Source organism: Leuresthes tenuis, unplaced genomic scaffold (genome assembly GCF_036924035.1).
Source record: "Leuresthes tenuis unplaced genomic scaffold, fLeuTen1.0.hap1 SCAF_6, whole genome shotgun sequence".
NCBI lineage: Eukaryota > Metazoa > Chordata > Actinopteri > Atheriniformes > Atherinopsidae > Leuresthes > Leuresthes tenuis.
The window spans coordinates 36,002,301-36,120,223 of record NW_027325360.1 but is presented as its reverse complement, the minus strand read 5'-3'; the positions used below and the strand labels follow the sequence as shown (position 1 = coordinate 36,120,223).

Genomic DNA, 117,923 nt, shown 5'->3' with positions numbered 1-117,923 from the left:
TGCCTGCCTGCACTGTTCCCTCTTGTGTGTGTGCGTGTGTTTCTGTGTGAGAGAGGGTAGCCTCCTCCCTGTTACCCCTAGGCGCATCTGGGTTCCTACAGCAACTTTGTCTTACATGCCGGGGTCACTAAGGTCGGCTGTCTGGAGTGGCCCGATCCTCTTGGGTGGGGGTCCTCTGCCGGGTGGAGGTGTGGTACTTGGGCACGTGGGACTCTTGAACCTTGGTGAAAGAGGTTCTGGCCTGTCGACATCGGTTCTCTGACTCCTTGGCTCCATGGCTGTGGAGGCCCTACTTGCTAGGCCCTCTGCTGTCCATTGCACTGAAACGTAGCTCTCCTGTTATGGGCTGCCTGGTTTCTCTCTTCCTTGCCTCATGGGGGTTACGTGTTGCCTGGGTCCAGGGGCCTTAGCTGTCTGCTCCTAATGTCTGGGCAGGGTGTGGTTGTAGCTCCCTTCTCCCATTACTATACACAATTCATGTAAAACCTTTGGCATATAATTGACACACACACATGCACAAGCATTCATTCACTCACATGCGCACTCCACTAGGACTCTGTGACTTTAATAATAATTGGTAACTATAGTGACTTTCCTTCTCATATACTTGCTGCTGGTGATGTTGTTGCTATTTGTTTGTTGTGTTTTTCTTACCATTTATGTTTCTGCAAGTGCTCCTGACGATCCTGAACATGGCCGCAGTTTGCTTTCCTTTCTCTCCACAGATGCAACAGTTGGTTACCTGGTTTTGTAGGGGTGGCTGTAGCTCAGGAGGAAGAGCAGTCGCCCACCAATCGGAAGGTCGGTGCTTCGACTCTGGCTTCCCCGGGCTACATGTCGAAGAGTCCTTGGGCAAGACACTGAACCCCACGTATCACTGGGGTATGAATGGGTATGAATGATTAGAAAAAGCACGTAGTTATGTGTATCTTAAGACGTGCTGTATGAGTGTGTGTGAGTGGGGTGAATGCGGCATGTAGTGAAGCGCTTTGAGTGGTCAGTTAGACTAGAAAAGCGCTATACAAGTACAAGTCCATTTACCATTTTTGGCCGTAGGTGTCTGTCTTTCTTTCTTCTCTCCTCTCTCCTCCTCTTTATTTAAAAAAACAAAACAAAGGTGTTGCAAACAATGATGGGAGCACTGTGGGCTTTGGCTTTACTGATGCCTCTGCCTGTCCAGCAAAAAAAAAAGTTAGCATTGGTTTATGTCTGAATAGCAAATTCTGAATTAGATTGTGCTATGTTTAATAAGAAAGTAATGTTCTTCAATCTTCTTATATGTCACTGATTTGCTGCACAAGACTTTAACACAAACTTCTCTCTATTTTGCTGCATTGAACATTGTGACTGTAAAATCTGAATATTTTGCAAATAATTTCTGAAAGATTCCATATTAAAATAATTGTTTGAAAGATATGAAGACAATTCATTTTGACATTGTGTAGAATGCAGATAGAAAGTTAAACAATAAGGTATGTATGGTACTAATGAGAAAGGAAGTATAAAGCAAAGACGGAAGGAAGCCATTTCTTCCAAAGCTGAGAGGGAATGCATTCCACTGCAAATTGTCAGCAAGGCCATGTAGAGTGTGAGATTTGATCTGATAAAATGTTTTTGACGTCATCCAAATCAACTGTTGATGGCCACATGGATAATGTCCATATCAGTATCATAATGGGGTAATAGGGAAATGGGAAAACTTAGCTTTCTTTGTTGAGGCTTTCAGTGAGTGGCTCTCTTTGTAATGTTTACAACAGCGATAGCAATCAAACATCAGATATCACTACCCACATCCCTCCGGTTGCCACTGCTTTCTTGCCTCATTTGTAAGTAGCTAATTTCTACTTTTTTCCCCACTATCTCTCCAAAATACACCCGATGCCTCTCAGTAAAAAATCTCATAGAAAAAATACATATAAACTTGTAACAGCGGTAAAAATAAAGTGCTATGGAAATGCCATAAAAATGTATTTTAAAAAAACAACAACGACAGGATTTTAAATTTAATTTAGCCTTATTTAGGGTATATAATACCAGTTCTCAACAGAAATCAACCAAGGGAACTTTACAGAGAGAGCAAACAAGTTGAGATAAAGTTCTGTTACAGGAAATCTAATTCAATCCAGTCAAATTCAGTATATTTGTTTTTATCTAATGCCAATTTGTAAATCGTTGTCCTTATAAAGAAGCCAATGGTTCACATTAAATCTTCAAGTCAATGCAATCTCCATCCAGAGCGTACACATGGCAGCAGGCAACAGTAGAGAACTCCCTAGAACGGAACCTTCATCAGAGCTAGCTATATGTCGTCTATGAAAACATAAAATTTAAAATAAATTTGAAGGCAGCAATAATGGTATACCCAGCCCTTACATGTAAAAAGAGCAGAATAAGGAAAGGTGCTCAGTGCATCATAGGGGGTCCCCCAGAAGTCTAGGCCTATTGCAGTATAATTGTGGAACGTTTTAGGTCACCTGAGCCATCCCTAACTGTAAGTTTTTTTTAAAAAAGAAAGTTTTAAACCTAGTCTTAAAGATAGTGAGGATGTCTGCTTCATGAACCTAAACTGGCAGCTGGTTCCACAGAGAGGGGCCTGATAACTGAAGGTTTTTCTTCCTATTCTACTTTTAGAAACTCTAGAAAACGCAGGTTAGTCTTCCAAAAGTTCTTAAATCTTGTTATCAGAGGAGGTCATGAGAGCACATCTATTGTGCGTGCTCTGTGTGTAGAATGTCTTGTGAAAATATACACCCATTTGGCATTTGTTCTTATTTTATTGTAATAAATCCTATAATTTCAATAAGTATTGGACACACATTTAACAGATCATAAATCCTGAAGCTAAGAGATTGTTTTCCATGATACTGGTCAGCAGCACAGCAGCACGACAGGGGGCTGTACTCTCACTGTTTTTCTTTACTCTGTACACCTCAGACTTCCAGTTTAACTTAAGAGTCCTGTCAGTTGGTCGGTGTATTATTGATGGACAGGCGACTGGTCGAATATTTTGTGGCATGGTGTGGGAATAATCCCCTCATCTTGAATGTAAACAAGACAAAGGGGAAGACTGTGAATTTGGGAAGAACATTTTCGTGGAAGTGGTGGAGGACTACAGATATCTGGATGTTCACCTGGACAAAAAACTGAATGCTGAGGCTATTTAGAAGAGGAGACAGAATGGATTCTAGTTCTCCAGGAAATATAACATTTGCAGCAAGTCTGTGGTGGAGAGTGCAAACTTCTTTGCAGCCATTTAATAAAATCTTTATCCCACAGGTAAATAAAATTATTGTAGTATTTTTCAACACTAATGAATTATAATGGATTGAAAAAATAATAGATAATTTTAAGCATTACTGGAGGTATAATATAATGGACAACACTATCAACAGAACAGAGTTATAAAAAATATCTTCTCCTTATTTATTAACCAGTTAATCAATTATTTATTTTACTTAATGTTTTTTTCTGCAATAATATAATTTCTCTTTGGGGATAATTAAAGTATCATTCTATTCTGTTCCAAGACCAAGCTCTCCAAACAGACATTGTTCTACAGAAGTAAAGATTGGGATTGACTTTAACAATATAGGAAAAACCTCCACAAAAAAGCTACCAAGCAGCCCGCCAAAACAAATGAACAAGGCAAGATGGCAAAGATGGCAAAAGTTATCCTGGAGAAACTGTAAAATTCAACAGCAGAGGGTGTCTGTTCATAGGACTACTTTAAGTCTTTGAACTTTGTGGGGAATGGGAAATGCTGTGTCTGGTGCAAATTCAACACTTCTCGCCACCCCAAGAAACCTATTCCAACAGAGAAGGTTGGTGGTTGGAGATGAATACAATGGGGATGTTTGTTTTTGGTTGAGTGTGAGAAATTGGTCAGAATCGATAGAATGATTAGTGTCGCAAGGCACAAGAAAATTAAACTTCCCTAAGTCTCTGAAAGAACTGGGAAACTGGGATAGAAGCAGACCTTTCAGCATGACAGTGGACAGCAGAAAACTAAAAACAACACTCAAGCTATGGAAGCAGAAACGTTTAAATGTCTTGGAACAGCTTACTCAGAGTCAAGACCTCACATGGCTTAAAGATTGCCGTCCACCAGCAATACTCACCTAGCTTGAGTGAGCTGGAGTACTTCTGTGTTGAGGAATGAACAAAAATTCCACTGGCTTATGTGTCAGTCATGTCGAGACACTCTGAGAGATTTGCAGCTGAAATTGCTAAAAATCAGTATCTTTGTATTTGAATTTGTAAAAGAGCTGTATTTATATAGTACTTTTATGGTCCACTAAAGTATAAACCAGTCACACACACACATTAATACAGAAGTTCTTAGCATGTAGAGATTTAAGCCCATGATCATAAACACAATCACATCCATGAACATATTGGGGGTAAGAGCATAATAATAGCATTCCTGTTTGAACCTGAATAAGTGTTCAGTTGAAAAATAAAGAAAGAGAGGTCAGGTAGGAGATCAGTTCGTACTAAGAGAGGACAGGTAGGAGATCAGTTCATAAAAAGAGAGGACAGGTAGGAGATCTGTTTATAAACAGAGAGGAAAGGCAGGAAATCCGTTTATAAAAAGAGAGGACAGGTAGGAGATCCGTTTTTAACAGAGAGGAAAGGAGATCAGTTTGTAGTAAGAGAGGACAGGTAGGAGATCAGTTAAGAAAAGAGAGGACAGGTAGTAGATCAATCTATAAACTGAGAGGTTCAATCCCCACTCTCACCACTCAAAAAAAAAAGATTGGTGAACTGACAGCTGGAGGGGTGGCAGTTCACCTCCTTGTCACGGCTGAGGTGACCTTACCCCCATGCTCCCCGGGCGCTGTGAATGTCTGCCTACCGCTCCAGTGTATGACATCTGTCTCTGTGAGTGTGTGACCCTGTGCATGTGCATGTGTGTGTCAACAGGTGCCAACCTGGATGGGTTAAACGCGGAGGACAAATTTTGTGTGTATGCATGTATGAATGACAAATAAATCTGATCTTGATCTTAATCTTATTAAAAGAAAGAAAAAATTGGAAAGAAAAATCTCCTAACCGTTGTCCTTTATATTCCTTTATTTCTCAAATTTTCATCCTCGTCTCAGATCTGGATAATGCTTAAGAGTTATAAATCTAGCATTGCAGCACATCCTGTCAATATTGATAAGAACATGAAGTTTTCCAATTTAAGTGTTGTCATGGCAAATTTTAAGTCTCAGAACTGCTTAAGAAACCCCACAACAGACTCTCCAATTTGCATTAACCATTTGTCTCACCCAGACACGCTAAACTATTTGTCTCTTAATTAACACCCAGACAAGATAATTGTTTTAACTTCCTGTCTCTTAATTATCATCAAGACCACATCCTGCATCCAGAGCTACAGAGGTATAACAGGTGAGACTGTGAGTCTCACCAGACATGAGTTAAAGGTATATCTCACCCACGGACTCACTGTCACCAATCTCAGCTTATAAATTCTTGTTTTACACCATCACCTACAGCTATTTTCTGAACTACCCTCATTCTTCTTTCCTACATTCTTTTTTTGTTGTAATATTTAAAAGTCACTGCTCCATTTTGTCCGCTCTTTTATTTTTTTTTGCAAAAATTCATATCAAATCGAATTCTGATTTAAAATTATACTTGGAAACAACTTTCAGCGAGGCGTTCTTGTAGCGAGCAGGATGCCCTCTAATACAAAAGACTACGGTGACCAAGTGGTCCCAAATTATGGCTGGCAGACCCATTCCAAGATCCAGATCAACGCATTCTCATGAAAAGGTTCATATGGAAACATACGGAAAGTTACGTACAGATTTTCGTGCATCATCATACGAATATCCAATGACTTGAGCAACCAGTGCGCATGCGCAATTGAACACACCCCCTTCTGTCAGCAAAACAGAGTGCCAGGAATGAGAATATTTTTATGTTTTCATAACATAACTTTTCTCACAACATAAACGTACATATTAGGGTTATACTTTTTCAGTTGAAGAATGTGCAGATATGTTTTTTAAACCCATATTTCACAACCCTGACCCTAACCCGGAAGCACGATATAAAAACTACAATTTGTACTAAATTGCCGTACACAGCGGCGGGCAGCGCCATATGTTTTGTAGATCGAATGTGTTTCCTCTAATATGTGAAATTGTGGCAAGGAAACTTTAACACTTATCATAGGTTTTGGGGTTGGGAAGCACATCTGTGTGGTCAGATTTGATTTAGCTTATAGTTAAAGGGGTGAAATCACGTTTTTTTCTGGGTTTTGACCCTGAATAGTGGCGCTTCCTACAGGTGTCCCACGGGTGATGGTAGTAAAGGTCTAGAGCTTTCCAAAACTGTTCACAACTGGTCTGTAGTCCATTTTGTTGCTGCCCTGTAAGCCTTCAAAATTGTCTCAGGTTCAAGGTTCAAAGGTCAACTCTAAGGAGCAGGAGCCGCCCACAATTTTCATACTGACATATGTTACTCTCAAGGTCAAGACCTTTCCAATGTCTTCACTTTTGTCCTACACCCAAATTTAATTTTCATCTTGCTCCAAGGCAAGGCTCTTTGAGGTGTACTTTCTCAGACTCTTATCTCGGACTCAGGCTTTGCTTTGCGGTGAGACGTATTGCATCACTTCCTGTTGCCTAGTATGTGTGTACTGTGACATTTCTTGCTCCTCTTGGACTACTGATAATCACCTTATTTCTCCCTATAATTTAAACATTAATTGTTATAATAGCATAGTTAACTATCGCATACTTGTTGTATTCTAATGCTCACTCTTACAGATCTTTAGTCTTTATTTTTCAATTTTTAGCAGTGTGTTGGGTTCTCTAGCTTAGCATAGTGATAATGGTACATGTAACAAATATAGTTTATATATATTCAAATATATTCAAATATAATTTTGTAGTTTTGGAGGCGAGGTTATCTGAATTGTAAGCTCGGCTCTGCACCGTTGAAAACCACCCGATAGTGTGCCAGGCCCCTCTAGCCATTGCGGAGCCAACTAGCCTAGCTAGCTCTATTAGCTGTCCCCGAGCAGATCGCGAGCAGTTGGGAACCCACATTGGCTGGGTGACTGTCAGGAAGAGGAGTCATAGTCCTAAAGTCAAGACCGTGGTTCACCATTAACCTGTCCACATTTCAAATGGATTTTTCCCACTCAGTGACACTCACACAAACCCTGGTAATTGGCAGCTCTATCGTCAGAAACGTGGCATTAACGACACCAGCGAACATAGTCAAATGTATTCCAGGAGCCAGAGCGGGCGACATAGAATCCTATTTAAAACTGCTGGCTAAGGATAAGTGTAAATACGGTAAAATAGTTATTCACGTCAGCGGTAATGACACCTGATTACACCAATCGGAGGCCACTAAAATTAATGTTGCATCAGTGTGTAATTTGCCAAAACAATGTCGGACTCCGTAGTTTTCTCTGGACCCCTGCCAAATCTGACCAGTGATGACATGTTTAGCCGCATGTCCTCATTCAATCGCTGGTTGTCTAGATGGTGTCCAGCAAACAATATGGGCTAAAAAGTTAATTGGCAATATTTCTGGAGAAAACCTGGTCTGATGAGGAGAGACGGCATCCATCCCACTTTGGAAGGACTGGCTCTCATTTCTAGAAATATGGACGAATTTATTAGTCATCCAAGAACATGACAATTCAGGCTTGAGACCAGGATGCAGAGTTTTAGTCTTACACACTTCTCTGCGGCTTCCCACCTGAAAGCAAATCCTCGTGTGCAAAAAAAATTTAAACTTTAACTGAACAAAAACATAAAACTATTAAATTTGGTTTGCTGAATATTAGAGCTCTTCTTTAGAAGTCTCTGTTAGTGAATGGATTTGTGATCATCATAGTGATATATTTTGTCTTATAGAAACCTGGTAGCAGCAGGAGGATCATGTTAGCATTAATGAATCAACTCCCTCTGACTATTTAAATTCACGTTCCTCAAACCACAGGCAGAGGAGGAGGAGTGGCAGCTATCTTCAGATCAGGTTTACTAATCAGTCCTAGACCCGAGATTAGTTTTAGCTCTTTTGAATCTCTGATTCTCAGTTTTTCCCACCCAAAGTGGAAATCACAAAAACCTCTTGTGTTTGTTGTTGTGTATCGTCCACCTGGCCCTTATTCTGAGTTTCTGTCTGAATTCTCAGAGTTTTTATCCCAGTTAGTGCTGAGTACAAATAAAGTCATTGTAGTGGGTGAATTTAATATTCATGTAGATGTTGAAAATTACAGCCTAAATATTAACTTTAATTCTATATTAGACTCTATTGGATTTTCTCAAAGTATTAACAGACCTACTCACTGCCTTAATCATACCCTTGACCTTGTGCTGACTTATGGCATTGAGAGTGAACAGTTAACAGTGTTCCCTCATAACCCTGTCTTGACTGACCATTGTTTGATAACTTTTGAATTTACATTACTTGAGAAGAATTTTACATATAGAGAGTATCTGCCAAAGAATGCTGTAACCAGTTTTAAAAAGTTAATTTCATCATCCTTTTCTTCACTGCCATGTGCTGATATGACAGAGGACAGCTACCAAAACTTTACTCCAGCAATACCTGACTCTCTTGTTGACCTTGTCCTTGGTATAATTCACAGCTGCAAGAAAGCTGGAGAGACAGTGGCGTTACTCTAATTTAGAAGAGTCTCAATTAGTCTGGAAAGATAGTTTAATAACGTATAAGAAAGTCCTTTGTAAAGCTAGAACTGCTTATTATTCATCATTGATAGAAGAGAACAATCCCAGGTTTCAGGTTTTCAGAACTTTTCAGCACTGTAGCCAGGCTGACAAAGAGCCCGAGCTTTGTTGAGCCATGTATTCCTTTAACTCTCAGCAGTGATGATTTCATGAGATTCTTTATCAATAAAATTGTTTCTATCAGAGAGAAGATTTATGGAATCCTTCCCACTATTATCACTGATGTATCATCATAGAACCTAAATTGTATTTAGACGGCTTCTGCCCAGTTGATCTCTCTGAGCTAACAACAGCAATAGTCTCTTCTAAATCATCAACTTGTATTTTAGATGCAATCCCAACCAGACTGTTCAAGGAGGTTTTCCCCTTAATTGACTCTTCCATATTGGATTTGATTAATCTATCTTTGTTGACAGGATATGTACCTCAGACTTTTAAAGTTGCTGTAATTAAACTTTTACTTAAAAAAACTACTCTTCATTCAGAAGTGTTGGCTAATTAAAGCAACCTATATCCAATCTCCCTGTTCTTGAAAAAATAGTTGGAGCTCAACTTTCTGATAAGTTATATAGAAATAATCTGTTTGAAGAGTTTCAGTCAGGATTCAGAGTGCATCATAGCACAGAAACAGCACTGGTGAAAGTTACCAATGATCTCCTCTTAGCTTCTGATAGCGGACTTCTGTCTGTGCTTGTCCTGTTGGATCTCAGTGCAGCATTTGATACGAGAGAGCACAGTATTCTGTTACAGAGACTTGAACATGTTATTGGGATTAAAGGAACTGCATTAGGTTGGTTTAAGTCACATTTATCTGATAGATTCCAGTTTGTTCTTGTAAATGAACAATCTTCCTCACACATTGGAGTAAGTCATGGAGTTCCTCAGGGATCTGTGCTTGGACCGACTCTTTTTACTTACAGAATGCTTCCATTAGGTAACATTATCAGACAGCATGGCATGAATTTCCATTGCTATGTTGATGATACTCAGCTGTACTTATCTATGAAACCAGATGAAATCAATAGGTTGGTCAGACTACAAGCCTGTCTTAAAGACATAAAGACCTGGATGACTCAGAACTGTCTGCTTCTGAATTCAGACAAAACTGAAGTTGTTCTCTTTGGACCCGAGTGCTTCAGGGAGAAATTGTCTTGCTATATAGTTACTCTAGATGGTATTTCCTTGGCTTCTAGTTCTACAGTGAGGAACCTTGGAGTTATTTTTGACCAGAATTTATCATTTGACGCACATATAAAACTGGTTTCTAGGACTGCCTTCTTTCACCTTCGTAATATTGCTAAAATCAGGAACATCCTGTCTCAGGGTGATGCAGAGAAACTAATTCATGTATTTGTTACTTCAAGATTGGACTACTATAATTCCTTATTATTGGGCTGTCCCATATATTCTCTGAAAAGCCTCCAGCTGATCCAAAATGCTGCAGCCAGAGTTCTGATGAGAACTAACAGGAGAGATCATGTTTCTCTAGTTTTAGCTTCTCTTCATTGGCTCTATGTTCAGAATAGAATTTAAGATTCTTCTCCTCATATATAAAGCTCTTAATGACGGAGCTCCATCATATCTTAAAGATCTCATTGTAAGATATTTTCCTAAGAAAGCACTTCACTCCCAAACTGCAGCTTTACTTGTTGTTCCCAGAGTTTCTAAAAGTAGAATGGGAGGCAGAGCCTTCAGTTATCAGGCCCCTCTCTTGTGGAATAAGCTGCCAGTAAATGTCCGGGAAGCAGACACCCTTTCCACTTTTAAGATTAGGCTTAAAACTTTCCTTTTTGATAAAGCTTATAGTTAGGGATGGCTCAGGTAATCCTGAAACATCCCATAGTTAAGCTGCTATAGGCTTAGACTGCTGGGGGACCTCATCTGTCACACCATTCCTCACTTTGCTCTCTTTTTCCCCCTGTTTAATTTCTCAAATGATATTATGTACATGTGACATTATTGTGGTTATTAACTTGTATTTCCCTGTTCCAACAGATATCCTTTGAATGGCGTTATGGTGTTTCCCCCCTCTTTTCCCTCTTTTCTGTCTTCTCAAACCCCAGCTGGTCGAGGCGGATGGCCACCCTTCCTGAGTCTGGTTCTGCCAGAGGTTTCTTCCTGTTCCTTTCCACACTCACCACAGACACGCTCAGGACGGGAGATTGGACTGAAGACAAGTTTCAGTGCCATCTGTTTGTTTCCTTAGCTAGGATATTATTTTTTTTAATTGGCTCTCTATGAATTAATTGGATTATTATTACAATGAATTGAATTCCAATTGGCTTGAATTGGACTATATTATTTAAGTGCCTTGAGATGACAATTGTTGTAATCTTGTGCTATATAAATAAAATTGAATTGAATTGAATTGAATTGAATAGTGTAAAAAGATCGCCAACTTTCTGCAGAGTCAATCACTAAAGACTTCGAAACTTTATGTGGCCTTCAAATTAGCTCAAGAACAGTGCATAGAGAGCTTCATGGAATGGGTTTCCATGGCAAAGCAGCTGCATCCAAGCCATACATCACCAAGTACAATTTAAAGCGTTGGATGCAGTGGCGTAAAGCATGCAGCCACTAGACTCGAGAGCAGTAGAGACGATTCTCTTTAGTGACAAATCACGCTTCTCCATCTGGCAATGTCATGGACAAGTCTGGGTTTGATGGTTGCCAACTGGAAACATTGGTTAACAGTTGCATTCATATAAATGTCACATGTCATATGAAAGTTGTTGACTTCATTTTGGGTTTAACTATTCAGTACTACGGACCACTAGGAGCAATGTGGCTCCATAAGCTGATTAGTCATTTTACAAAATAATTCTTCTTCGGTATTCTTCCATGTATGATCATGAAAAAGGTAGTTAAATGCAACTTGTGATATCTTCATCTTTTCTCTCCTCTAACAGGTGGTACAGGCCCACTGATGAATACAGCTGCATTCAGCGAGCTCACTGTGTTTAATAATCCAATAAAGTCCAGTTTCAGAACCTCAGATTGTTGCTTGGACACATCGTTTGACCCTGTATGCAGAATAATGTTTGTCACAGTTGGATATTCATCTGCAATTTCAAGAATTCTCTCCTTTAGATCGTTAACCATATCCCTAGGAAAGCAGGGACTTTAGGGATCTTACCGCACATCCTTTGTACATCATTTACGGCAGAGTCACTCACAATCAGAGTTTCAGGCCCAGCCTTTAGCTTTCCCTGTGGCCTTTTACTTTTTAACAGGTTTTCGGTCCTTGCCTTGCTGCTTTGGGATGGATGGTCATCCAGTAGAGATCTAGAGTCCTTCGATAGTGGAACAAATCTGTTCTGCAGTTTCACACTTGGTTGTTTTGGAGGTTTGTTGTTAACCTTCCCGTTCACGGATGTCCAGTCCTGTTTCCTCCCATGCACAAGGTCTTTATTAACTATCTGTTTCACCCCCGCCATTGCTCTTGATGCATTCATAGGGTCCCTGGCTCCTCATTCACTCCTCATTCAATCTGATATAGCCAGATGTAAACCTTATGAACTACCTGGTCTGTCTGTGAACCAGTAACAAAGCATGATTGTTGTCATAAAACCAAATGCATCATGAGTGCAAACTAAGAGGGAAACCTTTTTTTTGTTTTTTTTGTGTAATTTAAACCTATCCCTATTTACTATAAATACCCCATCCTCTGTTCAGTGTCACTGTATGGGACATCCTTGTGACCCCTTGTCAAATTAGTTTGATTGATCGATAAGAAGTCAAAGGTCACCTGTCTCATTGTTCACAGCCGCACCTCATTCACTGATCACAGTATTTAGCTTCCTGGTTTCCTTTCAGTCACTGCTGAATCCTCACTATCCCTCCATGCTTTGCACAAAGATAAGTCTGGTTTCATGCCTCATAGTATTCATAGCCATAGTCTTGTTTTGTCATAGTCCTGTTTATTCATAGTCTTGTTATCGTAGTTAATCATAGTCTTGACTTATTTCTTTCATAGCCTTGGTTTTTGTTAACATTAAGTATTTTTGAATCCGGCTCTGCCGCGCTTTTTTTTCTTGCCTTTTGCTCCCTATTTTGGAATAAACCTTGTTTGTCAATCGAAAGAGCTGCATCTGGGTCCTACCTCTCCACCGATCCTGACATATTCTCTGGGAAGCGGGAAAAGCAGTTATGAGAGGCAAAATAATCTCTTTTTCATCAAATAAAAAAAAAAGGAGAGTTCAAGAATATCGGAATTAGAACTCAGGATTAAATCATTAGAAGTTGCCTTCAGTGCCTCCAAGGAGGAATTAAGAAAGAAATTAATTAAGAAAAGCTAACTCGAATTATATTAAATTATTGACAAACACAGTTCCTGATCAAAAGACTTCGCTTGGAGAATTTTGAGCATGGCAATAAATCTGGAAGATTCCTAGCCAATCAATTAAAGATAAACAAAGAGAAAATAACAATCACTTTTGTTATGGACTCAGAAGGAAATATCATCCATGGCCCTGATGTAATCAAAAACGCTTTTACGGACTTCTATAAAACCTTATATTCATCACAAAATGATCCAGCAAATGGTAACATTAATCAATGTCTTAGTAATATCAACCAGCCAAAATTACAAGTTGAACAGGCCATGGCTTTGGATTCGCCTCTCTCAATAGGAGAACTCCATGAAGCCCTTCAACATATGCCTAGTAACAAAGCCCCAGGACCAGATGGTTTTCCAGCAGAGTTCTACAAAGAATTTTGGGCTGTTGTGGCACCTACATTTCACAAAATGATATTACAAGTTAAGGAGAATGGCAGATCCTCCTACAGAAACCAGGAAAAGATCCTGTACTTCCATCCAGCTACTGCCCAATATCCCTTATATTTATAAGACCTCAAAATAATTTGTAAAGCCCTCGCCAAAAGAATAGAAAAAGTAACTCCCCTGATAATACATCCTGACCAGACAGGTTTTATAAAGGGTAGACACTCATCCACTAACACATGCAGGCTAATCGATATCATAGACTATTCTACCATCAACAACTTGGAAACCACAATCGTCTCTCGTGATGCAGAAAAAGCATTTCATTGAGTGAACTGGAAACTTCATCAACTGGATAAGTATATTATATAGCTCCCCAAATGCATGTGTCAGGACAAATGATCAAACTTCTCCAAGCTTCAGTCTGCAGAGAGGTACCAGACAGGGTTACCCACTTCTCCCCTCACTTTTTGCTATTTTCATCGAACCTTTAGCAGCTGCTATCAGACAAGATAGAAATATTAAAGGCATCCAACCCAAAAATATTGAGCATAAAAGTCTTTATGCTGATGATGTATTACTTTTCCTTCAGAAATCACAGATGTCTCTCACTCACACAATCACACTCGTAAATAAATTCTCACCACTTTCTGATTACTCTATCAATTGGTCTAAGACCACAGTTCTGTCCATTAACTATAGGTTCCAGAATATACCTGCGATCACTTTACAGTCAGAAAATATTAGATATTTAGGCATAAACATTTCCTCCAGGCTATCAGAGCAAACAAAGATAAATTATATTCAACTTGTAAAGACAGTAGAGGACTATCTCACTCGTTGGAAGTCATTACCCATATCACTTATGGGGAGAGTTGCAACCATTAAAATGATGATACTACCAAAAGTTAACTATTTGATCTCAATGATCCCCATAAAACCATCCCCTACTTGGTTTAAGTCACTGTGGAAAAACAAAACCACCATGTATTAGATTAAAAACTCCACTGAAGACCAAGGACAGTGGTGGATTAGGTTTACCCAATTTTCAATACTATTTCTTAGCCAATAGGTTTCTATATATATCAAAATGGCTTAAACATAGCCCACTAGATAAACCATGGATAAATATAGAACAAGCATTGTGTGATAATCTGGAAATTTCCGACCTGTCACTTATTAGTCAAAATGTAAAACATCACAAATGTTTCAAAAGCATTAACATCAGAACCTCTCTGATAGCCTGGTGGGAATTTCTTACAATTACAAAGTCTTCACTTCTCCCGTGTAAGCTTACACCCATCTGGAATGGAAATTTTATTCAATTTGATGCACTCATATCATAACATGGGATAGGCAGCAATAAATTCCTAGAATATCAACAACTTCAGTCTATAATAACTAAGAAATATATCCTCCACCAACCAGACTTACAACTCTCCATTAGGGTAGCAGATTTTTTAAGCATCTGCACCCCAAAACTGCTATCAAAAATATATGAATTATTGTTTGAGATAAATGACACAATGTCTCTACCATCCTCAAAATGGGAGGCAGATTTATCCATCAGTTCTCGTCATAGCTTCTGGCCACAAATATGTTTGAACACCTTCAGAAAGACTCAAAATCCTAATTTGCAGCTCATACAATACAAAATATAATACAGGACAAAGGATAACATACCTGATGATTATGCACATGGTTTGTGGATTTGTGCACCTGTCCAGAAGTTCTGGCTTGAGGTCTGTGAGGACCTATCAACATGGCTCAAGTGTAGCATCCCTGCATGCCCCACACTGTGCATACTGGGTGACTTAGACAACATCAACATGGAAATGAACTCAGCACACATGGTCCTCACAGTGTTATGTATCGCAAAGAAAACTATTCTCATGAACTGGAAAGCGCAGAACAATCTGTGTATTATCATGTTTAGAAATTTTCTTTTAGATTATATTAGCATGGAAACAATGTCTGCCTCCTCAAAACATCACTTGGCTGAATATCATTCTCTCTGGTCCCTGCTGATTAGCTTTATCATATAGCATGGGTGGTGGGTTGTGGTCCCGCTGCTCTGGGTGGTTGGGTGTGTACTAGGGGTGCTGTGTGGCTTCGGGTGCCTAGTGGTCTCTCGGATCATTGTTGGGGGGGACTATGTTTATGGCCTGGTTGGCAGTTTTGGGGGCTTGCGGGTGAAGCTGTCTTGTGGCATGGGGCGGGGTCAGTTAGGGGCCCTGGGGTGGTGGTGCTGCCTTGTGCCCCGGGGGTGCCCTTCCTGTGCCTGGGGGGGGGTCTGTGTTGCCCTGGGCACGCCATGGTGTGGGTGGGTTGGTGCAGGTCCTCACGTCAGGCTGGTTGCTCTGGGACCTCTGCTCACGGCTTCACCTACCTTTGGGCACTTGGCCAGGGACCCTGGGGCATGTGCTGGCCCACTATGCTGGCCCCAGTCTGTCTGAGGAGCCTGGTCTTCTCGGGTATTGGGCGGGGCCTCTGCCAGGGGGTTTGAGGCTACTCGGGCTCTTGGCCTGGGTCCAGCGCACGGCCCATGTCTGGGTGGCGGGGGCCTGGTGGCTTGTAAAGTATTGTAAAGTATTGTAACAAAAATAAATAAATAACCAGTTGATGGGCATCAAGGGGAGCTTTACATTCATAAAGCTTATTTATTCAATATACTGTGATGGACTGACGACTTGTCCAGGGTGTACCCTACCAAATTAATTTTATTTGGATATAAACATTTAAGTTTAGTTCCACCAACTCTGAACATGAATATTTGCTGGACTTCTTTTTAATTATTTGGCTTATTGAAAGTGTTTTTGTTTTGTGGCTATAGCTGAGCTTATGTAACAAACATGATCTTAATTTTTTTTTTTACAAAGAAATGCTGCTTAAACAGAACGGGTGCTTAGGTAATTATAGCTATTATTATTATTATTGTTGTTGTTGTTGTTAATGTTGTTCTAGAACCAATATATTATTTATAACCACATGATTCTTCTGATGTGTCAGTGCCAGATGAAGTACAAGAAGTGGAGGGCTAAATGGATGAGATGCAGAGAAGTTACCAGAGAAATATATTAACATAAAATCTAAACATGTCAGATGGGATCCGTGTTCTATCAAGACAAGAGGGGGGTATTCCAGAAAGCGACTTATGTGAGGGGCCAGCTCCTCAGCTTCTGTCAGAGGTGGTGGAGGTGGCCCTCCACCCCTTTTTCGGACATCTACCTTCTTTCTGTTGGCTGAGCAATACTCAATGTTTCTTTGTTTTTTAATTAGTATTTTAATGAGTGTTGGGGTAGGCTACAGCGTCACATTTTAAATAACTTCAATTGGTATAAAATAAAACTGTGTTTGTATCAAGTGTCTACTAGTGGGGTATTAAGTGAGAGGAATTGTAAAAAGAACATTTTGTTAGGGGTTTAATTTACTATTTCAAGTAGCCACTGAATTAATATTTACTTTGTATAATAGCCTAAGTCACTTAAAGAAATAAAATCAAAGTGAGGTGCAATATATGCCTTACCTTTTTGAATTTTGTTTTTATACTTACTTTTTAGCTGTTTCCAGGACCTTTTTCCCCTGTTGGATTGCACCTAAATGAAAATCAGATTTCATTCCTACTTATATTCATAACTACAGGCTATGCTATGATCTTAAGGTTAAATGTTGTGTCAATGGAATAGTACATTCAAACTTACGCCTTGACTAAGGCAGCAATTTTTCCCATGCCGTCTCTCTCTCTTCTTTTGCTGCTGCAGCTGTATTACATTTGCCGCGAAATACATGCTCATACTCGCTGTAGGACTGCAGAAGAACCTCCGACTCCATTGCAGTGAAATAACTTGCTCTTTTATTTTCTGTTGTCATGGTGACTGGTGGTATCGAGGCTCCATTGATGATGACTTTTTATGGTTGTCATGTTTGTGCTTAACTCAAGGTGAACATACTCAGAGTTGATTGAACTAACGCAGATCAGCTGTTCTGGAACCAGATAGTTTCCCATCTCAGAGTAAGTCAACTCAGAGTTCAGGGATAGACTCAGAGTTTGTTGAACCTCCTTTCTGGAATACTCCTGAGGTCTTCAACTGAAATCCTTGCAGTTGTTGAGGTTACAAATCATACACAACAGTTAAAACGTTCTAAAGTACCTGATGCTTCTCTACAACACAGATAAAGTTCACGAGCCATTTTTCTTTACATATTTTTTCAAATTTTTTTCAATTTTCCTCATTATGAACGACATCTTCAGGTACTTCATAAAAAACTATGTGATCTGAGTGATATGAAAAACTAGAAACCATAGACATTTAGAGTTTCCAATACGTCTTTCAAAGTGTAAAATCACTTCCTATCCCCCATTAACGCTTTGCACCACAACAACAGAGAGAAGTGACATTGGCCGCAATTCCCAGCTCTAAGAGCTTCTTAGCGAATCTGGGAAATGCGGCCATTATCTGCAAACAAGTTATTGTCGGTGTTATAAATTGTGAAAACATAACTTTCAAACTTAGTTAGCAAAATTAAAACAAAATCAAGCGCTTTTGCACAGGACATCGTCTGGAAAGTAAACACCTATTGGAGTAATGACAGACATTTGACAAAAAGAGATGGAGAAATGATAATGAAAACAAACTAAATCAAATTAAGTTTTAATCATTCAAAAATATTATAGTCACTATTACATCAGTATACCCTATTAGATACTGAAAGTCAATATAGTGATTTTACATGGATCTTTAAATAAAGTTGAATGTGGAGCTCAAGAATGAAACTGTTTGAATTTCTGTACACTTAACAACCAGAATATTTTCCAGAAGATACACACTTAAACAGGAGGCTTGGAAGTTTATCAAGTTCACCTCCTGAATTTGTCTCTATAGAAACCTTCTATGTAGATATATATGCATAAATAATGCAACACAGAGTTACCTGAAAAATAAAAATAAAAGCCACTGCAATTCAATATTTTTTCGATCTAGTCACTGCAGGCCATGAACAGCTGGACATATTTTTTTAAAATAATGAATAAATTAGGAAGTAGATGAAAAAAATCTAATTAGAAATATTTAAGAATAAAGAAGTAAATAAAAATGTGGAAGAATAAATTAATAAATATTTGGAAATAATCTAAATATTGATGATAAGCTTTTTAAATTATTTTGATTATCAGTTAACATCAATTAATTACTGATTCTATCTATTTTTAATAAGAAATTTAAAGAAAATAAATGTCAATTCAATGTTTGTAGGTAAATCACCTTTTTCTGTATATATTTCTATACATATATATCAAGTTACATAATACATATTTTAGTATCCTATTATATCCATAAAAAGTTAAGGAGATGCCAGCACTTGGCCACAAACAACCTTGTGTATATGGGTTAGAGTCTCTAATGTCAGGGCCTCGCCTACCACCCAAAAAAAGAATGAACTACTTCCACCAGTCTACTGAAATTTACAGACAAAAACTTGCTCTGAAAGCAACTGCCTATAGGCAGATTTCCTGCTTAGGCAGAGTAATACATTTCTGCACATATAAAATGTCATTTTCTGGTGTATGTATTCAAACTGGGCTGCATGGTGGTGTGGTGGTTAGCACCGTCGCCTCACAGCAAGAGGGTTCCAGGTTCCAGGTTCAAGTCAGTTTCATCCTGGGTGTTTTGCTTCTTCATTTGATGCTAATGAAGATGGGAAGAAGATGGTGGTGGAATACTGCCTTACAACCTGCATAGATACATCTGGCTCGCTACAGATTTCCCTCGTTGATGGCACGTTCATACACAGCCTATACTGCCTTATAGGAAACACTGGCACTATGTCAAGGCCACAATGTCAAAAAGCATTTGTAAAGTTTTTATAAATCACCCTGTAGTTTGAAGGTTTTTAGTTTGAGGCCAGATATTGGCATCTTCTTATGTTTTAGCTGACAAATGGCTATTGAAAAAGGTAAGTAATTTACGTTAAATAAATCCACTGTAAAATACATAAATATTACATAAATTAAGTGAAAGAATTTGTACATTTATTTATTCTTTTGTATTGTTTTTTTTATTTCCATATTTTACTTTTACTTAGTCTTTAATTTATTCCTCTTCAACCATCTATCCATTTTCTAAAGCTCCTTTTTCTGAGTTCCAGGGTAGTGGGCGGCTAGAGCTCATTCCAGCTGCCACACAGTGATTGTGGGTCTTGGCATAAGCTTGATCATAAGCTTGTTGCAGTCCTCACAATATCAGTATCTTAAGATCAGTAGCTTATAGCATGTAGAAATAAATCCAGCCCACATCAATTTGGCTCCATCTCTATCATCTCTTGAGATATTTCTCCACCATTTTGGTATATCATGGCTCTTTTTTTCATACTCAAAAGTAGATTTCATCCACTCTAATGCTGAAAGCAAATGTTAATTTCACTGAAGCACCAAAACATTTATAGTCACTATAACCACTCATTAGCTGTAATAAGAGAAAAAAAAGGAAGAAAAAAAATTTAAAGAATATTATGTCTAAATCTTTGAATTAAACAATTGTATGTATTTGTGTAAAGTAAATGTAAGTTTATGCCTGTTACAACTGCCCCAGTTTATAATAAGTCAAAACACTATGGAGTACAAACATAAACGTCTGTTTTCAAATGACATGGATTAATTGAAAATCTTACTAAAGTCTTTGGTCACATTCATGTATGAGATTCTCTGCTACAGTCCCTGATTATGCTGCTGAGAAGTTCGATCTAATGGAGTCCTCTCGTAACTGACGGTGCTTCCCAGAGTCATGCTCCCCACCACGAGTGCGACGCTGAATTGTAATCCTGTAGTTTTTTCTGAAAAAGAACAGAAAAATAAATCACATAAATTAATCCCATATTTCACTTGCTATTGTTTCCTCTGCATTTTCACCATCAATCATATGAGTTATACAAGTTAGAGTCATAACTTGAAGAAATCTTGAGCCAAGCTAATTTGTTACAGAAAACCGACAAATGATTATCTAAACTATGTTGTCATAATCCATCACTTTATCAATTTTAGTTTTAACTTACTATATACTCTACTTAATTAGTTCAGCTTTGCATTCAACTTTTCTTCCAATGCAATCAAAAGTCATATAACAAACAACTGGGCATACTAATGTAATAACCTGATTTTATATTGTTATTGTTATTTTTGTTATTTCCTCTTAACCTAACCATTGGAGTTACTGATCTGTGATGATCAGTTGATGTTAATGTGCAACAATATTATGGTCTTTGAAATGTTTTAATGTTTAATAGTGAAATGTGTGTGTGTTTTTAAAAAAAACAAACAATTTGGTATTAGTATATATTCACTTGAGAGTAAATGATCTCCAAGGGGTTTCTTTTTGAGGAGACAAGAAGAATAAGGGGTTTCTTTTTGAGGAGACAAGAAGAATAAGAAGATGAAGGAGAAGCTGGAGGACTGTGAGTTAGAGACATGTCTGCCTTCTCACAGACTGTATAATATTTGGGGATATTGTGTGCTTTTCTGTTTTGTATTTGAGTGAATCGAGTGTTTCTCAGGTGGATGCGATCTGACGTGTGAAAGCCAGGAGCCGTTCGCTCCTGAGGGAGTGTGTTTTTTCAGGACAAACAAGGCACATACTCCATCTGCACAGACAATGGTGAGACTGCTGCTGGGAACAGCCTCGCTGGATGTCGTTGACGAGTTGCCTGTAGTTCTTTGGGGTCATCAATATCAGCACATGGACATGTGCCCGAAGTCATTTCCATGGATACAATAAGAAATAGATTAGCTTTTTCTTTATTTATTTCTTAAATTTTTCTTTAAAGAGCTCCAATAAAAGTGTGCCAACAAACGTCACATGCTAGCTTGCATAAAATAACTAATTGAAACAGAAGTGCACTTTAACTAAATGAACTACTAGGTCTATTTTGTTTACACAGGTTTTTAACTAATTTCTGTGGTATCAATTTTATATTTATATACAATTATATTTTATACAAAGCTGAACTTGAGAAACTGTGTCTGCTGTTTTTCTGCCTCACTGTATAAATTAATAGGTAAATTCATATTCATGTATTAGTAGTACCACGTTATCAAAGCAGCCTTATTACGCCTTTGTTTACTAGAAGTGAGAGTCATACATCTCCTCAGACATGTTTTTACTTTTCATGGAGTTTCTCTGTCACCATCTTTTCCATGGTAATGAAGTAAATGTGGTTGAATGTCTTATTCAGCATAGCATGTGGTGTTCCCCTAAAATGAGTCTATGTCATGGGGTGACCGCCAAAACACAGGTAGGACTCAATTACAGGATTAGAACAATTAAAGATTTTATTTTGACACAAGTGGGATTTTGACGGAAACGTTGAATCCGTGTCCTGGGAAAACGCTGGGAAAAACAGGTAAGTCCAAGGGGCCGGGGGCGGCTGGAGCAACTGGATGTAGACAGGTTAGTTGGCGTGAAAGTTCCAGTGGATAAATGTTCCAGTGATGTATGGAAAGGTTGCCTTACTGTGGTCTGGAGAAAACGTGGTTGGAGGGAGAGGTAGCGACTGACTGGATGGAGGGTGTTATCCAGAGTAGCGGCGGGTGAGCAGGTAGGTGATAAGGCAGATCCAGGCTAGGCCGAGAGGAATGAGGGATGTGAAGAGTTGCCAGGAGATCCATCAGGCTTGGAAGGAACAAGGCAGTACTGAGGCTGGAACGAGGAGACAAGGTAAGAGCAAAATACTTTTTCTTAGAAATCAATACACTCTGGTGAGAGCTGGCCAAGTTACCACAAAGATGGCAAAACGATCTGGAAAGACTGGTGCTCCTGCTGCTCCTTAAGAAGGGCCGTTGATGATGGTAGATGCACAACAGGTGTGCCAGCAGGCAGCCACCAGACTCCGCCCAGGTAGCCGGGGAAACCTGCTCACTCAGCCTGAAACTCAAAACCCACCTCCATACCAAGTCAGATCATGACAGTCTATGGTGAAAAGGGTTACATTTTTGGGGACACAAGCCCTTATCTGAACGTCTCTGTGTTGGAATTCTCTTAGATAGATGCAAGAGGGTGGCCTCACTGCGGCTGCAAGTTTCAGGAGGGAAGATTCTTACTGGTGGTTGTGCATATGCACCAAAAAGGACCTCAGATTGCCCGGCTTTCTTGGAGTCTCTAGGTTTCCTGCAGGGGTTACTACCTGGAGATGCCATTGTTCTTCTGGGGGAATTCCATGCCTGTGTTTTCTCACCCAAAGTGGAAATCACAAAGACCTCTTCTGTTCGTTGTTGTTTATCATCCACCTGGCCCTTATTCTGAGTTTCTGTCTGAATTCTCAGAGTTTTCTTTAACTCAGTTTGTGCTGAGTGCAGATAAAGTCATTGTTGTGGGTGACTTTAACATTCGCATAGATGTTGAGTAGTCTAAATAATCATGTGATTTCTTATTAGATACAATTTGAAATGCCTTGAGATAGCATTTGTTGTAATTTGGCACTATATAAATAAAACTGAAACTAAATGACCTCATACGGATTTTCTCAATGTGTACACAGAGCTACTCACTGCCTTAATCAGACTCTTGATCTTGCACTGATTTATGACATTGTGACTGAATACTTAACTGTATTTCCTCACAATCCTGTCTAATCTGACCATTTCTGATAACTTTTGAGTTCACTTCACTTGTCCACACAGCATCTGAGAAGACATGTTTTTTATTGTAGGTTTCTACAAGAGAATGCTGTTACAAAATTTAAAGAATCAATTCCATTATTATTTTCTTCACTGCCATGTGGCAATACAATAGAGGACAGCTATCTAAACTTTACTCCTGCAGAACTTGATTGTCTTGTTGACAGCACTGCAACTTCAATGCGTACAACATTGGACAATGGAATGTTACAAAAGGAATGTAATCAGTCAGAAGAGGCTGGCTCCTTGACATATTTCACAGACACATTCTGTACAGCAGACTGCCAGAAAGTGGGAAAGAAAAATATATTCCACTAACTGAGAAGAATAGTCTGGAATGATTAAAATAAGATACTTATGAGAACGCCCTTATAAGTAAGGGCGAAATAGAACTGCTTACTATTCATCACTGATAGAAAAGAATAAGAACAATTCCAGGTTTCTTTTCAGCACTGTAGCCAGACTGATGAAGAGTCCGAGCTCTGTTGAGCCATGTATTCCTTTAACTCTCAGCAGAGATGACTTTATGAGATTTTTCGCCAATAAAATAGTTTCTATCAGAGAGATTAATAGAATCCTTCCCACTATTGTCAGTGATGTATCATCAAGTACAGCAGTTTCAGAAGTATCTTTAGAACCTGATTTGTATTTAGACTGTTTTTGTCCAGTCGAACTCCCAGCTAACAACAATAGCTTTTTCTAAACCATCAACTTGTGTTTTATACACAATCCCAAATTAGACCGTTACAGGAGGTGCTCTTCTTAAGCAACACTTCCATATTGGATTTGATCATTCTGTCTTTGTTAACAGGATTAAGAAACCTTTACCTAAAAAAAAAAAATACTCTTGATCCAGCAGTTAATTATCGACCTATATCCAAAGTTCTGAAAAAAAAATTGGCACTGAACTTTGTGGTCATTTACACAGAAGTAATGTGTTTGAAGAGTTTCAGTCAGAAGTCAGAGTGCATCATAGCACGGAAACAGCATTGGTGAAAGTTACCAATGATCTCCTCTTAGCCTCTGATAGCGGACTTTTGTCTGTGCTTGTCCTGTTGGATCTCAGTGCTGCATTTGATACGATTGATCACAGCATTCAATTATAGAGACTTGAACATGTCATTGAGATTGAAGGAACTACATGGTTTAACTCATATTTACCCAATAGATTCCAGTTTGTTCATGGAAATGTAGAATCTTCCCCACACATCAAAGTAAGTCATGGGCTTGTAAAAGGTTCTGTTCTTGGACCGATTCCTCTTGCTTCCATTTCATGCGCTCCTTAGGTAGCATTATTAGACAGCATGGCATAGATTTCTATTGTTATGCTACAGATACTCAGCTGTACTTATTTATGAAAGAAATAAAGAGCAGGATGAAACTGTATAACTCTATAGTTACTCAGCTGGGATTTCCTTGGCTTCTCGTACTACAATGAGGAACGTTGGATATTATTTAAACAGGTTTCTAGGACTGCCTTCTTTCACCTTCATAATATTGCCAAAATTAGGAACATCCTGTCTCAGAGTGATATAAAAAAAACTGGTCCATGCCATGTCTGTATTTTTGACAGGCTTATCCTATAAACTGACTCTTTTTCCATACAGACAACTTTATTGGTCCCTTATTCAGTTATTTTTATAGCTGACTATACAAATTAGACTGTTTGGATTTTTCTAGTTCCAACAATATGTAACTAGCTAAAACCGTACAGAACATCATGCAAAAGACAGATGCGGATTATGTCAAAGGGTTTTCCGCCACAGAATTGATTCTCAAGTGCATGCTCAATGGAAAATAAAAAGTCAAAAAAGGCGTCAGGTGCCACCAGGAAAAGAAGGAAAGAAGAAGAAGAGAAAAGGACAAAAGATAAAGGTATGCAGTATGTTGTCATGCAGTGTCTCTGAATATTATACATGCAATGAAACAGATAGCAGATACCTAATGTGAATTAGTGTGTTTATTAGCCTCTTGTTAGTAGCATAACATAGCTAATGTTGCTACTGTAGCTAGAAGTAGCAACATGTTATGCTACTACTTACAATATGTACATTAATTTCATTGTTAAGCCCTGATAAAGGCAGTGTGTAGCCAAAACTATTGGCTTTATTTAATTAGTTCCACTATGAGCTAGCTGTTTACATTAAAACTTAAAAACTATTGAAATGATTATATATATATATATATCTTATTACAAAAATAATAATTATTATAATAACTATAGAACTATTATTACTGTGTCCAGTCTATTGTATGACTGAATATGAGTGGTGGTGTCCCACCACCATAAATGCTGTGAATACCATGTGTAAACTAATGACAAATGTAGTCTCTTCATTAGAAATGCTTGGAACAGAATCTGTACCAAATCCTGCTCCCGAGGATGAGCCTCTGTCTACCGAACCTGCTGACAGAATTCAGACATAGCTGGTTTGCAGAGGACCAAGTGAGATTCCTCTGACTTTGTTTTCCCAAGGAATGAGGGTGATGGAAGACGTTGCCATCACCAGTATTTCAAAAAGACATTAGTTCATGGTAAAATGATTCTCAGAAGTCTATTCAGAGAAAAATTAAAACCTTTTTCTGCTTCTTAAACTGTTTTCCAAGAGAAAAATTGGCTTAACAAGCTTAGGGCTGACAGACTGGAAAGGTGCAAGTTCTTTGCTCACCTCTCATGACAACAGTCCAGAACACTTCAATTCCATGAAAATATGGAATAAATTATCATTTCGGATAAAAAACGGGGAAACAATTGACAACCAGGAGATGGCACTTCAATTAAGGTTAGGTTGTAGGCAGTTTGTGTGAGGAAGAATTTGTGTTATTCATGTTATTATTTATTACTATTATTATTATTATTATTATTATTATTATTATATTTATCACTTTTAATTATTTGAATAAAGAGGTAGTTTGTGCAGAATAATGTGTCTTGTCCTCTGTGTGCAAGATTGGCAGGAAAGGGCGCGGTGCAGAGGGGGTGTTCACCCAGGGCGCACAACAAGCCAGGACTATGGGTTAGGATTAAGTGGTCTGAAGTGCCTGGCAAAACAAAGGAGAGTGACCTCTTCGGGTAAAGACTCAGCAGTTCACCTACATTCATGGAGAAGAGACACTCATTTGAGGACAATAAGATTCACATTCTGGACAGAGAGGACAGATAGTTTGAGAGAGAAGTTGATAGTATGTTTTTGGAGTGGCCAGACGTGATTGATGCCGCAGGATCTTGGAAGGGTCAGTCTTGAGATATATAGTACTAGAAGGTTTAGACAAAACCTCAAAGACATTTCAAGATGGAACCAAGATGTCTCAACTTTCCCTATTGAGATCATATGAGGACGATAACACTTAAAGACAGATGTGTTGTTTTGCATGTACCTTAGGAGTATAGATAGGAACTAATTTCTTTGTTCGAGGTCTTATCCGTAATGCATGCAAGATGTGTGACCTTGTGTACACAGTGTTAAAGAATATTCCACTAAAGACACTTGCTTCCAGTCTCATTGATTCAGTCTCATCTACTTTGACTCTTGGTCCTGATGACAACAGAACAGCTGCCCAGGAAACCCTCCTTACAAGTGGAATCACGAACAGGCATGCCACGCAACAGGCCGGATCAGTTGGGGGAGCCGAATATTTTCATATTTTCTCTTTCTTCATTTCCTCTCCGTACCATTAATGCTGACTTTGTGCTTGGGCAGTTGTTCATTTCTCTTGTTTTTTGGCATTTTGTTGCACAATTACCCCCTTTATGCTTCCATTGTGAGCTCACAGTATATATCTTTGTGGCACATATGATTGTGCAAGGCCACAGATGGTGATCTGTGTGCCTGTAGCGCAGCGGGTCGCAGTAAAGGCTGCTTGACAGGGGAGCTGCTAGTTTTTAGAGCGCAGAAAGGAGCGCAGGCAACACAACGAGATAGGGTCAGTCGTTGAGTTATGATTGCAGTACTGTGGTATCACAACGAGATAGGGTCTTTCCATGAGTTGTGGTTGAGAAAACACAGATCGCACAACAAGATAGTATTGGGGTGTCGTTCAACTGTGTTGAGGGAGATGAAGTGAGCGGCGACACAGCAAGGAAGGGCCTGAGCCAATCCTTGAGTTGTGTTTGAGAAAATTGTAGCCAAAGAGGGGTCTGCCAGTGTATTTTGGTTACTGGAGCACTGACCCAACAGCGTCCGAGTACATGATACGTTTGTCGAAATAAAAACGACAACAGGTCATGTTATGTCTTTGAAGAAAGTGATCTGCATTCACTGGGGTGTCATTCTGTGATATTCTTCAAATTTCAATAGCATTGAGACTTGGATGGCGGCTCTTTATTTGGAGTGTATTCTTATCTACTAACCACAAGTATATATCTATATATTTATCTATATATCTATCTATATATATGTATTCATCTCGGGGGAAAAAATCAGTAGGTCTGAAACCAGTTTCGATTAAGTTTAAAACTGAAAAGTTGAGGGAATATGTGTTGCTCTCAACTGAGAAGTGAGCTAACCAAGTTAGCCCACTGCTACCCTCGCAGGAAAAACGTCAGACACATATTCCATCTACACAAGAGTGAGATTGCTGCTTGGAATGTTGTGGATGAGTGCCTGGAGTCGTTTCCAAGGATACAGTAAGAAACGGATTCGCCTGCACAGAGTGGTACCACTGTTACACTAACTTTAGCTGTCAATTTCAAATAAAGACTTAAGATAGTATGACTAAACTAAACTGAATGAGCCAACCAATAGTGATGAGTTATTGTTGTTACCTGAAAAAGTAGAATGCTATGAGCATTACAGCTCCAAGAACACCTCCAACTATGACTCCAGTCAAAGCTGATACTCCTAGCCCACCTATATGGTAGAGAAATTTACATTAAAAACATGCAGTCCATCATGTGTACTGCGGTCCAATTTTTATGGTTTCACTGAAAAGTTAGATATATTTACATGATTTTTCAGGCAGTTTGGAGTGTATTCCATGTCTGCCTTTCAGTGTGAACTGTTCATAGTTGAAGGTCGGCAGCAGCCGAAAAGTTCTATTTACACCAAAGTAGTTGGCTACCACCTATAAGTCAGAACACCATGTTACAATATAGCACCTTTATTATCATTTCACAGAAGATGTGTCTTGTGGTCACCACAAGACTGGAATACTGCTTACCTCATAGGTACCTGCTTCAACATTGGTCATGGCCATCAAAGAGAAATCTCCATTTCTGTCCCCATTGATATCCATGGATACCTGACCAGCAATTCCTTTCCATCATCACAAAAAAACGAGAACACAATTTACTGGAGTGTGGGTGGGAAAGAAAAGTTTCTCCTTAAAAAAAAATTTCATTATCATTTTAATTATGTTAACAGATATGATAATTATTGTAATATTCAAATAATTATTATGATATTACAATAATTTCTTATATTTTTACTTTTCATTAGTATCATTATTATGAGTGATGATGTGAGATCGACTTGCTGTGGCGACCCCTGATGGGAGAGGAGCCAGAGCACACAAGAAAAACTCTAACTCGACTACTTCTTACTGTGAGGTTTATTCTATACTACAGTCATATAAACATTTAATGAAAAAGTTCTAATAAGTATGAACATGATATATAAGGTGAACCAAAAATAACCAGAGTAAGTGTGAATTATAGATATTTTTTCTGTTTTGAGACTATGCAGTTAAGGGACAAGTTAAAGGATAAGCACAATACTAGATTTCCAAAATACAAATAAACATCTACATTAAGACAAACAAATATTTAACAATAATTCCACTCAAAATATTGGTAGTGAAGTAACTCAACCAACTGACGACTGAAAAAAAAAGGGATAACACACAGCCTAGCTGATCAGCTCACAGGACACAAAAGGAGAAACTGAATCTAGAAATACAGAAACCCCACTACAATACTGTGATGTTATGGGCCCTACAACCACCTCTTTGACAACTGGAAAGCAGGACAGAAGCAAAAAATAGTCATTATTTCAACACATCAAAACAGCTTGACAAAAAATATTGGTCTATATTGCTGCATTAGATGCAGTAGTCCATCTATTCATCTATTGTCTCTATCCAAGGTTGGGTTGCAGAAGCAACAGGTTCAGGAGGGAAATCCAGAATCCCTCTCCCTTGGGACACACTCCAGTTCCTCCTGAGGCATCCCGATGTCTTCCCAGGCCAGAATGGATTATACATCCTGTAATAACTGTATAAGATGGCTATCAGGAGACATCCTAACCAGATGTCCAAACCACTTCAACAAATACCTTCCAATGTGGAGAAGCAGCAGTTCTATTCCGAGTTCCCTCTGGATGGCCATGCTCCTCGCCCTAACTCTAAGGCCCAGCCACCCTCTGATCACTACCTGGAGTGTTGGAACAAAGATGGACCAGTAAATTGAAAGCTTTGCCTTCTGGCTTAGCTCCCTCTTGATCACGTCGGACCGGACCAGTGGCCTCATTACTGCAAATGAAGCCTGAATCCATCTGTCCATCTCTCTCTCCACTTTGCCATCACATGTGAAAAAGATCACGGGATACTTAAGACTCCTCCGCCTGAGGCAAGGACTAACTGGAAAGAGTATTCTACCTTGTTCTGGTTGAGGATCATGGCCCCAGATTTGGAAGAGCTGAACGTCATCCTGTCTGTTTCACACTCAGCTGCGAACCGCTCCAGCACGCACTAAAGCCCCCCCACCACCACCACCATCACGTTAAGGTGGAGATTCTACACGCATTAATGATCATGTGGAAACTAACTTTGTGGATGGCAAGCTAAAATGGATAAAAAAAGATCTATTTTGAATGAGTACATCAAGTCTTTAAACTGACTTGATGTACTCTTGGAAAAGACATAGCTGATGCAGAGACCTCCACTCCCTCTTGCCAAAGGCAGACCACAATGAGTAGTTTACAGTGGAGTCACCTTTACAACTCTTGCCGCAAGGCAAGGTTAGACAACTCTATTGTGTAAGATTATTTTCTTCGTGTGAATGTTACACATGTGAAGGAGTGTTACATTCAGGTCAACCCTTCTGTTGTTGCTTGTTGGGCTTGTGTTTGCCATGATAAGCTTTGAGCATTTTTTTTTGAGAATGCTGAAATATTCTGGACAGTATTTCTCAAGACAGTTTCTTTTGGATTGATGCAATAATAAATGTAATGTGCATTTCCTTAAAACAAGCCAATTTGTCTTCTCATATGTTGATAAGAGTATCAAAAATACACCTTTAATATGTAGTTAGAACACAAATAAAAAAGTGTGATTATTTTGCCATTAATCATGACTTAACTAAAGACAATTATGTCATTAATACCTATTTAATATTACAATCGATTGACAGCAATAATTATTATATTTATTCAACCAGGAAAAATCTGACTGAGATCAAAAAACTTTTTGCATTAGTGTCCTAACCAACATGGATAGTTTGTGTTTTGAGCTTCAGTGTCCCCAGTCCAAATGCTAAAAAATCTTTGGGAAAAATGCAGGTCACCACTTTGCCTCAGATGCATTCATCAGTATGTGAATGTGTATGATGGAGAAAAAGCACAGTATGGCCAATATGACCGTACTAAGTAAAAAGTACTGCACAAAAGTATAATGGGTAATGTGGCTCCTATTGTAAAAAGGACATTGAGTGGTCAGCACAGAAATCGGGACTGTCAGAAATCAGTTTAATGCAGTTAATTTGCCTTTTTTTTTTTAACATATATTACTTTACACATACACACATTAATACATATGTAAGAATTATACGACGTTTACATGAAATTAAATGATAATTCACCAATAAATAATAATTCACCAATACATAATAAAATCACAACATAAATATCATGTCAAAAAATGCCAAGGCAGAAATTATCATCACAACATATACAGTGCATCTGGAAAGTATTCACAGCGCTCCACTTTTTCCACAGTATCCTATGTTACAGCCTTATTCCCAAATAGCCATGGAAAATGCTGTAATATGTCCTACCACAACTATGCAGATGACACTCAGATCTACGTGTCACTGGCAGCAGGAGAACACGGGCCTGTAGATACATTGTGTCACTGCATCGAACAGATCAGTGTGTGGATGCAAAACAATTTTCTCCAGCTAACTTCAGAAAAAAACTGATATCATTGTCTGTGAACCACAGAAACAAAGAGAAAGTCTTATCAGTCACATTGAGACTCTTTCTGTAAAACCTAATAATCAAGTAAGAAATCTAGGGGTAATATTGGACTCAGACCTGAACTTTAACAGCCACATTAAATTAATAACATCAGCAACTTTTTATCATCTAAAAAACATTGCCAGAATCAAAGGAATAATGTCTAAACCAGATTTAGAAAGACTAATCCATGTGTTTGTCTCCAGCAGGTTAGACTATTGTAACGTGAGTCTTGGATATGTCAAAGATTAGCAACAAATTTGATTTGATGTCATAGATCTGAGTGTCATCTGCATAGTTCTGGGAGGACACATTATAGCTGCGTATTAGCTGGCCTAATGGAAGCATGTACAGATTGGACAATAGGGGTCCCTCGATTGACCCCTGGGGAACCCTGCAGGTCATAGCTATTTGGTCTGAGACACAGTTACCAATTTCAACAAAATAGTTCCTGTCCTCAAGATAGGACTTGAACCAGTTTAAAGCACTACCAGAGATTCCCACCTAGTCTTCTAATCTCTGTAATAAGATTGCATGGTCAACTGTGTCAAAGGCAGCGCTCAGGGCCAGCAGAACTAAGACTGAGACTGAGACACACATTTCTCGTTCTCTCCACTTCTCACAGGCTTCATTAAAACCTAGTCTATGTGCTAAGTCTTGCAAACTCTTTGCAAACTTTCTGTAGCAAAAGCCACGTTTAAGAATATAAATATGTTAATCCTTTTTTCCAGTGACTGTTTTCATAAGCAAAGTTCCACATTCCTTACAATGACGCTTTTGTGTATGTTTTGGACGGGTTTGTTATTTTCCAACATGACTCCATCTTGCAGATTTTTTACTTCTGCTTCGTGCATAATTTACAATTATTATTGTTATTATTATTATCAGCTTCATCCCTGTTCCCCTTGAAGTGCAGCTATCTCATTATAACAAGCCCACCATTGTAAAGAGTAATTTCAGAAAACAGGACAGGGTGGTAACTTGCAGCTAGGTCATTTGCAGGTTATACACAGTAACACTCAATACAATGCATATAAGAATTAATTTTCCATTACAAGACGGACACTGACCACAAGGAAACATGGAAAGTGTATCCACCTGAATGGTGGGCAACAAAACTCGTATACATTTTAGATGGGTGCCAGCGCACACACACACACAGTAGAAATAAAAAGCATGATTTAAAATTTAAACAAAATAAAGAAATAAGAACAATAGATACAATCAGAATAATAAAGATACGATTGAATAAAAATGTGATAAAATTATATATATGAAAGATAAAATCAGTAGTTAAAATATGATTCCTTTTTGAAACTCAAGCTTATTTGGAGCTTTATTCAAATGCAGCTGAAAATAGATGTGTCTTCAACCTGGACTTAAATACACTGAGTGCTTGAGCTGATCTGAGGCGTTCTGGGAGTTTTTTCCAGACATGCGGAGCATAGAAGCTGAATACAGCTTCTCCATATCTGGTTCTGACTCTGGGAACTGATAAAAAAATGGATCCAGATGACCTGAGGGGTCTGGAAGGTTCATAGTGGGTCAGGAGGTCACTGATGTATTTTGGTCCTAGACCATTCAGAGCTTTATAGACCAGCATCAGAAGTCTATCCTCTGATGGACAGGCAGCCAGTGTAAAGACTTCAGAGCTGGACTGATGTGGTTCAACTTACTGAGCTACAAATAAAGTCCTTCAGGATGGTACTCCACAGAGTGCCCAGTGGTGTATGCAGCATGAGGCAGCGTCCAAGAGGCATCAACAACATTTATTTGAAATGAAACTGTAGATTTTTTTGTGTTAACAAATTTTTTTTTTTAAATGCTTGGTCTATTTTTTATGTCCGATATATTTTCATTCATATGTGCAGTTATGTAGATGTGAAACACCTGATTTACTACTTTATAAACTGTTTATTTAGTAATAATGATATTTCATAAATGCTTATTGAAATGGTAATGTGTTTATTGGTTCATCTAGTGATTTGTACAACATGATGATGGTACAGAAACCAAAATGAAAGACTGACTGGGTGATTTTAAAATGTCTCATAAGGTAAGATCTTAGAAGATAAAATAATTTAAGATGGTTAATACTTTTACATGCAGGCCTTCATGCTATATTTCGCAATTAATGAAGAGAACTAGTACATCAACCATTGGGTTCCCACATTTGCATAAATTAAATATCCGTAAATATCTGGCAGGCATCCGTTGTGAATCTGTGAACATGATACAACAAAGATGCGGCGAGTATGCGTAGAGATCTAAAATAGGAACTGTGGGGAATCAAAAACACATATTTTCTGGATACGTCATGGACGTGTATCCGGTTTTGGGGATTTTTCCAGATCCGTTGCTGTCCGTATATGGAGACATCTGAAAACAGAATCCGTCAGGTGTGCAATGCAGATTTTCCCGTATATTGTCGGTATATGTGACATATACGGGCATATCACTGCATCGGATAGTACCGTATCTTTTCGAATCAGAATCAGAATCATAAACAAATTTATTGCCAAGTAGGGTTGCACTTGCAAGGAATTTGACTTGGTGTAGTTGGTGCAGACAATAAATATATATATATACAGAATCTGGATATATATACACAATAGACATGCGTTAATGTAACGCAGAAGGTTTGGAAGGGGAGGAAGAGAGTCAGTGTCAAGGGGGGCTCCGGGCCTGGTTGATAAGGCTAGTAGCAGATGGGAAGAAGCTGTTCTTGTGACGTGAGATTTTGGTCCTGATGGACTGCAGCCTCCTGCCAGAGGGGAGTGTCTGACATAGTTTCTGACTGTGGTGCGATGGATCAGCCACAATCTTCCCTGCACGCCTCAGAGTAGAGGTCCTGGAGAGATGGAAGATTGCAGCCAATCACCTTCTCTGCAGACCGAATGAAACGCTGCAGTCTGTCCTTGTCCTTGGCGGTGGCAGTAGCGTACCAGATGGTGATGGAAGAAGTGAGGATGGACTCAATGATGGAGGAGTAGAAGTGCACCATCATAGTCCTTGGCAGGTTGAATTTTTTCAGCTGCTGCAGGAAATACGTCCTCTGCTGGGCTTTCTTGATGAGGGAGCTGATGTTAAGCTCCCACTTTAATTCCTGGGAGATGATAGTTCCCAAGAAGCAGAAAGACTCAACAGTGTCAATTGTGGAGTCACAGAGGGTGATGGGGGTAGCTGAAGCTGAGTTCTTCCTGAAGTCCACAACCATCTCCACTGTCTTTAGAGCGTTGAGCTCCAGGTTGTTCTCCCTGCACCACGTCGCCAGATGGTCAGCCTCCCACCTGTAGGCGGACTTGTCACCATCAGAGATAAGTTCGATGAGAGTGGTGTCATCCGTGAACTTCAGGAGCTTGGCGGACTGATGACTGGAGGTGCAGCTGTTGGTGTACATGGAGAAGAGCAGAGGAGAAAGAACACAGGCCTGGGGGGAACCAGTGCTGATGAGCTGTGAGTGGTATACATGTTTTCCCAGCTTCACATGCTGCTTCCTGTCAGACAGGAAGTCTTTAATCCACCTGCAGGTGGAGTCAGGCACACTCAGGTGGGAGAGTTTCTCCTGAAGCAGAGCCGGGATGATTGTGTTGAAGGCAGAGCTGAAATCCACAAACAGGATCCTGGCATAGGTACCAGAATCCAGGTGCTGGAGGATGTAGTGAAGGGCCAGGTTGGCTGCATCATCTACAGACCTATTGGCTCTGTAGGCAAACTGTAAGGGGTCCAGGCGGGGGTCAGTGATTTCTTTCAGGTGTGAAAGCACAAGGCGCTCAAAGGACTTCATACTCACAGAAGTCAAGGCGACGGGTCTGAAGCCATTAAGTCCTGTGGACCTTGGCTTCTTGGGAACAGGAATGATAGTGGAGGTCTTGAAGCAGGTTTAGTGCAGTGACGGTCTGCACACTGGGCTGTCTAAACGAGGTGTAAGACAGCTGCAGTACATCCAGAATGCTGCTGCTCAAGTCCGGACTAGAACCAGGAAATATGACCATGTTAGTCCAGTGCTTAGGTCTCTGCACTGGCTTCCTGTCGCTCAGAGAATAGACTTTAAAACAACTCTGCTTGTGTACAAGTCTCTTCATGGTCTGGCGCCAAAGTACATCTCTGACATGTTAGAACCATATGAACCAACTCGGACTCTGAAAACCTCAGGGAGTGGTCGCCTACTGGTGCCCAGAGTCAGGACAAAACAAAGTGAGGCTGCGTTTCCGTTTTATGCTCCGAAAATCTGAAACAGTCTTCCAGAAGATGTGAGACAGGCCTCAACTCTGACAATGTTTAAATCCCGGCTGAAAACTGTTATTTTTAGCTGTGCATATGACAACTCAAAGTATTGTATCTGCACTCTTCGCTTTTAATGAATAAATCAATGATTATTTTTACGTTTTATGGAATGACTTTATTTGCCTTCTTGTGATTTTATGTAGCTGTCAAGCGCTTTGAATTGCCTTGTGTATGAATTGTGCTCTACAAATAAACTTGTAAATGTTTTTATGTTTTAAATGTCATGTTTTGTTTTTATTTGTAATGAATTTGCAAAAGTTTCAAACAAACTTGTATGACTTTGTCATTATGGGGTATTGTGTGTAGAATGTTAAGGTAAAATTTCATCTATTTGGGAATAAGGGTGTCATATTGTGGAAAAAGTGGAGCGCTCTGCTTCCTTTAGAGATAATGGTACATATAACAAATGTAGACTTTTTGTAGTTTTGGAGGCAAGGTTTTCTTAATTGGAAGCTCGGCTCTGCACCGTGCATCCATTAGCTGCCCCCTAACAGAAACCGAGCAACCGAGACCCCAGGTTGGCTGGGTGACTGTCAAGAGTAGTCATAGCCCTAATGTCAAGCATGTGTTCACCATCAACCTGTCCAATTTTCAAATACATTTTCCCCACTCACCGACACACCCGCTGAGGACAAAACCCTGGAAATTGGCAGCTCTATAGTCAGAAACGTAGCATGAGAGACACCAGCGACTATAGTCAAATGTTTTCCAGGGGCCAGAGCGAGCGACATAGAATCCTATTGAAAACTGCTGACTAAGGATAAGCATTAATACAACAAAATAGTAATTCACATTAGCGATAATGACACCCGGTTACGCCAATTGGAGGTCACTAAAATTAATGTTGCATCGGTGTGTAATTTTGCCAAAAAAATGTCGGACTTCGTCCAATGGTGTGGTTAAGTCGGTTGAGGAGTATGCTATCGTCGACTATGTCAAATGTAGCAGTTAATTCAAGGAGGATGAGGAGAGATCGAGAGCCCACATCTGCTGTCATCACAAGGTCGTTTGTGACTCTTACCAGAATGGTCTCTGTACTGTAGGCAGAGTAGAAACCAAGCTGGAACTTTTCAAAAAGGTTGTTTTGTTTCAGATGGTCTTGCAGGTAGGTGCCAACTACTTTCTCCAGTACTTTGGATATAAATGGGAGATTGCAGATGGGTCTGTAGTTTGATAGGCTGTCTGGGTCAAGAGTGGGTTTTTTGAGCAGTTGTCTTATTATGGTACTTTTTTCAGCAGGAACATAACCAGCTTGGACAGAGTGACTGATAACAGAGGTGTTGTGAGGAACTAAATGCAGAGCTGTATGCTTTTACTAAACTTGTTGGAAAGGCGCTCAAAGCACAGGTGGAGGGTTTTATCCTCTTGATGATGTCCTCTACCTCCTCCTGGGTAACTTCAAGTAGGCAGTTGAGAGGGTAGGAGACGGCAGACAGTTAATGTGTAAGTAAAACAGTTTGGGTTGAAGGACCAGAGAAGCAGACAGAGAAGCAGGCAATTTTTATCTTAAAAAAGGTCATGAAGTTGTTACACTGCTCTTCTGCTGTAACTGTAGGGGGAAAAGACTGCAGTTTGAGAAGACAGATGACTAGGGAAAACTGCTGCTTGGAGTTTCTTGGACAATTAGAATGGACAAATAGAATCTGGGTGAAACTGTGAGCATACTTCTTTCAGAGATCTTTCATAGGCTGTTTGGAATCTCCTCATAGGGAAATTTCTGGACAGTAAGGCTCGAGGCTTTGTAGCACAGGTCAAGGACCCACCCAGGTGCTGGTTCATTTTTTAACCAGGGTTCCGCACGGGTGAAGATGAATGGTTTTAACAGGGGTGTGGAGGTCCAGAAGGATGTTCAGATGGCTGTTAAAGTCCACCACCTCATCAGCTGCAGAAGAATTGGTGGGAAGATTCTGAAATTCTGCTTTCATTATTTCTGTGTTGATATTTTTTTTATTTTTGAAGCAGATTTGATATTAAGGCTCAGAAAGGTGAGAGGATTTTGGTCAGACACACCCAGATAATAGACCTGCAGGTTGGCAAAAGAGGCAGAGTTGGTGATGACCAAGCCAAGAATGTGACCCCTGGTGTGTGTGGGTGTATCAACAAGATGCCTTCAATTGAAACAGTACAGTAATTGGAGGAATTGGAGTGCAGGAGGGAGTGTCAAAAACATAACATTTTACAGAAGGTTGTGAGAATGTTGGACAACTCATGAATAAACAATGAGTTTAGCGTAGGTGCTCTGTAAAAGATGAAGACCATCATTGTGGTTGGGGGCTTACTTTTAAACGCAAGGCATCAGATTCAGACACTTTTTTTTTTACATTAAACAGCTAAATTTTGATAGCTGATGAATCAGTAAGTCATTGTAGTGGCTGAAGTAATCTGAAGTCCACTTCACATTGTCTTTCCAACCCTCAAAAAGGTGTTGCCAGAGAGGCGCTCGTATTACTTGTCCAGGCAGAGACAGTATTCTGATGACATGTTCTAGGAATGACAGGTCACACGGGTGACAAGAGAGTCAGGATGGCATGACCTGGCTGGGAGTAAACCAACTTTCTCCAGGAGCTTTTGTGAATGTAGCATGGTCGACAAAGGAAGTCGTTAATGACTAAAATGCACAGTGGAGAAGAGGAGTTGTTGAAATTCAAGAGCTGGTTGAAGATGATGCCGGCCGTGAAAAGTTGGCCAGTTAGCAATTTTATGGTGGTAACAATCAACTGTTCCAGGCTGTCCAGATGAATATGTCACAGCACTGAAGAGCCCATCTCTGGAGTCTTCAAGCAGCAATAGGTAGGTAATCACGAAACTTACATACAAAACTGAAAACTATGTGAAAAGTCCACAGATTGGTGACGAGGATAGTATTAAGCAACTTGATTGTTCATAAGGATATATTATGATGATATTCAGAACAATAACGACAGATAAGACTTGAGTGGAGAAGTTACGAACAGACATCCTCTCTCAAGCATCTTCTGTATTCAGCGGATGTAGGCTTTGTGCACACAGTAAAAAAACGGAGTGTCAAAATTTCAGAGTCAGCCTTTTTTACAACTATATGCAGAGTAAATCCACTCTAAGAGTAAAGTTAAAAGTCAGTGTAAAATTCTGCAGACATGCAGTGAAAAAATAACTCTACAGCAGGGCTATTCAAATGGTGGCCTGTGGGCAACATGCAGCCCGGAGGGAACCTCCGAGTGGCCCAGCCCATGGTCCCACCAGAAAGCTGTATATTAAAAAAGAGAGCTGCATATAAAAAAATGTAAACAAAACAAACAAAACATTTTGGGAGCCTTTCAAATTTAGTACAGTAGTACAGATCATGAATGCAACACTCCGCATATCCTAGCAACACTCAACCCATAAATCAGTGCGTTTTTGTTGACAGAAATGGTAGTAGTCGCTGGTAGAAGCAAACAACATGTCTTTCTCAAAGCAGAAACATATAATTGAAAATTAAAACCATCAGTTTAACCCCGCCTGGACTGATAAATATCAATTTATATTACCACCAAGTTTAAATGCCAAACCGATGTGTTTAATCTGTGATGAGTGTGTCGCGGTTCTGAAAGATTACAACGTGCAGAGGCACCACGTTGAGAAACACCGGACTTTCCATGCAAACTTTCCCGAGGGATCCCAGGAGAGGGCGGCAAAAGTGCACAGTTTGGTTGCATCGTACAACCGGAGCTGTACTACCATGGTCCGTTCATGCACAGCCCAAGAGAGAGCTACAGCAGCTTCCCTTCGAGTCTCCTGTATCTTGGCCAAAAAGAAAAGACCATTTACAGACTCAGAAACTGACAAAGACTGCATGCTGGCCATAGTAGATGAAGTAACAAATGACGACAAAATTAAAACTTGTGTGACATCAGCTATTAAAAATATACTCATGTCAGAAACCTCAAACATTTGAAGGGTGGAAATTCTTGCCACAGATGTGTTTGAAACACTGTTGGAAGACCTGAGGAAAGCTGAGGTAATGTCTATAGCTGTAGATGAGTCTACAGACAAAACGGGCACAGTTGTGCATATATGTCTGTTTTTTTATGGGAATTGTTTCCTAGAGGAACTGCTTGGTCTACTGCTGCTAGAAGGGTGCAACTGGCGAGACACTGTTTGAGAAAATTTCAGCTTTTTTCAAAGACAATGGTCTGGATATGAAGCATGTGTGTATGCTTGTGACTGATGGGGCACCATCTATGGCAGGAAAAGTGAATGGTTTGGCAGCATGTTGGTCTGCTGTTACACCAAGGATGATGTCCTTGCACTGCATTGTGCATCAGACGGCGTTGTGGGCAAAGCTAAGCGGGGAGCTTAAAACGACAATGGACAGCATGATGGCAATAATTAATTTTATCTGCTCCACATCAAGCGTCCAACACCGCTTATTCTGCGTGCTGCTGTCAGAAATGTCTGCTGAGCACCACTACCTGCTTCTCCACAACGACATCAGGTGGCTGTCCAAAGGCAGAGCACTGGAGCGTTTCTGCATCTCAAAGAGGAGATGACAACTTTTCTCCACAGCAGTAAGCAGAAAAAGGCAGAAACAGACTTAAATTGCTTACTGGACGCAAACTTCATGGCCCATGTCTGCTTTCCTCAACGACATAAATCTGGGACTACAAGGCAGAGACAAAACTGTCACTGAACTTGTGGAGCAGACGCGCGCATTCCAAGTAAAACTGGACCTTTTTGCGACTGACTTGACCACAGGCCGAATGCTGCATTTTCCGACACTCTGCAACTGCATCTCATACCCGGCACAAATCGTGGATACGATGAAAAAATTTATTGCGAGGTTGAAAGAGAACTTTGTTGGTCGATTTGATGGACTTCCTCTGCCCACAGAGGTGATGGACTTTGCCATAGACCCATTCACCGCTGCAACAGGAGGGGACTTATCCACCAGAGCAAAGGAAGTGGTCCCTTCCATTGATGAGGGGAAATTCATTCTCAAACTAGTTGACATTCAGTCCTCCATAACCATGGCATGGGAGTTCGCGCTCAGGGGCCTGCAAAGTTTTGGACTGATGTCAACCTCCATCAGTTCCCTAATGTTAGGAGAGTAGCAGTTATCATGTTCAGTATGTTTGGATCAACATACACCTGTGAATCAAGTTTTTCACTCATGAACTCAATAAAAAGCAGCTCTTGCTGCTCTCTGACTGACAGCACTCTTCACCAATGCCTTCGGATTGCATTAACATCATATGAGCCAAAAGTCAATGCTCTTGTTCACAACAAAAAATGGCACTTCTCCCACAAAAAATGTAATCAGATTATAGATTACATATAGAGACAATAGTAATCACCAAATTAATTTAATTTAATTTGGTCATAATGTTATGGCTGATCGGTGTATGTGGGATGTGTAACAAAGCCATGCCTAATCACACGTGTTCCCTCAGTGTGCAGTAGTAGATGTTGTATTTATGTGTTATTTACTGTTAGGTACAGTTATCACTTGTTGTGGTTTATGCACGGATAGCTTTGATAGATTTGGTGGTTCCTTGTAATTCTGTTGCATGCACTTTTATGATGTGCCTGGGTCATATATGACCAAAATATTTATTTTGTTTAAAAATGGATACTAGTGTTATTTGTAATATTTTGCACTATTTAATTTTATGTACTTTCACTTGTTCCTGGGTAATATGAACACATTTTTTATTTTATTCCAAAAGGGAAACAAACATTAATGTTAACGTGCACTAGTTTGCTTTTATGCACTTTGAGATGTTCCTCGGTCAGGTATGACCAAAATGTTTTTTTTTATATTTCAAAAGGTTTGCTACTTTGTTATAGCTTTTTTATTGTTTGTATGTACTTGTGTTAGATGTGACCACATTTAAGAAGAAAACAATGAATAAATATTACTTGGTTTTCAATACATTCATTTGTGTTATTACCTGCTGCTTAGTGGCTGCTGAGAATGTCTTGCCCAGCTCAATATCTTGGTTTGAAAATTTGGCCCAACTAAATTTGTAATTGAATAGCCCTGCTCTACAGCGTGATGATTACGTGCCAGTCTACATGACATCTTGAACGCCCTGCTGGAGTCAGTCTGGAGCGGTGAGGCGGCCAGGTATGTAACATTAACAGTCCCGTGTTTGCAACATCTTTTAAGGATTGTTTTTCAACTAAACATGGTTTTAATAGTTTCATAGATGTTGATTGAGGATGTATTGTGAACATATAACCCTCTATTGGATGACACGGTCGAGTAGCTACATGCAACATACATAGCCTACAGCTAACTTACAGTTAATATGTTCGACATGTGCTCTTAAGATGCACTTTCAGTATGTAGCTAACATGTTAACTGTGTATTCATTCTGAATGCTGGCGAGACATTAATGCACGCTGCTTGTGTTATGGTAGCGTTTTACCTCATGGTTTATTAGCATGCTAATCGCTAATTAGCTTGAAGCATACCACCACCGCAGAACAGCAAGTGACAATTAGCTGTCATGTCCGCTGTTCATTCATGCAACGGGAGAGAGAGAGAGAGAGAGAGAGAGTGTTGTGGAAATGCGTGAGGAGACCCCTGCAGTGGACTTAAAATGAACTATTTTGTCTTTGTCATAGACAGTTAAATTTTGCTGTCAGAGTGCACCAGAATGATCCATTTGACTTAAGGTCCCCAACTATATTCCCTGAAAATTATGTGAGAAACCAATTTAATTAAGCGATAGCATTATGGATTTGTTAATCTCACTTTAACTATATTATCTTTCATTTGTTCTTCACAGTAATTGCAGTCAAAGTGGACCGATAGCTGGTAAGTAGGTTAAGGTTATGGAACAATATACTTTATTAGGTAACTGTTTAACAGCTTTTTCCTCAGTTGTCATTTTTTCCCTTTGTTTATTTTAATAGGATATGCTGTTGCATATTGTTTGGTGGGGAGCAGAAGTATGTTAGGCTGTCTGACTGAACATTCGACACTTTCATGAAAGAAGGTTAGTGAGTACATCAGGATAAAACAACATCACAACTTTTTTCTTGGTTAATACAACTAATTAACCTTAAAACTATTCCTTCTAAACTCCCTGAGTCGCTGATTGTTTCTGCTGTGCCTTAAAATGGATGGGAATGACCTATTGGCTTAAGTTTCATCTCAACAGCATTTTGTGAGGACATGACACTCACTCTACTTAGCTGATGTTTTGATTCTCATCATAAGGAAATTGTCTTTCCAGTTTTGTTACAGTTGATATCATATCCTTTTTCTTTTCAGTTACTTTAGTGTGCCTAAAATGTAACATACCAGAAGGCAGGCAGCCAGATTTGAAGGTGTTTGACCAATCTGACACAGAAGTTGATAGAGAAGTCTTAAGTCTGAAGAAATAGTGAAGGAGTCACCTGGAACCTTCAAAGTTATGTTGAGTAAAGAAGAACTTGATAATCACTGACCATTCACATATGTGTTCATATTAAACTTTAAGGTTGGGACATGAATAATAACAGTCCCATTTATTATGGGTCTGTTTTGTTCATATTCTTTATATACAGATGCCACTCTATCATCATCATGTTCAGCAGCATCTGACGATACTATCATTCTGAACTTCACGACATGAGACCCTCCTGAAGAAGCAGCTGCTGAAGAAAGTCGACGACGACTGGCCATTGCTCGCCATGAAAAACAAAGAAGCTTTTAACTCCCACATACATTAACCAATCTACCCCAGACTTCATATGCTGCACTTGGGCTCCACCCAGAATGCATACATATGACCAAATTTACACAAGTTTATAGCCACACCTACTGGTGGCCAAATAAGTCACTTATAACTTCTTCATACATTGTCCGATCTTCACCAAACTTCATATGCTGCACTTGGGCTCCACCCAGAATGCATATATATGACCAAATTTACACAAGCTTATAGTGACACCTACTGATGGCCAAATAAGTCACTTATAACTTCTTCATACATTGTCCGATCTTCACCAAACTTCATATGCTGCACTTGGGCTCCACCCAGAATGCATATATATGACCAAATTTACACAAGCTTATAGTGACACCTACTGATGGCCAAATAAGTCACTTATAACTTCTTCATACATTGTCCGATCTTCACCAAACTTCATATGCTGCACTTGGGCTCCACCCAGAATGCATATATATGACCAAATTTACACAAGCTTATAGTGACACCTACTGGTGGCCAAATAAGTCACTTATAACTTCTTCATACATTGTCCGATCTTCACCAAACTTCATAGGCTGCATTTGGGCTCCACCCAGAATGCATACATATGACCAAATTTACACAAGTTTATAGCCACACCTACTGGTGGCCAAATAAGTCACTTATAACTTCTTCATACATTGTCCGATCTTCACCAAACTTCATAGGCTGCACTTGGGCTCCACCCAGAATGCATATATATGACCAAATTTACACAAGCTTATAGTGACACCTACTGATGGCCAAATAAGTCACTTATAACTTCTTCATACATTGTCCGATCTTCACCAAACTTCATATGCTGCACTTGGGCTCCACCCAGAATGCATATATATGACCAAATTTACACAAGCTTATAGTGACACCTACTGATGGCCAAATAAGTCACTTATAACTTCTTCATACATTGTCCGATCTTCACCAAACTTCATATGCTGCACTTGGGCTCCACCCAGAATGCATATATATGACCAAATTTACACAAGCTTATAGTGACACCTACTGATGGCCAAATAAGTCACTTATAACTTCTTCATACATTGTCCGATCTTCACCAAACTTCATATGCTGCACTTGGGCTCCACCCAGAATGCATATATATGACCAAATTTACACAAGCTTATAGTGACACCTACTGGTGGCCAAATAAGTCACTTATAACTTCTTCATACATTGTCCGATCTTCACCAAACTTCATATGCTGCACTTGGGCTCCACCCAGAATGCATATATATGACCAAATTTACACAAGCTTATAGTGACACCTACTGATGGCCAAATAAGTCACTTATAACTTCTTCATACATTGTCCGATCTTCACCAAACTTCATATGCTGCACTTGGGCTCCACCCAGAATGCATATATATGACCAAATTTACACAAGCTTATAGTGACACCTACTGGTGGCCAAATAAGTCACTTATAACTTCTTCATACATTGTCCGATCTTCACCAAACTTCATAGGCTGCATTTGGGCTCCACCCAGAATGCATATATATGACCAAATTTACACAAGCTTATAGTGACACCTACTGATGGCCAAATAAGTCACTTATAACTTCTTCATACATTGTCCGATCTTCACCAAACTTCATATGCTGCACTTGGGCTCCACCCAGAATGCATATATATGACCAAATTTACACAAGCTTATAGTGACACCTACTGGTGGCCAAATAAGTCACTTATAACTTCTTCATACATTGTCCGATCTTCACCAAACTTCATAGGCTGCATTTGGGCTCCACCCAGAATGCATACATATGACCAAATTTACACAAGTTTATAGCCACACCTACTGGTGGCCAAATAAGTCACTTATAACTTCTTCATACATTGTCCGATCTTCACCAAACTTCATAGGCTGCACTTGGGCTCCACCCAGAATGCATATATATGACCAAATTTACACAAGCTTATAGTGACACCTACTGATGGCCAAATAAGTCACTTATAACTTCTTCATACATTGTCCGATCTTCACCAAACTTCATATGCTGCACTTGGGCTCCACCCAGAATGCATATATATGACCAAATTTACACAAGCTTATAGTGACACCTACTGATGGCCAAATAAGTCACTTATAACTTCTTCATACATTGTCCGATCTTCACCAAACTTCATATGCTGCACTTGGGCTCCACCCAGAATGCATATATATGACCAAATTTACACAAGCTTATAGTGACACCTACTGATGGCCAAATAAGTCACTTATAACTTCTTCATACATTGTCCGATCTTCACCAAACTTCATATGCTGCACTTGGGCTCCACCCAGAATGCATATATATGACCAAATTTACACAAGCTTATAGTGACACCTACTGATGGCCAAATAAGTCACTTATAACTTCTTCATACATTGTCCGATCTTCACCAAACTTCATATGCTGCACTTGGGCTCCACCCAGAATGCATATATATGACCAAATTTACACAAGCTTATAGTGACACCTACTGGTGGCCAAATAAGTCACTTACAACTTCTTCATACATTGTCCGATCTTCACCAAACTTCATATGCTGCACTTGGGCTCCACCCAGAATGCATATATATGACCAAATTTACACAAGCTTATAGTGACACCTACTGGTGGCCAAATAAGTCACTTATAACTTCTTCATACATTGTCCGATCTTCACCAAACTTCATAGGCTGCATTTGGGCTCCACCCAGAATGCATACATATGACCAAATTTACACAAGTTTATAGCCACACCTACTGGTGGCCAAATAAGTCACTTATAACTTCTTCATACATTGTCCGATCTTCACCAAACTTCATAGGCTGCACTTGGGCTCCACCCAGAATGCATATATATGACCAAATTTACACAAGCTTATAGTGACACCTACTGATGGCCAAATAAGTCACTTATAACTTCTTCATACATTGTCCGATCTTCACCAAACTTCATATGCTGCACTTGGGCTCCACCCAGAATGCATATATATGACCAAATTTACACAAGCTTATAGTGACACCTACTGATGGCCAAATAAGTCACTTATAACTTCTTCATACATTGTCCGATCTTCACCAAACTTCATATGCTGCACTTGGGCTCCACCCAGAATGCATACATATGACCAAATTTACACAAGTTTATAGCCACACCTACTGGTGGCCAAATAAGTCACTTATAACTTCTTCATACATTGTCCGATCTTCACCAAACTTCATAGGCTGCACTTGGGCTCCACCCAGAATGCATATATATGACCAAATTTACACAAGCTTATAGTGACACCTACTGATGGCCAAATAAGTCACTTACAACTTCTTCATACATTGTCCGATCTTCACCAAACTTCATAGGCTGCACTTGGGCTCCACCCAGAATGCATATATATGACCAAATTTACACAAGCTTATAGTGACACCTACTGATGGCCAAATAAGTCACTTACAACTTCTTCATACATTGTCCGATCTTCACCAAACTTCATAGGCTGCACTTGGGCTCCACCCAGAACGCATACATATGTCCAAACTTGCACATACTTATAGTGCCACCTGCTGGTGACCATAAACGTCACTTTTTACGTCCGGTGGTACTACGCCTGACTGGAATTCTCACATCCTGCTCTACACTTGATGGACGGCTGTGCTGTGCGGTGCGCATCGGACGGAGTCCAGCGCATACCCCGACGTGTGCACGTGGTCGAGCCCGATCAACGCTGCTTGCAGCTTTAATTACACAGTGTCATTTTAAAACTTTATTAGGAGTAAAATTGGCTCTATAAAGTAGAATCATATTACTCTAAACAGAGTGAATAAACCTCAGTGTTGAATATTTTTACACATTTCATTGTTAATTTTGACACTAAATTGAGTAAAATTAACTCTGAAAAGTTGACACTGGTCATAGAGTCAATTTAACTCTAATTTTGAGTGGGAGTATCTGAAACTTAGTTAATTTCAACTCTCTTAGAGTTGAATTGACACTGTTTTTTTACTGTAGATGTATATTTTGTCACCATAATTAAGCATACTACAATGGCAGCTACAATCTCAACTACACTCTCTTTTTGGCCTTGAATGAAAGACACAACTTCATTCTCGAAAAAAAAAGCAAATATCAGCTTACATTGACTTTGTATTAAAATAGTTGCTGTAATTGATTAAATTTCTAAGACATTTATAATTAAATAAGCAAAAAGTTATAGCACCTTGACAAGTTGTAATAGATGGACTATTCAGTGACTTAGATATTCCATTTGAAAATTTCTTTGTTGGCATTTCAGACAAGATTTGAATCACACAAATAGCATTGAGCTGTATTGAATACATATTGCAGCTCATTGAGAGCCTGATCAAAATGTGGGTACAGAGCAGTATGTGAAAATATCATCTGCATCAGAGAAACTTGGCATTAGAAACCTTTTGATTGAGAGAGTTAAAACACCTGGATTTTCTTTTAAGGAAAATCTTACATTTTGACAAAAAGATTATCAAAGGCTACAACTTGAAAATATTGAGTGTGAAGTTTATGAAGATAGCAAATTTAATCACAGACTTGCATGGGATTATATCACTGATTACATCACTGACATTATATTGCAGGGCTTTGGATTTCATGACTTCTAGTGAATATTGGATTTTGAAATTTGTTTTTCTTTTGTGATTCTTTTTTGATATCATGAAGACAATTAAACAAAGCTATATCATGTTATGATCCTTATTCATACATTTTTTGGCATTTTATCCACAGAAAACAATAGTAAATCAGTCAAAGGAACGTCAATTAGAATTGGTAAACAGTCTTTCAATTAGATCTTGATTTTGGTTTCAGTGTTTGAGAGGCCAAGGACAGGTGTTCATATCTTTTAGTTTTATTCATTATTAGTGTTCAGAAATCATCAGTTAGGAAGAGGGAAAACAACTTAGTAGGCTAAGCATTTGTCAAATCTCTGTCTTCTCAATAGCCAACAGGCTCATCACAGTATCTAATCCAATCCTGATATACTTCATCATTATATCTTTTTAAAAAAAACAGTCGTCATTACCACTGACTCACTTGTTTCTAGCGCAAATCAGACCACCCCTGGTTACTATCTACATCCCCCTTTTCCCCAGTCATTATGATCTTATCAACCTGTGCGTCCCTTACCGTTGCAGGGCAACAGGTGGGAATGACTACCCTCTATGATCCGTCACAGTCGTTGCCATCTGACAGCGAACCATAACTCTCTAAGGGAAATTCTCATAATCTGAATCTTCATAGACAAAGATTTTAACGAAAACATCTTCTTTTGTTAAATATTTTTTATTAATTCAAAAATTTTTAAAAATGTTTTCGTGGTAAGACATCTTACTTTGGGGGTAAAATTCAAATAATCAATGTCTTATTAACCATCTAATGGTAATGAGTAGAAAAAAAAATTTGACCTTTGTGTGTGACTTTCAACTTGTTTTATCCAGTGTGATGGCCTGTCGCAATTATGCAACAGTGGTGCTTCAGGGGTTGATATATAGAATAAAGAAAAAAACTGGATACCTTCGCCTACAAACACTAAAAATATAATAAAATTGTCTAACAAATTGACTTTCCTTGGAAAAAGTATGCAAAATCATTACTTCAAAAGTGCTTTAAGCTTTGAAGTTTATGCAAATCAAAGACAATACTTTATGAAAATATATTATTATCTGCGCACTGGATGAAAATAAATTGAACTTACTTAGATTAAGTGATGGACTCAAATCATTCGAGAAAACCACAGCTACGGTGGAGGAGGAGGTTCTAAGAAGGGATGTAGCTGATACTGAAGGGAATAGGCCAGTTAGAGAGAGAAATATGGAGCAGAAAGCTAGAGTTAAGTGGCCAAGGGCAAATAGCAACAAAGAAGGGGAGGCAGTCAATATAAATTTGTCAACAATGTTAAGAAGTTTAGGAGGAAATGCAAGCAATAGGCTAGAGAAAATGTGAGATATAATTTACTAGTATGGTGTAGAAAGATTTGGGGTGCAAGATAGAAAGAGGGTTGAAAGAGTACATTTAGTTAAGGCGGTTGAGGAGGTAGTCAGGCATGCAAAGGCTTTGTCGGACCCAGGACCAGATGAAGTCCCCAACCAGGTTTATAAAAGGGCACCTGATATCCTAAAGTTTTTGTGGAGGCAATTAAGAAGAGTTAATGTGCTCTAAGCACAATACCAGCCTTCACAGGGTGTTTAGAGCACACCAGCAAGATTTGGCATCAGATTCAGACAGCCAAGAGTGAGAAAAAAGACTTGCATGTTAGATTTAGCAAATGCATTTGGTTCAGTGCCACACAGCCTTATTTGGAAAGCGTTTGATTATTTTACAGTGCCTGTAGTTGTTAACTTAATAAGAGCATATTTTCAGGATATTAGACTGTGCCTAAGTACAACAGGTTTCACAACAGGTTGGCAGAGGCTAGAAATAGGCATTATGGCAGGATGTACGATTTCTCCATTAGCGTCTGCAATGGCGAGGGAGATAATTATTGGAGCTTCCAAGTGGGTTGTAGGTGGAGAGAGAGGTCAGGATGGCATGCGCTTTACACCAATTAGGGCCTACATGGGTGATATGACGTTGATGACTACAACAGTGCCATGTATGAGGAGAATACTTGAGAGACTTAATAAAAATCTAAAGTGGGCTGGTATGAAAATCAAACCTACTAAGTCTAGAAGTCTCAATAAGTAGAGGGAAATTAAGTAATAGAAAGTTTGTAATAGATAAAAAAAAATTCCAATAATTAGGGAAAAGGCAATAATAAGCGTTTAAGTAGGTGGTACCAAGCCGACTTAAATGATGGAGAGAAGGCAGTGCAGTTTCGGAAAGATGTTGCTGAGGGACTGGATGGAATAGATAAATCAGGGCTTCCAGGAAAGTTGAAGCTGTGGAGTCTGCAGTTTGGATTCTTTTCTAGGTTGATGTGGCCACTGTCTGTGTATGAGATTCCAATATCTGTTACATAAAAAAACTGGACAGATTAGCTGGCTTTTACATTAGGAAGTGGCTAGGTGTTCCTAGATGCTTAAGTGCTGTGGCACTGTATGGGAAAGGCTTACACCAGCTCTCAGTATCTAGTCTAGTAGAGGAGTTTAAATGTACTAAAGTTAGGACAGAGCTCCTGTTAGCTGGGAGTAAAGATGTGGTAGTTAGTAAGGTGGTTCCAGGACATGGAATCCAAGAACAGCAGCTCAGGAGGCAGTAGCAACTCTTAGACATACAGAGATTGTGGGTAATGTTCAAATGGCTTGGGGCTTGAGAAGAAAAAGCTTAATTGGAAAGAGCTTTGGCGTATGGAGGAAATGAGTACTAGATTTTTGATAGGGGCAACATATGATGTATTGCCAACTCCCCAGAACCTAAAACTCTAAGTATACGGAGTCCCATAATGTTTGTTATGTTCAGATACTGCAACTCTAAGGCATATTTTGTCAGGTTGTAAGGTTAGTCTGTCACAAGGCCAGTATAAGTGGCAACATAACCAATTATTAAGATGCTTAGCTGCAGGTATTGAAGATAAATGAAGGCAGGTAGGTTTAGGAGGGTCTAAGGCGAAGAGAGTGGCAATTCAGTTTGTTCAGGAGGGAGAAGGTTTAACTGTCAATAAGGAGGCAAGGCAGCTTAGAGGATGCTTGTGATTGGGAGATGCAGGTAGATTTAGGAGATAATCTTGTTTTTCCCCCGGAAATAGCTTCTACAAATCTAAGGCCTGATATAATCTTGTGGTCTAGGAGTAGAATGAGAGTATATTTCACAGAGCTGACTGTCCCTTGGGAAGAATTAGTGGCAGAAGCATTTGAAAGGTAGAAGCACCGCAGCGAGCATTGAAAATTAGGATATGTCCAGTGGAAGTAGAATGTAGAGAATTTGGTTCAAAGTCTGTTGTCTCATTGTTGAGGGAGTGGACAGAGTGTGAGGAAAATAGTGAAGGAAGTGTCAGATGAGGTGGTAAATTCCAGTCAGTGGATTTGGATTAGAAGAAGCAATAGTAGCAGGGGGAGCACTTAGAGTAAACAGACTCTTGGCAGAAGCAAGGAAGAAATCCAGAATATATTTAAGTGGAGGGTGTGGCCCATGAGAGCCTTTTGAGTTGACATGTATGGCCTTGTTTTTGCTCATATTTTTAGTGATTGTTTGACTGTTAAGGTGAGTTTGTCTGCTGAATCTGCTAGTGTATCTTGTAAAGCCTATACCTCTGGCACCCTCTATACTTTCATTACCCCCTACCCGAAACAGGGTTTGAATCCCATTCCTACTTATCTTTACCTCTTCTATTTCTACCCCCTACACGAACCAGGGTTTGTATCCCCACCCTGCTATGACTGGTGTGCAGTTGGTGAGAGGCTGGGGTAGCTTGTGGTTGTGAAAAAAAAAAGATTGTTGTTGTGGTGTGAGGAGCGGGGATGGCTGGCATTAGGGGAGTGACTCTGGGATGCCAGTGATCACTGTCTGGCTTCCTGGAGGTGTCGTGGGCCCAACTAGACGACACACTGATGAAAAGAGGTTCCCACCTGATGCGCCCTATGACATGATGGTCAGCACTGCTGTCAGGGATTATAGGGATTATTCACGGAGTCTGGTCCATTTTCTTTTGTAGCACAAGCTTCTTGTGTTTACTCTGAATTACGCCAGCTTTAGACCAGGAACGTGGTGTATGCTTTCCTGAACTGCTATGTCACATATGCATGTGTGTATCCACATCAACTTCTTCTGGAATTTAGTGCAGCAATATCCTGCATAATCATTTTTAAATGCAGGGAATCCTCTATTATTGGCCATGATTACACAGTTTTGTGTGATACATGGTTGAAATTTTAGGGACTGGATAGTGTAGTGGAAAGGTGCCTAAAATATGTTTAATGAAAGGTACTACCTCCAGTAGGGGTCCTTAGGTAAGACACCCCTACCTTACCTGCCTACCTGTAAGCCGCTTTGGATAAAAGCATCTGCCAAATGCATAAACATAAACATAAATTACTTGAAAGGTGAACCTATAATAGTTGCCCATCTTTAACTTGAGAGTGGGCAACTGCAACTGCAAAAATTGGTCCCTGGGGAGGAGTGGGGCTAAGAAACATTCAATAACCTTGACGGATTTGAAGCAGATTAATAGAGCCACCTCCAGAAAACCCCCTTGAGCTCAGCCACCAGGCATGGATGGTAATGACAACAATCATTTTTGTAAGTGTTTCTGAGCTCATGCAGTGATTTCCTTGACATAGTTGTGCCTGTTTTTAATGCTGTGCTGCTTGCAATTGGTCTCTTGAGTTCCTAAATGTTCACAAAGTGTTGTTAAAAGAAGCGGGCCTGAAAAACGTAGCTAAACATGGCCCTTTCCCAACTTTTCTGAGATATGTTGCTGCCATCAAATTCAAGATGAGATAACGTTTTTCTATTAATGGTAACAGTACTCTAGTCGTATTCATCACTTAGAAAATTTTTACTTTTTATTGTAAGAAATTTGTAAGCCTTTGCCTTTCCAATTGCTGTATGGGTTACACAGCTGACTCTTGGAACTGATAAAAAACCGGATCCAGATGTGGTGTCTGGAGGATTCATACTGGGTCAGGAGGTCACTGATGTATTTTGGTCCTAGACCATTCAGAGCTTTATAGACCAAAATCAGAACTTTAAAGTCTATCCTCTGATGGACAGGCAGCCAGTGGAAAGACCTCACAGCTGGACTGATGTGGTCCACTTTTTTGGTCTTAGTGAGGACTCGAGCAGCTGAGTTCTGGATGAGCTGCAGTTGTCTAACTGACTTTTTAGGTAGACCTGTAAAGATCCCATTACAATAATCAAGCCTACTAAAGATGAATGCATGGACTAGTTTTTCCAGGTCCTGCTGAGACATCAGATCTTTTAACCTTGAAATATTCTGAAGGTGATAGTAGGCTGACTTTGTTATTGCCCTAATGTGTTTTTCAAAATTTAGGTCTGAGTCCATCACTAAACCCAGATTTCTGGCCTGGTTGGTAGTTTTTAGGTGTATAGATTGAAGCTCTGTGGTGACTTGCAATCGTTTCTCTTTGGCTCCAAAGACAATTACCTCAGGTTTGTTTTTGTTTTGCTGGAGAAAGTTGTGGCACATCCGGTCATTAATCTCCTAAATGCATTTTCCAAGGGCCTGTACAGGGCCTCGGTCTCCTGGTGACATTGTAATATATATCTGCGTGTCATCTGCATAGCTATGGTAGTTTATTTTGTTATTTTTTATAATCTGTGTCAGTGGGAGCTTGTAGATTTTAAACAGAATAGGTCCCATGGAATCCTTGGGGAACTCCACATGTGATTCTTGTCTGCTCAGATGGAAAGTTACCTATTGACACAAAGTACTTCCTGTTTTCTAAGTTCCTATGTGTTTTTGTGACACACTAATGTGTAATAACATTAAATATTTGTATTATTCACTTTGGGGATGATTTTGTTTAAGTTGTAGTTACAACCTCATGCCAGAAGGTGGCGCATTGCTCGGTGAGACAGAATAACAAGGTCAAAAGTCTCCATCTCCAATATGGCAGAAGCGAGGCATTGATAAACGTCATCGGTTGTCTGTCTCATCATTTCCCTGTGTTTTGCAGGTAAGTAACGTTCAAACTCACTTGAAAGGAGTTTTAGAATACTTATAAGAAACACAGCTAAATGTGAATATATAAATCAGTTGATAAACTCTGTATTTTGTTACGTTTTGAGTGAGGTGAAAAGACTAAAGATGTTGAAGTCAGGACGACACTGCGGGTGTCATTTAGAATAAATTGTAAACTTATTTCAAGCTCCTTTTAGTTAAGCAAGCTCCGTTTTGTATTCTGACATTGTGTATTAGTGTTAACATGTCGTTGGCAGTGACTCTAAATTGTCCGTAGGAGTGAGTGTGAGCGTGCATGGTTGTTTGTCTCGTTTGTCTCTGTGTGGCCCTGTGATGGACTGGCGACCTGTCCAGGGTGTACCCCGCCTTTCGCCCGATGACTGCTGGGATAGGCTCCAGCCCACCTGCTACCGGATTAACGGATTGACGGTATAGAAAATGGATGGATGGATGTCGTTGGCAGTGAGGAACATATGTTTACTGGTTCTAAAGATGCGTACTGAGAATGTTGAACAGCTAAAGCTAAGTCTGCCAGCATACATGTGTTAGTCCCATGAAGTCTGTGAGTTAGTAAACTAGACAGTTCTATGCTAAGCACTGGTGTACGTAAACGGTGACTGTATTAATAAATATGGCAGAGGCAAGGCATTGATAAATGTCATCGGTTGTCTGTCTCATCATTTCCCTGTGTTTTACAGGAACATTTAATCTGTTTAAGAGGCTCAGACCCTGGGGCTCTACATTTTGAACCAGTTTAGTACAGTTCCGGAAATACTCTCCAGTTGTTTGAGTGATATATTGTGATCAACTGTATCAAAAGCAGCACTGAGATCCAGTAAAACTAAGACTGACTTTTTTCTACCGTCTGTATTCAGACATACTGTATGTAATTAAAGACTTTGGTCAGAGCAGTCTCAGTGCTGTGTTGCCTGACTGGAAGGTATCACAGCAGTTATTTTGTGTTAAAAAGCAATTAAGCTGTTGAAAAAACACTTTTTCAATTATCTTTTTTCTTAAAAATGGGAGATTTGAGATGGGCCTGCAGTTGTTCATTTGCATCTTGTCAAGATTGTCCTTTTTCAGCAGAGGTTTAATTACAGCTGTTTTTAGTGGCTCTGGAAACACACCTGACGTTAAGGACAAGTTCACGATCAGTAACAGGTCCAACTCCAAAATCTTTGAGACCCCTTTGAAAAAACCTGTTGGTAGGATGTCTAAACAGCAAGAGGAGGACTTCAGGTGACGTAAGATGTCCTCCAGGTCTTTACTGTTAATGGATTGAAACAGTGTCATGGTGTTTAAACCGGTTTTTGGTGGACACGGTACATATGCTGAACCTGCTGCTGATGCACCAACTGCTTGTCTCATATTTTGGACTTTGTCTATGAAGAATTTGGCAAAGTCATTGCAGGCCATGGTGGAATGAAGTTCCGTTGCCACTGGCACAGGAGGGTTTGTTAGCCTGTCAACTGTAGCAAATAAGGCCCGAGCATTATGGCTTTTGGAGATGATGTCAGAGAAGTAGGATTTTCCTTGCATTCCTCAGTTGTAAATTATAAGAGTATAGTTTCTCTTTATAGATTCTAATCATAATGAACCTGGAGATTTGTTTTTCTCCATCTGCGCTCAGTTTTCCGACACTCTCTTTTACCGTTTTTCACCAGTGTGGAATTTCGCCATGGAGACTTCTTCCTGCCAGAGATAACCTTCACCTTAATGGGAGCGATAGTATCCATAACATTTAACATTGGACACATTACAAGACAAGATTACTGTTTCCACATCAGACACAGTAATCTTTGAAATGCTCAGACCCTTAGAGATCACTAAGTCTAGAGTGTGCCCCCCAATTGTGAATCGCCTCTTTTACATGCTGAGTCAGCCCAAAGTTCTCCAGAGTGTTACTCAGGTCTTTAGTCCCTTTGTCCTGAGGGTTGTCCACATGGATATTAAAATCACCAACAATAATTACACAGTCAAAGTCAACACAGATCATAGACAGCAGTTCACTAAGGTCATCAAAAAAGTCTGCACAGTATTTGGGGGACCTGTAACCATTCAGAAACAGGACTCTGGGTGAGACCATCAGCTGATTTTTTAGAGTACAACTCTCTGCGTTTTGACTGGGCCACATTTCTCCTTCTGTCACCTAAAAGTACAGAAATTTTAAAACCTTCTAATAAACAGGGTCCCAGCTTGTCCTGGGAAAAGTCACGACTGTCATAATCCTTGCAGCCCAGACCCTCCACACGTCACACATCAGACTGTGGAGACAGAACAGGATGGCAGTGTGGAGGGACAGAGGGGGTGGGGCTGGGCTCTGTCGCTTCAGCTCCTCTGGTGGGGGCGAAGCTTGATGGCGAACCTTCGGCCACTCTGATTGGGGGTTTATGGGGGACAAAAAGGGATTTGGCTGGGGGGTAGACCTGAGCACAGCATTGAGCCGCTCCATCATCTGCTCTGTGAATTTAAGGTAAGCGGGGGAGGGAGAAAGGGAGGGTGAGGAGCATGATGATCTGTCAGGGGTTTGGGGGGCTGGGGAAGGTCTTGGTCCTGGTCCCTGGTCCTGGTCATTGGTGCTGGTCAGGTGAGGGCAGATGGAGTTCCTCCTTGAGGTTTCTGCTGGGATTTGTTTGTTCCTCTCTATGAGATAACTCCTTGTTTATGTCAGCCTTGGCACCGAGCACAGATGGATGACGTAGGAAATAAAATATGTTGAAGTGACTTGTTAAAATTAAATCCATTTGCCTTAAAAAGATGCCTGCGTTCCCAAAAAATTTGTTACAATTATTAATAAAATGCACTGAGTGGTCAGGACATGCTAATAAAAAACATTTATTCAGTGCTGACAACCTGCTGAATCTTTCCTCTCCTCCTCTGACAGGTGGAACAGGTCCACTGATGAATACAGCTGCATTCAGCGAGCTCACTGTGTTTAATAATCCAATGAAGTCCCGTTTCAGAACCACAGATTGTTGTTTGGACACATTGTTTGACCCTGTATGCAGAATAATGTTTGTCACAGTTGTACAGTCTGCAATGTCAAGAATTCTCTACTTCAGATCGTTAACCATATCCCTAGGAAAGCAGAGGACTTTAGTGTTCTTACCGCACATCCTTTGTACATCATTTACGGCAGAGTCACTCACAATCAGAGTTTGAGGCCCAGCCTTTAGCTTTACCTGTGGCCTTTTACTTTTTAACAGGTTTTCAGTCCTTGCCTTGCTGCTTTGGGATGGATGGTCATCCAATAGAGATCCAGAGTCCTTCGTTAGTGGAGCAAATCTGTTCTGCAGTTTCACACTCTGTTGTTTTGGAGGTTTGTTGTTAACCTTCCTATTCACAGATGTCCAGTCGTGTTTCCTCCCATGTACAGCGGTAGAAGAGCTCCTCTGTCTCATAGGAAGTGAAGGCCAGTTGGTTTCTCGTCCTCCCACTTTCAGGAGACATGATTTACTTTTTGGTTTTGCACTGAGACAGGTCCAGGGAGGTTTATTATTCGATGATTTATTATAATGCACAGTCTACATTCTTGGTCGTGTTATCTGTGCTCCTTAGCTGTGTGTTAGCTTGCCCATCTCCACTGTTTTGAATCAATGGCAAGGTTGTTTCATTTTCACTTAGTCCTTTTACCTCCACATTTACTTATAAGCGATTAATTTTCGTCTCAAGTTCTGAAATCTTCTGCAGGAGGCTGTAGTAGTGTCTGTGGAGAAGGGAGGACTCTTGTTGCTAGTTAGCCTATCGGTTAGCACCTTTCCAGGCTATTTAGCTGAGTGCTAGGTGCCCAGACACTGTAAATCAGGTTATAGCTGTGTGTAGGCCGCGTGTGTGCGTACACAGAGTTGCTGGCTCGTCAGATAAGTAAAAAGAATAAAAAATTATTAAAAAAGTCTTTGTTCACTTAAAAGAAAAAGAATGCAATTATATCTAAGACTTGTGGAAAGAAATAGAATGATTTAAAAGCAAATTAAGCAATAAGAAGCAGAGACACGTCTGCTCTCTTCAAAAGCAGGAAAGCAATCGTGTAGAAACACTTGAGCTGTAAAATGTTTCTAATACTCCTAAACTAAATCAAGGTTTATCAGTAAACTTGACTTGGTTTTAGGAGGTTTAGTATCAATGACAGTTGAGAGATTTTAACCAAACTGTTGTAAAAACAAATCTCCATCTTAGCCCTGCACATGAAAATTGGTTGTAATGCTGAAGAGACTGACAAAGACATCTTCACAAACCACCACAAATTTCAAGTGAAATCTTCAAATCTAGTGTTAAAGGACTCCACAAAAATATGACAGCATACTTTTATGTCCTATCATCCATCCATCCATCCCTCCATTTTCTATACCCGCTTAATCCGTCGGTCAGGTCGCGGGGGGGCTGGAACCTATCCCAGCTGCCATTGGGTAAAAGGCAAGACAGGTCGCCAGTCACAGGGCGAGACAAACAAGATAAACAACCATGCACACTCGCGCTCATTCCCAGAGTCGAGTTAGAACGACCAGTTAACCTAACATGTTTTTGGATTACCTGGTGAGAACCCACCCACACACAGGAAAAACATGTAAACTCCACACAGAAATGCCCCAGCTGGGATTCAAACCAGGAATTCTCTTGCTGTGAAGCGACGGTGTTAACCACCACACCACAGTGCAGCCATAGACTATGATATATATGTGATAAACAAATACGCTCACAAAAAGACTAGACAAAAAAAAAGTAAATATTGTAGTTAATCTGTAATACAGTTGGCTTTTTCTGATTTACATTTTTGAGGGATTTGAATGTGCCATATATGTGAAATCAATACACGTGCTCAATGAAATCAATGAGAACATAATTCTCATTGTAAAAATAACAGTGCCATGTATTACAACATAGCAAAGAACATCTTGGCAAAGGCAACAGAATTGTAAGCTTTTGGTGTGAAATCTGAACAAACACTTTTTACTTAATTCCATTTATAATCTAAACCGATGTCACTGCTAAAGATGAACTTGCTGAGCCAAGTTTCTAATAAAACATTCACATCTGCATCACCTGTGTGCATAGATACAAATAATGTCCATTTTTGTTTTTTTTCAATAGTACTAACATTTAAGTAAAGAACAGTTATTTATTTAAAGTGTTATGATGCAGTAAAATCTGGGCTGGGGTTAGGTTGTAGAGTTCCAGAAATATTTTTAACATAACATTGGAAAATAACATTATATTTCTGACATATAACTATCTCGTACAAACAATTACCATCTTGTGTGAGCAGTGTGTTTTACCTTCAAATGTTCTGTTCCACATGCGTGAGGTGATCTCTGTTCCATTCTTCTTGCTGTATCCATTTTTCATGGCATCGTGTAAGGCAATGGCATACAACAACATGGCATCATGGAATCCCTCGACAAACATGTTGACCTGACATGAAAAACAGTATGCATAGTCGTAAAGATGATGCAATGTTACTGAATTTTGAAGACTAAAAATCCAAGCAAATTTAAGAATCCCTGGAACCTATCCCAGCGGTCATCACGGGAGAGGCGGGGTACACCCTGGACAGGTCGCCAGTCCATCATAGAGCCACACAGACACTAACGAGACAAACAACCTTGCTCACATTCACTCCTAAGGACAATTTTAGAGTCACCAATTAACCTAACATGCATAACATCCATGTTGGACGATGGGAGGAAGCCGGAGTACCCGGAGCGAACCCATGCATACACGGGGAGAACATGCAAACTCCAGGTGGGGATCGAACCTGGAACCCACTTGCTGTGAGGCGACGGTGCTACAACACAAGTGTAAAATCTGATTGCCACTCATAAAAAGGATTACGTCCAATTAAGCTATTAAGCTACAGATGTATTAGTATTAATATTTTTTTCATACATCCATCCATCCATTTTTTTATACCTGCTTAATCCAGTTCAGAGTCACGTGAAAGGCTGGAGCATACCCCTTATTGGATGAAAAGCGGGGTACCCCCTGGACTGGTCACCAATCCATCAGAGACAAACAACCATTTAAGCGCACACTACTGCTCAATTTAGAATCACCTATTAATCTGCATTTTTTTTAACTGGAGAGGACACCAGAGTACCCAGAGAAAATCCATACATACATGGGGAGAACATGCAAATTTCACAAAGAAAGGTCCCAGTTAAAATTCGAACTGAGAGCCTTCTTGCTTTGATCCAACAGTGCTAACCCCCACAATCGTTATATTTTGTGTTGCAAAATGAATGATGACAGAAGTAACATATTACTTGTCCAAGTATTAGAATAGACCCAAAGATAATTTCCCACTTTGTTAATACAGACAGTAAGAAAGCCTTTTAAATTCAACCACTGATTGTCCACTGATTTGTAAAATAATCACTGTAAGGCTTGCTGTTTTACATGCTCAGACATACGAACAAGCAATAACACCCGATACCCCATAAAAACGGCAGCTGTTTAACATTAGTGAAAGGGTACTGTTGTGAAATCCTGACACCCATTTTTTTTAGTTTGTTGCTGGTATCAAATTTCAAATAATTAAAATTTTGTAAATACAGTCAAATCAGTAAATCGGTCAGTGAACACACTGAAAAATCTTCTTGAGTTTATTGCATTTTAGAAAAATTAAATCATGATATAATAAGGTACGATATTTGTGTACAAGAATCTGAGTTAAAAATGTATGGTAGCATAAATAATATTCTAAAAGCAGGAAGCAATTTAGGCTTCAAACGACCAACATAATACTGAACATGTCATGGAGCAGTATATGTGACATTTGAAACCAAAGGGGGAAAAAGGCAGAATTAAAAAAAAAAAAAAAAAAGATGTTATACCTGATGACGGTTGAAGATTTGATTTTAGAAATACTCCCTGTTATCCCATTTAAGAAGGCATTAAGGGGACCACTATTCCTCACAGCCATACTGTAACAATCAATCAAGGGACTAACCACATATAGAGAACTGTTCTGCATTACCTATCACTTATATATGTGCAGTGGCTCCCATCTGGATATCTGCAGATATATTCTCACAAATCCTCAAAGGGTGGAGATACCTGCTCTTTTCTTGAATCCTGGACCCCGGAGGCGCTTCACATGCTAAAGTCAAAGCAAACACCTGCCCGAGGACACTCATCATGAAATTCCTCAGTGACAGAGACAAGACACTGGTGGTGAAAGCAATCAAAACAAAAAAAGCAAGTCTTCTATAAGGGTAAACTGGTACAATTTTATCCTGACATGGCAGCCAATCTACACAAGAAACAGAAGGAATTCGACCCTGTGAGACAACGGCTCCATGACATGGGGGTAAGACACGGCATGCTGCTCCTGGCCAGGCTGTTGGTAACCTTCAGGGAAAGACTCAGACTTTCGGAAAACTGGAGGAAGCGGAGGCTTTCGTACGTCAGATGAGGTAGGAGGACAAGACAGGATAAACAACGGCACAGAGATGGTAAAGTAACTGTTGAAGTCAGCAGCTGAATTACACCTGATAACTGGGGTTAGTGTGAACTGAACTCCATTATAATAAACTCCAGGGGCCTCATGTACAATGACTTCCTTTTGAATTTCCTACTGAAACATGGCGTACGCTCAAACCAAAATGACCTCCAATGTACAAAAATATCCGGATGTATCAATGTATGCGCATGCATGAATCCAAGCACATTTTGTTTGTACATCCCAATCAACATGGAATTGGGAAAAGGTGAGGCTTATTAAGACATTTCACACTTTACACACAGGGTTATTAACATTTGCACATAGAGATGATCAGGGGCTTGTTAGAAAGATCTTAAGCTGTTGTTTAACCAGCAAAAAAACTGCAAATTACTAACTTTAACCACCAACTATGATGCTGTAAAGACAGGATAGAATTTGGGGGCGCACATGCTCAATGCACGTCATGGGGAATAATATTAGGACAATTACACAAATAAAGTTACTCACCAAGAAGCCACCCATCGCACACAGTGCCAGCCTGATGTCTGTTCCCAACAATTCTATAACTGAATGTATGAATCGTGCGTTGAACCAGGTCACCCCCACAAAGCATTTGCGCATCACATACTATCGGTACATTGATGGAATGAAAATGTTTTCTGTTGATACAAATTCATCATGTGATGGCGCTTTTATAGCACTGTGTGTGCAGTCGATAGCTCCGATTACGTTAGGAAAACCTGCTCTTGCTTCAAATTGCGCTTCAATGTTGGCCTGCATTGTGAGAATTTGATATACCTGCTGAGATTCAGATAATTCCGTCCCACTCGGCTGGCATGGCTCGGCTCAGGGTCGACTGGCACAGTCCCAATCGGTTGGCCAGATCCCTCTGGAATGCCCCGGTTGCTTAAACCCCAGTGTGCACATCACCTGTGGCAAAAGCAGTGCATGGCTCCTCGCTGTGTTGCACTCCAACGCCGGTCGCAGCTCTGCGCACAGTTCCAGGAGGATTGCCCTCAAAACGGCTGATGAGCCAGTTGTCATCATGTGCCAGCAAAACCTCTCAGTCTCTTAACACATGTTGTTTTCCAATTGCACAATTTACAATGTCTTCTACTACTGCTAAAGCAGCCATTGTATTTAATAGTATGCATTGCAACACTTTGTGCATGCTTTTATATCCACTCGTGTAATTGCAGACACATGGGTGTGTTAATTGTTCATCAGTGTTAATTGTTCATGTGTCTCAAATGTGCACATCACTCAGTCTGAGGACAAATTGTTTTCAGATTAATTTATTATAACAGTTTCCCAACATCACCTCTAAGTGTTGCCAAAGAATCAACAGCAGTAGAAAAGTGCGTACGCCAGCCCTGAAGTTGGCGTGAGGCACCGCACATTTTCACAGCGATTTCACTCTTGATACATCTGATCGTTGACGTGAAAAGGTGCGTACACCCCTTTTTTGTGCGTACACACCCTTTGTATATGAGGCCCCAGATTACATCCTTTTCTAATACTCCTCCGATTATTGTTAAATGGAGGTAAGAGGCGCCGATGATCATCAGTTAAATGACTGGTTTGAGAGGCTGCAGGACTCACCTGTGACTGTAAACTTTGAACAGATGACCATTATGTTGTTATCTGGTAACTTATGATTGGGACAGCATGGAACTTCATTATATGGTTAAGGTCTGTAACATCAGAAATGCATCACAAGCTGATTGTGGCGATATTGCGCCCCCCTTTTTTTTCAACTCCTATTCAGGATTTTTCCTGGCTTAAAATGAAGTAGTGGTGGTACCTGATCGTGGGCTCACAGGTGCACACGTAGTGTTTTACCAGCAGTCTATTTTAGGAGTTGTATATAGATTAATTTAAAAAAATCACAAGTATTATTTTAAAGCATATTAATTTATTTTTTATGCGCTTTGTTTAACATTCAGTTCAGTTACATGGCAGCTTAACCACCATTTACTTGTACAGGGCAAAGCCAGTATCCGAACATTTGGCCCTCCTTGGTTTCATCCTGTAGAACCTCCTGATGCAGTCTTTCTACTCAAAGACCTTTTTTTGACCATTTTGGACCATCAATGGCCATCTTAAAAAAAAAAACTAAAAAAAACTTATTCTGGTGTAGACATGAATTGTGATAGTGTTCTTGATCATGAGAAAATAGCCTCTCAACATCTGCTGAGCTGTATTGCTTTCGTACCTGACAAACTTACCACATATCATCAATAACACAATTTTAGCATTTTAGCTGCCTATCTTCAGTGTCTACACTCCTTCACCTGTCTTGTCTCTCGTCTTCTCGCATTCGTTTTGAAAAAATTTGTTGATCTTATGTTTCTCTATACCTGCAAAACTGATACGTTAACTAATATTGGTAATATGAATGTATGCAGCGTGTAACATAAATTTTTTCACAGGAACTGGACGTGTTTGGGTGCAAAAGAAACAATACTAATAATTTTTTGTCGAACTGTCATCATCCGTGTTTGTTGCAGTGAAAACTTCTTCTTCGTCGTCTCTCTGGATGTGGCGGTAAAAGATCGTATATATATATATCTATACAAGTAGATGCCGCCCTCGACGCTGCTGTCCATTGGAACGATATGTCATCTTGGGACGGGGGAAGCCATGTCTACTTGCTGCATTAGTCAAAAGAGCCAGAGATCTATCAACGATTAAAGTCACCACAACTCACTGAATTTTCAACCTATTTTCAAGCCGTCTAGTGTATTTAATTGTCATTTAGTGGGCACTGCGTTGTGTTAGTGAAATATTAAGATTATATGAGAATTTGTCACATTTACACTAACTTTGCAAAGATGGTCAGTAAAATTAAAAAGTGATGGTTTCACTCCCTCCTTGAAATGAGTTGACTGTCCAGTCCTGTCAAAGTCTTGTGGTTTAAAGTGACAGCTGCAGACGTCTGAACGGTCCTTTGGGATAAAACCTCTTCTCATGAGTGCTGCTGCCCATGGCTGCCTCTTCCATTTATCTTTTGGAATCCTACCCACAAAACAACTCCATCTGAACAACGGTCCGTTCTCCGTGCTTATGTAGCTACAATCCAGGTACATAACTTACGTTAGCAGTTAACATTAATCGTCGTGCTATGAAACTGATTTAATAGGTCATTTAGGAATAACTTAGCACAATTATATACAGTGGCTGATTGCCAAATGTCCCTTTCATCATCTTACTGATGTCTTACTAACTAAAACATATTTTGTTTTCTTCTCCTGACGTAAACTAGTAATAAGCTAGTTTCATTTATGTTATCTAAAGATATACAATAAATTTAACACGTTCATAACAGTTAAATAAAATAATACAACTTCTTACTCACGAAATGTTATTCCAAGTTTATTCGTTTCGGCTTTTCTTTCACAGGAACATCCGTAAGCGGCACCAAAGTCTGGCATGTTGCCAGATGCACAGCTGTCAGACCCACTCTGACAGTCTGACTACTGTCAGAAACCCCATCCCAAGATGGCGGCCATGTTGACGTGCCTGACAAGCCTGAATGCAGCATCTATGTCTATATATCTATGGTAAAAGATGCTTTGTTTGACATGTCGGCCAATGCTAATTGTGACACAGCGCCACCATAACTACTGGTGGTTGCGTGCAACTGCAGTTATGTATGAATGAAATGACAGATCCCGACAGGGGAACGCTTGGTGAAATTACCGACTGAAAACCAGCCGTGAGCTGGTGGCGGTAAGGAATTTGGCGGTGGCGCCCACCAACAAATTCTCTATACAGGAAAACCCCTGCCTATTTTTTGTTTGACAGGAGGACAATTTCGGTTAGGTAAGCTTTGAGAGGGTAACAAATGCAGGATACTTTAATATTTTGCTACATGGCTGTTTAGTATGGAGTAAAGTTCTTGGCAAATCTTTTTTTTTCTTCTTCCAGTAAACAGAGGACGAGGAGCTTCTGTTTAGGACAAGTCCAGGCTAAGAAGTCTGATCACTCCTCACTATGTGTGGAAGAGAAGTTACTTGCTTGCAGGCAGTTCTATAAAGCAACAATTACTGGCTCTTCTAGGACATATCAGTTATGCTATTAAAGTAAAACCCCAAGGAAAATCTTTTATTTCAGACCTTTTAAATGAAGCTGCCTTCATCTCCTCTGTCCAGAAGAGAGTCTTCAAATATAAACATAAATTCATTCATACTTCCTAATATCTTTCATTAAACCAGTAAACATGAACTGTTATGGTGTGGTCCTTGCTGGTGAAAGGGATATTAGCCAGCAGAGGCCCAGCGTTAAACATTCCAGATTCACAATTTACATCCTTTTTATTTAAAGTGCATCAGGTGAAAGAATGCATCATCAAAACAACCAGCAACAGTAACATTCTTAACATATCAGACGCCTTAAAGAAACGATCTAATAAAACAGACCAGCAGCTATGCATGACAAAATTTGGTGTGGGAGGATCACAAGAGAGAAAATCCCACTTAGTGTTCATGCATGACACAGATGAGGACAGAGCTGGTGAATGTACAGCTGTCTGCATGATGACTAAAAAAAAGTTTAACTTACTCTTTAGATGCTCTCCTTCAACAAATGATCATCAAATTTGTGATATCTTGGCACAGAAGGCTTGGCTCAGAGATTACCCAATTCTTGGCACAGAAAGTCAGAGGTTTTGATTTCCAGTCAGGACACACCTCCAGCAACCTTGATACTAATATGTGTGGGAGACATAGAATTGAAGTCATGCTGGCTCGCACATCGCCCAGATTAATAGGGTCTGTTGGAGGACCAGGACATACTGATGGCAAGTGGACTACTGAAACAAAACATTCATGGACTAAGGCAGAGAATCTCACATTGATGAAATGCTACTTTTCTAGCAATGCCCGTCAGGATATATTCAGAGGAAGTAGGACCAATAGATACTTTGAAACCCAACATCTAAACTAACTAATAAATAACTTCTAACATGGTGTTCTAAGTTCGGAAATGGAATCTATGATCACTGCTAGAGATCCATGAGGTACAACAAAGATACTACAGCAAGGGAGAGCCAGGATGACATATCAGGGGGGATACATCATCATCCCTACCATCCAATAATGAGTACCAAGTCTCATTAGAAAGCCCTGATAACCTTAACATGAGGGCAGCTCACCTGAGATGGAAGATCATGGACAGTCTTGATACTTGGAGCCTGTGTGGTCCTTTACCAAAGGGAAGAGACAAAGTACTGAAGTTCTAAAAGTCTCCTAAAAATGGCAATGTGGCACTACATACTACAGTACATCTACACGGAGACCAATAAGCTTATGTACGCTATAGCTGCAGTGATCCTAGAGTGACTTGACTACAAGATCAACAATACAAAGAGCAGTAAGGGCAGTACCTTTCATTGAGACTAAGGTTAGGAGCCATGGCCACGGAAACATGGAGGGAGGTTAGCCAGATATCAGAACTTCAGAAAGGTGCAATGAAGGAGGAACTTCCCAAGAAAAACAACAAAAATTCTATACCTTACTGACTGGAGACTGCCAAAGAACAACTCACAGGTCTGGCAACCTGCCTGAGAAGGTAGACCAGAGAAACTGAAGCAAGGCAGGGTATTCAAATTAGTTACGTTTTTTTTTATAGCAGTTTACATGTATTCACGGTAAACACGAGAAACTTGTGCTAAAGAAAAAAATGGACCAGACTCCGTGAATAATTCCCTATAATCCCGATATGGACCAGTAAGCAGTGCTGACCAACATGTCATTGGGGTCATCAGGTGGGAATCTTTTCATCAGTGTTTCATCTAGTTGGGCCTGCGACACCTCCAGGAGGCTACACAGTGATCACTGGCGTCCCAGAGTCACTCCCCTACTGTCAGCCATCACTGCTCCTCACACCACAACAACCATCTTTTCCTTCCATAACCACAAGCTACCCCAGCCTCTCACCAACTGCACACCAGTCATAGTGGGGTGGGGATACAAACCCTGGTTCGGGTAGGGGTTAAAAATAGAAGAGGTAAAGATAAGTAGGAATGGGATTCAAACCATGGTTTGGGTAGGGGGTAATGAAAGTAAAGAGGGTGCCAGACATGGAGGCAGGACAAGACACTTTAGCAGATTCAGCAGAAAAAAACTCCCCTAAACAGTCAAACAATCACTAAAAATGCGAGCAAAAAAAGGCCATACAGGCCAATTCACCTAAAATGGCCACCTGGTTTCAAAAGGCTCACATGGGCCACACCCTCGACTTAAATATCCTGAATTTCTTCCTTGCTTCTTCCAAGAGTCTCTTTACCCTAAGTGCTTCCCCTGCTGGGCCCCGTGCTACTATTGCATCTTCTAATCCAAATCCACTGACTGGAATTTACTGCCTCATCTGACACTTCCTTCACTATTTTCCTCACACTCTCTCCACTTACACCCAACTCCCTCAACAATGAGACAACAGACTTTGCCACAAATCCTATATATCCTACTACCACTGGACATATCCTAACTTTCCATGCTCACTGCTCGCTTCTGCCCCTAACTCCACATACCTAAGCTTTTTCTTTTCATATATCTCTATTAATTCCTCCCATGGAACAGTCAGCTCTATGGAATAGCCTCTCATTCTTCTCCTAAACCACAAGACTATATCAGGCCTTAGATTTGTAGAGGCTATTTCCTGGGGAACAACAGCTTATCTCCTAATTCTACCTGCATCTCCCAATCACAAGCATCCTCTAAGCTGCCTTGTCCCCTTACTGTCTTATTAACTTTCTCCCCCTCTTGAACAAACTGAATTGCCAGTCTCTACACCTTAGACCCTCCAAAATTTACCTGTCTTCGTTTATCTTCAATACCTGCAGCTAAGCTTCTTAATACTTGGTATGTCGCCACATATACCGGCCTTGTGACAGACTAGCCTTACAACCTGACAAAATGTGCTTTAGAGTTGCAGTATCTGAACATAATGAACATAACGGGTCTCCATTTACCTAGAGTTTTAGGTTCTGCGGGGGTTGCCTCTGCCTAGGTTTGATTTTCATACCAGCCCACTTTAGATTTTTATTAAGTCTCTCAAGTATTCTCCTCATACATGGCACTGTTGTAGTCACAAACGTCATGTCATCCACGTAGGCCCTAATTGGTGTAAGGCTCATGCTATCCTGACTTCTTTCTCCACCTACAACCCACTTGGAAGCTCTAATAAATTATTTACATTGCCACTGTAAATGCTAATGGAGAAATCATACACCCTGTCATAATGCCTACTTCTAGCCTCTGCCAACCTGTTGTAAAACCTGCAGTACTTAGGCACAGTCTAATATCCTGATAATATGCTCTTACCAAGGTAACAACTTCTACAGGCAAAATAATCAAACACTTTCCAAATAGGGCAATGTGGCACTGAACCAAATGCATTTGCTAAATCCAGAAATGTAGCATGCAAGTCTTTTTTCCCCATTCTTGGCTGTCTGCATCTCTAAACACCCTGCAAAACCTGGTATTCCTGCCTTCTACACAGTACTACCTATCAAGCTATTATTTTCAAAATAACTAGCTAATCTCTGTGCAACTACACTAAATAAAATCTTCCCCTCTACATTTAGGAGAGCGATCATCCGGAACTGACTCAGGTCAAAAGGACTCTTTCTTCTTTGGAATAAGAACACCTCCTGCTCTACGCCATGCTCTAGGAATAAACTGTTTCACCCCAACTATTCTTAATTGCCTCCACAAAACTTTAGGATATCAGGTGCACTGTTATAAACCTGCCAGGGGACTCCATTTATATATATATATATATATATATATATATATATATATATATATAGATATATATATATATATCTATATGTACGGAGAGAAGAGAAATCCAATTTAAACCAATTACAATGAAATTGATTTTAAAACAATCATAATTAAATCAAATTCATAAGGGTCCAAATGATTCCAATTCATATAAAGTCAAATTTAAAAAAGTTGACCAGCTTAGGAAAAAAAATGAATTGCACTGAAACTACTCTTCCATTCAATCCCCTCTCCCCCTTTGTCTGCTAGTCTAACACATACTGGCAGCAGGTTGGACAATAGAAGGGCTTGATAACTTGTACTTATCAGTATAAGTTTTACTTATATATTATATGTTATATATGAAGAGAAGAATTTCAAATTCTATTTTTTATTTAACAGGTAGCCAATGAAGAAAAAAAAACTCTAGCTGCCGTATTTTGGATAATGTTTTTGATAAGCTGGAGGTTTTTAAGATTTTTTAAGAGTTTGATAATAAACAATTACAGTAGGTCACCAAGTTGGAGCATGAGTGGGAGAGAGAGAGAGAGAGAGTGGCTAAGCTGGCCTTTTATCGTCTTTCAGGTGATGGTTGAGCCCTACGGAAAACTCAGAGGAACACAAAGGCACGGGGCATAACACCCCCACCCCAAAGAAAGTTGTTAAAAACTTGACTGGCAGCTCAACACACAAATTAGTTCCACTCACGACCTTGAGAGAGCATCTGCAAATACATAGTCATTTCCTCAAACATGACACACATCCAGGTTAAAGTATAGACAGCTACAGGCTGACTTGTAGAGATGTACACCATAAAGTGTTCCAAGGCCAGAATAAAAGGAAGAGCCTCTCTCTCGATGGTGGAATGGTTTCTTTTTTCAACTATCTTCTTAGAGGAGGACTGATCCAGCATTACTGGCATCCGCAGCAAGCCTAAATGGCTTTTCTAAATTTGGTGGAGCAAGCACAGGGGTACTAACTAACAGGGCCTTCAACATTTCAAAAGCCGTCTGACAGCACTCAGACCAAACAAATGGTACTTTTGGGCTAAGCAGGTTAGTTAAAGGAACAGCAATAATGGCAAAGTTCTGACAAAAACTGTGATAGTACCCTGACATTCCCAGAAAGTGCTTAAGCTCTTGATGCTTTAAGCTATTGCACACAAAATCAATAGCCTCTACGTCAGCCTTAACTGGACAAATTCTCCTACAACACATAATCTTACCCTAGTAAGTGAGAGTAGCACACCCAAACTGACATTTAGCATGGTTTAAAATCAGGTTGGCAGCTACCAAATGCTTGAACACTTCCTTTAGTTGGTGTAAAAGTTGAGACCAAGTACAGCTATAGATGATTATATCATCCAAATAAGCCTCACACCCAGATGGTGGCTGGGGCATTTTTCATACCAAAAGCCATGACTCTATACTGACAGAAGTCATCAGGTGTTACAAAGGCAGATACTTCACAGGCTCATGTTGTCAAGGACACCTGCCAATAATCCTTCAGCAAGTTTAGCTTTGTGACAAAGCGAGGCAAAAAGAGGCTTGTCAACTAAGATGCATGGAGAGCTCTAGGTTCAGTAATGCCATTCCTTAGCATATAACTAATATAATAACTTAATAACATAATAACTTTTCCACGCATCACCTGTCTTTTGTCAGGTTTAAACCTGTTTGGATTCTACTTAATAGGGGTCGAATTACTAACATCAATGTCATGTTCAAAGACATTGAAGGTATATCTGAAAAGAGCTCATGGTACTGATGTATAATCTCAATTACATCAGAGCATTTAGAAAGGTCCAGGGAAGAAAGATGATAATCTAAAGTGTTCAGAAGGGTGGCATTTGCCAACCTTCCCTGTTGAACATCTGTTTCAACCACATCCTCCTCATAAGCATTCTGGATGCAGTATGACCAGGCTGTACAGTTAAGATACACATAGGCTTTCGATAAAAAAATACAGTTTCAAAAGATTTATGTGGCATAACCTGGTTTTTCGCTTTCAGTCAGGAGTTTTAAACAAATTGTTACATTCATTAACTTGCCTTTTTAACTACATAAGGGCCACTGAGCTAGGAAAAGTGGACCCTGAAATTGGCAAAATAACCAGTACTTTGTCCAGCCCTACAATGTTTATGAAAAATACTTTATATGACAAACTGAAACTTATTATCTGCCCTTTCTCTGTTCTGTTGTCTCCGTTCACTATATACATCTCTCTGAGTAGATTCTGTAACACTGGTGAAGAAAGAAAGAAAGATTAGATTTCTTGATTTTAACAAATCTGTTTATTTAATTTCAGTACAGCCCATATATTTAAAAAGACCATCTTTTTAATGAGTTTAAAAAACACAAATTTCCCCCTTAACCGAGCCACAACTAACTTGTACAAGAACAGAAAGGCATTATCTGAACCCATCCCCTTCATACCATTTTACCTGGCTAATCAAATTGCTAATTTGGCCTCTCCTGAAAATGAGTTAATTAGTGTATGAACAGATTTCTTATTTGCACAATACTTTGGACCATAAACAAACTGACTAAAGGAGAAATTAACTCCAATTAACTCCAAATCAAGCAATGATTTTAAGAAAATAAAGAGGCTGTCTAGACACGCACACTGAATAAACAGATGATAAATGGTTTCTGTCTCTGAACAAAAAGGACAACTATTCCCCATGCCAGGATTGAGGTGTACCAGATACCTGTTTGTAGCTATGTCCTCATGTACAATCCTACACTGGAGGTCAGATATTTACTTTCATCCCAGTTTACTTGTGCAGAGGATTAATTTTCATATAAGACTAAAGTTTTACTGAGGTGTACCACAACTCTCAGATTTTGAATGAAGACTTTGATATCATCAGCATATACAGACACAACTAGAGCAGGATGATGGAACAACCTTGGAAGTATGAGTCCTGATAGTTTAGAACATAAATTGGCCAGTAGCATGCTCGCTAAGCAGTTGATGTGTTATCCTGTGGTTTGAGGTCATATATATCCACAGTTGTTTTGTATGCAATTGCTGCTACTTGTGCTTGTTTTTGTTTGTTTGTGTGTTTGTTTTTTCTCTACTTGTCTGCTTTCAGGTGCTCCTGGTGGCACTAAGGCTGGATTCCCCACAGAGGCCGTGGATTGTCGTCTGTTTTGTTTTTACAGGTGTAGCAGCTGGTGTTCTGGTCTTTCTTTCTATTTTTGTTCTGTTTCTTCTTCTTTGCTCTTCCTCTTTCCCTGTCCACTGGTCCGGTTTGGCAGTTTTACATGTTAAATGTTGTAACAAAAATAAATAAATAAGCAGTTGATGGGCATCAAGGGGAGCTTACATTCATAAAGCTTCCCTTGGCAAAGCAAATCTGTTTGGCATAAAAGGTATTCAGATTACAATTCTGCTGCCATAATGCTGGACAGGACAAGAGAAAAAAAAGTAAATTGCACAGTAGAGGTTCAATTGCTATTGCATAAAGTTGTACTGAAATAGAACAACCCTGCAAATCCTTTGAACTCTGAACCCTCGGCTGTAACTCAGGAGGAAAAGCAGTTGCCTACCAATTGTTCGGTCGTTCGACTCCCTGGGTTACTTGCCGAAGTGTCCTTGGGCACGACACTGAACCCCACATTGCCTACCGATGCATCCATCAGTGTATGAATATGTGTGAATGTAATAGGAAGCACTGTGTAGCTGTATAAACTAAGACATGCTATATGAGTGTGCACTCTGAGTGGTCAGCTAGACTAGAAAAGCACTATATAAGTACAGTCCATTAACTATTTAATTGGACAGCTCAGTGCACCACCCTCTTTACCTAAACAAAAAGCTCTCTTATATAACAAACTCACAACAAACTTGTCTCCAAAACCAAAAGCTCCGAAAATGGGTAAAAGAAAATTATGATCAAAGCTGTCAAAAGCCTTTTCCTAATCTAAAGAAACCTATAAAACCTATGTTAATACCATGCAATTTACAAATATCAAATAAGTCTCTCATAAGAAAAAAAATGTCGATAATTGATATGTCTGGTACACTGTTACGCTGGTCTCTGGTGTATGATTAATTAAAAAAAATATTTAAGTCTGTTTGAAAGCACTTTTGAAATCTTATAGTCCGCACATAGTAAAGCTACACGTCTTCAGTTCTTCAGCAGAGTCAGGTCTCCTTTTTTTGGCAAGAGTGATAGGACTGCATGGCGACAAATTGTTGGTAGCAAACCAGTTTGGAAACACTTCTGCAGAACTTCAAACAAGTCTGCTCCCAGCCAGCACCAAAAGTTTTTATAAAAACCTGCCGGTAAGCCATCCAAACCAGGAGCTCTACGAGGAGCCATCTGAGTTACAGCAGCACTTAATTCCTCCATGGAAATGGTGGCATCTAGTACTCTCCGAACAGCAGCACTCAGCTGAGGAAGCCCTTGTAGTAGTTCAGTCAGACAGTCTCCATTTGTTTTCTCCTTTCTGAAGAGGTCTCCATAGAAATCCACAGCATGTTGTCTCATAGTAGCAGGTCGTGCTGTTGTTGGTCGTCACAGTGTCATCAGGGAGATGGAGACACATCACCTGCTTTGTCTGCGAGACTGATCTCTCCAAATTAAAGAAAAAGGGAGTTGGAGCATCCATGTCCAAGCATCCAAGCCCCTTGGCTTTTTCACGTAAGAAAACACTTTGATTTCTTTTGATTTGAATTTGATTGCAGTTACTATTGGGTGCTGAAAGACTATTTTCCAAACTAACAATTCCCTTTTCCAACTCTGCAATAACCCTTTTAACTCTCACAGTAGAATTACTTGTGTACTGTTGACAAAAAAATTGTATTTGAGCTTTACCCACCTCCTACCATTTACTCAAAGACTCACACTCTCCTTTCCTTTCCCCCAAATTTCCCTGAATTTGTTACAAAAAGAAAAGTCCTACAGAAGTTTAATATTAAAGTGCCAATAGGAACTACACCTAGTGGTTGGCGAAAGATGAAAATCTAATGTGATTAAATGGCCATCAGTAAAACCAACATAACATACAACAGCATAACAACGTGTTTCTAAAATGATCTGTCATGTAAAACCTGTCTAGCCTTGTTGCACTACCAGTTCCATCAGTGATCCTAACCTATGTATATTGTTTGACCTAGGGATTTTTAACCCTCCAAATATCTACCATACCAGATTTGGAACTGATCTGAGATAATTCGGTGGATGACTGGAGGCGAGGTTTCCCCCCAGTTCTGTCTAGAATAAAACTGACAGTACAGTTCCAGTCTCCCCCCATTACAGTCATGTTGATAGTCATGTCAAATTGAATACTCTCCCCTTTATTATTTCTGTTGTGGAAACAATGTTAACATTTAGCCTTGAAGAAAAAAGAATCGCTACATCAGCAGATAAATTAGTTCCATGAGACTAAATAAATTGCCCCTCCCCTACCCCAAACACAAACAGTCTACCTCATTATCTTTGTCACTGTGTTTCCTGCAAAACAACTACATCTAGCTTTTTCTGGGTAATAATTTCCAAAATAACTGCTCTTTTATGTTGCTCCTTTCCACCATTAATACTCAAAGAGCCCACCCTCACCTTGTGCAAATAAGAAATGAGAAAGAAGGAGAGGGGACAGCAGGAAGAAAAACCACCCAGTGCAACACAATCATAACTTTAATTCATTAGCTGCAATCTTTTGGATCCTTAGTCTTGAAGTTTCTGCTAAGATTGGTTATGTGTTTTTCCAACTGAAAACACGTCTCCAGTAAGCCAGTCAAACAAATTTTTTGCAGAGTCAACACACTCTTTAGAAACCATTTGACATCAGGCAAATAACCAGATACTTTTACTGATTTACCAAAAGTTTCATCCCAAAAAATCATTATTGTGGACTGTGAATCTGCAATAGAGGTGCAATCAGAATGAGTGTCATAATCCACGTCATCTTCACCAGCAGGAGCTTCAGAAACAGACATAACAGTACCTAGACTGCAGTATTTTTTTTAATCAATGCCACTTTTTTCCTTGTTTGAAACATCATGGGTTTTATCAACAATATCTTTCACCATAAGAGTCTTATTGTCTTTACCTATCCAACCATTACATTTAGATGGGAAGAAACAGGAATAACACTATTATAATCCTCAACATGAAAATTAAGTTAAAATATACTCTTGGTTTTCATTAATTCACCACATGCATCACCACCAGTCTCCCAGCATGCAGTGCAAAAGAAAGAAAGAAAGAAAAAAAGAAAGAAAGAAAGTAAGAAAGCAAGAAAGAAAGAAAGAAAGAAAGAAAGAAAGAAAGAAAGAAAGAAAGAAAGAAAGAAAGAAAGAAAGAAAGAAAGAAAGAAAGAAAGAAAGAAAGAAAGAAAGAAAGAAAGAAAGAAAGAAAGAAAGAAAGAAAGAAAGAAAGAAAGAAAGAAAGAAAGAAAGAAAGAAAGAAAGAAAGAAAGAAAGAAAGAAAGAAAGAAAGAACAGCTGTAGGTTAGTTCTTCGGTCTGGTGAGCTACACTAGCAGCCATTATTTAAACATTCAAAAAGGGAACAATTTGTTTTACCCTTAAACAAGAGTGAATAGAACAGTTAAAAACAACTTGAAACAACTTTATACTTAGAGCTCTTATTGCATTTCACCACACATACAACATACCAGACAAATACTCTGTGGCAATTCAACACAGCAACTCTTGTTATAAGATTTGTTCTGATCTGATAAAATTATTTGTTTTATGTATAATGGACAGACATACGTACATTTCCACAGTCTTTGCAGTCATACAGCCCAGTTCCTACTACGGTCTGTGTCATTTCAATGGAGAAGTTTTCAAACTCAGGTTTGACAGTCCTGAGCAGTGTCACGGTATTCAGAGAAGCGTAGGCTTGCCTTGCGTCATTGTCATATTCATCTCCTCTCTTCCACGAACCATTGCCTGGAATTTACAAAGTAGATTTTCCAAACATAAGTAACAAATATTATTGTTTGACCAAAATCAGCTTAGGATATATTGCTGAGTTAAAGTGCAGTGTTCGGTGTACAGTTAAATTACTCGAAAAGGAGGACACAACATTTTAGGAAAAATGAATGGGGGAGGAAAAAAAATACAATGAATGCCAAGATAACTGTCAATGCATGAAATACTAATGTTAAAAGGGCAAAAGTGATAGAGGATATTAAGCAGGTCAGTGGGGTACTTTATCTGAATTTGATTGTGGACTGTTGTCCTGAACATGCCAGCCAACTATTACATATTTAGAATATCTAACAGGCAAAGGACAATATTTCCATTCCATTAAAATTTTATACAGTATACACTATATTGCCAAAAGCATTCACTCAACCATCCAAATAATTAAATTCAGGTGTTGTAATCACTTCCATGATTAGATAAGCAAGGTCCATAAAGACATGGATAAGCCAGTTTGGTGTGGAAGAACTTGACTAGCCTGCACAGAGTCCTGACCTCAACCCGATAGAACACCTTTGGGATGAATTAGAGCGGAGACTGTAAGCCAGGCCTTCTGTCCAACATCAGTGTCTGACCTAAAAAATGTGCTTCTTGAAGAATGGTCAAAAACTCCCATAAACACACTCCTAAACCTTGTGAAAAGCTTGCCTAGAAGAGTATAAGCTGCTATAGCTGCAAAGGATGGGCGGACGTCGTGTTAAACCCTATGGATTAAGAATGTGATGTCACTTAAATTCATCTGCATGTAAAGACAAATGAGCGAATACTTTTGGCAATATTGTGTATGTGGAGATGAGCGTGTAATATTTACTTATAGTAGTGTTCAAAATTATTTAACCCCCATTACGATGAAGTGTTTTAGCAAGTTTGACATTTATTTTTTATCTAGTTTATTATCAAATCAAATAAGGACTTGTAAAAAAAATGCAACTTAAATTACAACAATATTTTTTACAATATACCAACAAATATTCTTTCTGCAATTACCTCATTCACAAAATTATTCAACCCCTTAGTCACATACTTCCTTATTACAACACCCTTTGGCAATAATAACCTCCTTCAGATGTGAAACATAGCTTAACACAAGTTTCTTGCAGCTATCTACAGGTATCGTAGCCCATTCCAAGGCATTCACATTCTTGGGCTTTTGTACTGCAATTGCCTTCTTCAAGTCCCACCAGAGATTTTCTATGGGATTTAAGTCGGGAAATTACGATGGCCACTCCAGAATCTTCCAGCCCTTCGTCTGCAACCAAGGTCCGGTAGATTTGGAGGTATGCTTGGGATTGTTGTCCTGTTGGAAGGTCCAATGTCTCCCAAGCTTCCGCTTTGTCACTGACTGCATGATATTTACACCCAAGATCTCCTGGTAGTTATTTGAATTCATGATACCTTGCACACACGGAGATTCCCTGTACCTGAATAAGTGAAACAGCCCCAGAGCATGACTGACCCCCCGCCATGCTTCACAGTAGGTTCTTTATTGGCTTCGTTCTTTATCCTCCAGACAGATCATTGAGCCATAGGCCCAGAGTTCCAATTTTGTCTTGTTGCTCCAGAGAACAGTATCCCAAAACCTCTGTCGTTTGTCCATGTGGTTTCTGGCGAGAGGCGGGGTCCACCCTGGATGGGTCGCCAGTCCATCACAGGGCCACACAGAGACAAACAACCACACACACTCACTCCTAAGGACAATTTTATAGACACCAATTAACCTAACATGCATGTTTTTGGATGGTGGGAGGAAGCTGGAGTATGCGGAGAGAACCCATGCATACATGGGGAGAACATGCAAACTCCCCACAGAAAGGCCTCAGCTGGGAGTTGAACCTGGAACCCTCTTGCTGTGATGCAACAGTGCGAACCACCACACCACCGTGCAGACCCATGTTCTTGCTTATGAAGAGAAATTACCTCCTCTCTTGACTCCTTTGACCATTCCCTGGACATCACCATGTTGCTAGGACAACATTAACTGTCTAGAAGGAGCTGAGTATCGCAGTCTTTTTAAATCTGCTTAATTGTTGCTCATTATGGTTCTGTTCATATCTACAGGTGTTTTCAAGCAGGTGTTGAAAACACCTGATTTGTTCTAAAGAGTCGTAATCTTTAAGGCGTTGAATAATTTTGTTAGTGAGGAAATCACAAAAAGGACTTTTGTTAGTGTATTAGAAAAAGTATTGTTGTAATTTGAGTTGCATTTAGCTAATTTACAAGTCCATGCAAGATTTAATTTTAAACAAGATTAATAAAAATGTTACATTTCATAAAACCCTTTACTGTAATGGGGGTTGAATAATTTTGAACACAACTGTAGTTTTTATCTTAATACCTTTGTCCCACCAAAGTCAGACATTTTTCTCAATGATTCCGACAATGTCATTCATAAATGCTGTCACAAAGTACAGAGCCAGAACAACACAAAATGTATTACTGGGTGAACACACAGTTTAAAGTAATGTGATGTTAACTTACCATAAGAAGAGGTGTTGAAAAGTTCAACATTAAAAAACATACGATTTCCTCCTGTCAAGTGTTGTCTGTGTGCTGCCAGCATGATTTCTCGTATTTTGTCTGCTTCTATGCACATGATCACCACTGAAGGAAAAATACATATACAAACAGGCATTAGCTAGAACACGTTACAAGAATATCACAAAATACAAATATCCAAAATATGGTTCAAAAGGTAACTGAAGAAACGTTTTAATCAGAAAACAAAACACCTTTCAAATAAGTGTTAGATTGCAGTTGTGGAAATGTAATGAAGAACCTAAAAACCCAGAATTTGAACATTAATTATATTATCAGTCTGGCAGAGCAGCCTGCAAATGTAACAGAATTTGAAGAAATATAAATTTTTAAGTGTGGTTGTGTGAAGTAATTTGAAGCAGTCAGTGTCTGACCTGCAGATGACACCGACTACTCATGTGTATATCACACAAACCCTCTTAGAAAAATGAATAAGAATAATATTAACAAGCATGAGATAATTCTACAAATTTCTTCAAAGGTATTCAGATCAGAATCAGAACTATTAAAAATGGTATACTGGTATAAATTATGGTATACTGACTGTGTGGCACAGTTAAATGGATAGTGGCACGAAAATGTTTGCTTTCCTTCAGAATGCAAAGTGACTTTCACTTTATTCTACAGCTTTTCTGATATCAAATAATGTCAGGCACAGGAGTTTAAAAATCTATGGTTCATTTTGAACGAAGACAGTACAAACCTCACCGCAGGTTTGTGAATAAACTTTATGATTACATAAACCATTTTCTAATATTCATCACAGCCCAGAGCTTCATGCTTTGAATCTTGTTGTTCAGAGAAAATTTGTGCTGTACTTCGTTAAAAATAAAAAATAAGTCTTACACAACAGTCTTTGTTGTGTCTGTCATACCACCAGTTGATTGAATAAAAAAATAACTTAAAATCTAAGATGGACCATTTTATTCTGATTGAGTAACACTGAAAATGCAATTGCTTCTCTCATCTGCCCCCGGACAAACTGCCCCCTGACATTCGCACCACCACTGATCTCAGTCTTTTTAAATCGAAGCTCAAGACCCACTTTGTTAGGCTGGTGTTTGTTTCTGACTAGGGCGGTCCAGCTTTTTTAGGTATACTCTTTCTGTCAGGTCCTTTCTATGTACTTCTGGAAGGCTTTTAATACCCTGCAGCTTTGTAGCACTACAGCACTTTTTTAAATTGTGTTTTATGGCTTTATTGTAAAATACTTACCTATGGGTTATTGAAAAGGACTCTATAAATAAATATGATTTAATTTGATTTGATTTGATCTATTCTTACACTTCTGGTCCTCTCACTTCACTTATGGGATCTTTTACACTTATAAGCCTGGAGGTTATTATGAAAGATCCAAAGTGTGTCTAATAAAAACACAGCTCCTAAAGGAGTATGTGAAAATGAACTTGCACTGAAATTAAAGTTCTATTTTGTGTGTTCTACTATAAATGTGTAATGCTAGAAGAAATCAGGCATGACTATAAGAGGTAAATTAAAAGATGTATATGAAGTTAACTTAATTATGCAAAAAAAAAGTAGCAAAAGACATGCTTTGTCAGAAGATAATACAAAATAGTTAAACAAATATACAAAACAGAGGTAGCCATCACACTATCAGTGAAATTCCTGTTGATCTTTGGGAAGGTAGACCACCAACATCTTGGTGGATATTCCTCCAGGGCATTGATGGAAGAAGGGGAGCGTTTTTTTTCAAACCTGATTCAACACATCTGATTCAGATGAAATGGATGTCTTCCAAAAGATTGTTAAGTTCTGCACAAGCCTGCTAATGATGCACTGATCTGAATCAGGTGTGTTGAAGCAGGGAAACATCTAAAACCTGCAGGATAGCGGCCCTCAATGACCGGATGTGGACATCCCTGCACTTGACCCTGACATGCAAACCAAGGTTTGTCCTGATGGTCTCTGCCACTACACAAGGTGAAGGTTGCTGTCCCAAACTGACACAAAACATTACCCTTTTCATGAAGATGTTTGCTGGCATGTTGCTAACTATGACAAATACAATATTGAACCTAACTTTTCTTATCTTATATTTTACCATGCTTTAGTGTGCTCCACAAGTGTAGAATAAATGTTAGCATTGATTCCACATGAGAGAAGTAGAGGTGTGTCTGTCCTGTGATGCCTTCTTGAGCCAATATAGATAGTGGGAAACAGGATAATGCAGCTGAGCAATCATTCCTCCTGGACAGTGTCTCTCAGGCCTTGTATGACAGTGAAAGCACTGGATAGCTTCTTCAGTGGCTAAATGTGTGAAGGAGTGTTATCTTAGAACCAGTATTGCTTCAGACAGACCACATAAACATGCACATGAACAGAATTTCAGTCAATTAAATCCCACTTTTCAACATTTCTATATCAAGATGCACTTATCACAGACTGTGCTGAAACTGTGTTTATACAGTCGTGTATACTATTTTACTGATAAATAGCTTTTTTACTGTAATTATTCTTAGCAACATTGCAAATCGATTATTCCATTCTGTTCAGTTTGATTCTGTTCAGTTCTATTCTATCCTAACTACTACCTGCTATCAGACAGTTGGTATCTGTTAATCTAGCTAAAGCACAGAATGTAAACACTTAAAACGTATAAACTGAAGTTGTGATAGTTTGGTCAATCAAACATACTGAAACCTGCAAAGCTTTTGTTTAAGAAATGCAGCATGTTAAAGTCTGTATGTCATGATCTGTGTCGTTTTGGTATCTTTGGGGGTTTGTTTTACCATGTTGGGTATTTCTATTCTGTTCCTTGTTAGGGTTTTGTTCACTTCCTCACTTGTTTCCTCAGTCTGTCTTCAGTCGGGTCATCAGCTCCACTCCCTTCATCTATGTTATTTCCATCAGCTGTCTTCACTCACCAATCACCCTCCTCTGTATTCACACTCCTGGTTTGATTCTCACTCTCATTTCCATGCCGCGCCTTACTTTTAAAATAAATAGTGTATTTTCAAATTGCCTCCTGGCTCTCGGTCTTTGTCTACACCTGGGTCTTCCTTCCTCACCACCACCCACACGTGACACTGTAACTTTTTTTTTCATAAAGGATGACATGGATATATTTGTTATTTCTACATTTGTTTCCCATACACTTGTTTTTTTAGGCCCAATATTAACTGCTCCTCCTCCTGAGCTACGGCCGCCAAATTTGAACCAACGGGTCCAAAGATATGAGCAAAAATGCATTTTTGCTAAATATAGCGCCCCAAAAAGGTCAAAGGTCACCAACATTGTTGGGACTCTTAGAGAAAGAGTCACAAGTCGGTGTTAGAAGTTTGATGTCAAAAGATCAAATGGTCGTCGTCGCCAGATTTGATTGGTTGTAGTGGGTGAATAAAGTTGAAATTTAAAAATCAAACGACTAACCTTTTGCACGGATTGATCCAATGATATTGAGAATCTGTCAAAATTTGTGACCGCTGAACATTTTTTAAGCTTTTCAACAATATCCAAGATGGTGGAAAATCTAGTTCGGTGGAAGTTGACTTCAACGCACCGTTGGACTCATGATCCATGATCCATGGATGATTCAAGTCATGATCCAAGGATTCCAACGGTACCAAATTTGTGAAATTTGGACCAACGAGTCCAAAGTTATGCAGCTGAATGCACTTCAAACTTTGACGTGTTGGTGACGCTAGAGATGCTGCTAGACCCCTAATTTATCTTAAATCTTTTGTTTTTTTCCCAAAAGGTGAAACAAAAAAACGCTATTTAGTTAACTCGCGATCCATATAACGGAGTGAACGGGGCAAAGACAATGCAGCCTCTAAATAAGGCATTATCTGTCTTTATTTCACCACTACTTTAAGATGAATGGATGAACGAACACGTACACGAACACGTACTATTGCTCTGTTAGCACATAGCTACTGTTATGTGGCTACTTGCAGCTATAAAAGAGCTAACGGAGGGAATTCTGACAAAGGCGTGTACCGAGTTTCGTCATGGTACGGCAAACTGACCCCATTCGTTTGGCGTTATTGCAATGTTGTAGGTGGTGATACAGAGCCATTTTGCACTGCCAATGTTCGCAAACACCAAATTGCGCTGTTTCCCCCATTTGTAAACACTCAGAATTTCTGACAAGACCTACACAGATATCATATTTGGAATCGAGTGTTAGTTCTTCTCCATAAAAATAAAATTCATATTTGAAGGCAGGACTTGGGTTTCTTTTGCTTCCCAAGCCTTAAAGGTAATTTACTACCAAACTACCCTGTATAAGACAAGGAGAGAATATTGTAATGAGTGATAAATACAATTTCTTTTTACCTCACAGGTTCTAAATATAGTTAGAGTAGTACATTTGTTTGTTTGCAGATAGCATCATTCATGGCCAGAAGAACAAAATTACTCTAGTTTCTTCCAGAAAAAGTCATCATTTGGTGAAGAGAAACTTTTAAACACATGGTTGAACTGACACAGGGCAGCCAAACTCCATTTGGGCATCGTATGACATTGCCTTTACCATGTCTCAACTATTTTACCTGCATCTCTGCTGCAGCAGTTTGAAGAAACAAACATAATTTCAGACTCTGCAAAGAGCAGCTAAGCATCATTAACATCCCCAAACTGGACATTCTCCTTACCCCAGATGCCCAAAGAGACAAGCAATAACCCAGCACCCCTTTTCATCTCATATAGGCATCTGGATTTGCGGTTTCTAGGTTATGACAGTCCTAAGAATCTGAGTGTAAGACAACTATACTTCTTTTTATATCCATGAAGAAGTTTGACCTCTTTTCTAAAAAACTTATTTGGTTCTGACTGCTACAGCTTTTAAGGTCTTGCAAGGTCATTCACTTTGAACCATAGGGTCATATGTGTGTCACCTGTGAGTTTTTTTTTTCTTGGACAATATGTTCTGGTCACATCAATTAAGGTGAAAATGATAGTAAAACTGATTGGCAAAAGAATATCAAGTGCTTTGTAAGTGCTTCCAAAGTACACCCCTGTTGTTTAAAGATAGTTTTCCAAGGTTAATATAGATGACTTCTGTTACTCAAACCATCTGTCTTTCCTGTATAGCATGTGTACATTACTATTCTCAAGGGCATCCTTTATATTCTAGTTATAAGTAGACACCCTGTGATGGGCTGGCAGCCTGTTCAAGTTTACTCTGCCTCTTGCTTAATAGAAAAACTTCTAAAGACTCCTAAACACAAGTCCAAAAGGCCATAAGGGTTTCCACTTGCATCTGGGCAAACAAAATGCACTCAAACTCAAATACTGCATTCAATTGTCAGTTAGGACACACCATCAACACCTTTGAAAGAGAATATACCTCTCCACTGTAGCATGGGACAGTGATCTATTTATGGTATTCAACAAGTCAAGGTCACATCATTGTCATTTCCTCACCATAGAAGTTTGAAGTATAGACAGCACCTGGTCTGTTGGATAAAGACGAAGATAGGAAGAGACAGAGACAAAAATAAGGAGACCACACTTTCTGGGTGTAATCATAGATTCTCCCTCTATGCTGAACAACCAGTCAGAATGATCTATCTTACTGGGAGATACCATGTCAATATGTAAAATTGACTGGAAACAACATTGACAAGAGTGCCAATGGTGCATTACACATTAAAAAGGCCATCAGAGGTGGACATTGACTGATGCATTCAATGGTCCAAATGGAAGATTGTCAAGTTGGTGTTTTATGACCTTAAGTTGAGAGGCTCCAGCCACTTTCAGAAGACAATATGTTTTTTCCTTCTCTGTTGGAAAATGTGTTTTTTCCAGATCTCTTTTCTGATTTAACGAAAATCTAGTTCTGGTATCCAAAGGTTTGAAGTAATTTCTTGAGATGTTCTTTCTTTTCCCCCTCAAACTTAACAGGCACATTGTCAGTCCAATGGAGTTCTAATGATGGACAGATTGTGTTCCAGTTGGAGGTTTGAGTCTAGGAGCAAGTACTAGTCCCCCTGTACCCTGTGTATAATCTGTGTACTGGTTTCCAGTATGCTACAGCATTGAGATTTCTGACCTACTCAATATGAAAAGTCCAAAAAGTCCCCAGCTAATGAGTTTTTGTTTATTAAAAACGCCTCTAATTGTTTTAATTCTTTTATTTTGATCCAGGTGCCAGGTACGTATCTGAAACGGTGTTTTCGCATTTTCCCTTGTAGGAGTTCAGTGCCCCTCTTTCAACTTATTCCATGCAGAAATGAGTGACTATGGGTAAGATAGGAGATCCCATATATGGCATATTTTTGAGTTGGATTTAGACACTAACATTATTTGATTAGGGTAAGAAAACAATCATTGTATGGGATAAAATATATTCCTTTTACAATGTAGCCAACACCTTTATATATATGCCATGTTGTTTTGGTTACGTGTAAACACAACACAATAGAAAGAAACTTTATCGTTTTCTGGCTTGCTTTAGACAGGAACATCACTTGGTTAAGATTAGAAATCAAAACAACCTGGATTAGGTTAAAAAACAGTCATGGTAGGACTAAAATTTGTCTTTTATTCACAGTGAACGTAACTGTCATCGACAGCATGGGTAATCCCTTTTATGCACTTTCTCTCATGACCACTAGAGGTTGCACATTCTTTGAACATAATTACTGACTGGAACTGCCTACATGAATGTTGTGATAATCAGACATGCTTTATATGACTGCACAAATGCCCAAATGATGGCAAAATAGTGATAATTTGGTCTCTGCTAATGCATGTTACAGCCTTCCCCTAATAGGTTGTGAGGTTGGAAGGAGGTATTTTTGCTCTGAAGAGAGCTGCTACTACCCTCAATTTTTATTCTGAAATTAAATTAAAAGAAGTTAAGTAAACAGAGTGTTTCACATGATGATATGGATAGAACTGAAAAGGGTCAAGAGCTTACAGTATAGCAGAGAGAAACCCAACCATTTTACATGTCTTCCCTAAAATACCACAGATCCCATTGTTTTCTGTTTGTTTAAAGCATCTTAAATCATTCCAAGTAATGTAAGGGGGAAATAGCAATAATAAAGAGAAAAATAACAAAGGTAAGGAGTGCTTTCACGGAGTTTTGTAAACTTTCCATTAGGTGTCCTGGTGATTCAAAATATATAACTCAAGAAACAAGCAGCTACACAAACAAGAGTTGCATTTGAACAAACAGTAACTCCAGGGTCCCTGTTAATAGGGAAGATTCAGAGTCTCGCTGGAACATTCCTCACAACTCTGTCACTTAAACATACCTCCTGAAATATCCTTTGAGTCAGTGGGACAAACTTCACCTCAGTCCTGCCAGCACTATAGCACCCTTTAATTACATTGGGCTCTACACACACTACTGGCCTGTGTTACTCTGCAAGCCATTCCACGGGGCAGTGCTTGCAGCCAGCAATATTTCAGAACTTTTGGATTTTTCTTTTTGCTTGGGCACTGATGCTGGTCACAAATTAACTGAGGGTGGGAGTAGCACATGTTAGTAGTGACTACATGGCGCGTATCTCCATTGGTATGTGATGGCTGTAAAACTGAAAGGTAGAGCATATGCAAATAAGCAGCCACAAGTTCTAATTCAACTGATACAAAACAATTTATGTTGTCCATTTGAATGTCAGAGAGGTGAAGAGGCTGAAGTAAAGAGTGACATGGGGGAAATTTTCTTGAAAGGATTATGTCTCCATTGGATGGAGTACAAAACTTAACAGCCATCAATGTTTCTGATTTACAAACTGACTGAGTGACTGTTGGAATAGCAGACAATTTTCCTGGATAGTTACTGTTATACTGACATTCACGAGTTTACCTTGGATATCACCTTTAAAAGACTGGGAAATGTCACACAAGTAGTCAGAGGTGAAACATACACGCTTTGCAGATGGGCTTTTCCTCATCTACATATCAAAGTGTACTTGGACAAGACACCAAACATATCCAATGTTTTCATCACTGTATGAGTGTGTGTGTTTATTATAAAATTGTAGGTCAGAAAAAACATTGTATAGACTAAGACATGTTGTATGAATGTGTGAATGGGGAAATGGAGTTTGGCATGGAAAAGCGCTTTGGGCTTTCTTATATTCAGGGAAATAGAAAAGGAACTACACAATGTACACATCCGAGAGTGACATTTTGATGTGTCCAAAACTGCCCAGTGATTGGATGGGTCCAATCAGGACCCCAAGGCTTATCTCATTTGTACAGTTTCAGCTTCCTTGTTTCTGCTTTACTTTGTCCACCTGTCTGTGACCTAGAAAGAGGGAGTGACTGGATAGTGTACTGTGTAAACTTCCTGCCGTTCATGTGGGTGACCGGGGTTCGAATTCGCATGAAAGGTACTACCTAGGGTAGTAGGGGCCCTTAGGCGAGACCTCTTTACGCTACCTGTTGTTCATATTAAACTAAACTGTTAATTCAATTTAAAATAGCTACTCTGTCACAAACAAGTTTAATGCTCATCTAACCGAGATAACTTAATGAAGTTATAGCAGGCAACAAAACATCCATCCATTTTCTACTCCCACTTAATCTGTCAGTCAGGTCCCGGGGGGGCTGGAGCCTTTCCCAGTGGTCATCAGGCAAGAGGCGGGGTACTCTCTGGACAGGTCGCCAGTCCATCACAGGGCCACACAGAGACCAACAAGACAGGCACACTTACACTCACTCCTAGGAACAAGTCACCAATTAACCTAACATGCATGTTTTTTGGACGGTGGGAGGAAGTTGGAGTACCCAGAGAAAACCCACGCATACACAGGGAGAACATGCAAACTCCTCACAGAAAGACCCCAGGTGGGGATTGAACCTGGAACTCTCTCGCTGTGAGGCGACAGTGCTAACTACCACATCACCGTGCAGCCCAGTGACAAAACAATAGTTAGATAATGCATTGCTTTCCCCCCATCATATTTTGTTGAAATCCAAATAAAAAATTTTTAAAACAAGAATGTTCCATTTTGTTAAATACTTGTCACCTGACCCCCTCTCTCCTCATGTCTGTCTTCACCTCCTCTACACGTGTCTCTGGTGGGAATACTTATGCAAATGTTTTATTTTTGACGGTGCTAACCACCACACCACCGTGGTGATAAAAGATTAATAGCTAATTGGACATCTTACATGCATGAAGATGTACATAAATGTACACAAAATTTATACATAACTTTTTGAAAAAGAAAAACTTTAATAATACTGATCAGACCAGATGTTCAGCTGTCATCCATACTAAAGCACAGTACACTTAGAATAGAATATTTATGTAAATGTTTTATTTTTGTTTTTATTTGTAATAAATTTGCAAAAGTTTCAAACAAACTTGTTTCACTTTGTCATTATGTGTGTATAATTTTGAGGTAAAAGATGTATTTAATCTATTACGTAGTAAGGCTGTAAAACAGGATATTGTGGAAAAAGTGGAGCGCTGTGAATACTTCCAGGATGCACTGTTTTACAGGTTTCCATCAATTTTTTTTTTTTTGATTAGCGAAAATTGTAAGTTGTGCTTAATAGTTAAGACAGAGGTGGGAGATGGGTAAGCATGAAAAGAAAATATTTTTAAAAATTTTACTTCTCCCCCATGGACTCAACTATACAACAAACTCAATTGATAATCAAAGTGGCAAGTTGTGGTAGGCATCTGCTCTAAATATATAAAGTCAATCCATGGTGTGAAAAAAAAACTTCTTGTATTCGATGCCTTCTAAATAATAACTACTTTGGTAACATTTAGAGCAGCTTATTCCTATTGAGCAATTAGAGAAATTGTAGCATGATATGGTTCTCTGGCATTCAAGTCTTTCTTTTGCATGCTAATTTGCAACAAATTCTTAATTGAGAACATGTAGATTTTTCTCACATTCTATTCCATGCTACCTATATTTAAATGTTCATGATTTTGTTACTTTAATAAATACAACCACAGTCCTGACTTATAAACTTAAAAAGGTTTGGTTCTTCACAGGGAAAATCATGTCCCTTTTGGGTGTCCATAAAACATCAGTGTTCAACAGCAGTTGTTGCCTGTCCTATCACTGTTTAGGTTATCTGACTCTCTTATGTATAATGGTGTTTATTTCAGTCACAGTTTTATGTGTAATGCAATTACAAATGCACAGCCCAGGGCACTCATTTTGCCAGACCTGTTGGACCTCAGCTGATGTACTACTCTTGGTAAGCTGCATACATAGACAGGAAAAGATGTTGCCAACGATGAGCTCTTTAGTCTGAAAGAATATTTTTCCTCATGATAACTTAAGGACTTATTTTTTCCATTTTTGACAACACTCCTACATATAATTATAATCTTGTGTAGGCAAAGACTCAGATTAAAACAATGGTACAGCATGAAAACATTTCTCAGGATAAGATAAAACACTGAAACTGTGCATGCATAACTAAAATAAGCACACACATAATTTCAATACAGTTTGGTTTAATTTAAATGGCACCAAATCTTAAAAGTAATCTGAAAACACTTCAATCCAATTTCAGCACCTACTTAGGAAGCTGAGTTCTTTGAGTTAACAAAGACATTCTCTTTGTTTTCTACCAGTCCTTCATTGAGCGTGAGATCACCTTTTCATTTATCTGCTAGTTTAATTCCATAAGCTTGCAGGACAGGACACGAATATACAACATTGTTGAGACCTGCTCTAACATTATTGGAGATCCTGTTAGAGCTCTTTCTGCCCTCTGTGAAAAACAGACAATCAAAACTGCCTACAGGATTCTGCAAGACACCTCACACAGCTTACGTTCTGTGTTTGAGCATCTTAACTCTGACCCTTCCCTGCTCCAACATTAACCAGGACTGGACAATGATCTTGTCTAGTACATACTGAATTGGTAATACACAATGTGCATTTTTCGTTGTATAAACTGGTGGCTGTCACTGTATGAATGTTTGTGATCAATCCGGTCTTTCTTTGATGTTCCTGATATTCAAACAAGGAAATATCAGTATCTTAAAATATATATGCTTTAGTATGGATGTCAGCTGGTCTGATCAGTGTTATTAAAGTTTTTCTTTTTCTATACATTTAAAAAAGTTATGTATTCATTTTGTGTACATTTATGTATATCTTCATGCATGTAAGATGTCCAATTAGCTATTAATCTTTTATCAGACAAATATTCTGCAACTACATACATATTCAAACATTCTTTTTAAGGTTTAATCAGGGCTGCACGGTGGTGTGGTGGTTAGCACTGTCAAAAATAAAATATTTACATAAGTATTCCTACCAGAGACACGTGTAGAGGAGGTGAAGACAGACATGAGGAGAGAGGGGGTCAGGTGACAAGTATTTAACAAAATGGAACATTCTTGTTTTAGAAATTTTCAATTTGATTTCAACAAAATATGATGGGGGAAAGCGATGCATTATCTAGCTATTGTTTTGTCACTGGGCTGCACGGTGATGTGGTGGTTAGCACTGTCGCCTCACAGCGAGAGAGTTCCAGGTTCAATCCCCACCTGGGGTCTTTCTGTGTGGAGTTTGCATGTTCTCCCTGTGTATGCGTGGGTTTTCTCTGGGTACTCCAACTTCCTCCCACCGTCCAAAAAACATGCATATTAGGTTAATTGGTGACTCTAAAATTGTCCTTAGGCGTGAGTGAGAGTGTGCATGGTTGTTTGTCTCAATTGTCTCTGTGATGGACTGGTGACCTGTTCAGGGTGTACCCCACCTCTTACCCGATGACCACTGGGAAAGGCTCCAGCCCCACGTGACCCGACCGATGGATTAAGTGGGTATAGAAAATGGATGGATGGAAGGTTTAATCATTAAGGTGAGTTTTACCTTTTTTTTTTGTCTTTTCAGCCTGTTATTGTTTGAAGTATGTTTCTATAATACACACATAGAAATATTGTCAGATAAAGTAGAATTATGTGTTTTTGTGTCAGTTTCAGGTATTAGTAGCCACTGCTTATTTGTCTTTCTAATTAACCTTTTCTGCTTCAATCACAATCTCACAGAAGAAAGTCAGTTTACTTTTGTGTCAAGTAGCTGTGGCAGGACCACAGATTGTTTTATCAACTATCAACCTGGAGCTGAGAGAAAAAGAGGAGAAGAGAGAACTATCATCTCATTCCGTATTGTTAGCGCTGGGATCCGAAGGTTAGATACCAGAATATAACTGACAGAGGACACTGCAGAGAAAGGCCACCTCCAAGAGAGAAACACTGCATGTATTCGCCTCAATGCATCCCAGGAGTGATGGAGCTCAAGCCACACTGTTTCATGGCATCAGAGAAGAAAAAAAGGGTCTCTTTGAGGATATTTGGCCACTACAGTGCTCATGGCGTTTAGGTTGATGTAAGAATTTACTTCTATCTTTTGGGTATTAAGATAATTATTTTAAATGTATTCTTTAATCCCACTTTGTATCCTAACATTTAAACTCCAAGGTAATATAGCAAACATTTGTTTTTCTGAACGTTCAGTCATGCCTTTCAAAATTCCTTCTTTCACACACACACACACACACACCGTGCCACACACATACACACATTCATTGGTATAGTTTGTTTTATGTTGTCTGTTTCATGTTGAGTCTGTCTGTAGTTGTAGTTAATGTTAATTTCTATTCTCACTGGAATAACTTCAATCCCAACAGATTATACTGATTAATATATTTTTATGAATAAAATTCCTCTTTTAAATTAATTAATCAATTCTTCACTTACTGATATGCATGATCTAAGTATATATGCACATGTTGTGAAAGGTCCCAGAGTCTCCAACACCACTAATCAAGGGGCACCACCTAAGCAAGCAACACTATGAAGACCAAGGAGTTCACCAAACAGGTCAGAGACAAATTTGGGGAAAAGTACAAATCAGGTTTGAGTCAATAAAAACAAAAGTTACTAAGAACTTTGATAGTCCCACAGAGCACCATTAGATCCATCATCACAAAATGGAAAGAAAATTCCATCCCAACAAACCTGCCTTGAGAGGGCCATTCACCAATTGTCACAGACCAGGCCAAGGGCATTAACCAGAGAGGCAACAAGAGACCAAAGGTTACCTTTGGACTGAAGGAGCGGGAAAGCTCCAAAGAGGAGACTGGTGTTTCTGTTCATAGGACCACAAAAATCAGTACACTCCATAGAGCTGGGCTTTACAGAAGAGTGGCCAAAAAAAAGAGTCATTACAAAAAAACAAACGGCATGTGGGAGACTCCCCAAACATATGGAAGAGGGTCTTCTGCTTAGATGAGACTGAAATTGAACTTTTTGGTCAACACCTCTCATCACCTTTTAAAACTGCTAAATAAAAAATGTATTATAAGAACACTATGCTTCAACTGTAGAAACAGCAAATGTGTGGGTGATAGGCCTCACAGGCATGAAGAAGGAGCTAGGTTAATGGAAATGTGGTGAAGGTCTTTATACTGTCACAATACAACTTATATTCCCATTCAATGAAATGAAAATGTAAACATTGACACCTGTAGGCTTAGTGGGAGATATCACAAATAAAAGCTCTGACAGCCAGGAGGACATGGACGCTCAGCATCAGTTACAAGAAACTTCCACTTATAAAGTGGGGGGTTAACAAGTGGAGCTGCCACGGCGACGACACCATCCTCCACTGTAGTATAATTACCATGTTGCTGAGGAAAGGTTAGAAGATTTAAAAAGAAGCTTAGAAGAGATGGTACAGTACAACAAGTTGTCCAGCATCAATACAGCATCAATACAAGGAAAATAATACAACTCGGGAAGGAAATTAATTTTATGACATTGCATGGGCTTACTGAAATAATACTGTGGCAAATTTGTACTATCAGAAAAACCAAAAACAAAATGTTAAAGTTGGTCAAACAAAATATGTGACTTTTATTTTTTTCTTACAATCTTTTTATTTATATTTGAATAAAAAAAACAATGCCAGCAACACCGTCAAATAGATAATAACCATAATATTGTCATACTGCTCCAACGTATATTGTTATCAACTATTCTCTGAGAAGGACAATTCATCTTGCATCAACATCACCATAGTACTTTTGTCTTGCTCATACAAAACTCCTCATATGCTTTGGTGATGTGGGGTTATTTGTCTTGCTCAAAGACAGAAAGACTTTAGAAGCCAGTTTGACAGAAGACTGCTGAATCTCCTGAGCCAAAGTCACAAAGCACATTATTAATTGAACAATGAAAAAGCCAAATCTTGAACCTTGGAAATTTCACTCTTTTTCTTTCTATATCTAACAGCTGTCTTTAAAATACAACTGCACCTTGACTTCTGTCCACCTATACAAACTAAATTTCCTGTTGATAAGCAAAAGGTCACACATGTATGTTGTAACAGTTGATGCTGCCAGAGTTCTGAGTGTAAAGTTAAGTCAAATTTATTTGTATAGCACATTTCATGTACAAAACAATTCAAAGTGCTTTACATAAAATAAAAGCATTGCAGCAGGGAGTGGAAGAAGCATTAAAAATACATAAAAGAATATAAAGAGAAACAAATTAAATAATAATTAAAATGAATTAAAATGATTAAAAATGAACAACAGTCCAGATAAATTAAAAGATCCCGTGCAGATTTCATGCATAGACACTTGAGAAAAGAAATGTTTTTAACCTGGATTTAAAAATGTCTACATTTGGTGACAGTTTATTCTCCACTGGCAGTTTGTTCCACTTGTTTGCAGCATAACAGCTAAATGCTGCTTCTCCATGTTTAGTCTGGACTCTGGACTGGACTCAGCTGGTCCAGTCCAGTCCTTGGATCTAAGAGCTCTGCTGGGTTTATATTCTCTGAACATATCACAGATGTATTTTTGGCCTAAACCATTCTGGGATTTGTAAACCATCAGTAGGCTTTTAAAATCTATTCTGTGACTGACTGAAAGCCAGTGTAAAGATTTTAAAACTGGTGTGATGTGTTCAGATCTCTTAGTCCTGGTTTAAACTCTAGCAGCAGCGTTCTGGATGAGCTGCAGATGTTTAATGCTCTTTTTGGAAAGTCCAGTTACAGTAATTGAGTCTACTGGAGATGAATGCATGGATGAGTTTCTCCTGGTCTTTTTGGGAGAGAAAACTTTAATTCTGTTCATGTTTCTGAGTTGGTAAAAAGCCAGCTTGGTGCCAGCTTTGATGTGGCTACTGAAAGTTAGATCTGAGTCTATCAACACTCCAAGGTTACGAACTTCGTCAGTGATTGTAAGAGCCAGAGTCTCAAGATATTTACCAATGCTGACCCTCTTCTCTTTGCTACCAAACAGAACGATCTCAGTTTTGTCTTCATTTAATTGTAGAAAATTCTCTCTCATCCAGGTGTTCATTTCCTCCAGACGCTGTCTTTAAGGTTTTTATGAATTAACCTTTAACACTTTATTTTCTTAAATAAGGGTCCCCCTTCCGACAGGCTCACCACCCGTGGTAGGGGCCAAGAGGGTCGGGTGCTTTGTGAGATGGGTAGCATCCGAAAGCGGTGGCCTTGGCGGTCTGATCCTCGGCTACTGAAGCTAGCTCTTGGGACGTGGAATGTCACCTCTCTGTTGGGGAAGGAGCCAGAGCTGGTGCGCGAGGCTGAGCGGTTCCGGCTAGATATAGTCGGACTCACCTCGACGCATGGCTTGGGCTCTGGAACCAGTCCTCTTGAGAGGGGTTGGACTCTCTTCCACTCTGGAGTTGCCCGTGGTGAGAGGCGCAGAGCAGGTGTGGGCATACTTATTGGCCCCCGGCTGTGTGCCAGTACATTGGGGTTTACCCCAGTGAACGAGAGGGTAGCCTCCCTCCGCCTTCGGGTGGGGGGACAGGTCCTGACTGTTGTTTGTGCTTATGCGCCAAACAACATTTCAGAGTACCCACCCTTTTTGGAGTCCCTGGGGGAGGCACTGGAGAATGCTCCTACCGGAGACTCCCTCATTCTGCTGGGGGACTTCAATACTCACGTGGGTAATGACAGTGAGATCTGGAGGGGTGTGATTGGGAGGAACCCCCCCCCCCGATCTGAATCAGAGTGGTGTTATGTTGTTGGACTTCTGTGCCAGTCATGGACTGTCCATAACGAACACCATGTTCAGGCATAAGGGTGTCCATATGTGCACTTGGCACCAGGACACCTGGTGACTCCATTGCTGAGGCGGCTGTGGCCGTAAGGTGGTCGGTGCCTGTCGTGGTGGCAACCCCCGAACCCGTTGGTGGACACCAGTGGTGAGGGAAGCCGTCAAGCTGAAGAAGGAGTCCTATCGGGCCTTTTTGGCCAGTGGGACCCTGGAAGCAGCTGATAGGTACCGGCAGGCCAAACGGGCTGTGGCTTTGGCGGTTGCTGAGGCAAAAACTCAGGCTTGGGAGGAGTTCGGTGAGACCATGGAGAACGATTTCCGGACGGCCTCGAAGAGATTCTGGTCCACCATCCGGTGTCTCGGGGGGGGAAGCGGCTCACAGTCAACACTGTGTATGGTGGAGACGGGGCTTTGCTGACCTCAACTAGGGATGTTGTGAGTCGGTGGGGGGAATACTTAGAGGAACTCCTCAAACCTACCAACACGTGCTTGGAGGAGGCAGAGTCGGAGAGCTCGGAGATGGGGCCTCCCATTTCTGAGGCTGAGGTTGCCGAGGTGGTCAAAAAGCTCCTCGGTAGCAAGGCCCCGGGGGTGGATGAGTTCCGTCCTGAGTTTCTCAAGGCTCTGGATGTTGTAGGGCTGTCTTGGCTGACACGCCTCTGCAGCATTGCGTGGACATCGGGGACAGTGCCTCTGGACTGGCAAATCGGGGTGGTGGTCCCCCTCTTTAAAAAGGGGGACCGGAGGGTGTATTCCAACTATAGGGGTATCACACTCCTCAGCCTCCCTGGTAAGGTCTATTCAGGGGTACTGGAGACGAGGATCCATCGGATAATCGAGCCTCGGATTCAGGAGGTGCAGTGTGGCGTTCGTCCTGGCCGTGGAACAGTGGACCAGCTCTATACCCTCGGCAGGATCCTGGAGGGTGCATGGGAGTTCGCCCAACCAGTCTACATGTGTTTTGTGGACTTGGAGAAAGCGTTCGACCGTGTCCCTCGTGGAGTCCTGTGGGGGGTGCTCCGGGAATATGGAGTGCCGGACCCCTTGATAGGGGCCGTTCGGTCTCTGTATGACCGGTGCCAGAGTTTGGTCCGCATTGCCGGCAGTAAGTCGGATACGTTTCCGGTGAGAGTTGGACTCCGTCAGGGCTGCCCTTTGTCACCGATTCTGTTCCTAACTTTTATGGACAGAATTTTTAGGCGGAGCCAGGGTGTTGAGGGTGTCCGATTTGGCGACCTCAGAATCGGGTCTCTGCTTTTTGCGGATGATGTGGTTCTGTTAGCGTCGTCAGGCCGTGACCTTCAGCTCTCACTGGAGCGATTCGCAGCCGAGTGTGAAGCGGCTGGGATGAGAATCAGCGCCTCCAAATCCGAGACTATGGTTCTCAGCCGGAAGAGGGTGGAATGCTCTCTCCGAGTCGGGAATGAGATCCTTCCCCAAGTGGAGGAGTTCAAGTATCTCGGGGTCTTGTTCACGAGTGAGGGACGAATGGAACGTGAGATTGACGGGCGGATCGGTGCGGCGTCTGCAGTGTTGCGGGCTCTGCACCGACCCATCGTGGTGAAGAAGGAGCTGAGCCAGAAGGCGAAGCTCTCTATTTACTGGTCAATCTACGTTCCCATCCTCACCTATGGTCACGAGTTGTGGGTAATGACCGAAAGAACAAGATCGCGAATACAAGCGGCCGAAATGGGTTTCCTCCGCAGGGTGTCTGGGCTCTCCCTTAGAGATAGGGTGAGAAGCTCAGTCATCCGGGAGGGGCTCGGAGTAGAACCGCTGCTCCTCCGCATTTAGAGGAGTCAGATGAGGTGGCTCGGGCATCTGGTTAGGATGCCCCCTGGACGCCTCCCTGGGGAGGTGTTCCGGGCCCGTCCCACTGGGAGGAGACCCCGGGGAAGACCCAGGACACGTTGGAGAGACTATGTCTCTCGGCTGGCCTGGGAACGCCTCGGGGTCCCCCCGGAAGAGCTGGAGGAAGTGGCCGGGGACAGGGACGTCTGGGTTTCTCTGCTCAAGCTGCTGCCCCCGCAACCCGACCCTCGGATAAGCGGCAGATGATGGATAGATGGATGGATGGAGTTCAAATCACTGTGTCTTTCCTTCACTCCTGGTTTTCTGTGTTTGTGCTAAACATAGTACAAACATACATTCATTCTCTGCTGGCGGAATGTGGGCTTCTGAATACAATCTGATGATGTAGCACTTTTGCGTGGGCTTGTGTGAACAGTTTTCTAATAATTGCTTGAGAACCTTCTAAAAAATTTGAAAAGCAACAAAGGTTTGTGCTGCATGACTAAAAAACAGTAGTTAAACAACGAAATACAAAAAACTGAATAAAAAAGAATGACTTTTCAAACAGATGAATACAAAATATGCAATTTGACGGAGGTCCTATCATGGTCTGAGTTTTTGTGTTTGGCTTATTTTTTTCCCTGCTTCCTGTTTTCATTTGTAGTATTTACCCTCACATGTATTCTGTCACCTTTACTTCCTGTGTCACACCTAGTGTCATCACTGTTTGCCTCACCTGCTGTTCATTAATTTACACCTCAGTATATTTACTCCTGTTTCTTTCTGTTGTTCCCTGTCAGATCATTACATGTTGTTCTGTTTCCCTGTGAATTCTCTACTGTTGTTTCATGACTAAGTTTTATCAATGATCACCTCAAAGACTGTTAGCTTATCTTAGTCTTCTTCTCAATCCTGCATTTGGGTCAACCTCTGCAGAGTCCATGATAGGTCATTGTGTGTAGAGGAAAGGCTGTTCCACTACTACAAAGGCCAAACCCCAACTATTCTTTATCTCATCCTACAAGCAACCAGAAGCATGTGGGCAGCCCACACTTATCTAATGGGTATGTGAAAAATCAGAGTAATTGGTGAGGCTACAAGACATTATACAATAAAAGACTTAAAGAAATGAAGGGTTCAGAAGTATACACATGAAATAAAAGCTTGAAGAATAAGTAGAAGAAGAAAAGTCTTAGGGTGACGCTCATTATGACAACTGAATTAATTAATTTATTTATTTATTTTTTGGGGCTTGTTGTTAATTGTAGACTCCCAAAGAGCAGAGGTTATCACTAAGAGTGGCATGGAGGTCATGAGCTCCAAACATCCCAACATCTGTTTTCTGTTTATTTAGATAAATAAAATATAGATTCACCTATGTATGAATTTGTCATTTGTTATTATCTTTGTAGCTATGAAAGGTTTTGAAAGGTATGAAAAAAAAAAGATGATGGACGCTGGAGGACATGTGATGGGTGCGGATACATCCAACCTCACAGAAAAGCTTTTGTCACTTTGGTAAGATGTAAGAAATGTAAAAAAAAAAAGAGAGTAGCTTCAATTCCAAAACATTTCAAAATCTGAAAGATGATGACGTAAATATCCAAATTCTTAGAAGAAACACTATGGTACTCTGAGTAATTGATAAATAAAAGGGCATGTAAAATGCAGATTAAGCATTATATGCTTTAAGATAATTTAGTCAAACAATCTGAGTACAGAAAGGTCTCAAGCTGGACACAACTTGACACAACTGAACAACACCTGAGAAGGAACATTAAGATCAATGTTTTGTGTCTTAACAACAGACTGCATCATAGTATGCTCAAAATGAGTAGGATCAAGGCAGCTAATGATTGGAAACAAGTCCCTAAACCCAACAGTATCATTGACATGCATTATGAAAGGGTACTAATAAAAACTATTATTAGTGACCAAAACAAGTGTCTGATGAGACAGTATTTCACAACTATTTCACCAGTGTGACTTTGAAATATGCCCTAAGGTTTTTTATATTTTGAGCTGTCATCTTATATTGACCAAAACAACCAGAGGGAGCAAATTCAATTCCATACAAGTCTGTATCTCTGTCATCACTGCCAAGCGGGGACAATAAAACATGCACAAGCTGTCATCTGACCATCTTTCACTCACATTTCACTCAGCTCATTGAACTATCAGTTCACTTTTCTAAAGACAAAACCTGTGACACAATGGTCCTAATTTTTTGATGATAATGAGATGTGGAATCAGCGGCTAAAAAGAGGAAGAGGGTTACACCTTTCAACATAAAATGCCCCAGCAATTCATAGGGTTAAGATATTGCAAAGAATTAAATGCTGTGTGTTTCATGCACTGCTTTTATGCCCCAGCATTGACAGGGATAAGTACTTCACTCGCTATCAGCATAAACCAGCTGTCTGTCTGCAGCATGCTGAATGAGTCTGCAGGAGAAAGTGCATTATTAACAACACTCAGGAGACCCAAAAGCATTGGAAAGGGGCTGACATTTAAATCATAATAAATAAATAATAATAAATAATTACCAACTTCTGTATTATTTTAAAGAAAGGAATTAACTTATTTGGCCTCCATGTAAAGAAAAAAATACTTATTTTAACTGTTCCACTTAATTATTTCTGTACTCAAAGTACCACTGTTCTCTGTGACATTTCACCTTTAAAATAAAAGAAATGCTTGACCACTCGTGTAAAATATTGTTTTATAGCTAAATAATGTATTTAACAGAAGTGCAGTCAAGATGAAAAAGTATGAAAGCATTGCATTATAGTTAATTGGGGGTCTAGCAGCATAGCTGCAGAACCCTATTGTTTTAGCTGGTTTTCCTATTATTATTGATCTACTTTCCACTGCAATTGAAGTCTAAGGCAGCCCCATTAACGCTATGGTAAAAAGTTGTGAAATTTGGCCCATGTTTTTAGGACCATCCCATTAGCAAACTCAAGAAATTTGGTGCCCAAATTCTAAACTCTCTAGCGCCACCAACATGTCAAAGTTTCAAGCACATTCAGCTAAATAACTTTTGACTCGTGTGTCCAAATTTAAAAAACAAGGTATTGTTGGAATCCTTGGATCATGACGAGTCCAACGCACCCTATAATGTCATTTTCCGTCTGACTAGATTTTCCGCCATCTTGGATTTTGTTGAAAACCTTCAAAAGGATTCTTTGTTCACACATTTTGACCGATTCTCATGAAAATTGGCACAGAGTATCTTTGGACCAATCCGCACAAAAACTAGGAAGCGGATTGTTCAATTTCGACTTTGTTCACCCAAAACAACCAATCAAAGTTGGCGGCAACGCCACCAAAAAGGACGTGAAGCCATATCTCATCAACCAGTTGGTCTTTTGACATCAAACTTTTATCACAGACTCATGACTTGTTCCCAAAGAGGCCCAAGAATTGTAGTGATCTTTGACCTATAGGGGGCGCTATATTTAGCAAAAATGCATTTTTGCTCATATCTTTTGACCCGTTTGTCCAAATTTCACAAATGAGGTACCGTTGGAATCCCTGGATATGGCCGAGGTCAACACACCCTATGACGTCATTCGCGCCATCTTGGATTGTCCGCCATTTTGAATAATGTCAAAAAACTTAAAAAAGCATTAGAGGTCACCCAGATAGTCTGATTTCCACGGGACTTGACACATAGAATTTTCTGACCAAGCCTCACAAGAGGTATGAGGTGGAATTTTTTAATTAGCTTCCGTTTGCCCGTAGCAGTCAATCAAACTCAGCACTGACACGCCAAATAGGACGTGAGGCCATATCTCAGCAACCATTTAATCTTTTGACATCAATCTTATAACCCAGACTCATGAGCAAGTCTTTAAGAGGCCCAAGAAGTCTGGTGAACTTCCACCCAGAGGGGGCGCTATAAGTAGCAAAACTTCATTTTGCTCATAGCTTTGAAGCCGTTGGTTCAAATTGGACAAATGAGGTACTGTTGGAATCCCTGGATGAAGACGAGTTCATCTCAAACACCAAACTTGGTGTGTGGACTCATGATGCCTTCCTGAGCGGCCGCAGGCTTACCTGCTGTTCTGCTAGACCCCGCCATCGCTGCTTGCAGCTATATTTTGACTAGTTCTCCTAACTTATTGATATCAAAAATGGTAACGACCATTGAATATTTTCCTGGCTACTGATACCGAGTTTGGGATTCTAGTATTGTGAAAACTCTAAACTAAAATTAGCATGTTTTTGTTGTGGATATGGGTATTCTCTGAATACCATTGCTTTGGTGTCATTCCAGGTTAACTGATAATCCTCTTGTTCGGGCTGATCACTGAATGGCATGCCTCACTTCACTAACTTGTGCAATATTCTACCTTGTGTAATAAATATTTTTTAACTGAACACTCAATAATTGAAGTCTGAAGTCTCCTGAGCACACAGCTCCAACCTCCTCTATAGTTAGACAAAGAGGTTGTAGCAGTGGGATGACGACAGCAGTGATGTTGCTATAAATTTTAGAGATGGGGGTGGGGGTGCAGCTAGACAGAGAAGGCCAGGCGGTGGGAGCAGTCACAGTTGTGAAGGTGCAGCTGAGCTCAGGAAGCCAGGATGTGGTAGCTGCCACAGATGTGGAGGAGCAGCTATGCTCAGGATGCCTGGTGCTGGAAGCTGCTGCAGAGGTAGAGGTGCAGTCAGGCCGAGGAGGAGGCGTGGTGATGTGAGTTGCCATTGAGGTGGAAGTACAACTGGGCAGTAGAAGCAATATAGAGGAAGCAGCTGTAGTGGTGGGGGTGGAGGGAGCAGCAGCAGAGGTGGAAAAAGCCACACTATCAAACCTGTTGTGATATTGGTTTCATCATCTTTTTCTTCACTGCCCTGTGCAGATATGACAGAGGACAGCTACCAAAATTTTACTCAAGTAGAACTTGACTCTCTTGTTGACAGCACTATAGCTTCAATGCGACAACACTGGACAATGTTGCCCCTCTGAAAAGGAAAGTAATCAGTCAGAAGAGGTTGGCTCCTTGGTATAATTCACAGCTATGTGCTTTAAAGTAGACTGCAAGAAAGCTGGAGAGACAGTGGCGTTCCTCTAATTTAGAAGAGTCTCAATTAGTCTGGAAAGATAGTTTAATAACGTATAAGAAAGCCCTTCGTAAAGCTAGAACTGCTTATTATTCATTATTGATAGAAGAGAATAAGAATAATCCCAGGTTTCTTTTCAGCACTGTTCTCCCTTTTTTGTCTAAAGTTCTTGAAAAAGTTGTTGCAGCTCAACTTTGTGATCATTTACATCAAAATAATCTGTTTGAAGAGTTTCAGTCAGGATTCAGAGTGCATCACAGCACAGAAAGAGCACTGGTTACCAATGATCTCCTCTTAGCCTCAGATAGCGGACTTGTGTCTGTGCTTGTCCTGTTGGATCTCAGTGCTGCATTTGATACGATCGATCACAGCATTCTGTTACAGACACTTGAACATGTTGGGATTAAAGGAACTGCATTAGGCTGGTTTAAGTCATATTTATCTGACAGATTCCAGTTTGTTCTTGTAAATGAAGAATCTTTCTCACACATCGGAGTAAGCCATGGAATTCCTCATTGTGCTGTGCTTGGACCGATTCTTTTTACTTTATACATGCTTCCATTAGGTAACATTATTAGACAGCATGGCATAAATTTCCATTGCTATACTGATGATACTCAGCTGTACTTATCTATGAAACCAAATTAAACCAATAGGTTGGTCAGACTACAAGCATGTCTTAAAGACATAAAGACCTGGATGACTCAGAACTGTGTGCTTTTAAATTCAGACAAAACTGAAGTTGTTCTCTTTGGATCTGAGCGCTTCAGGGAGAAATTGTCTAGTTACACAGTTACTCCAGATGGTATTTTCTTGGCTTCTAGTTCTACAGTGAGGAACCTTGGAGTTATTTTTGACCAGAATTTATTATTTGACGCACGTTAAACTGGTTTCTAGGACTGCCTTCTTTCACCTTCGTAATATTGCTAAAATCAGGAACATCCTGTCTCAGGGTGATGCAGGGAAACTAGTCCATGCATTTGTTACATCAAGATTGGACCACTGGACTACTGTAATTCTTTATTTTTGTCCCACATATTCTCTGAAAAGCCTCCAGCTGATCCAAAATGCTGCAGCCAGAGTCCTGACGAGATCTAACAGCAGAGATCATATTTCTCCAGTTTTAGCTCCTGTTCAATTCAGAATAGAATTTAAGATTCTTCTCCTCAAATATAAAGCTCTTAATGACTGAGCTACATCACATCTTAAATATCTCATAATTGGATAATTTCCCAACAGAACACTTTGCTCTCAGACTGCAGGTTTACTTGTGGTTCCCAGAGTTTCTAAAAGTAGAATGGGAGGCAGAGCCTTCAGTTATCAGGCCCCTCTCTGTGGAACCAGCTGCCAGTTTGGCTTCAGGAAGCAGACACCCTGTCTCCCTTTAAGATTAGGCCTAAAACTTTTTGATAAAGCGTTTCGTTAGGGATGGCTAAGGTGACCCTGAAACATCCTGTAGTTAAGCTGCTCTTTCCCCCCCCCCGTTTAATTTCTCATATGACATTATGTACAGGTTATTGTTATTGTTGTCATTCACTTGTCTTTTTCTTTCTCAACAGATATCCTTTGAATGGCGTTATGGTGTTTCCCCCCTCTTTTCCCTCTTTTCTGTCTTCTCAAACCCCAGCTGGTCGAGGCGGATGGCCACCCTTCCTGAGTCTGGTTCTGCCAGAGGTTTCTTCCTGTTAAAAGGGAGTCGTTTCTCTCCACAGTGCACGCTCACGCAGGAGATTGGACTGAACAGAAGTTTTGGTGCAATCTGTTGGTTTCCTTAGCTAGGGAAATGTTTTTGAATTGACTCTGTGTGCATTGAATTGGACTGAATTGGACTAATTTTTAATTTAATTAATTGGATTTTTTTGGATCATGATTACAATTAATTGGACTCTATTTGGCTTAAATTGGACAGTATTAATGAAGTGCCTTGAAATGACATTTGTTGTGATTTGGCACTATTTACATAAAACTGAATTGAATTAAAAGAGTTTCTAACCAATCCTAAAAAGTCTATGGTCACACCATCCTTCCCAATCTTTCATCAGACATTTTCATTAACTCTCCTGACACTAACCTCATAATTTAGCCTTCAAGACCCTGCTAGCTAGGAGATTGACTCGATTTGACTGGAAGCTTACCGGAGCTTCAACTGATGATTGAGAAGATTTTTCATAATCTTAAACTTGAAAAGCTCAGATTCCCTTTTTTGTGCTCATTCAAGTTATTCCAGTATACATGGAACTCCTTTCTTGAACTAGTCATTTAGTTTATCCCTGGGCCTGTTTTCATCTTGCCATGCAGATGCTGGTCACCACACACCCTGTGTCATTCTTTGATTTTGATCATTTTATTATATTTCTGTGGTGGGCCAGGGGGTATATTTATTATAATTGTCATTAAGGAAAAACAGTAAATTGTCTTTGTGTCAATACTTCAGCTGGACTATTTATGCACCTCATGTTGAAAATCTGTGGTGTCTGAAATGAAATAAACATTATTATTAATTAAATTCTTACTGAGCTTAAATCTCTTTAGAAAATTAAACTCAAATATGGAATGAGAAAAGTTTAAAAGCTCTGGCAATATGACATACATTTTTAACCGTCAATAAAAATCATGCTTATAAATAAATCTGACGCGTGCAGACATGGTTATTGTGTAAATCAAGGATAACTAAATAAAAGGCTGCCAATCTAAGAAGAGCACTTGCACAGAAATGATTTTCTGAACTGATAAACAGTTAACTTTCATTAACGAGCTCACCAAGATAAAATGGTTTGGTGCACTCTTCAATATTTCAGTGTGGTGAAAATGTGAGCAAACTAATCATCCATCTTTATGATATTCTAAAAGTGAACCTAGGTAGTCTTAGATGTATTAGAACAGCTTAGTAGTCAGCTTTTTCAGTAATGGTATATTTTTTTGTAGTTGCATTGCAAAATGTTTAACATGATTAATATGGAACAGTAACACAAAGCCATGATAAAAGCAGAGATGAAATTAATTATTAAGATGTCACCCCTGCTAACTGTCACTGCTCATGCTTTGTTAACTCTTGTTTTAAGGCCATTTGTTATGTTTTCAGGTTTTCTGTTGTGTTTTTAGATTCAGTTCTTGTCACGTTTTTCCCCTGCCATCAGCTTCACTCACATCACCTGTTTCATTGTCATTAGCTGCACGTCATTCACTAATCACTCCCTCCACAGCATTTTGTCTCCTGGTTTCCTTTCACTCATCGCAGATTCCTCACTAACCCTTGATGCCGCAGTCACCAAAGCTAAGTCTTGTTTCCTGCCTCATAGTCATAGTCATAGCCATAGCCCTGTTCAAAGTTATTTATTCACAGTCTTGTTTTCATAGCCTTTCTTTGTTTTTCATAGTTCAAAGTATTTTTTATTATCTGACTCAGCCGTGCTTTATGTTTTTTGCCTTGCTCCCTGTTTTGTAATTTTGGATTAAACCTTGTGTTTGAATTGAAAGAACTGCATCTGGGTCCTACCTTCACCAACGATCCTGACACTAACATCTGCCAACGTGATAACAACAAACAACCTGCTGCCAACATAATCTTAATAACATACAATTGGAGGACTCTGTCAAATGCTTTTATATTGTAGTGATGGTCTATCATAAGCATAAATGTTTATTATTTCTGCATTAATTCATGGTAACATCCTGCAAATGCTGCGTTAAGTTTAATCCATATATTGCATAAACTAGTATCCCAGTTAATAGTGCATTAACACTAATGCAGTTATTATTTACGGCAATTTTGGAAGTTGGACTGATTTCCCAAAACATTTTTTTTTTCAAATTATTTCACACCAGAACTTTTCTCTCAAACCAGGAGGAAGAAGGCTAAGGGAGAGCAAAGAGTGGGGAGACTGGATCCCAGAGAGAGGACAGGCCCAGGCTGTCAGCACTGCAGCACAGGCAGAGAAGCAGCAGCATCATCATTCCTCAAAGTAGTACTTTTCGCACAGGCACTGTAGCCCTGAAATTTTTAGACATTGTCTGTATGGGCAGTACGTTTGGATTAAAGTTTTAATAAAATTTAACCTTCAAGTTCCCCAGTATCGTGTCAGATTTATGTCAGCATAAAAAAGATCAATGGATGCCCATGGATTGGGCACATGGATTTACATCACTGCACATGGATTAACATCACTGTGACGTGGTATTTGAATTAATATTCCAGAGAGCATTTATCTGAGTATGTAGACTTTTTCTACTACTTAAGCAGGTTTTGTCCAGCACCTGAAGCTTTTCTAACAAATGTGCATCTCTAATTCTCATCTCAGACTTAACTCATTTTGTAAATAAGGCAGGGAGTTTTTACTTTTACTTATATACTGTGCTTTGGAGCAGTTTTGGGAACTAGTAGTTTCGTAGTTACATTTTTGTATTTGCTATTTTATACTTTCACTTCACTAAATATCATATGAAAATCTTGCACCTCCTACTCTACAGCATTCATTTTACAGCTTTAGTTACCAGTAACTTTTAAGATAAAGATGTTGTGCTTAATAACAAACTTTGAAAATAAATCACATGATTTTACACAGAATCTAATTTTAAAAAGTTTGAATGATTTAGTATCTCAAAGAAAACAATGCTCTATTTCATCAGTTATCTAAAGGTGTCAGTTACATATATGCAACCATTGCAGCTGCATTAAAACACCATCTAACAAGTTGATAAATGATTGTGTATGTAACGCTCATCAATTTGACAGGAATAATGGCATTTTGTTTTCACTGCAAACACATTTGATAAGCTAGGAGATTGCAATACCATCTCGGAGTCTTCCTGTGCCATGGTGTCACAAACATAGTTACAATTACCATCCAAAAGAATACAATCATGCACAAATATAAGCTAACACCTTTACATATACAAGAATCATCAATTAATGCACTTAAATTATAAACTAAATTCTGCAGAGGATTAAGGGATTATTTAAAACAGATTGCTTGGGATACTGGTTCCTTGATTTATAGATATGCATAAAATTGCACAACATCATTCCCACGGCAGACAGCAAGACAGAAATTATGAAACAATGGAGTAAAAAAAAACAAAAGCAGGTTTCAGCAGAGAGCAATAAAAGAGACAAACAGAGTGTGGGAGTCTGCCAGCTGAATATAAAAGATTTAACAGACAACTTGGCACAGCAGAAAGAAAGAGCATCCATGTATGACAAACTTTTGTTTTGGCCTTGGCACAGACATCTGTGACTTACCATCCATCCATGTCCACATCCATGTCATACTCTGCTATCCATTGTGTTTTTATGTAATGGTGCTCCCAAAAAGAGATGTTGTCACACTGCTGCAGCTGTTTTCTTTTACATAATTCGTTTTGTCTGATGTGTTTTTAATGCTTTCACCTGTTGCTGAAGTTATCAATAGATACATAGATAGATGTCTGCTCATAAATGCGTCCTTCTATGAAACTGTAATGCGATGTTCGAACTGTGTCTGTTAAAAAAAGAATTCATAACATTTATCTCATTAAGATCTTTTTACATCTCTCTGGAAGTTGTTCACATAACTAAAATCTTCCACTGTAAAGGCAGAAAAGTTGTGACAGAGAACACAAGCTGTTTCACAGGTCGTTGTGTCAATCAAACAAGTTACTGTAGCAGCATGACAAGGAGTACCAATTTCCTACATCAGGCTCTGTAGAGTAGGACTAAATTATTCAGTTCAATTGATCTTATTTAACTCTTTGCAAAACTGTGATATGATGAGCATTTGATGGACAAAAATGCTTGACTGCTTTTAGAGTCTAACATTTCTACAACAACAACTTACTAAAACAATTATATCATCTTAGCACCATCATCGGAAACAGAACCTCTTCTTACTACTAGACTCTGATTGGGTGATCCTGACCCCACCCTCCCATCAGCTGCTCCGCCCAGTGCCACCCACCGCCTTGCTCTGCTCTCCATCTGCAGCTATAACTAAGCATTTTTAAAAATATTTAGAGCAGAAGTTTGTAGTCATCTACAGCAGATCTGTGAAGTGGTAATCGCTGAGAAGCATTACAGGGAGAAAATTCCACAAGTGTAAAAAAAAAAAAAAAAAAAAAAGATGGATAAAAAGTTGTCAGGTGTAATGTAAATAAATTTTTTTGCAGGACAAAATTCTTTAAATAAATGCACATAGTCTCTGGCGTTTTCACATTTCGACTGATTTTTTTAAATTATTTTTTTGTTTGTTTGTTTTTTCTATTATGGCGCCACACTTGTGGCAGCTTTCCGCAGTAGCTGTGTGGATATTGTTTCTCTCTTTCCGTCTTTTTTTGATTTTTTTTAACTGAGATTCTTTCTGTGAAAACAGTGATTAAAAAAAAACACAAAAAAAATTTTTTGGTGCTGGTTTGGACAATGTGCTGCTGGAAGGATTGCTGATAATTGGCAATTCTTTACATGTTATGAAACATAATGATGGAATGAAAAAGTTATTTGCATATTGGAGAGGTTGATTGAGCTTTCCAAAGCCCAAGTAATATCTGAAATAAAACTCCAAATGCTGATGAGTTAATGAGTAGACATCGAGGAAGCAGAGCAAGAACAAAATGAGGATGAAGTTTAAACCATTTCTTCCCTTAATCATCATGGGAAGCGCAAGATCACTGAGAGATAAAACGGACAAGTTTGGATCCCTGACAAGGACAAAGCAGGAATATCAGATAAGCAGCTTTATCTATTTTCACTTAAACAGGGCTGCACAAACATATCTAACACCATTCTCCTCAGTTTTAAGAATATCTGTGCAGACCTGTTTAAGTGAAAAAAGATAAAACTGCTCCAGATCTATGATTGCGATTGGTCAACTGATGCCAACACTGCCCTTTTTATACAAATTCCCACATTCCCAGAGATTAATAACCTGGGTTGGCTCCTTGAGTGGAAATTCAATATTATAGAGGAAGTCAATATTAAAGGGGAAGTTTTTTTTTGTTTTTTTTAAACCTGGACCTTATTTCTGGCATAGAATACGTTCATCTACTCATTGATAACAGTTTGGTGAAAGTCGGCATCCTTCGGACGCTATTTCGATCACTCGATCCGTGTATATCCATATACAGGGCAATGACAATACAGCCTCTAAATAAGGCATTATCTGTTTTTATTTCATCAATACTTAAAGACGAATGAATGAACGTGTACTATTGCACTGTTAGTTTAGAGCTGCCGTGTTGTCGTTTTTGGGGGCTTTCTACACCCGGGTCACATGGGATAAAGTCATCGTGCTCTGTGACGGTCGGTTATCTTCACACAGAGTTTGCTACTGCTAGTTTTGTGCAACATGGAAGGATATTTAGCAGATTTTGACGACATGGACAATGACTTTGAGTACGATCGACGTCCTTACCGTTTTGAGCCAGAGTATACGGATGAAGATCTCCAGGAAAGGAGGATGCAGATCCGCACGCTTCAATGCTCCCACTTCAGTATTCAGGTCCATTTTCAGCACAACTAGTCAGAGCTTTAGTAAATCCAGGTTGCGCAAAGGAAGCCTGTGAAAGCTGAACTTTGTCCAAGTAGTCATTTTGTTTGGACAATGTGGAGATATGCAAACATGAACCATGTTACCAGCAGGAGCAAACTGTGACAGATCACGGAGTAAATAAGCTGCAATAACAACAACACGGCAGCTTTGAACTAACAGTGCAATAGTATGCGTTCAATCATTCATTCGTCTTAAAGTCAGATAATGCCTTACTTAGAGGCTGTATTGTCTATGCCTCGTTCACTCCAGTGATATGGATATACACAGATCTAAATAGCGTCCAAAGGACACCAACTTTCACCAAACTGTTATGGGTGAGTAGATGATCGTATTTTATGCCAGAAATAAAGTTCAGGTTTAAAAAAAAAAAAACGAACTTCCCCTTTAAGGCTCATTTATACTTCAGTTACATACGTATATAGGTTAGTCCGTTTCAAATCTCTGTTTGCATCCTGCTGCTACAAAGCTAAAACTAACCTGAATTTCAACTGTGCACTTACATCAGCAACAACTTGGATGGCTCATTATGTTACCTCATTCGACAGTTTTAAAAGGAACTTTTGGTCTTCTTCAGTAAATGATGGTCATACAAATGCCTTGTTAGACCATCAGGTTTGGCTAAGAATACTGCTTTTATCTTTCTTACACTGCGAGTTGTGCAGAGTGCTGATGGAAATAGCTTAAATGACTGAACTGTCGGTCTCGCATGTTATTTTCACTACTATTTTTTGCAGTTCCAACATTTCCTGAAGGCAACATGATAGAGGGAGTCCACTCAGCTACCACTGTTATGCTGTCACTCATGAGTCCACACCCCTGTCATCTGATGCCCCGCCCCTCTCGCCAGAACATTGACAAAAGTTTGAAACTAAAAAAAAGGAATCTGAAAGTGAACTAAAAAAGAAAAAATAAAAGTTTTGAACTTAGAAAAAACAAAATCTGAACCCAAAAGAAGAAAATCTCAAATATCAAAAAATATATAAAGGAGCACTTCTTTTTATTTTGAATACAGTTTTTTTGTTTTTCAAAGTTCAAGATCAAAAACTGACTTTCAGTTTCAACTTACATTTCTTCAGTTTCAAATATTTTTTTCAAAGGAACAAACATTATGACCCTGATCTAGCTCCATATTTCTCAGTCGCTGCACACCTATGTCGAATAGCAACTGGTACTACTATTCCTTGGAAAACAGCAAGCTAGGTCCAGACTATTTCCAGTTGACGTTCCCCAATAATCGAAAGAGCTATCAAATACCAATCTGCTATGCATGCATTTACTTTTCTCTTCTTAACATGTTCTCCATACACTTTGTCCTTTCAGCTTTAAGGTAAAATTTGTCTGATATGGCTATCCATGGCATATCAAATGAAAATTAGATTTTTCTTAATCAAATGGAGAATGGATTTAGAACAGGATATTTTGATTCTGATATCTGAAAAGATATATTTTTCACAAATAGTCAGAATTATCCTGTTTTTTGGGACTGAGTTGCACACAGAAAAAAAATAAAAAAACTGTCCATATTCCTTAACAGGCTGTGTGGAAGAATAAAGGTGCGCATTTCAAATATTGATTTTAGGCTTGTTTTACATACATGTACACACAGACACACACACACACACACTCTATACATATAAATATACAAACATACATACAATCATAGGAAAAAGTTTGTACGCCCTTTGGAATTTCTCACATTTCGTCCTAAATGGGTCATAAGACATGGTCTGATCTCACCAACAATCTCAAGAATAAACAAGCAGTGTCTTCTTGAAGTAAAATCACCCAAACAATTGTGTGTAATCATATTTTTATTGACCATAAGATGGAATTATTCAAAGGATAGGGAAGCATAAGTAAGTACGCCCTATGAGTCAGTAGGTGGTTGACCCTCCTTTAGCTGCAATTACTTTAACTAGACGTTTCCTGTAGTTGCAGATTAGACGGGCACAGCGATCAGGAGAAATCTTGCACCATTCCTCTTTGCAAAACTTTTGCAATTCAGCAAGATTCTTGGGAGGCCTGGAATGGATGGCTTTCTTGAGGTCAATCCACAACATCTCGATTGGGTTTAGGTCAGGGCTTTGACTGGGCCATTCCAGAACATTTATCTTGTTTTTCTGGAACCATTCCAATGTTGATCTGCTTCGGTGTTTGGGGTCGTTGTCCTGTTGCAGGACCCATCCTCTTTTGAGTTTCAGCTTTTTGACTGATTGCTTAAGGTTTTTCTGCAAAATATCTTGATATACTTGAGAATTAATTTTCCCTTGAACTATAGCCAGTTGTCCAGGCCCAGAGGCAGCAAAGCACCCCCACACCTTTTGTCTTTTTGTGAACTCTAAATGAGAGGAAATGTTCTTTTTGGACAGCAATGGCTTCCTCCGTGGGACACTCTTGGATTCTTCTTTACCTCATTGATGATGACTCTCCTTGCCCTTGGAGTGATATTTGCAGGGCGGCCACTCCTTGGCAAAGTAACAACTGTCCCAAACTGTCTCCATTTATACACTATTTTTCTAACTGTGGATAGATGAACATCAAGGCTCTTCGAGACGGTTTTGTAACCCTTTTTTAGCTTTATATAAGTCAATTATTTTGCGTCTTCAGACAGCTACTTTGTGCGAAGCATAATGCAAAGAACATGCCTCTCATCAAAACACACCTTGTAACTGGTTTTCCAGTGGGGTGGGTAGCTCACAACACACCTCAGTGATTGGACTAAAGGGTGGCTCACACCTGAGTCAAATTGCCTAATCATCTAATTAGTCTAATTAGCTCCTGGAGGACTCTTAGCTCTACTTATTTATGCCTCCCTGTCCTGTCAATATTTCCATCTTGTGGCCAATAAAAGTATGATAACATGTGATTGTTTGAGTGGTTTTAGTTCAAGAAGACACCGTTTGTTTATTCTTGAGATCATTGTAGTGATCAGACCATGTTTTATGACCAATTTAGGAAGAAATGTGAGAAATTCCAAAGGGTGTACAAACTTTTTCCTATGACTGTATCATCCAAAAGTTTTGCGCTTCTCCTCATAAAACTACAGAGATTAATAATGTACTGGCATGGTAAGACATAGATTCATAATTTGGTTAAATTAGTCACAGTAGTTCATCTATAGAAGCACGTATTTAGTTACATTTACAAAAAAGGATTACCTTTCTTTTATTCAGTCAATATGATGGGCATTGTTCACTATTTTCTTTCATTCAGTAGACCTATATTTGAATTTACATTACTGATAATTAAATAACTGACATTCATATCTGAACAAATCTTTTAATTAACAATGGAGACTGTTCAGAGGAGTAATGAGGGCTGCTTTACCTTCAAAGTCATAGATGCTCTGGAGGATGTCTTCAATATATGAGGGATGTTCATCAGAAATTGTATATGTTTTAATATCATGGTCTGCCATCAGATGGTAGACTCCTTCTAAAGTGAAGTAACAGTTCCGCTCCTCTTTGTCGTCCTCGTAAACCAAGAGCGCGCTCCTCCACTTGAAGTGTTCGAATATTGCAGTGAATGTCTCTGCCATTTTCACGTAGGATGGGGCAATGCGGGTCAGGTGGGAATATTCGGTGTTCTTGTTCCCGAAGCCGGTTGCCAAAGCACCTGCCGATATTACCGGGATTTTCCAGTGGGATGCCAGCCTCGCCACCCCCGCCGCCTCGTATTCGCGCACAGGACCCAGGATCAGATCCGGCTTCTGTCCACAGAACCTGTCCACTAATGTAAACAAAGCATCATTGGCCCACTCAGAGTTCTCAAACTGAATATTGAAGTGGAATCCCGAGTACTTTCCGCCGTTAGCCTTCAGCTTCTGTTGTGCGTAACGGATCGCCGGTGCGACTCTTGCATATGAAAACAGGAAAGAGTTGTTTTGTGGTAAAAACACCAATACCTCTATCTCCTCGATCAGAGCGTTAGTCAGAACTGGGCTCAGGATCATCAAAAAGAAGATACACTGTTTAGTAAAATGTGGCATGATGTCACTGTTTCAGTCTCACCTCAGATAAATAACAATCGGTGTTGGAGAGTTATTCCACTGAGCAGCGCACTTCAAACTGCAAACAGAAAACCCTCCGCCACGCAGAAAAGGCTTTAAAAACAATTAACTGGGTTTCTCTTTTAAAGTGGAAATCCTGCAAGAAATTAAATAGTTTTTTTCCCCCAACCGAGAGTCCTCCTGAACTTGCGCAGACTTGCAACAGTTACTCATGCAAGCCTCGTAGATCCGTCTGCAGCCACCACACGCGCTGGCTCCAGCCTGGAGTTTTGAAGCATCTTTTCAGGATTATTCCTGCGTCATCGAAGTGCTGCCCACCTCCATCTTAAAGCTACACTGCTGCCGAGCTCACAATGAGCTACTTCACCACAGCTTGGGTTAATGTCCGGGAATTATGGCTGTGTACGCTTGAAAGGACTTTCAAACTATATAACTTTCTTTCGTGTTTTTCAAAGATGCAGTCAACGGTGATGCACATTAGTTTGGACGGCAACATGATAAAACAGAAAAAAAGCCTTTGAGAAAACACATTATCACATTTGGGGAAAACAAACCAGAACAGTCCGCTGGGGTAACAATGTTGTTTAACACTGCAGCAAACATGAAGCAAATGTCAGAAATACAACAGAGAAGTCTTTTTCCTTTGATCCCTGTAAAAACACGTGGATATAAAGTGCAACTTGAATTCAGAGTGACAATAGCATTCTGTGATGCTGTGACTCAGACGCTGATTTCATGCATCATTTTTTATTTTCGTTCACCACATGCAGTGATCTGAGAGTGAACAGAGTAACATTAGACATTGCTTCGAATAACTTTGAATTCGTTATCATGTTGTCAAAGTTTAACGTAAAAGTGATACTGATTGAATTACTTTCTAAAAGAAACGGTGTGAATAACTCTTATTGTTCCAGCTTCATCGGGCTTAAATGTGTGATAGGAATTCCCACAGTCTTTGAATGAAACTGTTTCATTGCTGTAAAACTGGTGTATTTCAGCATTTTGCTAAATTCTGAGAGTCTCTGAATTTACTTATATGTCTATTTGAAAAGCGTTTAGATTTACAGAAGCGAGTCATTTTTGAGCCAGGGCCCAACATTGGACTAAACAGATCCCATTTCAGTTATAATTAAGAGATTAACTGTCAGCTGAACACATATTTATATTTTTTTTAAGTGAAAAAACAAATCACAGTCCTAACTTGTATGTACCTGTTTTGTGAAAACCTAAACAGGATCCAGATCTCAGTGGGCCACACTGATGCTTGCTGTGACCCCTCATATGCCATTCCTGAGGCTTTGTTTAAGGTTTTTCTTCTTCTTTAACTTTTACAAACAATATGTTTATTAAGTGACAGGGTAGAGAAAGACAAAAACACCATCAGTATTTTTCAATGACAGCTGTTGGCAAGAACAAAAAGACAAAGCGAACAGGATCAACACCTCCTTTACGTTACTTTGGTAAAAATGTCTTCTGTTCAGAAAAACAGCCACACATAACCCCAATATCCAGGGTATTTAACAGACAAATACTGTGGTAACTAACACATAAGAGAAATAGAGTTGCAGTGTTCACCAAAAGCAGATGACCATAAACTTTGATCTAAACAGTCTAAACAAAGAAACAAAAATGAAGCCAACAACAAATTCCCTGAAAAACCAGAAGTGAATCATAAACATCAGCCCAGCTATTAGTTTGTCATATGATCACAACCAGTGGGATGGAGGTACATGGAGAAGAAAGTATACTCCTAATGTCTGCTGTCACTTTTTATAGTTTAAAACACTGTGTTGTAGTATTTATTTGTATTTATTTATCCATTGTCACAGGAATATGGGAGTGAGAATCATTGTGAAATTAAAGCCCTAAATATCAGGCCAACACCTTTCAAACAGTAAAATGAAGCTAACTAGTTCTAAGCAAAGAGAGACAGCTCATGGCTTTGCCTTCACAGGAAATAAAATGGACTTGCAGCTCACTTCTGAATATGATGCACATCAGAGGGGATTTAGAAGTGAAGTGGGTCAATCATGACTAAAAAATAAGTGAATGCATTGTGTATACCTGCATATACTCTGCATCACTATTTACAACACTCTAACACTTCACCAGATAAACCTATAAAAGCATTTCCTGAACAAAATAATGTGTTCTACATTTGACTACGCTTACATGGCTGCGATAAAAGGGAATCCACTGTCCATTAATCTATTTTCTATACCTGCTTAATCCTGCGAGAGTTCAGACTTAATAAATCATTTTATTTTGAGAAAACATGATAAAGAAAAAATTCTATACAACAGAGGTTAGGTCTTAGAGAATGACTTTCCTATATCCAGTTCCAGCTCCAGTCATTTAGCTGTTCTGCACTCTTCATGGCACATTAACAAGAGTCACTAAAGACTCACACAACCAATTCTCTCAGAAGACACATTTTGTTTGCTGCCAAGTGGAGTGGAATTTGCTGACGTGAGAGCCACTGCTCTCATTCCACTTAAAATCATTAAATAATTACTTGAAAAGCTGAAGTATTATACTGATTGTGAAGCATATTTATGTGCTATCTTTACCTAGATGTCAAATTATACCAATGAGCAAAGTTAGGAGATATTTTGCAATTATGGCCATTAAGGCTGAACTCAGTACCTTATTAGTTTACATAGCTACATTACATAGCTTTTAGTTATGTTAACCCTACCCCTAACACATTTTAGCTGTAGATATATTCTTGTCTACTGGAACTCTTAAAAGTTCCCAGGGTAAGAACAAACTGTGCAGCTCACCACAGTGTGTTTTAGAATTCTCTTTGCAATCGGCAGTGTTTAGTGTACCACTGATTAAATGGTCTTTCATTCTTTCCGACGTATTGACTACTTTAAAATTGATTGAGTGCAATATGCAAATAAGCCATTATATGTATACAATGTGGTCAAAGGTATGAATCAGGAATATGCTTTTTAAATTAATTTGTATTTTATTGTATATTAAATATTTTATAATTATAAGAAGATATAAACTATTGGGACATCATCCATACATACATATCCATCCATCTATCCAGCTGATCCCAGCTGTCACTGGGAGAGAGGCAGGATACACCCTGGACAGGTTGGCAGTCCATCGCAGGGCCACACAGAGACTAATGAGACAAACAACCACACACACTCACACTTACTCCTAGGGCAAATTTCGAGTCACCAATTAACCTGACATGTATGTTTTTGGATGGTGGGATGAAGAACATGCAAACTCAGGGCAAAGGCCCCAGTTGGGATTTGAACCAGGAACCCTCTTGCTGTGAGTTAATTTATTCATATATGTGTATATATGAATTAATAAATTCACCCACAACAATGACTTTATCCAAGCTCAGTAGTGAAATAAAAAATCTGAGAATTACAGAGCCAGGTGGACAAGACACATGAACAACGTGGGTTTCATTATTTTCCTTTTGGGTGACGACTCAGACCAATTTCAACTTATAATCAATAACCATCATTCAATGACATTTTTCTTGTTCTCTTGGAATTGTAATGTATTTTTTTCCAGAGGTGAAAGGCTATTTCTCTGACAGTGCAGACAAACTTGCTAAGTGATTAAAAAACAGACAAATGAAAGAGTATAAAACGGACTTACAGCTTTGTAATACATGACCAAGGCACAACACTGTGCTAAAATAATTGACAGGGTTTAACAAAAAAAAGGTTTTAATTACCATTGGAAAACCTATCATGTTTTGAGGTCAAATCCATTCTTTTTACCTTTGTGGATGTTATTTTAGGTTGTTATGGTAACATGTAAACACAACATGTTACAACAAAACTTTTATTTCCTAGTTGGCTCTAGGCAGAAACACCACTTGATTATGGTTTGATTTAATTTATGGCAAGGGCTAAAATGCATTCTCTTACACCTTGACACGTGTGTCATGGATGCTAATTTATACCTTCACACACAGGTGCCACTAGAGGCCACGTGTTCTTTGAACGTTATCATCGTCCCTATCTGCCTGCATGCACATACCCCACATTGGCATGGGGAGCAGGACAGTCTCCCACACAATGATGCAGGTCAATGTGACTCTTTAAACTATAGAAATGTCACATTTATAGTTTTTCAATTATTTCATTGAACAAATTAAGCTACCAGTTTGCTTCTGCTACTCAATTTATTATCTATGGATGCTGCCTGAAGAGTATTCCAACGAATATCTGTCAGAACAGGATGAAAACAAGACTCTCCCAAGCTTGATTTCAAATTTGAACAGTTCTATGAAAGTGACTTTCTTTAGTGTCTGAATACACAGTGAAAATTAAATTTTTCCATGTTTCATAACAAGCTGCAAGAGGATTCTGCTGCTGGAACAGTATTACCATAACTGCACCTGACTGTCAACTGTTTGCACTTACTGACATCTGCTGGGCATCTCGTGCACTCACACATTGATATTTTAACAGCAAACCATTCTACGGTATGTTGTTTTTCTCATAACATGTTTGAAACTATGTTACAAATGATAATTTATTGGCAACCTGATATGTTTAGATGCTTCCTATGGTAGAGTCTCTGATGGTTGGTGTATGTGGAAATGTAGTGGTGCCTGGAGAAGTGGCTTAGCTTGTCATTTTCTACTCCATTTTATTTGAACTTACTTGTTCAACAAAGGATAAACATCTGTAATGTTATAACCAATGACATACAGAACTACCTTCAGTTTATCGGAAAATGGACCAACATGTGCAGATTGTCATTTCTCCTGTTTGACTTCAGAAAATAAGCATTGTCATGAAATAATTGTCACATGAACCGTAGCCCAGCCCATAGATTTTAGGATAAAATAACTACAATTGCATCCAGTACTTATTTCTTTGTAAGTATATATGGGAGTATCATGTTGGATGAAAAGACATGTGTTCCAAAAACTTATTGAAGTCATAGTTGGTGTTATCCCATTTCAAGATGGTCTCAAGTTCCTTCACAGCCGTTCCTTGTTGCT

General features: G+C 39.5%; 1 protein-coding gene across 2 annotated transcripts; it reads right to left on the bottom strand.

Moving 5' to 3' along the window:
* Positions 1-19,638: 19,638 nt before the first annotated feature.
* On the bottom strand, positions 19,639-113,174 carry npr3 (natriuretic peptide receptor 3). Of its 2 annotated transcripts, none has more exons than XM_072388602.1 (8): positions 112,246-113,174; positions 78,479-78,601; positions 75,789-75,964; positions 59,120-59,255; positions 28,271-28,365; positions 28,057-28,174; positions 27,876-27,960; positions 19,639-20,274 (listed from the first exon to the last, which is right to left on the bottom strand). In XM_072388602.1, the coding sequence occupies exons 1-8, from the start codon at positions 112,904-112,906 to the stop codon at positions 20,163-20,165; spliced, it is 1,506 nt and encodes a 501-aa protein (XP_072244703.1). In that variant the 5' UTR covers positions 112,907-113,174; the 3' UTR covers positions 19,639-20,162. The 2 variants fall into 2 exon arrangements, 1 of the variants encoding a protein (XP_072244703.1); XR_011916429.1 differs by lacking the exon at positions 19,639-20,274 and adding an exon at positions 21,948-22,133 and having other exon boundaries at positions 22,213-27,960.
* Positions 113,175-117,923: the final 4,749 nt, after the last annotated feature.

What these genes read in the sequence shown, in the direction of transcription:
- npr3 (XM_072388602.1), bottom strand. Translation starts at nt 112,906, where the DNA reads ATGCCACATTTTACTAAACAGTGTATCTTCTTTTTGATGATCCTGAGC. An exon ending in CAAACTGCCTGAAAAATCAT is followed by an intron (nt 27,961 to 28,056) that starts GTAAATATATCT and finishes TCTACCATATAG; the next exon opens with GTGGGCTAGGAGTATCAGCT. An exon ending in ATAGCATTCTACTTTTTCAG is followed by an intron (nt 20,275 to 27,875) that starts GTAACAACAATA and finishes GTTCTTTTTCAG; the next exon opens with AAAAAACTACAGGATTACAA.